This window comes from Sciurus vulgaris (assembly GCF_902686455.1).
Source record: "Sciurus vulgaris genome assembly, chromosome: 4".
Taxonomy (NCBI): Eukaryota; Metazoa; Chordata; class Mammalia; order Rodentia; family Sciuridae; genus Sciurus; species Sciurus vulgaris.
The window spans coordinates 35,171,372-35,315,550 of record NC_136464.1 but is presented as its reverse complement, the minus strand read 5'-3'; the positions used below and the strand labels follow the sequence as shown (position 1 = coordinate 35,315,550).

Here is a 144,179-nt window from a genome sequence, read left to right as displayed (position 1 = left end):
AGGCTCTCCATGTCTGTCTGTATTTCTGTCTGTCTCTCTCCCACTTTTATTATTAGCTGTAGTAAATATGCATAATATGAAGTCTTCCTCATTAAGCAGTTTTGTTGTGCACTTCAGTGACACGTACATTTGTGTTATTGTGCGGTCATCACTACCACCCATGTCCACAGATTTTCCTCTTCCTAAACTAAAATTCTATACCATTAAATAATATTTCTTTGTCCCCCCTGCCCCCAGCCCGTGGAAAACATCACATTAGTTTCTGTCTGTATGTATTTGACTGCTCAAGGTGCCTCATAAAAGTGTGACTGTATTTGTTCTGTTGTGTTTGGCTTTGACTTTTTCCCCTCAGCACAAGGTCTTTAAGCTCCAGAAATACTGTATCATTACTTTGTGAGACTGAAAAACAGTCCATTGGATCACGTGCCACATTTTGTCTTTCCATTCTTCTATTGATGTATATTTTGGTGTTTTCCTACTTTCAGTTATTGTGTATAATGTTGCTATGATATGGATGCACAAATATCCCTTCAAGTTCCTGTTCTCAGTTGTTTTAGGTGCATACTCAAAAGTAAAGTTCTGGATCGTATGCTAAGTTCTAAATTTAATTTTTTGAGGAAGCTGTTTGCACAGAAACTTCAGATTGGCCCAAAGTGAAAACTTAGGACCTTTTTAGTTCTTTCCTACTAATGAACATCCTTCTTGGTAAAAACATACATTGGAGAAAAGATAGCCTCTTCAACAAATGGTGCTGGGAAACCTGGAAATCCATATGTAGCAAAATGTAATTAAACCCTGCACAAAACTCAACTCAAAGTGGATCAATGATCTAGGCATTAGACCAGAAAACCTGTGCTTATAAGAAGAAAGAGTAGGCACAAATCTCCATCATGCTGGCTTAGGAACCAAATTCCTCAACAAGACTCCTAAAGCGCAACAAGTAAAATCAAGGATCAACAAATGGGATGGTATGAAACTAAATATCTTCCTCACAGCAAAGGAAACAATCAAGAATGTGAAGAGAGAGCCTACAGAATGGGAGAAAATCTTTCCCACCTTCCCCTCAGATAGAGCATTAATCTTCAGGGTATATAAAGAACTCAGAAAACTTAACAACAAAATACCAAATAAACCAATCAGTAAATGGCCAAAGGAACTGAACAGACACTTCAAAGAAGAAGAAATACAATAGGTCAGGAAATTTATGAAAAAGATGTTCAACATCTCTAACAACTGGAGAAGTGCAAATTAATACTACAATGAAATTTCATCTCACACCGGTCAGAATGGCAATTATCAAGAATACAAGTAACAATAAATGTTGGTGAGGATGTGGGGGAAAAGGCACCCTCATACATTGCTGGTGGGAATGTGAAGCAGTGCAACCACTATGGAAAGCAGAATGAGGATGCCTCAGAAAACTTGGAATGAAACCATCATTTGACCCAGTTATCCCACTCCTCAGCCTATACCCAAAGGACTTAATATCAACATACTACACGATGTAGCCACATTGATGTTTACAGGAGCTCAGTTCACATTTGCTTACCTGTGGGGCCAACCTAGGTATCCTTAAACAGAAAAATGGATAAAGAAAATGTGGTATGTATACACAATGGAATATTACTCAGCCATAAGTAAAAATGAAATTATGGCATTTGCAGGTAAATGAATGGAACTGGAGAATATCATGCTAAGCAAAGTAAATCAATCTCCAAACCAAAGACTGAATGTTCTCTCTGATGTGTGAATGCTAACATACAATAAGGGAGGATGGAAAGGAAGAAGAGAAGTACTTAGGATTAGACAAGGGGAATGAAGGGATGGTAGGGAAATGGGAGTAGGAAAACAGTAGAACAAATCAAATATAACTTTCGTATGTTCATATATGAAAACACAACCAGTGTAAATCCACATCATGTACAAACACAAGGATGAAATCCTAATTAGAATCAGTTTTATTCCATGTATGCATAATACGTCAAAATACATTCTTCTGTTATGTATAATTAAAAAGAACAAATAAAAAATTTTAAAAATAAAAAAATAAACCAAAGAAAGCAATGATTCTCCTAATGATGGACTTTTAGACATTAATAAGCAAAGGAAAATCTTTTGGCTGGGAGCTGACAGGGTGAGAAATAGAAAAAAAATGAATGGTGGTCTAATAATCCAGGAATATGTTAGACATCCTCAGTGTCTCTTATGAGCAGCTCATTACCCAGCTTTTTCTTTTAAGCTTTTTGTTCAACCCACTAATTTGTTCATCTGTTATCCACCATGTCAGGCAACCACAATGCAAAAGAATTGCCTCTAGTTGTCTTCACATATGACTCTTACACTGGCCAAACTCAGAGTCAGGTCAATACAAACAGTTCTGCATGTGGGATTTTCCAGAGAACCACAAGACAAGTCAAATAATGACAATGTTCTAAAATAGAGCTTTGAGGAAACTCCAACTCTGTGCTGCCACCTCCAGTGTCTGTTAGACTTCTCCTTTCACCCATGATTGTGGGTTATGCCTTTTCAGGTCTACTTCAATGCTGTGGAGCATGGGAAGGAATGAGACAAATTAGAATAAGATAAGATAACTATTCTCATTAAGATTTATACACCTATGTTGAATAAATACTTGAAAGGTTTCTGGGACTGTGGTTAATTTCTAGTAGTCTGAAAAAACATGTTCATAAAATTTTTGCTATGCTCTGATTGTATCATGTTGGAATTTCCAGGTGTGTCTTTATCATGTTTTGCTGACATTCCCCAGTCTAATATTTAGTATATATAATGAGTGAATATTCTTACCTTATCTCAATTTTCTCAATTTTCACCATTAACTAAAATATTGTCAGATTTCAAAGATATCCTCTTTTAGAATGTGGAGGTCCCTTTCTTCTTAGTTTTCTGAAAGAGTTTATTATAAACAGGTTTTTATTATTATTTTAATAGTGTTTGTACTTTATTGAGATGATAACATGTTTTTCAGGGGTTCTTCATGTACACATTGTACAGCAAATAATGTAATGAGAAACTGAGACTTGGGGTGACTTTACCTTTCTCCTACCAAAACTATGTGTTCAGGAGGCATGTTTATTTGTGGACCAATGTAACTGAACACAATAATTTAAACCAAAACACTGGTTTTCAGACTCTTCAACTTTGGGTCTATTCATACTCTTTTGGATACAGACCTTTGTGGTAACCTTCAGGCTTTGACTGAAGTCTAGGCATTTACTTTGTTTTTCTTATTTGATGTGCTCTCAACTACATTTTTTTCTTATATCATTGAAAATCTGACAAAAATTCTTTTCCAATTCTAAATCTCCCAAATGATATTTTATAGTCAGTCTTTCAGGGTCTTACCTCCTGATTTCAAATCCACAATCATTTCAAATCACATAAAATATCAAGCATCCCCTACATGGATTGCCCAATCATTCTGCTATCTTTTCCCCAAGAAGCCTTACAACATTTGTTTGTCATTGTTTCATGCTCACAAATAAATGCTCATTTATGTGTGTGTGTGTGTGTGTGTGTGTGTGTGTGTGTATGTGTGTGTATGTTTAGTCACCAAAAGAGGAAGACTATATGAGAGAAAAAGATAATGACATAGAGGTAGACATTATTTTTAGAAATTTCTTTTATTGTAATGAAATATTGTTTGCAGATGATAAGATTTTCTACTTATAAATCCATGAGAGGCAACCTAAAAGTACTAAATCTTCCAAAGAATTTGATTGTCAGTACTTACAAGGACTTGGGAATATGGTCCTCAATTATACTCACAATAGAAATAAAAAAAAATAGTATTCAATACACCATGTTTTACTGTCTCTGAAAATAAAAACTCACATAAACTGTGGTACTGCAATTCCTTATCTAGGAAAACATTGTGAAGTAGTGCAGGAGTAATTACCACAGGGAAAAGACAGAAAGTACACATGATAAACTATCAAACAATTATTCCCCTGGAAAGTTACATAGGAGTGAGAGGTGAGTAAATTTTATATTGTATATTAAATATTTTTGAAGTCAGGAATAATTTCTGCTTGTCAATTTTTACTAAAAATATTAAATTTATAGTGTGCTTTATTTTTGGTATGCACTAGAAATCAGATGTAACTTTTACTCTCAGGACTATATTATAAAAAAATTATATGGGATACTTAAATAAATATGTAATTAATCAATATATCAATAAATGACTAACTAATCTGTGTCTTCTATTCATACACAAACCTGTTTCCTTCCTTTCCTCATGTCTACCTGTTTTCTGAAAACTGACTTCTAGGGACAGCATTAAGCCAGGAAAGAGTTCCTTTGAATTCAGAGTTGACTTAAAACAATTTTTGAGTATTTATTGCTTCAGTCTCACCCTCTTTGGTCACAGTTTTGGCAGTGACTGTATTCATCTACCAATACATGCATTTTCAGTTTTGGCATCCATCATATTTTGGCTAAATGTCTATTTGGGTTCCAGTGATATCCTTCTTCCCTTGCACCTTCCAACCTGGGATGGTAACATCTTGCTGATTCAAGTTCTGAATCCTTTAGCATACTTGACTGCTTACCTTGTCTTGTGCACACCTCTGAAAACAGCTTTTTCATTAAACTCTTCAACTAACATTTTTAAGTGTGTGCCACATGTTTCTTTCAAAGACTCTAAAAAATTAAGAGAAAATACTTAAATGTTACTTCCAGAAAAAAATTTCCCTTACTCTCTGCTTTCCCCTGACCATGCCCCCAAACCAGATTGGAGCTCCTCTCTCTGGACTCCCTCTAGCATAGCATTCATCAGACTTCAAGTTTATTGCCTGTTAGTTCATCTTCCTCTTTCTTAGAGGGAAGAACTGTTTCTTATTCAATTTGTATCCCTGGATCTCAGCATAAGATTGCTACGTATAAGGTGCTCAGTAATGTATAGATTGAACTGAATTCTCAGGTAAATGAGATGAGTTTGCACAGTTTTACATTGCTGGTGGAGTTTCAAAATGGTGCAGCCACTCTGGAAAGCAGAATAGAGAATCCTCAGAAGACTTGGAATGGACCTATCTTTGACCCAGTTATCCCACTCTTTGATTTATACCCAAAGGACTTGAAATCAGCATACTACAGTAACACAGTCACATCAATGTTTATAGCAGCTCAGTTCACAATAGCTAGATTGTGGAACCAAACTAGATGCCCTTCAACAGGTGAATGGATAAAGAATCTATGGTATTAATGCATCCACTCTGGAAAGCAGTATGGAGATTCCTCAGAAAGCTTGGAATGGAGCCACCATTTGACCCAGCTATCCCACTCCTTGGCCTATACCCAAAGGACTTAAAATCAGCATACTATAGAGATACAGCCACATCAATGTTCATAGCTGCTCAATTCACAATAGCCAGATTGTGGAACCAACCTAGATGTCCTTCAATTGATGAATGGATAAAGAAACTGTGGTATATATATACAATGGGATATTACTCAGCCATAAAGAATGATAAAATTATGCATTTGCAGGCAAATGGATGAAATTGGAGAATATCATGCTAAGTGAGATAAGCCAATCTCAAAAAGCCAAAGGACGAATGATATTGCTAATAAGTGGATGATGACACATAATGGGGGGAGGAGGGTTTAGGGTTAGGGTTAGGGTTAGGGAGGGGGGCAAGAATGGAGGAAGGAAGGACTGTATAGAGGGAAAAGAGAGGTGGGAGGGGTGGGGGAGGGGGAAAAATAACAGAAATAATCAAACAACATTACCCTATGTAAATTTATGATTACACAAATGGTATGCCTTTATTTCATGTACCAACAGAGAAACAACATGTATCCCATTTGTTTACAATAAAAAAAAAGAAACTATGGTATATATACACAATGATATACGATTCAGCCATAAGAAGAATATTATTATGGCATTTGCAAATAAATGGCTGGAACTGGAGAATATCAAGCTAAATGAAATAAGCCAAACCCAAAAAACCAAAGGCCGAATGTTTTCCCTGGTAAGTGGAGAATGATATATAATGGGGTTGGGAGGAATGGGGAGTGAGAGAAGAATGGGGGAACTTAAGATTATGTAGAAGGAAATGAGAGGGAGGGGGTATGAAAAATGGTGGAGCGAGACAGACATCATTACCCTATGTACATGTATGATTACACAATGGTATGACTCTACACCGTGTACAACCACAGAAATGAAATGATGCACCCCATTTGTTTACAATGAATCAAAATGCAGTCTGTAAAAAATTAAAAGATAAATTAAAAAAAAGAATTGAACTTCTAGGAACTCCTGAGGATCTCTGCAGAGTCAGGAAGCAGAATCAGTGGGTGAAGCCTCCAAAAACCACTGAGGAAAAAGCCTAACAGTCCAGAATAAGAGTAGCACCTCTGGCCTCATAGAAATAGCTATGCTTAGAGCCCCAAGTAACCTCCATGCAAAGGCCTCCGTCCTTTCACTTGACTCCTGATGCACAGGTGAAAACAGAGTTTGCTTGCCTGCTAAGAAAGCCATGAAGTAGTCACTCTCCTTAAAGTTGTCACTTTCATCCAGAAAGTGGGTGGGGTCAAACTTCTCTAGGCTGGGAAACACTTTGTCACCATGCAGGACAGAACTCAGGGATGCCATTATGTCTATGCCCTGATAGAGAAACAGATGAACTAGATTATAAAGAAGATTATGGAACTTGGAAAAAACAATTAGACCTCTGTCATCTCATTCTTTTGTTTCATAGGTGAGGTGAATAAGGCACAAAAAGGAGAATTCATTTGGTCAATGTTACAAATTAATAGCCAAACTTAATAGATCTTAAACTGTTGAGGACCATCTTGGACAAGATGGCACCTGGCAGTGAGCCAAAGGGCACTGGCTACCAAAATGAGGAAGTACCCAAAAAGGTTGCTTGCCTACTAGTTCCTTGGAGACTTGTGACGTGTTAACGCCAGGCTCTAGGATTGGCTATCTAATATCATGCCATGCGTGGACAGCTTGTGATCCATATGGTGCTATGCTGACATTCCTCTACATGCTCTCCTGCGTGAGAGAGAGCTTTGCTATAATTGGCTGATAAACTAGGAGCCTTGGGGAGGAGAGAGGGAGAGGGTAGGAGAAGGGAGATAGGGGCAGAACAAAGGAGGCAGGAAAACAGGGAGGACGCAATAAATCTCGTCAACTAAAGATTGGTGGTGTCTCCTTTCTCCGCGCTGGTTCCGGTGGACGGAACATTAAACCATGAAATATGCCTGGTCCAGGGCGCTGTTCATTGACTGCAAGGCCATTCTCACCAGGGTGTAGTCTGACACCAGCATTTATTGTGCAAAAGTTGAAGCAAGTTCCCTGAAGTGCATTGCTCTGGACAAATAAATTGCAATATTGTTTAACAGAGCTGATGTTACTGGAAATCCAGCTCATGCCCTTTAGTTCCAAGCATAAAATCTTCTTCAAGCCTCAGTAGCTGTAGAGTCATATTGTTTGAAAAACATGCAATTCTTCACCAAGATGAGTTTAACTTTTGGAAGATAGAAGATTTTATTGAGTAAGTTTGATATTTGGCTCCCTCAGGTGGTTTTTGTTAAATTCTTATTTTAGCTACTAATAGACCTTATTTCTGACTTTTTAGTATTGTGTAATTTTATTGTAACTGCTGAGAAATGGTATTTAAAATACTGTTATCAGTTAACTCAAGAAATAATCTATTTTTACTCTTTCAATAATTACCATTGTTTTTTGATGAAGGCTTCAATAATACATTTATTCAGTGACTTTCCAAATATTTTTGTAAAGATTATTTCTTGTTATCTGTGATCAACTGTATCTCTCTTCTGTTATGTCTGCAGCAAGTCAGTGACCTAATGGGCCATAATGGTTCACACTTATAATTCCAGCATCTCTGGAGACTGAGGAAGGAGGTTGCAATTTGAGGCCAGCCTGGGTTGCTTGGGAAGACCCTGTCTCAAAACAAAATGTAAAAAGTGTTGGGGATGCATCTCAGTGGTAAAGTGCCCTGGGTTCAACCCCTAGTAAAAGAAAAGTCACAACTTTGATGTTTGAAGGAGAGTTCCCATTGCCTATTTGGAGGCCAGCAAGTCACATAGAAACACAGTACACTATCCCCCACACTGCTTCCTATGTGACAGGGCACGGGGAATGTTAGACTCTGTGTGAGATGCCCAATGTACTGACATTTGTCACTTTCTTCATCATGTACTACCCAGGAAGCTGCACATGTTTGCCTAGATCCAAGAATCCTAAAACAATTTCTTCAGATTGATTACACAAAGTCAGAGGTTGATATGGTGGAGAGACATTCCTGAATATCTGTAACTACCATTCTGTGGGACTACTCTAGTAATACCACTGAGCCATATTAATATTTCAGTCTCTGCTGTGAAATGCATTTCTACATATTTGTTTTCTTTAATTTCTTTCAACAAATTTGATTTAACCTAATTTAACTATGATAGGCTACTTGTCTGTAACTGCTCAATCTCCAACTTCAACAGTTGAATATATTGACCTTGGTTTATCAGTGTACTCCTTGAAGTAATTTTAACTTGACTTAAGTCTTCATAGTAACTCCATGAGCTCAGAAAAGTACCTGAGGTACTTTTCATGGAAGATGACTGTTTTTCTCTAGTTAGTACACATGTTGGGAGGGTTTAGTTCTTGCTAACATTTACAAAACATAGACACACTAGAGGTGATCTGGATGTTATAAAAGCATTATCATTTTTTTTTCTATTTCTAGACCTTCAGTTCTCTGTGAAAAGGAGGAAAAATGAATGAAATAAAAATGGCAGAGTTGACATAATAAAATCCACTGGAGGATGGAGAAAGGGAAGTGGATAAGCAGACAGGAAGGGGTCCCACTACAGCAGCAGGAACCAGTGACCTGGGACACTTACATCTCTCCCCAGTGTGAGCAGGGGTGGCCCCTTCCTCCCAGGGTTGCTGCCCTGTCCTACCTAGCCTCTTGGGAGCAGGACAGTGAGAAGTCATCCCAGGCTGGGGAGAGGAGGAACCATGCTGGGTGAAGGGGCCTGGGGTCAGACCATGCACAGAGAGTGACAGTCAGTGGCCCCTCACTGTATCCCCAAGGAGGTACTCAGGGGAGATGAAGGGTGGACACAGAGGCTGGTATTGGCTCTTCTTCCAGCATCAGGCGCGAGAGAGAACAGTCAGAGTCTCCTGGGCAAAGTACTTGACATCCACATCCTGGTTCTGGGTCAGCTTCTCCAGGATGGGCTTGACTTCACTCTGTAGGGTGCTGTTATCCAGAATGGGCCTTATCTTCTGTAGGGACTTGGCCATGTTGAAATGGACATTGGCGACTGGGTCTCCAGCCATGCGCAAGTGGGCAACATATGTTTGGTGGTGAAGTTCTGCCCACATACCTCAGACAGCACATTGATGCAGAAGAGTGTCGTCATGCAGTACAGGTAGTTGGGGTCTCCAGATATGGCCAACACCTTGGGGATGATAGTGACATGAGCCCACTCCTTCCCAAACTTTTCCACCAGCTTCTTCAGGTTGCTGGTGGCTGCTTCATGGATGGTATAGACATGATTCATGAGTTAGGCCATGCACAAGGAGTTGAGCTTCTCATCAAAGAATTCCACCCCCAGCTGTCCAGCCAGCAGGGGCATGTATTCAATGATGGCCAGTTGTACCCGCCACTTGGCGTCCTCAGCCAGCTCCACAATGGTAGGCAGCAAGGACTAAGAGAGCTCCCAGATGTTGATCACCTCATTCACACAGTCCAGATTGGAGATGATGTTCAGCCACACCTCTGGGCACTCCTTCTTCAGCTGAGCCAAGAAGAGGGGCAAGAGGTGCTCAGTGGTGTTGTCTTCGCCCAAGATGGGTGAGACGCCCATGATGACTGAGGCCAGAGCCGACTTGACTTGGTGGTTGGCATCTGACAACAGCTCCTTAACACAGGGCAAGATTTGCGTCATGATCACATTCTCCCGACAGTCGGCTGAGAGGCTTTCACAGAACTCTTTGACCTTGTGGGAGGCTACAGCCCTCACCTGAGCCTCACAGTCCTTCATCAGGTTCTGGAAGGCGGGGACCAGATCTGTCTTGGTGATCTCAGGCCCCACTGCTTTCTGGAGCTCGGTGAACTTGTCAGCCACCATGTAGCGGACATGCCAGGACTTGTCCTCAGCAGCCTGGCGCAGGGTGGGAATCACTGGGGCCTTCAGGTCCTCCTATGGCAGAAGCTGGGCGATGTTCACACACACCTCCACAGCCAGCAGCCTTACCGAGTCCTGCTTGTCAGAGGCCAGGTTGGAGAACATGGGGATGATCTTGCTTTTGACATTGTCCAGTTCCAGTACCTTTGCAAATTCCCCAGCCTGGAGGCTGCGGCCCGCTGCACCATGGAGGTATCATCTGAGCAACAGGTTCTGGAAGTACTGCACAATTCTGCCTTGACAGCACTGACACTGGGGGGTAGCAGACAGAGAAGAGGCCACAAGCTGAGGTGTGGGAGATGAACCAGTCGCCTCCTTCCAGCCGCTTCACCAGCGGAACTAAGTGGGCCTCCAGGTCTGAGGGTGAGTGCTCATATGAAATGGCCCGCAGGATTCCCACCGCCTTGTCCTGCACCACCGTCTCCTCCACTGTGGCCAGCGACTCTAGGGGTGGGCAGCAAGCAGTGCATGTACTCTGGGCCTCCCAACAGATTGGTAAAGGTCCCCCAACTGCTCCGCCAGGGTCAAGAGGACCTCATCCTCATCATAAATGGTGTCTGTAAGGAAGGGCAGGAGCTTGCTTCAGGTCCTCTCCACCCGAGGGCCAAGGCAATGGTGGACAGCTTCTTAATGCTGTTGAGGAGCGAAGCTGAACATCCTTGTTGTGAAGTTCATCTATGAACACTGCAATGGGGTAGAGTGAGTCGTTGCCGTCCACCTGGGCTCCGTCCTGTTCCTCAGCATTATCAATTTAATGCTAGCCAAGGAATCTGTTTCAAAATAATATGTATTATTATTTTTTTTGTGTGTTAATCATTCCCTGTGTTCAGTATTTAAAATAGCAGCCTTGTTGACAATACTGTGTCACATTGCCTTCTTAGTACAAAACCTTGGCTTTCACATTGGAATCACTTGTACTCTTTCCTGCATTATATTTGGGCAGTTGATGTATCAACAATCTGTCTTCAACTTTGAGGGACACTTCAGTTTGCTTTTTCCCTGGACCAAGTAGCAATGTCCTCCCACTGGATCACAATAATGCTGGCACATCTGGCATTTGTTACCCCATTATTGTGCACTGTGATTCCTTGTAGGTTGGTTGCTCTAGTAGCTTTTTCACAATTTCAACTCCATAATGGGTTTGTAGGCCAGATTGAGTCCATATAAATTTTCGAGAGAAGAGGAGAATTGCAGACCCCTGATTCAGGCTTATAACATCTAACATGAAATGTCCCTCATCTTCCAATTTCTATTAATGAAGTTTCTGCTCCTCTGAAAATAAGACAAAATCTAGTTATTAATAAGTTAAACACGTACTGGTTTTATTTACCTCAAATACAAGTAGTCTCATTGTTCATTTCAACAAAGTAAGAATGTCAGAGAGGGGAATCAATAATTTTATATTTTTTGAAAAACAATACCTTATAAATGTACTCTTCAGGAGTTCCAGTGGTGCAACACACATGAAACATTCTTCCTATCCCATCTCTGGATTCCATGACATGAAAATATTGAATGAGAACTGGTCCATATTTAAGGTCTGAGGAGAGAACAATAGTAAACACCCAACATTTTTAAAAATAACAAGTTTCAGGCCAGTTGCTGAGTCGGCCCAGCACCCCCCCCACCACAGAGGAACACTGTGCCTGCCCCCTGTGCTGACTCAGCGCACCCTCACTAGGGCTCTCCAGCTTCTTTTGAGGGTGGTGCAGGCATTTTGAATTATTCCTGAGGGCTATGACCATCATCATTGGAAGGGCAGCTCCTTCCTGAGACAAATACTGAAAGAACCCAGAAACCACTCAGGACATGGGAATCACATAAGAGGGTTTATTAAGCAAACAGACAGAGTGTCTCCCTGCAGGGTAAGAGGAAAACGAGAGGAAAAGAGAGAGCGGGAGAGCGAGCGCACACAAGAGAGAGAGTGTGAAAAGTCAGGAGAGAGAGCATGAAGTGGGTAGGAGAGAGAAAACATGGCAGGGGAGATATTCTTAAGCCAATTGAATTCTGTGGGTTAACAGGGGACCAGTAATGGAGAAGGATACTTTCAAGCTGACTGATGAATAGCTAGCTAGGATGTTCACAGACCTGACAAGAGTTGTGGAGGTGGGGAAATGACTGCAGCATAAAAGGCGGGGGAGCAGTTTTTATATTATTCCTGTTTCTGTTTTTATAAGAATATCTTTGTTATTCAGTTCTTTCCCCCAGTATCTCTCCTTCCTGCCTACATGACTAGGCCTCGTTTGCAGGTGAGATGTAAAAGTCCATTCTCCCAGGTGCAGTCTCCAACTTCCAGACTTCCCAGAGGCAGATGGCTTTCATGGACTTCATTTCCTCAATTTGACTGATACCCTATTTCTACACTAACTGCTTGTCCCCAATTCTGGCTTCATCTCCCCCTCTAGTTTTAGGAACTCCTTACTGCTATAGGGCAAGTGGGTGATGAGACCACTTTGGCTGCTTCAAGCTGGAAGGGGGCAGTGCGGGGCAAGTGGTTTGGAGTTCCCTTTTCAGAAATTGGGCCAATCGAGGGGGTCCATGGAAGAAGTCTGGTTGGGGAAGAGCAGGTTGTAAAGGCATCTGGAGGTGGGTGCTTCTATGAGAGAAGAACAAAAAGACATGAGTACTGAAATGAAATTAGTATAAGATAAATGTTGCAGACTCTGGAACATGCCAATGAATATCATGAAGATGACAGAAGTCAATGATCCCTCCAGGGGGTGGAAGAACTGAGAAGTGTTCCCACAACAAGGCCTAACAAAGGCTGGAGAGGACAAGGCCTTTATTGGGAACTTTAACATTGTCCAGATTATCAGAATGTAAACACAACATTAGTAGAGATCTCTATATTTCTGTTACTAGCAACATAGATTAAGCCCACCTGTGTCTGTAGGCCTTAAACTGACTAAAACTTCTGACTCTGGCAGTTTCTCTTGATAGTTATCAGGCACATTTGCCTAAGAATCTCTCTTTTGTAGCTTCCAGTCTTTATTCTAGTGGGCTAACACAAGTGTATATTTTAAGCTACATTTAACTATTGTTTCTTTTAAATGCCCAAGAATGACTGTATTTTGGTTTCAACTGTTTTGCTAGGTGTCTAAGATCAAGTTGGTCAAAGTGACCTGTTCCTGTCTTTTAAAGAGTCAGCTGAGTTCCCACAGGGGTCACTCATAGAGAACTTAAGAGCAGCTTCTTAGCCAGTTAGTGCCGTCATTAGGCAGGGTCTCCTCGATTGAGGTGGCTTCCCTTGGAAGCATCAGGGATGTCTCCCTTTTCCAATGACCCTCCTCTGAGCAGGTGCATTGATTGGCTTTATCCTCTAGTGGTCTCATCAAACTCCCTGATGGGAGGACGTGTGACCCAGAGTTGCAAAGCTCCCTGGGTTCAGGCTTGACTTTGAGGGCAAGATACTGGTTAATGAAAGCAACAATAAACCAAATTAAAAACTCAAGAGAACAACCACCAACAGAATACATCTCATGGAAGGCAGAATCTCAGACAATGAAGACGAAGTATTTAATCTTGAAAATAAAGTTGAACAAACTGAGAAGATGTTAAGTCATGAATGGAGCCTCCAAGAATTATGGGATATCATGAAAAGACTAAATTTAAAATTACTGGGATTGGGGAAGGCATAAGAGATACAAACCAAAGGCATGAAACAACCTGTTCAATGATATAATATCAGAAAATTTCCAAAACCTGAAGAATGAAATGGGAAAATCAAGTACAAGAGCCTTACAGAACACCCAGGTGCACAAAATTACAAACGATCCACAACCAAGACATGTTATAATAAAAACACGTTAAAATAAAAATATAATAAAGAGATGAAATCTTCTACTTCCATAACAGAAACCAATAAAATTTGTCTAAAAATTGACAAATAAGAAACCCCATTGTTTAGAAACTATGAACCTGAAATTTCAGAAAGTTTTTAAAGCAGCTGATCTAATGCTCAGCATGACCACATGCTGGATTGTGAGAGTGTGATGGGGGCACCATATGAAATTGCTCACACAAACAAAACCAACATAGATCTATTGGTTTCATTGTCATTTAATTTTTAATACCATGGATTATTTATTTTTATAAATTAAATCTGATTCCGTTTCTACAAGGACCCTAACTTATTAACTTATCTTGTTCATTTTTCTAAACTTTTAATTCTATTTATGTTGATTATCATAGATGAAGATGTTTAGGTATTGTTTATGGTTGGCAAACATAGTTCATTGAAGAGTAAATGTATCTATATTTTGGCAACTCTATATATATAGGTGTATCATTTCCATTTACAGTGTTTGGCATCCTTCATCATCCTCCATGTAGCACTTTGTTTCTATGACAAACATGACATGTTCTGCCTGTCCTGTTGTTTCTCATGTGTGTCTACCATTAAGTGTTGCAGAAAGAGGTTGATCATGTAATTGGCAGACACTGGACTCTCTGCATGCAGGACAGGAGCCACAAGCCCTACTTGAATGCTGTGTTGCATGAGATTGGAGATACCTCATTCCCACTGGCCTGTCCCATGCAGTAACCTCTGATGTTAAATTCAGAAACAACCACATTCCCAGGGTAGGAATGAGACTATGCTACACTGCAACACTCTCAGTGTTCCCCAATGCACACCATGATTCCAAACTTTTTACTGCACGAGATAAAACTGTTAAACCTTACCAACCTTACTTTTGTCTACATTATGGACTTTGTGTCGTTTCCACTTTGGGCTATAATTTTTTATAACAGGAGCTGGTATCTGGTGAGACTTCCATGTGTGTTCTGCCATTTCATTTTATTTTAGGACTTCTTAGGTGTTTACATTTCCAATGTATGTTTTCTCATTCAGTTTATCAATTTCCCCAATGACCCATCTGGGTGACAATAAATATGTTCATGCATTTGGAAAGAATTGATCTCTTAAACCAATGATTTTGCCTACTCATGAATAAGGTGGTTTCTAATGGTTTTGGTTTCCTGTTATTTTCTGTGTAATATTATGTTTTGATGCAGTGGCTTGTAAATTTTCTCTTAAGATTTACCTGGATGATACATTTTTGTTATTAAAATTTTTACAAGGCTTTGATCATTTCTCTGTACCTGGTGTATGGAATATGATTGATATAATCATTTTGTTGATTTCATGTTTATAATGCTTGTGAAATTTACTGTTCGTTGTCAATGATTATCTGAAGATATGTTTGGAATTTAAAGGTGCATTATCCTGCTATCAGAATTATATTTTCATTTATTATTTTCTAATTCTCATGTCTTAATTTCCCTTTATGGCATTGTTTTCACTGGCTAGGATTTATAGCATAACACTGAACAGAATTGGTGATAAATGCACCCTTATTTCATTTCTGATCTGCAGGAAGGAATGGAGGATTAACATATCAATGTTGGGGAATGATGTTTGAAATAGATTTTAGAAGATATTCTTATCAGATTAAGAAGTTTGCTCTCTTTTATGTAATTTTGGTTGTGTGTGTGTACAAATTTATTGAATATATTCTCTGTATTTATTATTATGATTGTATATATTGGCTGTAGTTTCCTCATTAAATATACATATTTTAAGTATATATAATAATTGAATTTGATCTCTCAGCATTATCCATGACAACTCTATACTCCTAAGGTATTCTTGCTTTATAATTTTTCTGCCTCAAAATCTTCTTGTTATATTGTTGATGTCAAGATAATGCTTAAAATTAAGTTATAAATGTCCCTGATGTGGGTCTTCTTACATTCTTCCATGTTGTGACTACTTTGTGGTGTCTTTGAGATATGAAGTGAATTTTTGTTAAGTTTTGTATGTATACACGAAACAAATGCAGACTTTCAGTTGGTGTTATCTCCTTTCAGAAAGTATTGATCCTTCTCCCTGGGCAGTCAGAAGATGTCACACTTGTGGCCCTGATTCAGAATTGGAGATGATATGAACCAGTCATAGGTAGAATATAGGCACTAAATTATCTTTCTGACATTCTCTTGTCACTGGAATACTGCGAATAATTTTTGTCTCACAGCTTTGGGTTGCTTTCTGACACATGATATCTGGTGTTTAATTGGCTGGGGTCAGATAAGAGGAGCAGTGACAATCAAGTGCACCCTAATGGTGACTGAATCCCAGTTAAGTATATTTAGATGTAGTTGGAATGCATCTTAACAACACAGGGATATATTTTAAATTAATACTAGAGAATTAATTTCACAGATCATTACAGATAGTTAACTGTAAAGTTATTCTCATTTTTGTTGATGAAAATTTAACCTCTAGTACTAATATAGAATCTATAATAAATGTAAAAATTGGTGTACCATTGGATTGAATATACATTTTAGTAGAAGTTAAACATTCCCAAATAATTCATAATAAATACATCAATGCTGGTTTGAAATGAAACTTCTACAACCTGCCTTCACTGTAGCATACATGCTACAGAATCTGTCTGAAATTTTTCTTTTTCAATTTTTTTCTTTTTCAAGGAAAAAAAAAAAAGAAGACAATAAAAGTGAGTACTTCATGCCTTCCTCATCAGGTAATAGAAACTTATTTCCAAGTGTTTCAGAGGACTAGAAATCTTTCTGGGATTGGTTGGAACTTATGTGGTGCCTCCCTGGAGCTACTAGATTGTTTCTTAGGATCATACTCCAATGCTGGCGCACTTTCCTTGCTCATGATACATCCTCAATAATGGGTCAGAATAGTAGGACTTTAATTTTTAACATGAACATTTCTTCCAAATTAAGAAGTCATTATGTAAAGTGTTTGTGTCCTTCATTTATATACATCCACAGAGCTTTTCACAGGTCTGCCCTAGAAGGTAAAACTCGTTAGGCTCTCTTCACCCATGAGGAGAATGGATCTCACTTCACAACCTGATTGTCTTCTGGCTCAAGAAGTGGAAATAGAAGTCTCCAGTAGCAGAGAACGCACTAATAGCCTGCCTACTCAGTCAGGGAATCAGATGAGTAATTCAGTCCACTGTGATGCAATAGAACTAGTGTCCTGTGAGAGAGGGGAGCACAGAACACTGGGGTAGAGGGAAGTCTGCATGAGAAGATGCCAGGTTCGCACCCTCTCGTTCCCCACTATGAAACAAAGAATGGAGAAGCAACACTATCATAGTATAAATGACAACTGAGCTGCCTCAAAAGGGACAGAATGGAAGAGAAGAAAGGCAGAGCATTTGAGGAGAAATGTATCACAGGAGAGGTTATCTTGTCTCAATCAGGATTGTCCGAAATACTGGCTAAAAATCATGGAGGACAACAGGCTCCGTAGCACATGCTGTAACCCCTGGGATGCTGAGAGACAGGAGATATGGATTCAAAGCCAGTCTCGCAATGATGAGAAGCTAAGCAATTCAATGAGATCCTGTCTCTAAATAAAATACAAAATAGGCTGTGGATGTGCTCAGCGGTTTAGTGCTCTTGAGTTCAATTCCCAGAACCTCCACCCACAAAACAAAACAAACAAAACAAAATAACCTGGACTCATGGAAACATGCAGGATATGCCAGGTACCCTGAAATAATCACAGAGCACTTCTTCCAGTGATGAGCATACTGCATACTGCACTTAGTATGTCTTGCATACTGCATCACCATGGTTGCACTGTGTGTGCTGTGAACCTGACCATGGAGTCTTCGTCCTTGATTCTGTCACTTCAATGCCTGCTGGCATTGTTAGATACTACAATTACAAGGGCAGAGACCTGTCTTCAGATCCACATTTTACACAACAGAAAGATAACAAATAATGGAAATATAGTGTACAGATGATCTATGCATCAATGAGAACATGAATGTTATGTGAGGAAAGTAATGATGGCAAGATTTTATTGTTTTGAGAGAATCACAAAGAGTGGAAAGAGGAATTCGAACCTGGGTACTGAGGATGTGTAAGCAAAGGGCATTGCAGACAAAAGGAACTGTATGATAAAAAATGTAAGTTATTGCTCTGTTGCAGATGGATAAAAGTAGGTATAATAGTACTGTGGGTAGAGGGGGTGAAAAATAGTGAAATATATGTAAATATGTATTTTTAAAAGATGAAATGTTAGATAGTTAGCAGTCTGTCATCCTTTGCCCTTATACCTTTCTGACTGTCTTTCATACATTTCTTCATCCTTCCATTCATCCAATCATTCACCACCAATTACTGTGTATTTTCTTAGAATTCCACTCATCATCATGTCAGAGTTACACATAAAGAGTAATTATTGTCTTTGTTTTTTTTTTCTCCTCTGGAAAACAGATTGTGTGGAAGGGGGCCTAGTACTCATGGAGATTCTTTATTCTTAACCAGTATTGTACAGCACTTTGACCTGAAATCTCTGGCTGAGGAATCTGATACCAAATCATTTGCCAATGCATTGGCTTCTCTGCCACACAGGTACCTGACTATCTGGCTGCTTCTGGGTTGTCATCGACAGTCCTCTCCTCTGTGACACTGTTGAAATACTTTCCATACTGGGGATGACTTCTCTGCCTTCTTCTCACATATCCCCATTCCCACAGGATCCAGACAACACCCTGTGTTCATTTTAGAGTATTTCCTGGGTCAATGCACAAAGATATCTGCTATTCCCTGTGTCCTGGTACACTAGCATTGGTGACCCCTAAGTGCTAAAGTTACCCAATGTTGAGTTGTTCATGTGTCATTCAGGTCCCAACAGCAAAATGATTAAGATGTGATAATACAGGGCATTTCTCCTCCTGATGATCTCAATAATAATCATGATTAATTACTGGTTCAATCCAACTTTCAATTGGGTAGATAATTCAGGTAATTGGATCCCAAAAGGACATGCCAGCTCTCAAAATGATAAACATAAAGTGTGGAAAGGGGAAGTGTTAGAGAATCTCCTTGGCAGCCAAGAGGTAGAACACTTGCCTAGCATGTGTAAGCCTTGCAATCAGTAGCCAGCATGGAAAAGAAAAAAGAAAAAATATACACAGCAAAAAAAGTTCTTTGGATGAGTGTCACCTACACTTACCAGATATATAGATTTTAAACACAAATAACATCAGGTAGCTGCAAACCATAGTAGGTTACTGAGGAAGTTAATCATGGGGTTGGGAACAAACATTAAGGTTACAATTCATGCCCCTGTTTTGTGTGTTCACATGAAAATAAATGAAAATTTGGGATAGTCTCTGTACTTCATGTTTCCAACTCAAAATCAAGTATGAATTTGTTCTCCCTTTACTAAGCATATTTCGAGCTTTAGTCTTCCCTCCCCAATGGAACAAATTCCCTGAAAGCATGAGCTTTTCCTATCATTTTTCTACCTTCCACACATTGTTTTACACTCAAAAGAAATGTGATGGCAATTGTTGCTATGTCTCTGACGTCATTAGTCTCATTTCATCTCCAGAACACACCAAGTGACCTTCTATTTCGTATCTAATTCTACTTATTTTCCCTTCCTTCTGTGCAGAAATGTATGAAAGGAGAAGGGTCACACACCACCCTTTCTGACTTCATCTCCCAGAGGAAATCACTGTGTCAGGTGTTTTAAGGTAATGCACTAGTGCCCAGATGCACTACTCTAGCTGAGCATATGTACATCCTCAGTGTTTCAGGTCCAAGGCCCCTACTCAATTCCTTTCCCCTCCCCCATGCAGGGGCATCTCTTCCTGCCACATGGCTTAGAGTTGGGGTTGGGGGTGATGCAGGCAAGTCTTTCCTTCTTACCTTCTTTAATGTGTCATTTTATTGTTTCTTAAACTTAGGCACTAAAGACTCATCTGGCTTTTTTATCTCCTGTGAAAGTAATTTGTTGCATGACTAGGTAGTCTTTCTCTGTGTGCACAATGTTTATATTGCTCATGTTTTAAAAAACCATAACCAGGAACAATCAAAATTATCCAACTCCTTATAAGTATATAAAAATTCCAGGTATACTTTGTAATGGAATACTATTCAGCAATAAAAGGGAATGAACTACTAATACATGCCAAGGAAAAGGAATCTAAATCATATTCTTCTACATACAAAAAAGATACATGAAAATATAAGAGACCAGTAGGGTATAGGGAGGGATTCAGGGTGAGGAAGAGGAGAGGGGAGGGCAAAGGAAGGTACTGGGGAATGAAATTGATCAAATTATGTTATCGGCATTATGAATTGTCCACAATGAAGCATACTTTCTGTAAAATTCTTATACACCAATAAAATTTTAAAAGAAATTTGGATCTATATAAGAAGGGTATAGAGAAGGAGTGAATGAAGATAAAATATTTGATTCTGTAGTGTTCTATGTCATAGTCTATTATATAACATTCTTGATAAGTCAAACCATAGGTACAGAAAGCAGATCCATGTTTGCCAGGGCCTGGAGGTGAGAAGGACAATTGGTTGAATAGGAGGACAAGAAGCTTTATGTGGTAATGAAAATATTATATATATATATATCATATAAATTGACACAGTATTTCACTATGCTGCTTAGGTTGGACACAAACAATCCTCCTGCCTCAGCCTCCTTTGTAGCAGGTCTCACAATTGTACACCATCATGCCCAGCAATATTTTATATCTTGATTGTTGTGTGGTTGTATCACTGCATATATTTGTCACAACTCATTGGAATATACACATAAAAGAATTTATTTCTGGAAATGTAGCTCAGTGGTAGAGTGCTTGCCTAGCATACACAAGACCCCGGGTGTGATTGCCAGGACTGAAAATTATTTTACACTACATTACTTAGAACCCCATTAAAAATAGAACAAGGTATTGTTAAAAATGAACATAAGGTGGAAAGCAAGTCTCCCTCTCACTTTAGCACAGAACCCAGTTTGGACTTTTCAGACACATCTGTCAACACCATTTAGTAGTATATCTCTCCAGGGAATATGATCCTTCATAATTACTATATGCACATAAGGCAAATAAACCTGAATGCAACAGGTTTATGCAATTTGTTACTTTGCTCTTCTTGTTCACTCAAAGTAAAGGTATTCTACAGCATTTTAATCTTTTATTTAATAAAACAATGCAGATATTGCCCTATGTTGACATATATATCCACACTATTTGTGCTAAATAATATGAATACATTATTACACAGCTGATAAGTTTTGGGCAATTTGCAAAATTTCTTTGTGACAAGCAACTATGAAGTGAGAATATAGTGAAAATTTCTTTTTGCACATGGGATATATACCAAAAATTAGAATTTTCACATCATAGAATATACAATTTCTATTTTTCTTTCTTTCTTTTTTCTATTTTAAACATCAGGAATTGAATTGGGGGTGCTTAACCACTGAACCACATCCCCAGCGCCAGCTATTTTTAATTTCTTATTATTTGAAACAGTCTTGCTAAGTTGCTAGGGCATCACTAAGCTGTTGAGGTTGGCTTTGAATTTGCGATCCTCCTCCCTCTGATTCCCAAACTGCTGCAATTACAGGTATGCATTACTGCACCTGGCTTACATTTTTATTCTAAAAGATGCTGCCAAATTGTTCTTCAATTGCATGTACCAGTTTAGAATCCTGCCAGCAGCATGTGAAAGTGCTCATTTATACATATTCTCACCAACAAAATGTTTTCTCAGTCTTTGACTGCATCAATGATGTGGGCAAAATGATATCTCCTAATATTAGCTTTTATCTTGCAGATACTACCTGGTTGAATTCTTACAGCATCATAATATAAATAATGTATTTATCAACAGTGTGCAAATGAGAAAGCCAAGACTCAAAGGGATCACAGTACCCAATATGACAAGAGTGTCAGAGCCAGAGTTGTCACTGAAGTCCTCCAGACCCCTGGATAAGACAACATTTTAGAATAAGGTAAACATTTCTAAGTGGCTGCCTGAATTTTTGTTTTCTGGATACAGCTGAGAGAAAGCAGAATCTGATTTATTTAGAAGAGACAAAGGAAGAACTTTTTCACACAAGTGACACCTCTTTCACCCTCTTCCCTATGTATGTGACTGTGATCCTAATGCTTCATTTTCCTGGCTGAGAAATCAGAAATCCCCAACACAAAGGAGGCATGCTCTTACTGCAGTAATTACCACCAAGACTTTCACATCTCAGAGGAAGCCATCCTTCTCAAAATGTTTCATCAACCATTTCAAGATGTGTGTGTGTGTGTGTGTGTGTGTGTGTGTGTGTGTGTGTGTGTGTGAAGAGGGCGGTTTTATTTTGTCCAACCTTTCTGATTCAGTCCTTACTTGTGAATATCGGTCTCAGAGGTGCAATTGCTGCATTGTCAGACTGTTTAACAGTTTAGATTGGCTTTATGCACTGTGTATATTTATAATACTCCCAGTTTGATAATGGAAGATAGAACATAGAATCAAATGCAATGGATATTGTTAGAAAAATTAATGAATAATGCATAGAAAGTGGAATAAAAAAGAATATCAATGATTCATTACAATTAAATTCAGTTTTGGTCACTCGATGAGACAGTCCCAAAACCATTTTTTGTGGTTTTAGTGGAGCTTTTAGTGGTGGAAGATGACTTTTTAAAAAGTGTATTCATGGTTTGATAATGTACTGTGGGTATACAATGTGTAATGAGCAAATCAGGGTAAGTAGCATTTTCATCACCTTAGTTTTTCCTTGAAGTTCTCTCTTTTGGTCATTTATAAGATATATAATAAATTTAATAACTAAAGTTCTCCTAGTATGCTGAAAACCATTAGGGATTATTGCCACTATCTAACTATATTTTGTTGCCCCTCATCCAAAACTGATGAAAGATACTAAATCCTAACTGGAAATAACCTAAGACATTTGCTGTCCAAATCAAAGACCTCATGCTACACATTTAAAATTGGATAAAAATTAAATTAAAATTTTAAATAAATTTAAAAGTAACCACTGTATTGGGCATCAGAGATATAGAACATTTCTATCATTCAGAAAATTCTATGGACAGGACTAAGACTAGTAATTAGCAAATCACAACCCATCCAAACCCAGTCTATAATCTGTTCACATACAGCCTTTTATCTAGTAATTATTAAATGGAAAAATATATGCATTATATGATAGAGATTATAAAAATGACTGTCCATAAGTATTAGAACACTCCTTTTTCACTCATTTATATATGATCTATGAGAACTTTTATGTACATGGCAGAGACAAGAAGGGACAAGAGAGACCCCTATTGCCTAAAAAACTAAAATATTTACTCTCTGGCTCATTTCAGAAGAAGTTTGTCAACTTTATCTTAAACAATTATGTTCATGTCACTGACTGACTCAATGTTTAGAGCAGAACTTCTTTTAATAATTCATATGGGGATCATTAGAATATACTAGGCAGTGTTGCAATTCCTTTATTGGTTTGTACCATGCAGAAAAGAAAAGCTCATTTCCTTGGGCTCTGGGCCTTCTATACTCCACAAAAAACAGGCATAACATGATTCTTGCTTGTATTCTTTACAGAAAACAGAATGAAGTGGAAAATCTAACCATTATGAAATCTCTCATCATCACATCAAGGCCCAATACCTCTTAGGAAATTCCTCAATTTCCTCTTCTCCAGAAAATGAAAATAGTACTTCTAGCCATACTAAAATCATAGTTCTTTCTTTACCTTGAAAACACAACTTTTAGTACTATCATTTGTGAATTTCATTAGTAATATGCTCTACTTTAAGTGAAATGGAGGAGCTAGGAGCATACTGACCTGAAAGTCTAAATAAATTTGGAAACTTAAAGTCAGTTAGACTTATTGGAAAGCTGCTGAGATAAAAATCAATTCACAGCTGGTGGAACCTCAGAGGTTGACTGTGGTCAATTTTCAATGGTGTTAGTCAATAACTCTGAGTCAGGGTAGAAAGTGTTATGGCATTCTGACTACCTAGTAGGGGAGGGAAGAATTCTTTCTGGAAGAAGATGAATATCATTTGAAACTGCTGTTTTTGTATATAACTGTACTTAGGCAAATATTATTAGGCATTCCAAATACAATTGAGAGGCCTCAAAAAGAAGAGTGGGAGGAGAGAAAAGTAATAAAAATAGTCACAAAGTAGGAAATACAATCTGCTTTATTTTATGAGGCCAGCATTACATTGACAGAAATATGACAAAGCTCAAGAAGAAAAATTGGAGAATAATCTGTCAAAATATGAATAAAATTGCTGGGGAGCGATATTGTCCAATAATTTGGAAATTGTCCAAATTAGTTTTATATTGTGTGCAGTCACATATATGTGATAAAAAATCTCATTAATATGTACAAGAGTAATGTGCCAATAAAGAATGTAGGAAGAGGAAAAAAAGTCTTTAACAAGCTGCAGAAGATCAAGTTCTGCTGTGTGTCTAAACTTACAATATGCATATTTAGTGGAGAAAGAGACCAAACTATATCACCATCAATGCATGATCAATGGATGCAGAGAATCCATTCGATAAAAATGTACTTTAGTGGCAAATGGAATGATACATAATAAGAAAACATCAAACAGAAATAAGAAAAAGGAAAACATCCCTCATCTGATCAAGAATATCTTCCAAAAGGTACATAAAACATTATACTCCGTAGTGTGATGTAAAACTTTCACCTTCTGCTAGAGTAAGACAAAATAAAAGCATGCTCAACACACCACTTGTATTCAACATTGTGCTGAATTTCCCAACCAATGCAGAATGTAAGAAGCAGAAAGTAAGGTCACTAGAGTTGGAAAAGAATAAATAAAACCAATACTAACCAGATAGGGCAATGTAAATAAGAAATTCCAAGTGAATCCAAACATAAATTATCAATGATGAATAAAGTTAATAAGAATTCTGGATATAAAGTCATTAAAATAAAACTGTGACTATATGTCCATATGCCTAGAACAACAAAATGGAAAAGGCATTATTTAAATTGTACAATTTACTATGCCTTCTGAATTATTTATATTTCTAAATAAAGATCTTATTTGGTTTCTTGGTTTATATAATTGTAGAAAATTTCTTCCTGGTAAGGAAGATTAAGATGGATCTCTACTCCATGTAAAATACAAACCCGAAAGAAATGTGCACCCACATCACTGCATGGGGCAGACTGCTTGAGGGGAGGTCTATGTATCTGGATCTCATGCAGGACAGCCTTTGTAAAGGCATACTGCTCTTGTCCTGCATACAGGGGCTTTGGTGTTAGCAAATCACATGATTAATCTCTTCCTGGACTTTATCTGATAAGATATAAATAAAGGAAAATATAAAAATAATACCTTTCTTAAAATAATTCCAGGTTATATGAAGCTTTGTGGGTGTATCCAAAAGGTATTAGAAATGTGACTCATATGCAACAAATACTTTTGGACAAATAACAAGATTGCCATGATACTATCTATAACTATATCTATTTATCACTATTTATCAACAAATATTGATAGACATATATAATTACATACATATATTGTGAGTCATATAAATTTTTGATTCTCCTGTAATCTATGTATTAAAATATATGTACAAACTTATATAAGCCTAACATACCAGCATATATATCAAATATAATTAGAAGTGACAAAGTGTTTCAAAATATTGTTAACACAGAATTAAAGAATTATTGCAGAAAGAAAAACAGGAATAAACATTATTTATACCAAAATAATATGACATTATAAAATTAACTTCTACTGGATTTTTATACATGCATGTCTGTGTCTGTATGTGTGTGTGTCTTTGTTTATGAGTGTGTGGGTGATTTTTAGTGGGACCCTTTTCAATCTCTCATTCCTTAAAATTAGTCTTTGAGAATCATTCTAGAGGTCTTATGAATTACTCATATTTCTAAATAATGCTCAATTTTGGTTTCTTGATTTATACAATTGTAGAAAATTTCTAATGATTTCCAGGTAAGGAAGATTAAGATCAATCTCTACTCCATTTAAAATGCAAACCCAAAGAAATATGCACCCACATTCCTTACATACTTCTCCTCTCTACTGCTATATATTTGGATCACAATTTTTGATTGTATCAATGTACTCTGTTTACACGATTATGACCACATAATTAATGTTCACTCTGTAAGTGTATGTTTCATTCATTGCCTCTGTTTAATCTACATTTTAATAACTCATACTAGTTCCTAATTTTCTAGTTGCTTATTTTATTTTTTTAAATTTTTAAATTTTTAAATTTTTTATTTTATTGTTAACAAATGGGATACATGTTGTTTCTCTGTTTGCACATGGTGTAAAGGCATACCATTTGTGTAATCATAAATTTACATAGAGCAATGTTGTTTGATTCATTCTGTTATTTTTTCCCTTCCCCCAACCCATCCCACCCCTCTTTTCAATCTATACAGTGCTTCCTTCCTCCATTCTTGCCCCCCTCCATAACCCGAACTCTAACCCTAACACTAACCCTTCCCTCCCCCCCATTATGTGTCATCACCTGCTTATCAGTGAGATCATTCGTCCTTTGGCTTTCTGAGATTGGCTTATCTCACTTAGCATGATATTCTCCAATTTCATCCATTTGCCTGCAAATGCCATAATTTTATCATTCTTCATGGCTGAGTAATATTCCATTATATATATATATATATCACAGTTTCTTTATCCACTCATCAATTGAAGGGCATCTAGGTTGGTTCCACAGTCTGGCTATTGTGAATTGAACAGCTATGAACATTGATGTGGCTGTATCGCTGTAGTATGCTGATTTTAAGTCCTTTGGGTATAGGCCAAGGAGTGGGATAGCTGGGTCAAATGGCGGGTCCATTCCAAGTTTTCTAAGGAATCTCCACACTGCTTTCCAGAGTGGCTGCACTAATTTGGAGCCCCACCAGCAATGTATGAGTGTACCTTTCTCCCCACATCCTCGCCAACACCTGTTGTTGCTCGTATTCTTGATAATGGCCATTCTAATTGGGGTGAGATGGAATCTTAGGGTGGTTTTGATTTGCATTCTCTTATTACTAGAGATGTTGAACATTTTTCCATATGTTTGTTGATTGCTTGTAGATCTTCTTCTGTGAAGTGTCTATTCATTTCCTTAGCCCATTTGTCGACTGGATTATTTGACTTCTTGGAGTAGAGTTTTTTGAGTTCTTTACAGATTCTGGAGATTAGTGCTCTATCTGAATTATGATTGGCAAAGATATTCTCCCACTCTGTAGGCTCTTCCTTCGCATTGCTGATAGTTTCCTTTGCTGAGAGAAAGCTTTTTAGTTTGAATCTATCCCAGTTACTGATTCTTGCTTTTATTTCTTGTGCTATGGGAGTCCTGTTAAGGAAGCTGGTCCTAAGCCGACATGTTGAAGATCTGGACCTACTTTTTCTTCTATAATCTGCAGGGTCTCTGGTCTGATTCCGAGGTCCTTAATCCATTTTGAGTTTAGTTGCGTGCATGGTGAGAGATATGGGTTTAGTTTCATTCTGTTGCATATGGATTTCCAATTCTCCCAGAACCATTTGTTGAAGAGGCTATCTTTTCTCCATTGCATATTTTTGGCACCTTTGTCTAGTATGAGAAAATTGTATTTATTTGGGTTTGTGTCCATGTCCTCTATTCTGTACCATTGATCTACCTTTCTCTTTTGGTACCAATACCATGCCGTTTTTGTTACTATTGCTTTGTAGTAGAGTTGAAGATCTGGTATTGCAATACACCCTGTTTCACTCTTCCTGCTAAGGATTGCTTTAGCTATTCTGGGTTTCTTATTCTTCCAGATGAATTTCATAATTGCTTGCTCTATTTCTGTAAAGTATGTCATTGGGATTTTAATTGGAATTGCATTGAATTTGTATAGCACTTTAGGTAGTATGGCCATTTTGACAATATTAATTCTTCCTATCCAAGAACATGGAAGATCTTTCCATCTTCTAAGGTGTTCTTTAATTTCTTTCTTTAGTGTTGTATAGTTCTCATTGTAGAGGTCTTTCACCTCTTTTGTGAGATTGATTCCCAAGTATTTTATTTTTTTTGAGGTTATCGCGAATGGGGTAGTTTTCCTAAGTTCTCTTTCTGAAGATTCATCACTTATGTAAAAAATGCGTTGGATTTATGAGCATTGATCTTGTAACCTGCTACTTTACTGAATTCACTTATGAGTTCTAAGAGTTTTCTGGTGGAATTTCCAGGTTCCTCTAAATATATAATCATGTCATCAGAAAACAGGGATAGTTTGAGTTCCTCCATTCCAATTCATATCCCTTTAATTTCTTTGGTTTGTCTAATTGCTCTGGCTAGAGTCTCAAGAACGATGCTGAATAGAAGTGGTGAAAGAGGGCATTCCTGCCTTGTTCCAGGTTTTAGGGGGAATGCTTTCAGTTTTTCACCATTTAGAATGATATTAGCCATGGGCTTAGCATAAATGGCCTTTACAATGTTAAGGAATGTTCCCACTATCCCTATTTTTTCTAGTGTTTTGAGCATGAAGGGGTGCTGTATTTTATCAAATGCTTTTTCTGCATCTATTGAAATAATCATGTGATTCTTGACTTTAAGTCTATTGATATGGTGAATTACATTTATTGATTTCCTGATGTTGAACCAACCTTGCATCCCTGGGATGAAACCCACTTGATCATGGTGCACTATCTTTTTAATATGTTTTTGTATGCAATTTGCTAAAATTTTGTTGAGAATTTTTGCATCGATGTTCATTAAGGATATTGGTGTGAAATTTTCTTTCCTTGATGAGTCTCTGTCTGGTTTAGGTATCAGTGTGATATTGGCTTCATAGAATGAGTTTGGGAGGGTTCCCTCCTCTTCTATTTTATGGAATACTTTGAGAAGTATTGGAATGAGCTCTTCTTTAAAGGTTTTGTAGAACTCGGCTGAGAACCCATCTGGTCCCGGACTTTTCTTTGTTGGTAGGCTTTTGATGACTTCTTCTATTTCAGTACTTGAGATTGGTCTATTTAAATTGTGTATGTCTTCCTCGTTCAGTTTAGGCAATTCATATGTCTCTAGAAACCTGTTGATGTCTTCGAAATTTTCTATTTTGTTGGAGTATAGATTTTCAAAATAGCTTCTAATTATGTTTTGTATTTCATCCTGTCTGTTTTGATATTTCCTTGTTCATTCCGAATTTTAGTGATTTGGGTTTTCTCTCGTCTTCTCTTGTCAGTGTGGCTAAAGGTTTATCAATTTTGTTTACTTTTTCGAAGAACCAACTATTTATTTTGTCAATTTTTTGTATTGTTTCTATTTCACTGATTTCAGCTCTGAGTTTAACTATTTCCTGTCTTCTACTACTTTTGGTGCTGACTGTTCTTCTTTTTCTAGGGCTTTGAGCTGTAGTGTTAGGTCGTTTATTTGTTGAGTTTTACTTCTTTTATTAAATGCGCTCCATGAAATAAATTTCCCTCTAAGTACTGCTTTCATAGTGTCCCAGAGATTTTGATATGATGTTTCTTTGTTGTCATTTACCTCTAAGAATTTTTTAATTTCCTTCCTAATATCTTCTGTTATCCATTCATCATATAATAGCATATTGTTTAATCTCCAGATGTTGGAATAGTTTCTGTGTTTTACTCTTTCATTTATTTCTAACTTCAAACCATTACGATCTGATAGAATACATGGTAGTGTCTCTATCTTCTTGTATTTGCTAACATTAGCTTTGTGGCATAATATATGGTCTATTTTAGAGAAGGATCGATGTGCTGCTGAGAAGAAAGTGTATTCGCTCTTGGTTGGATGGTATATTCTATAAATGTCTGTTAAGTCTAAATTATTGATTGTGTTATTGAGATCTATGGTTTCTTTGTTCAATTTTTGTCTGGAAGATCTGTCCAGTGGTGAGAGAGGCGTGTTAAAATCACCTAGTATTATTGTGTTATGGTCTATTTGGTTTCTGAAATTGAGAAGGATATGTTTGACATACATGGATGAGCCACTGTTTGGGGCATAGATGTTTATGATTGTTATATCTTGCTGATTTATGCTTCCCTTAAGCAGTATGAAATGACCTTCTTTATCCCTTCTGACTAACTTTGGCTTGAAGTCCACATTATCTGAAATGAGGATGGATACTCCAGCTTTTTTGCTGAGTCCATGTGCATGGTATGTTTTTCCCCATCCTTTCACCTTTCGTCTATGGGTATCTTTTTCTATGAGGTGAGTCTCTTGCAGGCAACATATTATTGGATCTTTCTTTTTAATCCAATCTGCCAGTCTATGTCTTTTGATTGATGAATTCAGGCCATTAACATTCAGGATTATTACAGAGATATGATTTGGTTTCCCGGTCATTTGGTTCATTTTTAAAATTTTATTTATATATTTGTTTGACACAACTTGTTTCCTCCTTTATTTGACAATTCCTTTAGGATAATTCCTCCGTTTGCTGATTTGCTTCTTTGTTTTTCATCTCTTCCTCATGGAATATTTTGCTGAGAATGTTCTGTAATGCTGGCTTTCTTTTTGTAAATTCTTTTAGCTTTTGTTTATCATGGAAGGATTTTATTTCATCGTCAAATTTGAAGGTAAGTTTTGCTGGGTATAAGATTCTTGGTTGGCATCCATTTTCTCTCAGGGCTTGAAAAATGTTGTTCCAGGCCCTTCTAGCTTTTAGGGTCTGGATTGAAAAATCTGCTGAAATCTGTATTGGTTTTCCCCGGATGTAATTTAGTTCTTTTCTCTCACAGCCTTTAAAATTCTGTCTTTATTTTGTATGTTAGGCATTTTCATAATAATGTGCCTTGGTGTGGGTCTGTTGTAATTTTGTGTATTTGGAATCCTATAAGCCTCTTGAGCTTGATTTTCCATTTCATTCTTCAGATTTAGGAAATTTTCTGTTATTATTTCATTGAATAGATTGTTCATTCCTTTGGTTTGTTTCTCTGTGCCTTCCTCAATCCCCGTAATTCTTAAATTTGTCCTTTTCATGATATCCCATAGGTCTTGTAGATTCTGTTCATGATTTCTTACCATCTTCTCTGTTTGTTCAACTTTGTTTTCAAGGTTAAATATTTTGTCTTCAATGTCTGAGGTTCTGTCTTCCAGGTGTTCTATCCTACTGGATATGCTTTCTATGGAGTTCTTAATTTGGTTTTTTGTTTCCTTCATGTCAAGAATTTCTGTTTGTTTTTTTTTTTCAATATCTCTAACTCTTTATTGAAGTTATCTTTTGCTTCCTGTATTTGCTCTTTTAACTGTCAATTGGTGCGATCATTCAATGCCTGCATTTGCTCTTTCATCTCATCGTTTGCTTCCCTGATCATTTTAATTATGTACATTCTGAACTCCTTTTCTGTCATTTCTTCTGCCATGCTGTCATTGGGTTTTATTGATGTAACATCTAGATTTGTTTGCAGCATTTTCTTTCCTTGTTTTCTCATATTGTTCAGGTATCAGTGGACTGCTGAGATATTGCAGATTTCCTCTATTGACTTACAATGTCCTTGAAGATTTCTATATATATCCCCTCTTAGCCTTCAGTAGGCTGAGGTCTTTGAGGAAGTTGATAATGTGGTGCTCCATAAGGAAGCTGCCTCTCTAGGAGTGGTGGCATTCAGGTGGGCTATATTCCCTGCTAGTGGGCAGAGGTGCCTCCACTTGTTGACCAATGGTCATCCAAAGGGGAACTAGGCTGTGGGCTGAGGCAAGGCCTGTTTGGGCCTGTGTCTCTGGTTTTACCGTCCTTGTGGGGAAACCTCACCCGGCAGGGAAGACTCACCTCAGTGGGGAGGTCTCGCTGGTCAGTTCCCCTCCTAGAGGGTTCCCCTCAATTTACAGCTACCACCTGGGTTGGGCTGCCTTCCTCTGCAAAGTTCTCAGGGGCCCGGCCCTACTTCCTGGGCCTGGGAGCCTCACCCTTCGCAGATGAATCTCCTTAGGCCGCCCCTCCTCAGAGAATCTGCCCGCAGCCCTGGAACCTTCGCTCCGCCCCTAAGCGTGTCTCTGTGGGGCTCTTCCACCAAGAAGCCTCTTAGATCCTGGGACCCTGCTCTGCACCTAATCGCCTGGCTATGCGGCCCCTCCTCTGAGCAGCCACCTGGGGCCCTGTACAATCTCTCTGAGTCCCAGAGACCCGCCACAGGCCTCTTCCTCCAGACAGCCGCCCAGTATTCCGGTGCGTTCCCTAGGAGTCCAAGCAACTCACTGCGTGCCTCCTCCTCCCACCAACCACCCGTAGCCTGGGGCAATCAATCACTCCGAGTCGACGTGACCTGCCCCGTTCCTCTTCCTCCTCCAGGTAACCCCCCGGGTGTTCGGGAGCGGTCACTCTGAGTGGCTCTGAATCCACGTGACCCGCTGCATGCGTCCTCTGGGCAACTGCCCGGAGCTCTGTTGCGGCCACTCGAGACCCACCGTGCTCCTCCTCCAGGCAGCCCCCCTGTGTTCAGTAGCAGTCACTTTAAGTCCAAACCACTCACCAATCGCCTCCTCCTCTGAGCAGCTGCCTGGAGCTCTAATGCAGTCACTGCGAGTCCAAGCGACCCGCCGTGCTCCTCCTCCTCTTCCTCCTCCTCCGCGCAGGCCCCGGTGTTCAGCAGTGGTCAGAGTCCAAACAGCTCGCCACACCGCTTCTCCTCTGGCAAGTGCCTGTAGCTCTGGTATAGTCACTCTGAATCCAAGCGGCCACGCTCCTCCTCCTCCTTGTCCTCAGGGCAGGCCCCGGTGTTCAGAAGCAGTCGCTCTGAGTCAAACAGCTCACTGCGCCGCTTCTCCTCTGGCAACCGCCTGTAGCTCTGGTGCAGTCACTCCAAATCCAAGTGGCCATGCTCCTCCTCCTCCTCCTCAGGGCAGGCCCTGGTGTTCTGAGTCCACACAGCTCTCCTCGCCGCTCCTCCCCTGGGCAGCCACCAGAGCCCCAGTGGATGCTCCGAGTCCCAGCGCTGTGCTTGGTGGCCTCCTCTACGACGCTCCCAGTTGTCTGAGTTCACTGCTCCAGTGGGGGGAGGGGTGTCTTGCCGGCAGCTCTACTTCACAAAGTTCCCTGCGTTCCGGGGCTATCGCCCCATCCAGGTCGCCTCCCCAATGGGAGAGACTCACGGCTGCTTTGAGTTGGTCCCAAGTCTCTCAATATCTCCTCTTTTGAATCCTGAGTCCTGGAGCAACATGAAATGCAGCCACCCTCTAGGCCGCCATCTTGAAAACTCTCCGCTTATTTTATATTGTATACAAATGCTTAGGTTGATGTTTTAAAGTCCTAGTAATAATATTCTAAATTTTGAACTTCAGATTCTCTCTTCTATTTTTCTTATCTTTCATTACACCTGATTTATCTACTTACTATGAACAATTGGTTTTTTCCTAGGCCTGGGGAAAGACCTTTCCTTAAACTCCTCTCCTTATACATGGGTCTACTGATTCCTGGGACTTGTGACTGCCTCTGCCTTGATTTCAAATTTGGATGGAGCATATCCTCTAGTAGCTTTCTGTGTAAGTGAAAAGAGGAATAAATTTTGTAGCAAACATGGATCTAAAAACATGTTCCTTTTTGTTGATTTTTTTTTAGTTTTGTTGTTGTTTTGGGTTTGTTTGTTGGTTGGTTGGTTGGTTGGTTTTGGTGGGGGTTTTCATTTTTGTATTTTGTTTCCTCTTGCTTGTCCTGGGGATTGACCCAGAGGCCTTCTACCTCTGAGCCACCACCACAGCCCTTTTTTAAAAAAAAAATCTTTTTTATTTTTTTTTTTAACTACAGCCCTTTTGTTTTATTTTATTTTAGCCTTGAATTTGCCTCAACTTCCTGCTTCAACCTCCCAATAGTTGGGATTATAGGCTTGTGTGAGGACAAGACAGAGCCTGGCTCTTTCATTTTCAGTTAACAAACAAAACAACTGTTGCTCTTTAGAACCCTGTTGCCCTCCTAATTCATAATGGTTTATGTAAGACTAGGTTTATTTCCAAAAGTTTATGTGATTTTTAACTTTAGTTTGATGTTTTAAAATTGATTACAGAACTCTTAGCTTCAGTTTCCCTAGAGAATCAACCTCTCTTCCTATGAAATGAAAACACTTAAGTGCTCAAAGGAGTTGTAGAGGGCACCTGTACATTCATTCTGCTCTCTGTGTTTCAGAAATCTGTTCAAAGAGAAGTCTGTTAGTGCCACTTCTCTTTCCTGCTTTCTACATAAAATATAGACACACAATATAGGTAAGAAAGAAATGATTTTGAGATTGCAAGATTTAAGCATGAAGATTAAAAACTAGAATATTAAGTACAATGTTTTAGTTCATTTTCTGTTGCTGTAACAGACTACCAGAAACTGGGTGATTTATATAGAATAGAGGTTTATTTTGTCCCAGCACCTGTCAACACTGTTACATTGCAAAACAACTTTCAACATGAATATTGGAGGGGACAAAGAAAATACAACTGTAACATATGGTGAAGGAAAATGAAGGCACCTGAGTCTCTGATGTTTCTGGGCTATTGTACTAACTCTAATCTGATTCACCACAAATCTTCCTTTATGTAAGATAAAGAAACCCTGTAATACAAAGCTGCTCCCCTGCCCTTTGCATCACAACCTAGCTTGTCAGTCTGAAAGCTGCTCTCCCCGCCCTTTCCGGTGCAGCCATTTTCCCCACCTCCCAACTACTTGTCAGTCTGTGAACATCCTAGCTAGCTATTGGTTCATCAGTCAGCTTACAAGTATCCATCTCCGTTTTGGTCCCCTGTTAGCCCGCGGAATTCAACTGCTTAAGGGTAGCTTACCCGGCCATCTTTTCTCACAGTTTCTCTCCCCCTGACTCTCTGTCTTTCTCCTCCTCACTTTTTACACTCTCTCTTGTGCACCCTTTCTCTTTTCCTCTCATTTTCTCTCTTACTCTGCAGGGAGACACTCCGTTTGCTTAATAAACTCTCTTATGTGATTTCCTATGTCCAGTGTGGTTTTCGTGGGATTTTCTTACAAACCCAGTATTTAAACTCTCATAATTGAGTCTTCTTTTACTTGTAGATAAAGATGATCACAATTTTTAGAAATAGATAAATTAGGGTTATATCATGGAAGATAAAATAACTTAAATCAAGCTACCAAACTGCATACTGTAAGTGAGTAAATTGTATGGTATGTAAATTACACATCAATAAAGTTTTTTTTAAAGAAAAAAAAGAATATGCAGTTTTCTTCTCTGATAAAGAATTTACTTGGACTTAGGATTTCCCACACATTCATCTGGAACTAAAAAATATGCAAAAGCTAATATGGCAACACAGCGTAAAATACATTAAAAAATAGAAGGAATTATAAAGACAGAATATATTCTAGATGTGAGGTGACAGGTAACATGGCTTAGGAAAAAAATACAAGAATGAATTCACGCAGAAATTCACCCGACTTTTAGGACCAATTGAACGAGATATGACAAATATGAAGACAGAGTTTAGATATTAACTATTCATGTAGAATAAGGAGAGAGTAGGAATGATGCAGATTCTGAGAATAAGGGGATGACTCAATAGCTCTCATACATTGGAAATTTAGAAATAGAAAGTACATGATAAGCACAACCAATGTTGATTTAGGACTAGGGTATTATTTGACACAGATTTGACATCAACAAGGGTTAATTTTAAATAATGAGTATTGGAGATAAGAAAACATAGAATAACCCTAACACATAAATTACATATAAAATATGTAATTTCATAACCAATCCAAAGGACAGAATTCATTTTCCAGGGCTTATATAATATCCAGGTGGTCTATAGGATGTTCAATAATATGAATTTCAAAGAAGTCACAAAAAGGAGCATATCTCACAACATGGAGTACAGCATTTAGTATAGTTAAAATGGAAGTACTGAAAATAAGGAAAATGGAAGACCAGAGGAACCCACAATATTGTGGCAGTTTCCTGAGAATGAATTAAATATCAGTTCTACAGAAAAAACTCAGATAGGAAGACTGTGGGAGATTTTCATAGAGCTAGCAGATAGGTGAATACCAGAAACATCAGGTTCTGCAGCAGAAAGGAATTAATAAAACCAACACAAAAGAGTAGCATCCAGTGAGTGGTGGCTCAGTGGGGAAGGGGAAGCTTCCCTTCCATGAGACACATGAATCTGTCCTCCAAGTTTAAGAAAAGCAGACATCATTGTCCAACACAGTCACATTGTGAACAGAAAAGAAGTCAGATGACATGATCCTATTCTTAGAAGTACCCATCCTCCCAACCACTAGAGAACAAAAAACAAGATTGGTAGAAACGATTTTAAAAATCATGAATATTGCAGGATACAAGATCAATGTACAAAAATCAATAGATTTTCTGTATTCTAAAAAATAAATCCGAGGAAGAATTCAGGAAAAAAATTCTATTCAAAATAGCCTCAAAATCTCAAAATGACTAAGAATAAATCTAACCAAGTAAGTGCATATCTCTATACTGAAAAATCATAGAATGCTAAAGAAAGAAAATGAAGAGAACCATAGAAGATGAAAAAACCACCCATGTTTTTGAACATACAGAATAAATATTATTAAAAAGGTGACATTACAAAAAATGACCTAAAGATTTAATGCAATCCTGATCAAGATACAAATTATATTCTTCACAGAACTAGGGAAATCAGTCTTAGAATTTATATGGAGAAACAAATGACCCAGAATATCTTGAGCAATATTGAGTGATTAGAATAAGTCTGGAAGCATCACAATACCTGACCTAAAATTATAGTTTAGAGTGATTATAATAAAAAAAGCATAATATTGGCAGAGAAAGAAACATGAAAACCAATCATACAGAATAAAAGACACCGACAAATTCATGCAGATGCAGTCAACTGGTACTTGACAAAGCTGCCAAAAACATATGTTGGAAAAAAAATCTATTTTAAGCAAAGGATGCTGAGAAAACTGGATATTCATATGCAGAAGAATGGAACTTGAATTCTGTGACTGACCCTCCAAAAAAGTAAACTCAAAGTGAATCCATGACATAGGCATTATATCAGAAACTCTTTAACTCCTGGAAGAATACAGGGTCAGGATTCTAACATATTGGTAAAGGTACCAACTTCCTGAATAAGATATTGAAAGCTCAAGAAACAAAATCAAGAATCAATAAGTGGGATGGCTTCAAATTTTCTTCATAGCAAAGAAAATAAGAGCATGAAGAGCTTACAGATTTGGAGAAAATCTATTCCAGGTATTGCTCTGACAGTGGATTAATGTTCAATTTTTATAAAGATCTAAAAAAAAAAAATCTTTAACATCAAACAAACATAACACAATCAGGAAATGAACAAATAAACATACATTTCTCAAAAGAAGAAATGTAAATCCACAAATATATTAAAAAATGTTCATCATTCCTGGTCATCAGGGAAATGCAAATCAAAGTTTTACTGAAATATCACCACACTCTGTTAGTATGTCAACCATCAAGAATACAAAGAACAATAATTGCTTTGGAGGATATTAGGGAAAAGGTATACTCATACATTCTGGGTGGGACTGAAAATTGGTACAACCACTTTGGAAAGCAGTGCAGAGCTCTGCAAATACCAGGAATGGAAACACCACATGACCCAATTCTTCCCCTCTTTGGTATTTACCCCCAAAGAACTAAAATTAGTAACTGTAGTGCTACATGCACACCTGTGTTTATAGCAGTTCAGTTCACAAATACTAAGTGATGAAAACAGTCTTGATGGCCCTGAATGGACAAATGGATAAAAAAAGGTGATAAATATACACAATAAAGTATCATTCTATCATAAAGAAGAATGAAATTGTTTCACTTGATGGTCAATGGATGAAACTGAAGAACATTAAGGTAAAAAATGTCCAGACTGAGAAAGGCAAAAGTTCAATGTTTTTGCTTATATGTCAAGTAGAGGAAGGGGATCAAGAAGGAGAAAGAAGGGAGGGCATGGAGCACAAAATCTACCAAATTAAGCATACATGCAGGACTCATTGTGGTATGTTCACACATGGACATAGTTATATATATGTATGTGTAAATATATATATATATTTATACATGTATACATATCTATATGTATATATCTATCATCCTCAGTGGAAATAATTACAATAGGAAAACTATGACAGCCTAAAAAAATCTGTTTGAACTTCTTAATTGTTAAACTACAAATCCCTGCAATTTAACTTAGTGTTTCATATTGCACTTTTTTTTCTCTTTTTCCTCCTTTCTTCTCTTTACACTTTTTTACTTGTTCTTTTTATACTTGCTTTTAGAATACCAAGACCAATTACCCTCTTAGGCTTTATTCATTTGGTTGGTGAGTGTCTACACTGTGATAAATTTGGGCACATGGAGGGCAATAAAACAGAATGGGGAAAAGCAATCTTACTCTTAGAAGATTCTGAAACTGAAAACTTGTAGGGGGAAAAGGTCTCTATTTCAAAACCCTGAGAAAGGAAAAAAAAATTTTTCATTAAGGCAGATACTGCATCAATTCTTTATACTGTTTCCTAGTGTTTGTCCAAATTTGGTATTTTGTGAGAATTATTTCTAATTTTATGTATTTTGTCAATTTATTGGATCATCTCAATTTATTTTCTTTCCTTTGGTATCCATTTCTTTCTCAAGTCTTTCATCCTTTATATTAACCTCATTTTAACTTAAATCTCCATTTCCTGCATCACACTCTTTCTTTCACTTTTCCTTTTTAATTTTACTTCATTTTTAATTTATTCACTTTATTCCTATTTCCAATGAAATTTATTATACTACTATCAATACTTATTCTTCTTAACTATTATAAACCAATATTCTTTGGTAAATAGAGTGGTAGTGATCAGTAATAATAACTTCTATAACCGTTATGTTAATTGTGGTTTGCTCCTTGATTACCCTTGTATAAGTGTTTACTCTCTCCTTTCAAAGGAGTACCCGATAGTTGAATTATAAGTTTTAAATGCTAATTGGATGTGTTAAAGCTAATGTTTAAGGTCTTATTATTAGAAGATACCTATTTACAATACCTATTTACTATAAAACAGGAAGAGGAATCCATTTCAACAGATAACATGAGCAAAGAGGCCAAGAGGACATCTGTGGTAATATATAACTTACCAATAACTGAATCCACAGATTTAGATGCAGATGAAGTGTCAAAGAATTAAAATTTTAATGATTAAAATGAACAATAAACCAAACAAAGGTCTAAGGGATGAAAGAGGAGAGAAAATATGAAAAGTGAAAAAACATTTCAAAGAAGAGAGAGATTTTGAAAAAAAGAATATTTCACACTATGGAGTGGGAGGGGCTCCAGATAGTACACATTCAGAACCCCAAACAAACAAGATCAAAAAAGAACCTCTCCAGGACACATCACACTTCAACACCTGTCATACTGAAAAGAAGAATTTTAAAAGCCACAAGAGATAATACTATGTCATATTTAGAAGTATTCCAGGCAGAATTACTTCTGATTTATTAACTGAGAGTCTAAGAGGAGGAATTGGAATGGTGTATTCCAAGTCTTGAAAGAAAATAATTCCCAATCAAGATGACCATATCAGGCAAAACTAGCCTTCATAATTGAAGAGGAATAAAAAACTTTCCAGGTGAGAAGAAACTAAAAGAATTCATCAATACTAAGTTATCACTACCAAAGAAATAATAAATGAATGAATAAATAAAATACTATACACAGAAATTAAAAACAAACTTTAAAGGCATCAAATCAATAAATCTTATGAAAAGTCTAGACCAGCAAATGAGAAACAGAAACTATTTTAACATTGAAAACAAATCAAAATGAAAGTAATATTAAATACTTTTCTATAATAATTGTTATGGTTTAAATATGAGGTGTCCTTCACAAAAGTTTACATGTGAGAAAGCACAAGAATTATCAGAGATAAAATGACTAGATTATGAGAGGTGTAGCCTAATCTATAAATTAACCCATTGATAGATTTTAGGTGGGCAGTAAAGGTTTGCACGTAGGGGTGGCTGGAGGAAGTCGGTCACTAGGGGGCATTTACATTATGTCCTTGGTGAGTGGAGTCCTCTCTGTTTCTTGATTATCATGTCCTGAACTGCTTTCCTCCACCATGCCCTTCTGCCATAATGTTTTGCGTCACCTCGGGCCCAGAGCTGTGGTCAGCTAACCATAGACTGAACTTCTGAAACCATGAGCCAAAATAAACATTTCCTCTTCTTTGTTGTTCTTGCCAGGTCTATGGGCAAAACAATAAATAGTTGACTAATAGAAATTGGGGACTGGGATCAGGCTACTGAAGACTGGGATGTTTTATTACTATATGACTGTTATACTGTAGATTTTCTTGTTTCTCCTTATTGAAAAATTTTAAGTTTTTATTTCTTTACTTTTCTTGCTCTCTTTTCCTTTTGTTTACCTGTTCCCTCAGAGTCTCTTTCTCCCTTTTTTGCATGCTAACATCCAATTTCCTTTGATTACACTTTCACCCTTTCTTTAATCTAGAACTTCTGTATATTCTTTTCTTATCCCATTAACAGCCACATTCTACACCCCTCTGCATCCTCTTTGTCCTCCATTAGAAACTGCAGACCTTATTGCAAATCTGTTTGTTTTACTGAAGATAATATTTAAACTCATTCTGTTTATTATGACAATTTTGTTATTGTCCTCATAGGGGCTATGTGGTCTAGGATTGTATAGTGTCTGCTAACACTAATCTCCCCTTAAAGAAAAGGTTTTGGAAATCTATAGGGCTACTATAATCCTATAAGGGGAAATCTGCAATATCCCAGATCTGTGCAGAGTGATGCAGGCAGAGGGACTGCTGCAGCCATGGTCCCTGGAGGCCTGGTTATTTCTCCAGATGGTGGCAAATCTTGGTGTCAACCAAAGGTGCTGGTACTGCAATAATGCAAGATGTGAGAATTAGGGGACATGGAGGTTTCCACCAAGATTTCAAAGGAGATCTGGGAGGCCAGGCAAAGTGGAACAAGGTCAGATTCTGTGCAGGCAGCCCCTGAAAGGGCAATGCATGAAAACGTGAGCAGGAAGCTGAAGCTATTGTGGAAAATCCTGAGCTTAAGAAATGCTAATAACATGAAACATGTGCCAAGGAAAGCTATAGGAATTGAGTATGGATTAACTGGACAGTAGCTGTAGGCCGGTTAGGTGTGGCTGGAGAAGTAGGTCATTGGGAGTGTGCCTTTGGGATTTATATTTTGTCCTTGGTGAGCAGAGCTCTCCTTTCTGGTTTCCATGTCCTGAGCTGGTTTCCTCCACTATGCTCTTCTGTCAAGATGGTCTGCCATATGTACTGCCCAGAGCTATGGAGTCAACCAACCATGGACTGACCCTCTAAAACCTTGAGCCAACATAAGCATTTCCTCTTCTATCTTGTTCTTGTCAGGACTTTTGGTCACAGAAACAAAAAAGCTGACTTAAAAGAGATGAGTGTAAATGGTCTCAACTCTTACATTCAAAGTCATATACTGGCAGAATGGATTTAAAAATTGGAACCAACTATATACTACTTTCAAAAGCTTCATCTTATATGCAAAGACATACATAGGTTAAAAGAGAAAGGATGGAAAAAGATATTTCATGAAAACAGAGAACCAAAACAAGCAGGAGTAGGTATTCTAAAATAAACAAAGCTGGCTTTAAGAGGAGGGAAAACAGTCAATTCATACTGACAGGAAACAATTCACAAAAAGGTAGTGATAATGTGGTAATGGGATAGTGTTTATACCCCAAATATAAGTGCACCTAATTATATAAGGCAGATACAACTCAACTTAAAGATTAAAATAGGCCACATTACAATACTGGGTAAATTCAACATACCTCTCTCCCCATGAAAAAGTTCATCTAGACATAAAAATCACTAAGGACTCTTTAGACCAAAAGTATTATTAATTAAATGGGCTTAGCAGACATGTGTAGAATATTTCACCTAACGGCAACTAAATCCAATTTCTCAGTTGACCATGGAACTCTCTCTAAATTGACCATATTTTAAGACACAAAGTACTAAGTCTTAGAAAATATTCTTCTGAGTCCCTATAATCCCTTGCATCCATCCTATCAGGTCATAACAGAAAGAAATTAGAAATCAGCAACAAGAAAATAACCATAGAAAGTACATAAGGACCTAGAGAGTATATAATTATTATCTAATTGTATGATGCACTTTTGAATGATGAGTAGAACATTGAGAGAATTAGGAGAGAAATTTAAAATTCCTAGACTCAAAAAATAATAGAGATGCAACATACCAGAATCTCAGAAACACTAGGAAGGCAGTTCTAAGACAAGATTTTATTAACTCTGAATGAATACATTAAAATATCAGAAAGATCCCAAATACCCTAAGAATGTATCTCCAGGGCTTAGACAATTCAGAACAATGCAATCCCAAATAGTGTAGAAAAAAGGAAATAAGATGCAAGCTGAAATTAATGAGAGAATAAAAAAGTACAACAGATCACTAAAACAAAGACTTGGTTCTTTGAAAAGATTAAACAAGACTGATAAAAATCAGCCAAACTAAGCAAAACAAAAATGACACAAATTAATAAAATTAGAAATGAAAAAGGAGTTACTGGAGACATCTCTGAAATCCAGAGAATTATTATGGACTGCCTTGAAAAACTCCTATTACTGTAAACCTAGAGGCTCAGAGGCTGAGGTAGAAGGATCAAATTCAAAGCCAGTCTCTGTAAAAGTCAGGTGTTAAGCAACTTGGTGAAACCCTGTCTCTAAATAAAATGCAAAAATAGGTCTAGGGAATGTGACCAAGTGCCCCTGAGTTCAATCCCTGGTATCAAAGCAAGAACAACAGAAACAACAAAACAAAAACAAAAACAAAAACACCTACTATTCCAACAAATAAGAAAAATCTAGAAGAAATGGGCAAAATTTATCTAGATACAACCTACAAAACTTGAACCAAGAGGTCATAGAAAACTTAATCATAGAAATTGTAAACAATAAGATTGAAGCAGTGATAAAGACTTCCAGAAAACAAACAAACAAACAAACAAACAAAAAAAAAAAAAAAAAAAAAAAGGCCAGGAGCAGATGTGTTCCCAACTGAATTCAATCAGATCTTTAAGTAAGAACTAGTGCAGCTCTTTCTCATATTGTTCCATGAAATAGAAAGTGTGCATGTGCCAGGGGGTAACTCCCAATTCATTTTGAAGCCAGAACTGGGGACAGGTAGTTAGTGTAGAAATAGGGGATTGGGTGAAATCCAGGAAATGAAAACCATGAAAGTCATCTGCCTGTGGAAGTTGGAGACTGACCCTGGGAGAATGGAATGTTAAGGATCTCCGGAGGTCATTGATTACCAAATTTACCTGCCTTTATCAAGGACTGCAAGCAAGGAGATGCTATTAATGTCACCTGGGCCCTTACCTGCCTGAATCACCTTGGCTGTCCCCCTGCCCATCAATTCTCACTTTATGCAAAACCAGTCCTAGTCATGTAGGTAGGAAGGAGAGAGAAGGGGGGAGAGAACTGGAGAACAAAAGAGACCTTAACCTATAAAGCATGTAGGGTGAGCACACTTCTTGGGACTTTAGAACATCAGCCATGGCCCCCTTCTTCCTCCTGGGAGAAGTCTGTATTATTACCTTTAAATAAAACCTGCTTAATATGCTTGCCTTGGCATGCTTCTCTAGTGTTCAAACTTCAACATTAGAGGGAGCAGAACTCGTCACTGGTAAATGGCGGTATCAATTTCATGAAGTCAGTCACCCAGAACCTCAAAACAGATTAGGACAATCCTGGAAAGAAAACTAGAAACCAATAACCCTGATGAATATAATTGCAAAAATTCTTAATGAAGTGTCAGAAAGTCATGTTTGAAAGCACAGTAAGATTGTACATCCAAAAAGAACAAATAAAAAAATTATACATGATGATCAAGTTTGTTTCATTCCAAGGATGCCTGTACAGATGGTTCCAAATCCACAAATCGATAAACATAATTAATCACATAAAAAGAATTAAGGAATAATAATCACATGGTAATCTCAATAGATGCATCAAGAAGCCTGAGGCAAAATCTAGCACCCTATTCATGCTCAAAATGCCAAAGAAAGCAAGGCTAGAAAGAACATTCCTTAACATCTTAAGGGTTAAATATAACAAACCCCAAGTCAAAATATAGGAAAAAACTGAAAACCTTTTTTCTCTGCATTCAGGAAAAAGACACAGATGTCCATTGTCAATACTTTAACTCAAAAAAGTATTTGATATTGTAGTCAGAGCAGTTAAGCAAGAGAAGGAAATAAATGTGATATGACTAGGAAGGAAAGAAGCCAAATTAGCACTGTTTGCAAATGATAAGATTCTGTATTTGAAAGACCCAAAAACCTTTACCAGAAGACTTTCAGGGTTTTTAGAAAACAAGTTCAGAAAAGTAGCAGGATAAAGACCAAAATATAAAAATCAATACCTTTTATGTACATCAATAATGAGTCCACGGAGAAACAAATCAGGAATACAATTTCATAAGAAATTCAAATTCCAATATCCTTGTTGTTAGGTCGGAAATTAGGCGACTGTAGGGGGCAAAGCTGAGCAGCTGGAACAAAGAAGCTGAGCAGCTGGAACAAAAACCAGCCCGCCAAAGGTGACCAGAAAGTTCGCAGCAAGGTGGATGGAAAGTTCCACTGACCCTTCACACCCACCTCTCACTCAACAGGATCCCCTCCCATCCCAGTCTATAAAAACCCTGGGCAGCCAGGGCCACTGCAATTTTTTTCTAGGTCCCTATACCCTGGGGGTCTGGGAATTTTGCCCGAGAGCCAAATTCCAATAAAGCTTGCTCTGGTCACTTTCTGACTGATTTCATTTGGCTGCTAACTGTGCCCGCTGAGCCCGCCAAGCCCGCCGAGCTTACAATTGGTCCCACCGCTGAGACCTGCCAAGCTTACATTTGGTGCCGAAACCTCGGAGGGTTTTTTGGGCTCCCCGCTGCCTTGGGGTTGAGACCCACCCCCTCCTCAGAAGAGGGGTTCCGTCTGCTCAGTTTTGGTCCATCCTTTGCTACATCCCGCTTCAAAGCGCGTAAGTTCCCTGAGTTTTTTTTCTTCCCATTTGCTGCTCCAATTTCCCTTCCATTCTGCTGGTGGGTCTGTTCCATTGCGCGCACCACAGACTTCCTCCATTGGTCTGGCTCTGGTCGCCAAGGAGATGTCTGGGCTTCCAGTTAGCCTAGATGTCAGTCTTGGGCCCCCAAGAGTTGAGAGACATCTCAGCTTTTTGCTCGCCTGCCATTTTCCCCGGTGTACAGAACCCAGAACTGGGACACCTTTTCTGCTTCTGTACATCTATCTGGGTAAAATTGGATGGCTAATGGGAAATACCGGGAGCTCATTGAACCCCAAAACTACTAAACTAGAACTTCCCAGAGACTTAAGCTATAAGCGGCAAGTTTTTGATTCGACCATAGCCTGGCCTCCGTATAGTCCAGATAAGACTCAAGATGGCCACCAGAGGGCACTCTTTTTTATAAACAAATGGGATACATGTTGTTTCTCTATTTGTACATGGCATAAAGGCATACCATTTGTGCAATCATAAATTTACATATAGTAATGTTGTTTGATTCATTCTGTTATTTTTTCCCTTCCCCCCACCCCTCCTACCCCTCTTTTCCTCTATACAGTCCTTCCTTCCTCCATTCTTGCCTCCCTCCCTAACCCTAACTCTAACCCTAACACTAACCCCTCCCTCCCCCCATTATGTGTCATCATCCACTTATTAGCGATATCATTTGTCCTTTGGTTTTTGAGATTGGCTTATCTCACTTGGCATGATATTCTCCAATTTCATCCATTTGCCTGCAAATGCCATAATTTTATTATTCTTTATAGCTGAGTGATATTCCATTGTATATGTACACCACAGTTTCTTTATCCATTCATCAATTGAAGGATATCTAGTTGGTTCCACAGTCTGGCTATTGTGAATTGAGCAGCTATGAACATTGATGTGGCTATATCTCTGTAGTATGCTGATTTTAAGTCCTTTGGGTATAGGCCAAGGAGTGGGATAGCTGGGTCAAATAGTGGTTCCATTCCAAATTTTCTAAGGAATCTCCACACTGCTTTCCAGAGTGGATGCAGTAATTTGAATCCCCACCAACAATGTATGAGTGTACCTTTTTCCCCACGTCCTCTCCAACACCTATTGTTGCTTGTATTCTTGATAATCACCATTCTAATTGAGTGAGATGGAATCTTAGGGAGTTTTGATTTGCATTTCTCTTATTGCTAAAGATGGTGAGCATTTTTTCATATGTTTGTTGATTGCTTGTAGATCTTCTGTGAAGTGTCTGTTCATATCCTTAGCCCATTTGTTGGTTGGGTTATTTGTATTCTTGGTGTAGAGCTTTTTGAGTTCTTTATAGATTCTGGAGATTAGCGCTCTATTTGAAGTATGAGTGGCAAAGATATTCTCCCACTGTGTAGGCTCTCTCTTCACATTGCTGATAGTTTCCTTTGCTGAGAGAAAGCTATTTAGTTTGAATCTATCCCAGTTATTGATTCTTGCTTTTATTTCTTGTGCTATGGGAGTCCTGTTAAGGAAATTTGATCCTAAGCCAACAAGTTGAACATTTGGACCTACTTTTTCTCCTTTTAGATGCAGAGTCTCTGGTCTGATTTCAAGGTCCTTGATCCATTGTGAGTTGATTTTTGTGCAGGGCAAGAGATAGGGTTTTAGTTTCATTCCATTGCATATGGATTTCCAATTCTCCCAGCACCATTTGTTGAACAGGCTGTCTTTTCTCCATTGCATATTTTTGGCACCTTTGTCTAGTATGAGAAAATTGTATTTATTTGGGTTTGTGTCCATGTCCACTATTCTGTACCATTGATCTACTTGTCTCTTTTGGTGCCAATACCATGCTGTTTTTATTACTGTTGCTTTGTAGTATAGTTGAAGTTCTGGTATTGCGATACCCCCTGTTTCATTCTTCCTGCTAAGGACTTCTTTAGGTATTCTGAGTTTCTTTCTTCCAGATGAATTTCACGATTGCTTGTTCTGTTTCGGTAAGGTACATCATTGGGATTTTAATTGGACTTGCATTGAATCTGTATAGCACTTTTGGTAGTATGGCCATTTTGACAATATTAATTCTGCCTATCCAAGAACATGGGAGATCTTTCCATCTTCTAAGGTCTTCCTTAATTTCTTTCTTCAGTGTTTTATAGTTTTCATTGTAGAGATCTTTTACCTCTTTGGTTAAATCGATTCCCAAGTATTTTATTTTATTTTATTTTTTTGAGGCTATTGCAAATGGAGTTGTTTTCCTCATTTCCCTTTTAGCTGTTTCGTCTCTTGCGTATAAGAATGCTTTAGATTTATGCATGTTGATTTTATAGCCTGGTATTTTGCTGAATTCATTGATGAGGTCTAGAAGTTTTCTGGAGGAGATTTTTGGATCCCCTAAATATAGAATCATGTCATCAGCAGATAGTGACAGCTTAAGTGCCTCATTTCCTATTTGTATTCCTTTAATTTCTTTAGTCTGCCTAATTGCTCTGGCTGGAGTTTTGAGGACAATGTTGAATAGAAGTGGTGAAAGAGGACATCCCTGCCTTGTTTCCATTTTTAAAGGGAATGGTCTCAGTTTTTCTCCACTAAGAATGATGTTGGCCATGGGCTTCGCATAAATAGCCTTTACAATGTTCAGGTATGTTCCTACTATCCCTGTTTTTTCTAGTGTTTTGAGCATGAAGGGGTGTTGTATTTTGTCAAATGCTTTTTCTGTGTCTATTGAAATAACCATATGATTTTTATCCTTAAGTCTATTGACATGATGGATTACGTTTATTGATTTATGGATGTGAAACCATACTTGCATTCTAGGGATGAACCCCACTTGATCCTGGTGCACTATTTTCTTAATATGTTTTTGGATATGGTTTGCCAATATTTTATTAAGGATCATTGCATCTATATTCATCAAGGATATTGGTCTAAAATTTTCTTTCCTTGATGTGTCTTTGCCTCATTTGGGTATGAGGGTGACATTAGCTTCATAGAATGAGTTTGGTAGGATACCCTCCCTTTCTATTTCCTGGAATACTTTGAGAAGTATTGGAATGAGTTCTTCTTTGAAGGTCTTGTAGAACTCGGCTGAGAATCCGTCTGGTCCTGGGCTTTTCTTGGATGGTAGGTTTTTAATGCCTTCTTCTATTTCATTGCTTGAAATTGATCTGTTTAAATTGTGTATGTCCTCCGTTCAGTTTTGGAGGAGCATATGTCTCTAGAAATTTGTCAATGTCTTCGATAGTTTCTATTTTGTTGGAATACAGATTTTCAAAGTAGCTCCTCATTATGTTCTGTGGCTCAGTGGTGTCTGTGATGATATTTCATTTTTCATCACGAATTTTAGTAATTTGAGTTTTCTCCTTCTCTTTGTTAGTGTGGCTAAGGGCTTGTCTATTTTGTATACTTTTTCAAACAACCAACTTTTTGTTTTGCCAATTTTTTGGATAGTTTCTTTTGTTTCAATTTCATTGATTTCAGCTCTGATTTTAATTATTTCCTGTCTTCTACTAATTTTGCTGTTATTCTGTTCTTCATTTTCTAGGGCTTTGAGCTGTAATGTTAGGTCATTTAGCTGTTGACTTTTCATTCTTTTCTGGAATGCTCTCCATGCAGTGAATTTTCCTCTTAGTACCACTTTCATAGTGTCCCAGAGATTTTGATATGTTGTATCATCATTCTCATTGACCTCTAAGAATTTTTTTATCTCCTCCCTGATGTTTTTTGTTATCCATGCTTCATTCAATAGCATATTATTTAGTCTCCAGGTGTTGGAGTAATTTCTGTTTTTTATTTTGCATTGAGTTCTATTCTCAGTCCATTATGATCTGATAGAACACAAGGCAGTATCTCTGTTTTTTTGCATTTCCTAAGGGCTGCTTTGTAGTATAACATATGGCCTATTTTCGAGAAGGTTTCATGTGCTGCTGAGAAGAAAGTGAATCCGCTTGTTGATGGATGGAATATTCTATATATGTCTATTAAGTCTAGGTTATTGATTGTGCTATTGAGTTCTATGGTTTCTTTGGTTGGTTTTTGTTTGGAAGATCTATGTAGTGCTGACAGTGGTGTGTTAAAGTCACCCAGAATTATTGTGTTGTGGTCTATGTGATTCCTGAAATTTATGTACAGGGCTGCACCATTGTTTGGAGAATAAATATTTACTATCATTATGTCTTCCTGATTTATGGTTCCCTTAAGCAGTATGAAATGTCCTTCTTTATCCCTTCTGACTAGGTTTGGCTTGAAGTCCACTTTATCTGATGTAAGGATGGAAACCCCCATTTTTTACTGAGTCCATGTGCATGGTAGGTTTTTTCCCATCCTTTCACCTTTAGTCTGTGAATGTCTTTTTCTATGAGATGAGTTTCTTGCAGGCAGCATATTGTTGGGTCTTTCTTTTTAATCAATTCTGCCAGTCTATGTCTTTTGATTGATGAGTTTAGGCCACTAATGTTCAGGGTTATTATTGAGATATGATTTGTATTCCCAGTCATTTGGCTTATTTTTGGTTTTTAAGTTGTCTTGGTTTCTCCTTTGAGTGCTTTTTCTCTAAGGTAGTTCCTCCCTTTGCTGACCTCCATTGTTGTTTTTCATTTCCTCCTCATGGAATATTTTGTTGAGAACATTCTGTAACACAGGCTTTCTATTTGTAAATTCTTTTAACTTTTGTTTATCATGGAAGGATTTTATTTCATCTTCAAATCTGAAGTTTAGTTTTGCTGGGTAAAGGATTCTTGGTTGGCAACCATGTTCTTTCAGAGCTTGAAATATGTTGTTCCAGGCCCTTCTAGCTTTTAGAGTTTGGGTTGAGAAGTCAGCTGCTATCTGTATTGGTCTCCCCTTATATGTAATATGATGCTTTTCTCTCATGGCCTTCAAAATCCTATCTTTATTTTGAATGTTAGGCATTTTCATTAGCCTTGGTGAGGGTCTGTTGTGATTTTGTGCATTTGGTGTTCTGTAAGCCTTTTGTATTTGATTTTCCATTTCATTCTTCAGGTTTGGGAAATTTTCTGATATTATTTCATTGAATAAGTTGTTCATTCCTTTGGTTTGTTTCTCTGTGCCTTCCTCAATCCCAATAATTCTTAAATTTGGTCTTTTCATGATGTCCCATAGTTCTTGGAGATTCTGTTCATGATTTCTTACCATCTTCTCTGTTTGGGCAACTTTATTTTCAAGATTAAATATTTTGTCTTCATTGTCTGAGGTTCTGTCTTCCAAGTGGTCTAGTCTTTTGGTGAGGCTTTCCATTGAGTTTTTTATTTGGTTTATTGTTTCCTTCATTTCAAGGATTTCTGTTTGGTTTTTTTTGAGAGTCTCTACCTCTTTGTTGAAATGAGCTTTTGCTTCCTGCAGGTGCTCTTTCAGCTTATTGGTATTATCATTCATTGTCTGCATTTGCTCTCTTATCTCATGCTTTGCTTTGTGAATCATCTTAATCATGTATAATCTGAAGTCCTTTTCTGACATTTCTTCTAACATACTGTCATTGGATTCTATTAATATAGAATCTAGATTTGTTTGGATCATTTTCTTCCCTTGCTTTTTCATGATGTTCATGTATCTTCCCCTATAGCCAAGCAGATATGTGGTACTACAGGTTTTCCCCTATAGGATTATAGTGGCCCTATAGGTTTCCAAAACCCTTTCTTTAAGGGGAGATCAATATTAGCAGTGCCCAATTCAGACACTATGCCATCCTAGACCAAATAGCCCCTATGAGGGCAATTGCAAAATTGTCATAATAAACAGAATGAGTTCAAATATTATCTTCAGTAAAGCAAATAAATTTGTAATAAGGTCTGCAGTTTCAAATGGAAGACAAAGAGGATGCAGAGGGATGTAGAATGTGGCTGTTAATGGGATAAGAAAAGAATATACAGAGGTTCTAGATAATAGAAAGGGTGAGATTGTAATCAAAAGAAATTGGATATTAGCGTGCAAAAAAGGGAGAAAGAGACTCTGAGGGAACAGGTAAACAAACAAGAAAAGTAAAGAAATAAAAACTTAAATTTTTTCATTAAGGAGAGAAAAGAAAATCTAAAGTATAACAGTCATATAGTAATGAAACCTCCCAGAGTTCAGTAGCCTGATGCATGAGAGGTACCTGACAATGAGCTTCAAGCCTCCAGCAGGCGTCTCAGGATGGGTTTTGCCTCACCTAAAGATCAGAGCTACGGCTTCCAGGATTATCCAAGATGGCCACTCTGGCTTCAAAATGTGTTGGCAATTGGGGAGCTGCAGCTCAGGGTGTGACCTTGGCCAGCAGGAGGTCCTGGAGGTGGGATGCAGTTGGTCAGGCAGGAGTCCTGGAGGTTGGGTGTGTTTGGTGTAGTTGTGGGATCCTGGAGGCCGGTTGCAACCAGTCGTTCTGGGGTCCTGGTATTAGGGCGCAGTCAGTTGGTCTGGGGATCCTGGTGGCAGGGAGAAGTCAGTTGATGTGAGGGCCCCAGAGGCAGGGAGTGATTGGTTGGGCTGAGGGATCCCGGAGATGGGGCTCAGTCAGTCCTGCCAAGGGTCCTACAGGGCCTGGCTGTTGTCTCAAAATGGCGGCAGCCATGTGTAATCAAACCTACAGGTACTATAACAGTGAACTTCCAGGCAACAGCAGGCAGCTTGTGCTCCACTGGTGGTAGGCGATCAGTTTGCTGACTGTTGTCGGATGATTGGGAAGTGAACCTCATGCGTTGGGTGATGGATAGGTGTAAGGCAGGTGATGGACAGGTGAGAGGCAGGCAAATGGTGGATGATAGGCACCTGACAGTGAGCAATCTGCACTCAAAAAAGGCGTCGATATGCTGGCAGACTGCAGGTCATCACAGCAGACAAATGGGGTAAACAGCAGGGGATCAAAAAGCAGCAAAAACTGTCTTACCAAGAAAAAGATATCCTCTGCTTGAAAGCAGAGTTATGGAGCGACAAGGAATGCCGCCTCCCTCTAGTCCGCCATCTTGGATCCCCGATAGCTAACTCTTTTTACAAGCTCAAAAATGCTCTTACATCCTCTGCTGCTCTCTCCCCAGCCCTAACCATTCTTTCCACCTCTTCATGGATGAAAAACAGGCTTTTGCCACTGGCCTCCTCATACAACCAACTGGATCTTCTCACAGACAGGTGGCATACCTCTCCAAGCAGCTTGATTCCATGGTTTGTGGGTGGCTACCATGTCTCCGAGCACTGGAGACAGCAGCTGAATTAACTAAGGAAGCTCTAAAACTCCCCCTACTTCAACCAATAATTGTGTTTTCCACCCATCAACTGCAGGACCCCTTAAACCATAAATCCCTTCCACTCCTACAGGTGCTAAAGATGCTACATTCACCTCGTGAAGACCTCTTCAATTACCCACTCCCCTCACCTGACCTAACCATTTTTGTAGCTGGCATTTCTGTGCTGGGTCTCAATGGATTCTGTATAGTTGCTTTATGCAGTTGTCACCACCGCCTCTGTTCTGGAAGTCAATTGCCTTCCAGAATGGACCACTTCCCAAAAGGCTGAACTCTTTGCTCTGGTCAGGGCTCTAATTTTATCCATAGGTAAACAGGTGAACATCTATACAGATTCCAAATATGCCTTCTTGGTCACTCACTCACATTAGGCTATATGGAAGTAGTGTGAATTTTTCATCACAAAGTGCTCACCAGATAGGAAAGAAAAACAGAAAGTTCTAAGTATGGGAATGTATTCAGTAAAAAGTAAAAGAATGTTTCTAAATAAGAAAGTTCTTGTGTGATGGAATATATGAGGGTCAAAGTAAGTGCTAAGAAAGTCTGTGTAAGTAAAGGGCAAATTTCAACAAGTTTGCATATAACTAAGTTGTTTATATGTAAGTGAGACAGGCTGTGGCCTGGTATCTGGGAATGTTCCTGTGCAAGGGCACAAGATGCTGTGGCAGTATCCTTACTGGGGAGGCTCTGTGCAGGAATCCTATCAGCTCTGACATTGATCTCAGGCACACAGCTCTTTAGCAGGAAGGAATTCCTTTGCCAGATAACCAGTGTTTTCTCAGCTTCCTTCTCTGGTTCCTGCCCACCTTACAGTAGCTTTGGACAGTGGACTTCCTTGAGAGCTACATAGAACTGCTAACACTGCACTTTGCAGCTGTGAAAAAGTTATGTAGATGTCCTAGTCTCTGTAACTTTCCTGAAAACAAAGAATAATGCTTACATAATCCTTAACCTGATAATAAGACATATATAAAGATTACTGATGTAACTCTTTAGAACTGCACTTCCATCAGAGAACAAAGCTCCTTCTGACCTCTGCTTAATCTTCAAATTCTGTTTTGTAAAAACCTCCGCCTTACCTGAAATAAGGCTCTGCCTTACCTGGCTGCATGTTAGAATGGCTCCAAAATAAGCCAGACTTTAATTCACTTAAAGTTTTGTTCAAAAGTTTGATGTTTGTTGTAAGGATTACTGTGATCTCAAACAGAGGCTATAATGAATAACTCAGCCAAAATTCAGGATACCTATCGCACAAACTGAATGTTTTACTGTTGGTGATTCCATTTTGTATTTTCCTTGTAAACTCTAACTGTTGCCTGATTAATTTTTGCAGAAGTACTACTTCAAGAGCAAACACTGTAAATTAACTTGAAATAGTAAGACACCACCAATAGGACAGATAATGTACACCCCAATTAGATAAAAGGGGGTGAATAACTGTAAAGTTGGGTAAATAACTGTAAAGTCATAGACAGTGAAGTTAAAGCCCAGCACTCTTACTTTATGACTGGTGAGACTAGCTTGCTGGATGGTTAAGATCAAATTTAGAGATTGAGATTAAATACAGAGGCCAAGAAAAGTCATTAATAGGTCAATTTGATCAGCTTGATCTTAGATACCTAGTAAAACAGTTAAAACCAAAATATAGCCTTTCTTGGGCATTCAAAAGAAACAATAGTTAAATGCAACCTAAGATGTACACTTGTGTTAACCCCCCTAGAATAAATAAAAGCTGGAAGCTACAAGAGAGAGATTCTTAGGCAGATGTACCTGCTAACTATCAAGAGAAACTGACAGAATCAGGAGTTTTTAGTCAGTTTAAGGCCTACAGATCCTCCCAAACTATACATACATTAGATAAAAAAGCATTTTGTTTTGTTTTGTTTTAACAAGTGGTGCTGAGAAAACTGGATATCCATATGTCAATGAATGAAACTAGATTCTTCTCTCTCATCCATCTAATGGGTCAGGTCAAAATGGACCAAAGACCTAAGAATTAGACCAGAAACACTGTAATTGCTGGAGAATAACAGAAAGTCAACTATTAACTAATAAGAATAGGCATTGACTTCAAAAATAAGACTCATACAACTCAAGAAATAAAGTAAAAGATTAATAAATGAGATAGCATAAAAAGAAATATTTAAGAATACAAAGAGACAACCTACAGAATGGGAGAGAAAATTTGGCTAGCTACTCTTGTGGCAGAGAATTAATATCCACAATGAACAAAAAACTCAAAAACCTTAACACCGAAATCCTCAAATAACCCAACTAATAAGTGGACAAATGAACTAAACACACACTTCTCAAAAGAAAAAATAAAAATTGTCAACATGTATATGAGGAGTTAGTCAACAGTGTTAGCAGTTAGGGAAATTAAAATTAAAACAATACTGAGATTTCATCTGACTCAAATTAGAATGTCAGTTATCAAGAACACAAACATTAATTAATGCTGGAGATGATATAGAGGAAAAAGTAACACTTTTACACTGTTGGTGGGGTTGAAAATAAGTACAATAAACATAGAAATCATTATGAAGGTTCCTCAAATACTAGGACTAGAACCACCATATGACCCAACTATACTACTCCTCAGTAATTATTCTGAAGTATTAAATAAGAAAAATAAGGTTGGGGGTATCCATGAAAAACAATGGTTAATCAGTGGAGATGAAGGGGATTAGGGAAAATGAAGAGGTGAGAGAAAGGGGAAGTACTGGAGAATACTATTGGCTGAATGACGTTGTTATAGTGTGTGCATGTATGGATACATATCAACAACCATTATATACAACTATAATGCAGCAATAAAAATATATGGAAAAAAGGAAAACAAAGAAGAATAAATGTTGGAGAAGATTTGAAGGAAAAGGAACAGTTTTATATTTTTGGTGGGATTGTAAATTAGTACAACCACTATTAAAATTAGTATGAAGATTCCTTAAAAGAGTAGAAATGGAATCACAAATTGACCAAGTTATTCCACTCATTATTTATCCAAAAGAATTAAAGTCACATACTGTAGCAATACATGCATGCCCAATTATAGCAGTACAGTTCACAATAGCCAAGTTATGAAACCCACCTAGGTATCCTTTAACAGATGGGTAAAGATAATGTGGTATGTACACACAATGAAGTTTTATTCAGTCTTAAAGAATGAAATGTCATCTCCAAGGAAACAGATGGAACTGAAGAACATAATGCTAAGTGAGATAAGCCAGACTCAGAAAATCAGAGAAGAGGAAGTAAAGGGAATATGGACAAATAAATAGAATACCTAGGTATCTTAGCAACAATAGCTTTAAAAATAATTTAAAAATTGGTATACACCTTGAGGGAGAAATTTTTACTGTAGATATTTAAAAATTCTGAAACTTATAGAAAGATTTGAAGGAGAGGACTATGATCAGAAGATTAGAAAGAATAACACTTTCACACTCATATTATCTTTAGGCATAAGAATAAGTGTATATAAAATCTCCTTTATCAAACCAATTTTCCCCTAAAATCTGGAAATACACATTGGTATGAATTACCATGATTGATGCTTTGGAGATGAGAACAGAATTTAAAGGACTTTGGGTAACCAGAGAAAGAGTACAATGCTGCGGTGGTGCCTGGCTCTCCTTGCAGTGCTTGATAGAGTTCCACTGAAGGATGATTGCAAAGACTCATCCTAAAAGGATTTGCATGCCAGATGTATGCCTCCCTAGCTTGGATGTTATTCTGTGGAGTTTTCCTAATAATATATTACTCACTTCAGTCTGGGGATCTTGCTAGAGGTGATGGGAATAATTCTATAAGTTTCCAGAAAAACATCATGGAGACAAAACACATGTTGAAACCCTGTGATGTTAACCTCACTACAGAAGAATGTTTTTACTATGTTAAAAATCAAACACTGCATTTATTGGCACAGTCAGAACCTGTTGGGGCACAGAAACTTATAGATAACAATGTTTCCCCAAGTTCTAAGCACAAAGCACCTCCCACAGTAGCTACTAGATATGGACCAGCTTATTTTATCAATGGCAAGCCCTGGAACCCCCCTAAAGGCAAGCCCTTAGAGAAGGTAGATATAGATCTCCCCCTGTCTCCTACAGGGTGGTTTAATCCAGATGATGTCTTGTTTATGTGTGGCGGTAAGGTAAAAGAATAAGGTTTCACAACATTCCTTCCTTCCTACAAAGAATAGGTCACCCCTATAATAAAATTGGTACACAAAGCCCTGTTCTGGGAAAAAGAGCTACATAAGACAATGTAATCTATTCAGTAAAAAACTTGGCCATGAAAACCACTGTGACTGCTGCCCTCCTGTAGCCCTTAACTCAGCAATTTAGATATTAACCAGATGGACCTAGTAGGGATGGTCACATGACATTATTTGTCTATCGCTTTACCGCAAAAGTAATAAGAATAGTCTTAGGTCATATAGAGTTTAGATATTAAGGAAATAAACATTGTATTAGCTCATTGACTTAAATATTCTTAAAATAATTGTGATTAAGTAAGGATAATCTGTAAGGTTACTGTTTTCTCATAATCAATTTCTGCCTATGCTTTGGAAACTTCTTTGATTTTATTAATCACAAGCCTGTCATCAAAGCCTGAAGAAAAATGTATATAAACCCAGCCTTCCCCAGAATAAAGTGGGATTGATTGCGCCAGAACTAGAGTCTGTGTCTTTTATTCTCCATCCACCGCCGATGCTGTCTCCCCGCGCCCCGTTACCAGTGTGGAACCCATGGACTCCTGCTGGGGCTGGACCCCGGCACAATGCTTGGTCATCGAGAATTATGCTCAGTGGAGTAGAGGGAAGAGAACAGAGTGAGGGAGGCGGAGAGGAGCTGCATCTATTTCCCACCACTTCGACATTTGACACAGGTTTGTTGGAGTAGAGGATTCAACACTTGACACAGTTCTGTTGAAAAATCATCCTCCTCTTGGGGGCCATAGGCGTGTCATGTCTCCTTGTGCAGTTGCTTTTAACACTAATAATTAATAGATCCTTAGATTCAGATTATAGAGAATACTGGGGAGATTTCATGGTGCTGGGACACAAAATAACATACAATAAAGTCTAATATTAATACTTAGATCATAAATAAACAATTATGATTTGCTCAATTTGTAAGGAGCCTGTGATTTCTTTTAGTATACAAAATTCTATAAAAGTCATATATGAGAGTGTATTCCTCTGAGCTTTGATGTGGTGTTTGGTCGTCATTGCTTTCTTAGTGTTTTTGATTAAGTTAAGGATATTTTCCCCACTTAATAAATAAATAGATTAATCATAGTTACAATTTGTATTCTTCCTGTCTAGTTAGTGTTTTAGTCCATCATTGAGTACATGAAATAGAATAAATTTTGACTATAAGCCAATTCCTCTATTCTCTGTTAGTAATAAGAAAAACATTCCACTGTTAATAACTAACATTAGAGTTCTTAGAAGGAGTAACTTCTACAGAAACTTAATGTCCTGTTCTTTCAGGGAAATTAACACTAAACGGATCATGGTGCCCTCTGCCTTGCTGGAACTGTTTTTCTTTTTAAACTATCATACAGTAAAAACATGTTTATTGAATAAGATCATTAATTATACTCTTGAAGATTTTTTACTTAACATTTCCTCGTATTAGCTATGAAATGATGTAATCACTACCAAAGAAAAAACACACAAAAAGACTCTGAACAATAAAGTTTCAGACTCAGCCTCAGAACACTTGGTGTCTCTGTGTGCTGTTTCTCTACCTCGGATGCCTCTCATCCACCTCGGACCCCAACTGCTGCTAGGGCTGGATCCCAGCAGAGAGGAAAAGGGGAAGTGGTGGGGACTGACTTAGAATATATTATATCCCATGATATTATAATTATCAGAATAAATCTTATTGTTATGTATAACTAAAAAGAACTAATAAAAATTTTTAAAAATAAAAAGGGCAAGAGCATAATGCTATTCTCTGCTTTTCCTTATACAAACTGCCTGATAAATAGAGTAATTGCTATAGAATAGGGGAGGTTTAGAAAAATACCATGAAATGAATGGAAGAAGTAACTGTGAACAATCAAATTTAGGAGTCAATTTACTTGAATGAAGAATCCAGAACCTTCTAAGTATAGGGTAAAACTGTTTGTTCGGGGTATTACACACAGAAATGCAATCATTTCATTAGCCTAACCCTACTACCTTGTCAGGTCAGATGCTACCTGAAGCATTGTTATGGTTTAGATGAAAATTGTCCCTAAAAGCTCATGTGTAAAAAAATGCAAGAGGGTTTAGAAGTGAAATGATTGAGTTATGAGAGCCTTAACCTAATCAGAGCAGTAGTCCACAGACAGGGATTAACTTGGCTTTAACTCTAGGAAGGTAAGTATGACTGGAGGAGGTCAGTGACTAGGATTGTGCCTTTTTTGTATATATTTCGTCCATGGTGAGTGGGGTCTCTGTGCTTCTTGGTTTAATGTCCTGAGCTGCTTTTCCCCACCACACCTTTCTGCCATTAGGTTCTGCTCACCTCAGGACCCAAAGAATGGGGCCAGTCATCTATGGAATGATACCTCTAAAACTGGTAGCTCCAAAGGAACATTTCCTCCTCTCCATTGTTCTTTTCAGGTTTTTTGGTCACAGCTGTGAAGAAGATGACTAAAACAAACATAAAAATGTCTCTACCAGTTCTGTTGTTTCCTTACAGAATTTATGAACCCATTCTCCCTCCTTAATATCCTTAATAAAAATATTTCTTGTGTGTGTGTGTGTGTATCAAGCATTGATTTTTCTTTTACTGGTTCTTTTTATTTATACATGACAATAGAATTTGTTTTGACATAATTACAGCAGCATGAAATAAAACTTATTCTAATTCAGTTCCCATGATCCCTCTTCCTCCTTCCATCCCTTAACCACTGTTCCCTTCAGTCTACTCTTATGATCATTCTGTTATTTACTTATAGTTTTTTTTCTAAGATTAATGTCTTGTGTATGTACATGATGGTGAGATTCACCATGGTATTTTATATGTGTACATAAGAACGTTAGAACAGATTCAATCCATTCTTTCCCTATCCTCTCCTTCATTCATTCTCCTTTGTCTACTCATTGAATCTTTATTCTAATCTTGTTTAATCTACTGAATCTTATTTTGGATTAGCTTCTGCATAGTAGAGAAACAATTCAACAATTCAATATATTTTACTTAACCTTATAATCCTCAGATTCATCCATTTACTGGAAAATACTACAAATTTTTCCTCTTTATGACTGAGTAGTATCCCATTTGAATATATACCACATTTTTTTTCCCCATTAACCTGCTAAGGGCACCTAGGTTTAATCCACAGCTTAGTTATTGTGAATTGTGCTGCTATAAACATTGATGTGGCTGCATCACTGTAGTATGCTGATTTTTCTTCCTTTGGCATAGGCCAAAGAGTGAGATAGTTGGATGGTTCCATTACAACTTCCCTAAGGAATCTCATTGCAAATCCATATATTTGTCAATCATTCATGTGTCTTCCTTCAAGAAGTGTCTATTTAGTTCCTTTGCCATTCATTGATTGGTTTGCACTTTTTTTTTTTTTTTTGGTGTTAAATTTTATGAGTTCTTTGTATATCCTGTATATTTTTTCCCTTCTGAATTCCTAATTCCTAGGCCTTTGATGTTCTTTGAGTTGAGTTGTGTGCAGGGTGAGAGATAGGGGTTCTTTTGCATCTACTACATATCGATCTGCAGTTTCCCCAGCATCATTTGTTTAAAAGGCTTTCTTTTCTCCAACATCTGTTTTTGGAACATTTGTCAAATATCACATAACTGTTTTCCTGCCAAGTAAAGTGATGAAATTTCTAACTGGTGACTAAATTGCAGCCCTTGTCAGTGATAAGTCCTCCATGGGGGACTGGATGTGCAGTGAGTGCCATGACCTTGCTCAAATGCAGTAACCAAATACTTTATAAAGATTAGGCTTTGGGGGTTACTGGGTAAAGCACTGGCCAGAGAGCCAATGGACTTGAATATCATTTCTTATGTGAGCATTCATTTTCCTGTGTGTAAATTAAAGTAAAGGACTCGGTCATATTTTTCTGTATCTCACTTCATGATGCCCAACCCTTGGCTAGCCTTGTTCTAGAATCCCTTCACTGCTTGGACAACTAGAAGGCTTAAGCATTCTTATATAAAATGTCACTAATTTTCAAAAACCTTTGAAAAGATCAATTTACAAACACCTGCTTATGGAAAACCGCGGCTTCTTAGCCTGGCTGCTCCAAGCGGCTCCGCAGTCGCTTCTCGCTCTTACGGCCCGACCAGCGGGAGGAAAGACACATACACTTCAGAGGTTCATGAAGCAGCTTCCCCTTTATTCAGATAACACACCCTCAATATATAAGCAGTCTCATGCATAAGCAATTGTAACCAGATATGTCCATCCAATCCTGTTAAAGGTCAAGCGATCACTCGCTCAAGCATAAATGTAAAGTATATCTGTCCACGCATTAGGCAGCTGAACTGATTATCATACAGCCAATTATAAATCCTTCCTGTCTCTTTCCAGGCATAATCAGGATGCCATTTGCTCTCTGCCAGTCGCATCTTTAGATGCATGTGGCGTAACCCTGGGCCCCGAGTTTCGCCCGCCACACCTGCTAAGGTAAATATTAGTATTGATTATGATGATTTGTTTGGAGTGGGTCAAAGAGGGACATTACAACAACAAGCTCAGTTGCACACAGTCACCATGGCCCAGATTTAAACCTTAGTTTGTATAACATGGGGGAGGATCCTAGACACTTGGGATCCTTCCAAGTCCTTTGCTTTAATTTGACAAGCCTCAGGGGAGACTTTCCTTAATGTTTTTAACCAATTGACTAAAGTTATTGAAAGACAAGTAGACAATTTGGAGGCTGCCAATATTCTGACCAAACAACTGGCTTATGAAAATGGCAACCAAGATTGTAAGGAAGTCATGAAATCTATTTACCATAAAGTGAAAACTACACTTTCTGATTCGATTTGGAAATAAAACCCATAAAGCAGCTTTACTGGGCACTGATTTAAAGCCCCCCAATAAACTCTGTTACAACTGTAGAAACCCTGGCATCTTCAAAAGGATTGCAAGATTAAAAAGAAGAAAAAAAAAAAAAAAAAAAAAAAAAAAAAAAAAAAAAAAAAGGACCACAAAAATGGCCAAATTGGAAATATCCAATTTGGCATAAAAGACTTCATTGATCTGATCAATGAAGATCTAAAACAGAAATGTTGGGAAATCCAATTACAGGCAACCTCCTGGTCCAGGGTCAAAGGAGGAGGAACTCTTTTCACCAGCAGATATAGATGTCTCCTTCACAAAAGTTTCTGATTCAACAGAAGCTCCTTCCACAAATCCTTTCATGCCACAAGAGGGAATGCAGGGGTAGATTAAATCACTATTGAGGATGCTCAAATATGTCTCTCTGGGGAAGTTTGTAAAATTGCTATCCAAATTTAAGACCTCTACTCAAAGATACCTTTTTTTAAAATTTTGCCCCACTTCCACAGTGCTAAAGAAGTAAAGATTACAATATCTGGAGAGATTGCTTCTGATTATACTGGTGTAATATGCATTCAAGTTTAGTCTCATATGTCCTTAAATCTCTCCAAAGGATCCTCCATATCTCAAGTAATTGTGATTCCTTATATTACTGCTCAACAACCCCTATTACTGAAGCATGTTTACATATTACTGAAAATAGACCAATGTTAACCCTTATTTAAGTGAGCAGTCAATCACAGGGTTATTGAACACCTGTACTGATGTTAGTTATACCACTCTCAATGTGGCCTCATGCATGGACCTTACAAAAGGCCACCCTAGTTTGGGTCATAGGAAGCAATAATAAACAGGTGTCTAAAAGCTCTTTAGGGTTGTGATGCTCTGATACTTCTAACCCATGAGTAATTACTCATTCAACTGTACATATGGCAGTTCCTTTTCCTATGTGGGGCAGAGACATCATACACAAGTTACAAATGTCTATGAGATCACCTTTCTTATAGAGGCCTCTGTGAATTTGACTACCTTCTCCTTAAAATGTAAGGTCACCACTCCTGTCTTGGTAGAGCAATGTGCATTGTCTACAGAGAAGGTGGCAGACACAGAGGTCCTCATTCAAGAACAGGTACAGTTGGAATATATTAAACCTTTTATCAGTCCAAGGAATACTCCCATTATTATCATAAAGAAGAAATCAGGGAAATGGAGATTATTACAAGATTTAAGAGAGATTAATAAAGGTATACAACCTATAATTCCACTTCAATGTGGATATCCTAACCGTAATCTAATTCCTCAGGATTTTTCCTTATAAATAGTAGACCTAAAAGACTGTTTTTTAACTCTTCCACTATTTCTTGATGATTGAGAAAAATTTGCTTTCAGAGTTTCTGTTTTCAAACATCATAATCCTGCTGATAGAGATCAGTAGAAAGTTCTTCCTCAAGGTATGTTAAATAGCCCCACATTCTGTCAACATTTTGTGAATAAGGCTCTTCAGCCTTTCTGACAATTATTTCCACATGTACTTGTTTATCATATGGATGATATTTTGATTACTGGGTCAATACTTACAGAAGATACTTTTACTAAATTGCAACACATTTTATTGCAATCTGGCCTCCATGTGACTACAAAAAAATTCAACAACTCCCTATTAACTATTTAGGACATAAAATACTCCAAGGTTATTTCATTCCTCATGTTCCAAAATTAAATCTTCCTTCCAAATTTTCCTTAGTTCATTTGCAACAATTTCTAAGACATGTAAATTGGGCCTGAGATATATTACTTTAACTACTGATGTGCTGTCACATTTTTTTAGCTGTTAAATAAACAACATAATCCCACCAGTTTTTTCATTTAACTCCTGTGCTGACTATAGCTCTTCAGTGTGCTAATGAAAAATTATCTACAGATCTTATAGACAGACTGCCAACACTCAATGTTCCTTTATCTTTAATAATCCTTAGTTACAAACTCATTTGCAACATACCATGACTAATAAACAGAAGACCCAAATTTGGACCTTTATTTTGTCAACTTTGGAGGTTTGAAGAATTTATCAGTCCCCAGTGATTATTCACCTGTGCACCAATACCCAGCTGGATTGTTCTGGGTCATTAGCAAGGCTTATGTCATAGATGTTTTGACTGAGTAAGTCTAAGATAAGTACTGGAAGTCTGTATTTTTAATGGTGACCCCAGATGATCTTAGCACTCATAGGTTGAGACCACAGATATCTCTAACACAGTAACAGATTGATTACCATGGAGGCAGCATCAGGCCATGCAGTACAGCATGGAAGAATAATTTCCCTCACCTTGCCACAATTTGTTGAGTACAGACTGCAGCTTTGTCCAAAACCCACAAGGATTCTGTTACAGCCAGTGGACCCTGAATGGTTCTTTCCTTCACTCTCTTATGCTACTTCTCAGCCCGTAGTTTTCTGGTATTAATTACTTTATTGAGGTATGGTTGAAAAAAATTAAAAGTGTGATCCTTTGATTTATGTAGACATTGCCAATTGATTATGATGGCCAAGCTAATAAATATGTACACCACCTCAGTGTTCACATTCTCATGTATGTGTGGTGAAAACACATTAGCAAATTTCAGGTGTAAGATATGTTATTATTTACTGTAGTCACAATGCTGTTCCTTAGGTCTCCAGTGCTTATTCACCTAGTAGCAGAAGGTTTGTACCCTTGGACCAACATCTCACCTTTTCTCCCAGATCCCATCTCACAATAACTATCAATCTACTAACTGACATTGATAACTACATTCTTAACATGAATGAGATGATACCTCATGTTGATTTGAATTGCATTTTCCTGATGATACGTAATGTGGGCATCTTTTCATATACCCATTGACCATTTGCATGCTTTTTGAAAAAATATCTAATCATATTCTTTGTCCATTTTTTTGCAAATGTAAGTTTTTACTTATGAAAGTGACCATAATTGAATGAGAATAAAGTATTTCTGTTAATTAGCATCCTAATACATCTCTATACTATTTTTCCAATTAATTTTTCATTTTAATTAATTTTTATTTGTTTTAATTAGTTATACATGACAGTAGAATGCACTTTGATGCATTCTCATTCTTCTGGTTTTACATGACTTAGAATACCACCAGTCATATAGTTATATATGTATATAGGAAAATACTGTCTGATTCCTTCTGCTATCCTTCCTACTCTGATACTCCTCCCTTCCCTTCACTCCCCTCCACCTAAGTAACTCTGTTCTTCCCTAGCCACTCCCTCCCTTATTGTGAATTAACATCCACATGTCAGAGAAAATGTTTAGTAATTGTTTTTTGAGTTTGGTCTGTTTCCTGTAGCATGATATTCTCCAACTCCATCCATTTACCAACAAATGCCATATTTTCATTCCTCTTTAAGTTTGAGTAATATTCCATTGTGTATAAATGTTCAATGTCTTTAGCATTTAGAGAAATGAAAATCAAAGCTACTCAAAAAATTTGTCTCACCCCAGTCAGAATGACAATTATCAAGAATACAAACAATAATAAGTGTTGGTGAAGACATGGGGAAAAGGTACATTCATACATTGCTGGTAGGAATGCAAATTGGTGCAACTTTTATGGAAAGCAGTATGGAGGTTCCTCAGAAAACTTGGAATGAAACCCCCATTTGACCCAGCTATCCCACTCCTCAGTTTATTCCTCAAGGACTTAAAATCAGAGTACTACAGTGACACAGTAACATCCATGTTTATAGCCACTCTTTGTCCATTTGTTATTAGTTGGTTTTAGTTTTTACCTAAATTAGTGCCTTGTGGATATACACAAAAGTAGATTCCTTGTAGTCTATTTGTATATGTACATAGGAAATTTTGTCAGATTCATTCCACAGTTCTTCAATATTCCCATCCGTTTTCTCACCCCTCAATCCCCTTCTTTTCTTCTACTAATTTCTTCTATTTTTTTGGAATCTTTCCTTTAATTTTTCTCCCTTATTTTGGTCTAGCATCCACATACCAGAGAAAGCATTCAATTCTTCACTTCCTAGATCTGACTCATTTCCTTAGCATGAGGGTCTCCAGTTTCATTCATTTTTCACCTTGCCCATTTTAAATAAAGTTATTTGTGAAAATTTTTAAGTTTAATTTTAATTTGATTTTGATTTTTTTGGGGGGTTTAGACATTTTGTATACTATTTTCTTCCCATTGATAGGGATATTTCTTTCTGCAGATTATTTCCTTTGGTGTGCAGAAATATTTTTGGCATGATTTAGTCAAACTCAGGGGTTGAAAGCCCATTTCAATAAAGAAATAGAGATATTGAAAAAAAATAAACTAGTCAGAACTCCTGGAAATGAAAGACACACTGAAACAAATAAAAATTCATGCAGAGCATCACAAACAGATTAGATTGTGCAGAAAATAGAAAATCACAGCAAATGACCATGAATCACTGAAGGGCAAGTGTACTCCAGATTTTTGACATTTTCATATTGCCATCAAAAGGTTAAATTTAAATGTTTCTTTTATCCCAGATGCATTGTTTCATTACATTACCTCTAACAATGGAAAACTATAAATAAAATTTAAAAATCAAAATATAATTAAAAATTACTTTACACTTTTGAAGTCATTGTCAATTTATTAATCCTTTACAAGCCAAGTGCATTGACACACTTACATTACTTAAGGATTTGTTGAAGTTTTCAGTATCTATCTGCAGGATATTCCCCAGAGTTGAGAGAGGTCAACTCTCTCTGGGTCATAGTAGGAGTTTCCCTCTCCCAGATCTCTATCTCCACAGTGAGAGGAGAAGCAGACAGGAGAGACTGATCACCAGGACCACAGCTGGATCCATTGAAGCCTTCTCCTTTTCCTGAGACAACTGTGAGCTTGCAATCAGTGTAACCTTTATATTGTTCTGTTAATCAGAATGTGTGCTATTGACATAAAGTGCTGAGCCAATCTGCTAGATAAGTTCTGACCCCTTCTGAGTGTACATTGGTCACCTGATAAGAATAAAAACAAACTTTTTTACTCTTGCTCTCCTTCCTGAAACTATCTGTGGAATTCTAGTTCAACCACACTGGGATAGATCCCAGGAATAGGTATTTTAAAACAAACAAGCAAGAAAACACAGAAGCACCCAAACTCTGGTGGTACCAGTGTGTAGGTAGGATTAATAAAATTGAGCATTTGATACAAAACATTGCTCAACATGCTAGATTCTCACACTGATGACTGTTTGGAAATTCATGACTTGGAATAAATAAGTGTATCTCTGAGTTTTATATGAAAATATTGAACTTGTAATCATCGAACTGTAAGATCATTTATCTTTGAAAATCAAGTCTTTTAAATATTTTAAAAGGCTGAATTTACATCCCAAGTGCCTAAGCATACACTAGGTAGAACAACTTAAACATTTTGAAATAGAAAACATACATCATCATGTAACTGAGTAAATATACATAGCATTTGCCATTTAGCACCTCAAACCTCTAAATCCTGGGGACCAGAGGAGAGATTATTATTTTTAATTTGACAAATGGAGCAACTGAGATTCTGTGAGCCTGGGAGACCTTCACTCACATAGCTCACGGGGGTCAGAACTGGAGTTTGAAGGAACTCTGATGCCCGTAATAATGTGCTGTGGCTTCCATCAGAGCTGCCTCCAAAGCCACTTTAGAAAAGTAGAGCAAATACCACACTGGCTCTGTTCATAGACCAACAAGCTTCCCCTCAAGTCACTACCCATCATTTCACTCCCAGGATAACTGGGTTTTAGATTGTAACAAAAGGAAGAGTCACAGTAGGAAATCTCTCCTCACCCATCAATAGAGAGGTAAAATGTATTCAGCAGAACTGAGGAAGAGTTGATCTTGGAGAATTGAAGGTGGGGGCTTGAGAAAATATGGCTCTGCCTATCTCTCACCTCTTCCAGATGGGACTCTTTCTGTTGCTGTCTAGTATGTCCTTGTCAGATGCAGTGGAATGAAAAATATTGGACCATAAGCAATAATATTAGTGACAGATAAACAGGCATGCTGTTTAGAGGTGGATAGGAGGCAGAGAGTACACCAAACAGACTCTTAGCACAGAAGAAACTATGAAATGGGAATGTGAGACTTTATTTGGTTTCATTGGATTGCTGTGCACTACTAGATCACTAATGGTAATGCTGTACAAAGATGTGTCCTATAAAGAGACCATTGTACTTGTTTCCAATTAGCAAGCATTGTTATTTACAATGTGTTTAGTCAGGCAAATTTCTGTAAAGACCCCAGTTACATAATATTTACAGGTATTCTCAAAATTAACATGTAATTTCACACTTATACCACTTTTGATTTTATTAATTATCTTTAGCTAAAGTAAAATTATTACCACTTTAGAAATGAAGAAGCCAGGACTCAGAGCTTGAATGTCTTGGCCAATGGCATTCAGACTGCAGGTGGTAGAGGTGAGACTGGAAATCATATACCCTGGTGTCATAGAGTTTTCACAAAGTAAAAATACAGTTCAGGGTCTGGGGTGTAGCTTAGCAGTGGAGTGCTAGCATCTCACATGTGAGGCACTGCGTTCAATCATCAGCACCACATATAAATAAAGGTATTGTGTCCATCCACCACCACCACCACCACAACAACAACAACAACAACAACAATAACAACAACAAATTTAAAAAAAATGCAGTTCAAGCAAGTTTAGTGTTCAGGAAGGTACCCTATTTTGCAAAAATGCCTGATTATACCAATTGACTTTGGAAATCATTGCTGACAATATTACAACATTCATTGCTTAAAACAGGGTCAGAAGGGTTTGATATTTTAACCTTTAGAATTTTCCACAACTTAGGCCTTGATGAACTTTTTATCCATGTGAAAGTGAAGCAGTAATTTGCTGTGTGATCACAGAACTGTGACCTCTGAACTAACCATCTCAGACTCTAAACACAGATAAACCACAATTTCTTAATTTTGATGAAATAAACATTATCATTAGATTACTAGCTTGATTCTGTATGAGATGAATTTCTTTCCTGTTCTGCATTCCATGAAACTCCTGACTTATCCATCCTCTTTTTATAGAGATAATCACATAGGAATTCATAATGAAGGGACCTAGCAAAAGTAGTACTAAGAAAGAAATTTATAGCAGTGAATGACTACATGATGAAATCAGTTTCAAATATACAACCTAATGATGCATGTCAGGGACCTAGTAAAGCTGAGGAAACTAAACCCAAAATTAATATGAAGAAAGAAATAACCATGATCAGAGTAGAAATAAATGAGGTAGAGATTTAAAAATACAAAAAAAAAAATTAATGAAAAAATGTAAAGATAAAATCAACAAACCCTTAACTAGACTAAGAAGAGGAGATATAAATAAATAAAATTAAGGATGATAAATGAAGACATTACAACATATCACAGAAATGCAAATTTTATCCACGAGTTTTCTAAAATATGTAAGATGATAAATGGAAAAGCTAATGGAAAGGATTAAATTTCTGAACACATATTGCTTTCCCATATTGAATTATAAGCTATGAAATCAACAAAAAGATCAATAATTGACAGTGAAATTGAAGTAATAAATATTTTCCAACAAATAAAAGTTTAGGATAGAATGACTTCACTATGGAAGTCTATCAAACGCTCACAAAATTAACAACATTATTTATTTTTTAGTCAAACAATTGAAAGGGAGGGTGTTCTTTCAAACTCATTTTACAAGGTTGACATCATACTGGTTAAATGGGGGTCAGAAATGTTTGATTCTTTAACCTTTAGAATTTGCATAAACCCAGGACACAATGAACTATTTTCCAGGGCAAGAAGAAACTAGCTTGCTTTCTGACTCACAGAGATCTAAAGTACAAGCCAACCAATCTAATCTCTGATAGAACCACATTGACTTATTAAAAAAAAAATCTGATTGCTCTCTTTGCATCATTAAATTTATTCTATATGAGAAGAATGTTTCTACTCTCCTCCTACAGAGGCTTTTGCTTCCCTTTTTCTCTTTTTATAGAAAGAAATAATCACACAATGTATCAAAAGTTATGGAAAGAATAAAGGGTTAACTCTAAGAAGGAGTAGCAATGAATGCCTGCCATCAAATTAAAAAAAAAACATCAAATAAATAACGTGCATCTTAAGGACATAGTAAAGCAATAGAAAACTAACACTAATAGGAGAAATAAAATAGCAAATATTAGATCAGAAAAAGATAAAACAATAGTCTAAAAAAAACCAATGAAACAAGGTTATGTTTTGAAAACATAGGCAAAACCAACAAACCTTTAGCCAGACCAGAGAAAATGAAAGAAAACAAATAGGTAAAATTAGAGATAATAAATGACTCATTACAACTCATAGTACAAATGTAACATAGAATAATACAAATTTTTAAAGAGACTATATATTGAAATAGGGGAAAACTTAGAAAAAATAGATGTTTCTGGACACATAAATCACCAAAATTGAAATATATGAAGACATAAAAACACAAACAGACCCTGGTGGACAGTGAAATTGAACCAGTAATCAAATATTTCCCTACTAATTAAGGTCCAAAATAGAATGATTTCACTGCTTATGTTAATTCTACTGAATTACTAATTAAATTAATTAATTCTACTAAACTCACAGAAAAACTAACAACATTATGTTTTGTCAATCATTCCAAAGAATTGAAAGGGAGGAAACTCAAACCCATTCTTCAAGTACAGCATCACTTTGTTACAAAAATCACAGAAGAACACAACAAAACTTTATAGATCAGTATCTCTGATATATAGCAAATATTCCCAAAAAGTACTAGTAAATGAATTCAGTAGTACATCCAAAAGTTCATCCACCATGATAAAGTTGTATTTTTCCAAGGGATGCATAGGTGACTTGACAAAGGCAAAACAATTAATGTAACACATCACATCAACAAAATGAAGGATAAAAAATCATTTCATAAAATTCAACATGAGTTCATGATAAAAGCCCTTATCAGAATACCTATTGAAGAACTATAAAAATGTAATTAAGGCTATGTATGGAAAGAACAGAGTCAACATAAAAATAAATTGGGAAAATAATAAAACATTTTTCCCAAATCTAGAACAAGATAAAGATATCCACTATCAAAGCTCTTATTAAATATAGAAGTAGAAGTTTTAGCCAGAGCGATAAGCTAGAGAAAGAAATAAAAGATGTACATAGGAAGGAGAGAATTCAAATTATCCCTGTTTGGAGATTATATGATTCAACAATAGAAAAAGTTAAAGATTCCTCCAAAAGAATATTAGAATTGATTAACAAATTTGCAGGATACAATAACAATATTAAAATAAGTCGAATTTTTATATACCAATAATAGGATTTCTGAGAAAGAAACAATGACAGGAATCCCATTCATTAAGACTACAGGAAAATATTAAATATGTAGGAAAAAACTTAACCAAGGAAGTGAAAGATCTCTATATCTTTCCAAAGCATTTATGAAAGAAATTAAAGAAAACACACACACACACACACACACACACACACACACACACACACACACAGAGTATGAGAGAGAGAGAAAATGTAAAGACTTCTGTCTCATGTTCATGCATTGGAAGAATTAGTACTGTTGGAAGGATTATAAAAGTCAAAGAAACTTATATATTATATATAGTCCCCATGAAAATACCAATGAAATTCTTTATATGACTGGAAAAAGCAACCCTAAAATTTATTTGGAAGTGTAATTTTAAAAAAATAAATATTATCTTGAACAATTTCCAGATACATGACAGATGCATGACAGAGGCACAGTGAGAAAGCTAGCATGATGCTGGCATAAAAACAGACACATAGACCAAGGAAAAAACAGAGGTTCCAGAAATGAACTCATGCATCTGTGGAAAATGGTTCTGAGAAAAGGAGCCAAAATCATACATTGAAGAAAGTCCCTCTTTTCGTACAACTGTGAGAATTATAAATCCACATGAAAGTTGACTCTATCTCTCATCTGCACAAATCAACACAAAATGTGTTTTGTCAAAGAAATATAAAGTAAGACATGGTGTCAAAATGCTGGAAGAAGACACAGGGGAAATTCTGCATGGCTTTTCTAGCGGCAATGATAATTTTGCATATGATCCCAAAGCACAGAAAACAAAAGCAAAAATGCACAAATGTATTACATCAAATTAAAATGATCCTACACAACAAAGTAAACAATTAATAGAGAGATGAGTCAGCATACAGTTTTGGATAAAATATGTGCCATCTATTTATATGACCAAAGAATAATATCGAAAATGTAAAAAAACTAAAAAAAAAAAAAAAAGAAAGAAAGAAACTAAAAAACAAAGGGATTCAATTAAAGACTGGGTTAATGATCTTTAAATTTTCTGCTTTATTTTTCTCATATTTTATTGGTATATTATAGCTGCACCTAATGGTGAAATTTGTCATTACATAAGTGTACACATACAAAATAGAATGGTATAATTTGGCCAGTATCATTCACTAGAATTTCTCTTTACCTTTATCTCCTTCCTCCCTCTGTTCCCTATCCTCTTCTGATGTTCCTTTGATATTCATGATATTCCCCACCCCCTTTTTTTTTCCCTTTTTCCTCTTTGGCTTGTACATATAAGAGAAAACATATCACCATTGATCTTCTGAGTTTGGCTTATGTTACTTAACATAATTTTTCCAATTTCCACTCACTTTCCTGCAAATGGCATGATTTCAGTTTTCTTTATGACTGACTAAAACTCCACTGTGTGTGTGTATATATATACACACACACACACCCAGTGACCACCTCCTATAGCTATGCCCCACCTGCTACAATTATAACCCAGTACATTTAAACTAGATGGACTAATTAAGTTGCAACTCTTACAATCCAATAACTTCACATTCTGGCATGAATACAGAAATTTTTGAGGGGGAGCACCTTATATTCAAATTGTAAGAATAGGTATCACTGCTCTCTGTGTGTGTGTGTATATATATACATATATACATATATATAGATATATAATCTCCAAAGGAAATATTGCTGTAGCACTATTTCCAATAGCTAGGATATGGAATCAATTTAGGTCCCCATAAATAAGTGAGTGAATAGAGATCATGTGGTGTGTGTACACAATGGGATACTATTCATTCTTAAAGAAGAATGATCTCCTATGATTGCAGCAAAATGGATGGAACCACAAGCCATATTTTAAGTAAAATAAGCCAGACAGAGAAAGAAAAGTACTATGATATACTGAATCTAAGAAAGGTGTCAACATGAGTTTACAATAGTGATTAATAAATGTTGGGATACAGTGGGAAGGAAGAAGGGTAATAAATGGAAGTTGTATTTGGTTAATGTATGATGTCTACAAGTGATGGACTATCACATGAGTCATGCTAATATGTAGAATTAATGCATGTCAAAATTTACAAATAGAATTGCAAATAGAGACAGAAGTAATTTCAGAGATCCATTGGTCTACTACCTTAATTTAATTTAGTTTAGTAATAGAATATTGGTGACATAGTAAGGAGAAATGTCACCAAGGACTTAATACAAAAGCTTGTTTTAGAATCCAGGTCTTATGGAGTCTAAAATCCCACTTCAGTTATTCTCATATTTTTGGGGGATTTCTCATCACTGCCTAAATGAATGGACAGGAGACCTTAATATGAAGCCCCTCACAGATGGAGATGCATCAATTTTTCTTGGCTAGAGCTGTTGGCTTTTATGTAAACATTTTCATTAACTAATAATTTCAAAATAACTACAAATGAAGAGTCTGAAGGTTTGCAATACCTGGAAGTGATAAATGTTTGAGGAAGTGGAAATGATAATTACTTTGATGACCATTATGAATTTTACATGTATTGAATTATCATACTCTACCTCATAAATATTAAATATTAATGGATACTATGTGTTAATTAAAAAATTTAAATAAAGTAAAAGGAAACAGTGGGAATACTACTTCTCAGCAAGATGAGTGATTGAAGGAATTCAGTGAAATTTAATATCAGACTATCAGAGACTCTGAAATTCTGGTATTTTGAACAGAGGACAAGAAAAAGTATATTGGAGTCAAATTATTGGCAGTAGCATTATCAGGTCACATCAGATGGGCTGGTTTGCACCAACAGAAAGAAGGAAAACATGTGAAACAAATTTGGCACAGGAATATTGGTAAAACAGAAAGGCAATCTGAATTTAGCTAAATAAGAGGTGGCATAGTGAGCTGGTGTTTGAAAAGTGCCCATGTTTCTCAAAATTTAAGCAGAGAGCTGTGGTGGAGAGCATCATAAACAGGTCCCATTGGAACTTATTGTACAGGAAACTGGGAGATCATAGCACATATTGAAACAACATCCTAGTCAACACACACCATGTGGGCTGGGTACTCCTGGAAGAACACAATTGAAACAGGCACAGAGAAAATTGTGCCCAGGGGGATCAAGTCAGAGATATGGAGGTGAGGGCAACTCACTTTCCCTTTGTGTGCTACCTCCTGTGATCAGCTGAAGAAGATGGTTAAAATAAATAGAAAGATATGATTGTGTTTGGGGACTGTGCCTTAGAAGGCCCTACCTGTGGGTGGTGGATTGTGTGAGACCTACAATACCCCATCCCCCCATGCTGTTGACTACCCTGCCCTGTGAGTATAATTCTCAAAAGACCTCTTGAAGTTAGAGCCCCAACAGAGATCAGTGTATGCTTGACCCTAGGGATGTGTTGATCTAATCTCTCTAAAGTATATGCCACCTGACAAAATATCTGGGTTTCGATAAGAAGTAGACTATAGACACAAAAACATTCATTTTATAACTCCACATTATCCCAGCCCAGGGAGTGCATCAGTCTTATCTTTCTAGACAAAAGTCCAATACACAGTACTTCCCACTCTATCCTTCCTTGCACTGGTGAGCAGAGAAACTGAGGACCATTTCAACCAATTTTTGATTCTAGGCCTCTCCAGTAGGTAGTTTAGTAAACAACACAAAATGAGAAAGAGTTTAATAACCCTAAGCCCTTGCTCTTTTTAAGACAAAAATAATTGGAAAAAAGTGCAGTCCATCAATAGGAAATTAATATCCATCCTTATCCATAGTTTCAACCATCTCCAGTGGAGACAATTCTTTCATTTTTCATTAAAAATTTTTGGTTGTTCTTGGTTTATTTGCTACATGCTTATACATATGTCCATACCTGTTTGCATGCTTTTCTCATTTTTAGTTTTTTCTTCATTATAATTCTATCTTTGTTTTGTTTTTGGAGGATTAGTTTTTTTTTCTCTTGCTACTCTTTTTTATTCTTTCTTATCTCTGTAATTATCACGTTCTCTTGCTCTTTTCTATCTTTCTATTTTGTTTCCTTTATTTGTTTTTTTTTTCTCATTCTTTATGGTTATGACTTGCTACTTCTCTTTTGCCCTCTCCTTGTTACCTTTTCAGTATTTAAAACTTTCTTTTACTCTCAAAATATGTTATGTTCCTTCTCTCTCTCTCTCTCTCTTTCTTTCTTTCTTTCTTTCGAATTGTTTTTCTTATTACAGCCCAGGTAGCAAGGGATTAGTAACAAAATGGAGGGGTGAACAAGTGTTTAAAATTAAAGGACTGAAGAAATATTTAGAAACATGACACAAATGCCTGAAAAATAGTTTCAAAAGGTGAAATCTGGTAGGTGGATAAGACCTGATGGGTAAGATCCCTAATAAAGGAAAAAAAAATGCACGAATTGTTTAGTTAAAGGATTCAAAAACAGCCTCAGCAAAACAAGACCCTAAACAAGTCAGTGAGACCCTGGCTCTAAATTAACAATACAAAATAGGACTGGGGATATGACTGAATAGATGAATGCCCCTGAGTTCAATCCTTGGTAGTCCCCCATCAAAAAGAAATTCATTAAAAAATATCACCAATATATTAGATAACATAGAAGACAAAATTTCAGGTATTAAAGAAATAGTATATGAACTTGAATATTGTCAATAATTTGAAAAAACAAAAAAGAAGAACCATGATCAGGATATACAAGAATTCTGGGAAAACATTAAGTGATGAAACATAAGAATAATTTGAACTGAAAAGAAAAGTGACATACAAGTCAAGGATATGGTAAAACTTTTCAGTGAAATAATTTCAGAAAAGTTTCCAAATCTTGGGAATGAGATGGACATCTATGTACAGGATCATTCAAAATTCAAAATAGATAAGATGTAAAAGCACCTTTCATGATACATTATAATTAAAATGCTAAACCTAAATAGAGAACAGATATAATTTTAAGAGCCTCCAGAGAAAAATATCAGGTCATATTTAGAGGTAGGGCAAATAAAATTGCTTCTGATTTCTCAACACAACCCCTAAAATCCATGTGGTCATCATTCCAAAAACTGAAGGAAAAGTATTTTCAAGTAAGATGGTTATATCAGGCAAAACTATCCTTCAGAATTGAAAAAGGTATAACATATCTTCCAAAATGAACAGAAAGCAGTATCCAGAGTCAATGCAATTCCAATTAAAATCCCAGTGACATTTTTCATAGAACAAGTAAAAGCAATCATGAAATTTATATGGAAAAACAAGAGACCCAGAAGAGACAAATCAATCCTTAGGAAGACAGTGAAGAAGGAGGCATCACTATCCAGTTTCTTCCACATCCAGCATGCGTGAGGGAAAGGGTTTCTGTTGGTGGGGTGGGCTGACTGTATGTTAATGACTAAGAAACTTATTTAATAGAAGAACCACAGGAGACATCCTTTGAATCAGGGGCATGACCCACTGAACCATACCAATGTGGCTCTAATAATAATGGAGGAACCAACTTCCCTTTATTTTTAGTTGTACAGGTAAAAGGGGAGCAGGAGGAGCTTCCTCTGTGAGAAACATACAGGATGGGGTGGAGTTAAGGAATTCATTTTCTCTAGCAGTTTATCCCAACAGGACCAGCAAATTATGGATGACCAGTCACTCTACACTGAAATCATGTACTTCAGGTGATCTGCCACCATCTCTCGATGATTGCCAGTTCCCAAAAGTGAGACCTCTGCTTCTGATGGTTTGACCAAGACTGAACTTGCTAGTCATAGATGTGTCCCCATACATCACAATAACAGACATTGAACTATACTACAGAGTAGTAGTAACAAAAACGACATGGTATTGGCACCAAAATAGACAGGTAGACCCAATGGTAAGAATAGAGGACACAGAACCAAACCCACATAAATAGTGTTATCTGATGCTAGACAAAAGTACGAGAAACATACATTGGAGAAAAGATAGCCTATTCAACAAATGGTGCTGGGGAAACTGGAAATCCATATGTAGTAAAATAAAATTAAACCTCTATCTCTCACCCTGCACAAAAATCAAAGTCGATCAGATTCATATGCACTAGAATAGTGACCCTGCACTTAATAGAAGAAAAGTAGGTTCAATCTCCACCTCCAGGCCTTAGGACCTGACTTCCTTAACAAGTATCCTAAAACACAGGAAGTAAAATCAAGAGTCAATAAATGGGATGGATTCAAACTAGAAAGCTACTTCTCAGGAAAGGAAACAATAACATGAAGAAAGAGCCTACAGAGTGGAAGAAAATCTTTACCACACACACCTCAGATAGAGCACTAATCTCCAGGATACATAAAAACAAAACAAAACAAAACAAAAAATACATACTTTAACACCAGAAAAACAAATAACCCAATCAACAAATGGGCAAAGGAGAAAAAACTTTTTAGTTTGAATCTATCCCATTTATTGATTCTTGTTTTTAATTCTTGGGCTATGGGGGTCTTGTTAAGGAAGTCTTGTCCTAAGTCAACATGATAAAGATTCAGGTCTTCTTTTTTCTTCTATTTGGTGAAGGGGCTCAGGCCTAATTCCTAGATGCTTGATCCTTTTTGAGTTGAGTCTTGTACAGGGTGAGAGATAGGGTTTTAACTTCATTTTATTGCATATGGATTTCTAGTTTTTCACCAGCACCATGTATTGAAGAGGCTATTTTTCTCCATTGTGTTTTTGGCACCTTTGTCTAGTATGAGATAGCTGTACTTATGTGGATATGTCTCGGTGTCTTCTATCCTACACCATTGGTCTACCTGTCTATTTTGGTGCCAATACCATGTTGTTTTTGTTACTATTGCTCTATAGTAGAGCATCACTCTTCCTGCCCAGGATTGCTTTGGCTATTCTGGCTCTTTTGCTCTTCCAGATGAATTTCATGATTGCTTTTTCTGTTTCTATGAGAAATGTCATAGGTATTGTAATTGAAGTTTTGTTAAATATGTATAGCACCTTTGGAAGTATGGCCATTTTGATAATATTAATTCTGCCTATCCCAGATTGTGGAACCAACCTTGATGCCCTTCAATTGACAAATGCATAAAGAAACTGGTATATATAATATATATACAATGGAATATTACAGCCATAAAGAAGAACAAAATTATGACATTTCCTGGTAAATGGATGAAATTGGAAAATATCATACTAAGTGAAATAGGTCAAACCCAAAAAATCAAAGGTTGAATGCTTTCTCTGATAAGTCCATGACAATATATAATGTGGTGGGTGGCAGGGGGAAGAGAAGAATGAAGGAACTTTGGATGGTGTAGAGGAAAATGGGGTGGGAGGGTGTGGGGGGCAGAGAGTAGAATGAAACACACAGTATTACCCTATGTATGTGTTTGATTACAGGAATGGTGTGAACCTACATTGTGTATAACCATAGAAATGAAAAATTCTATGTGTACAATGAATCAAAATGCAGTCTGTAAAAATGAAAAAAGATTTTAATAAAAAGCAAAGCAAAAGAAAAACAAATGAGCAAATGAACAAAACAGACACTTCACCTAAAAAGAAGTACATACAATCTATCATCAGACATATGAAAAAATAGTCATCTTCTCTAGTGATTAGAGAAATGCAAATCAAAACTACTCTAATATTCCATTTCACTCCAGTCAGAATGGCAATTATCAAGAATATAAGCAACAATAAGTGTTGGCAAAGATGTGGGGAAAACGGTGTACTCATACATTGCTGGTGGGACGCCAAATTGGTGCTACGACTGTGGAAAACAATATGGAGATTCATCAGAAAACTTGGAATGGAACCATCCTTTGACACAGTTATCCTACTCTTCGGTTTATCCACAGAGGACTAAAAAAATAAGCATATACAGTGACACAGTCACATCAATGTTCATAGAAGCTCAATTCACAATAGGTAAACTATGAAACTAACCTAAATGCTCTTCAATGGATGAATGCATAAAGAAAATGCAGTACATATGCACAATGGAATGTTACTCAAACTTAATGAAGAACAAAATTATGTTATTTGCCGGTAAATGGATGGAACTGGAGAATATTATGCTAAGCAAAATAAGCCAAATCCAAAAAACCAAAGGCTGAATGTTTTCTCTGATAAATGAATGTTAATCCATAATGGGAGGTAGGGAAGAATGAAGGAACATTGAATTTTGTGGAGAGGACTGAGGAAAGGGGAGGAGGTGTGAGAATGGGAAGAACATTGGAATGAGACAGACATTATTACCCTACATACAGGTATGATTACACAACAGGTGTGATTCTGCACCATGTTGAACCAGAGGAAGGAGACGTTGTGTTCCATTTGTGTACAATGTGTAAAAATGCATTCTACTGTCATGTATAACTAATTAGAGCAATTTTTTAAAAAGTTAGGTCTTAATGGGTTAAGCCCTGAAGAGACTGCCCATGATTTTTATTTTCTTACTCTTACACAAATTATACCTCAGAGGAGAATTTTTTTTATTATATAATACACCAGTAACACAACTCCAAAAAAAAAAAAAACAAACAAACAAACAAACAGAAAATGTGGTTTACGTACTCAATGTGTATGCTATGTACATGAATGAATACAGCATAATGAATCCCAGTTTTTGCATAATTATAATGTACCACTTAAGAAACAAAGAAAAATAAAACATACATCAAGAATAAGAACAACAGCAAGAAAAAGAGAACCCAGTAAAAAAGTAAAGGGGAAGTGCCATGGGATGAAAAGGTGTAAATTGAGTTATGTGCATGTGTGAATATGTCACAATGAACTGCACTGTTATGCATAATTATAATGTGCTAGTAAAACCACAAATACAATTTAAAAAGAAAACAGGGATAAAAGGAGCTTTACCTAAACACCATAAAACATATATACAACAAGCCCATGGCTAACATCATATCAAATTGGGATAAATTGAAAGCATTTCCTCTAAAATCAGTAACAATGCAAGGCTGTGCACTCTCATCACTCCTACTCAATATGATACTTGAAATTTTAGCCAGAGTCATTAGGCAAGGAAAGGGAATCAAAGGATATGAATAGGAGAAGACGTCAAATTATCATTGTTTTCAGATGATAAGATCATATATCTAGAAGACTCAAAAAATTCAACCAGAGATCTTGTAGAGGTAATAGTGAAATTCAGTAAAGTTGCAGGATATAAAAAAAACATTCAAATATGATGAAAATAAATCAGAAAAATAATTCCTTTGCAGTAGACACACACACACACACACACACACACACACACACACACACACACACACTCACCCCTAGTATTTAATACAACCATGGAGGTAAAAGATCTCTACAATAAAAATGACAGAACACTGAAGAAAGAAATTGAAGAGGATGGAAACACCACTTAAGTTTGTGGATAGGTAGAAGTGATATTGTTGAAATGATTATATTATCAAAAGCAATCTACAGATTCAAGGCAATCCCCACCAAAACATCAATGACATTCTTTACAGAACTAAAAAAAGAAAGTCCTAAAATTCATATGGAAAAAATTAAAAATTAAATAAAAATTAAAAAAAATTAAAAATTCAGAAAGTCAAAGCAAGTCTAACAAAAACAATAGCAATGCAGGAGGTATCACAGTATCCAATTTTAAATTATACTACAGAGCTATAGTAATGAAAGCAGCATCATACCAGTATTGGTATAAAAACAGATACATAGTCCAATGTAATAGCAAAGAAGACAGAGAGACAAATCCACAAAGATGAAGACATGTGATCCTTGGCAAAGACAACAAAAACATGTTGGAGAAAAGTTTAAATCTTCAACAAATGTGATCAGGAAGCTGGATAAGTATATGTACAATGAAACTAGATACTTATGTTTCACCTTGCCCAAAAAGCTCAAAATGACTCGAATTATGGATTTAATTTCATTATACATTGTCAGTCTTTTTGGATTTTTAAAATGGTTACAGACAGTTTAAGTTTGGTAGTTATATATATATATCCAGAAACTTACCCACTGCTTTTAAGGTTTCTCCTACGTGGGCCCAAAGTTTTTATAAAAATCTCTAATACTATTGTGCATTTATGTGGTACCAGTTATAATGTGTCTTTTATTATCTCTAATTTTGCTGATTTGCTCTGTTTTTTCCTAGTTTACCTAAAAGTCTCTTGATTTTGTTCATGTTTTCAAAAACTAACTTTCACTAATTTTTCTTAGATGACTGTATCATCTTTTTCTGATCTGATATTTGTTATTTTATTTCTTCTATTACCTTTAGTTTTCCCTTGCTTTACTAGATCTTTGAGACACATCATTATTTGAATTGTGTATTTTTGTGTAGGCATTTATTGCTGTTCCTTCTTACAGTTACCCTTTCTTTATCCCACAACTTTTGTTATGTTGTGTGATTCTTTTTTTTTTTTTTTCTATAAAAAGAAAAAAAGGTTAAGCAAGATCCTCTGTGGGGACGAGTATAAATACTCATTTTATAAGGAATAAAGCTAATGATACAAAGAGAGCCACCATCAGGTCACTTTTATTTAAAATAAGTCAGTATGGTTCTCTCAGAGATTGGAGCCCGGTTTGATTGGTTTCAACTTCAGATCTCTCTGAGTCAGAAAGCAAGATAGTTTCTGCTTGTCCTGGGTTTAAGCAAATTCTAAAGGTTCAAAAAAATCAAACTTTTCTGACCCCCATTTCAACCAGTATGATTCTGACCTTTGAGAATGAGAGTACCTTCCCATTCAATTATTTGTAAGTATTTGACAAAAAATGTTGTCAGTTCTTTCATGACAATTTGATAGAACACAGCAGTGAGGACATTCTATCCTTAACATATTGATTGGCAAATATTTTATTACTGATAATATTACTACCCATGTTGGTTTGTTTATTGTGCTCATATCTCATAGATGATTTTGGTAGGTTATATGTGTGCATAAAGTTAACCATTTCTTTTAGATTTTCCATTGTTTGATTTATAATATTTATAATATCAATATCTTTGAATTTCTGACATCAATTATAATGTCTTTTTTATCTATAGTTTCATTTACTTGTTTTTTCTGCTTTTTAAGCTTAGTCTAAAGATTTTTTGATTTCTTCTCATAAAAATCTTTCATTGTTCTTTTATGATTTTTAAAATTCTCCCTTATTTCTCCTCTGATTTTTGTTATTTCTTTCCTTCTATTAATGTTGAGTTTTCTAACCTCTTGTTTTCTTGGTCCTTTAGTTACATACTTAGATATATATGAAATTAATTTTTTAGCTTAGCAATTTATTGTTATAAACTTACTTCTTAGTATTATGATTGCTGTATCCCATAATTTTCATATGCTGTGTACTTCTTTCTTTCACTAAAAAGAGAAAAGTTCAGGCAGGTACATCTTGAAATGAAGGAAAGAGTAGAAAAGTCTATCTTATAGACAATAAAGCTAATGATCTGAATGAAACCCATGAAATCAATTTTGTCCAAAATAAGTAAGTGTGGTTTTATCAGAATTTAGTGACTGATAGCCACATTGAATTACATGTCATACCATGTGAGTCATACAACAAATTGCTATGTCCCCTTAACATGGATAAAGCATTCATCAACACTTGGGTTAATGAAAGTTCTAAAGGTTAAAAAATAAACTTTTATGACCCACCATTTTAAACAATGAATGCTGCAATTACTGTCAGTGACTCTTTAATGTCACTGATTAGTATAATCAGAAGACTGCAAAATAATAAATGCTCAGTAAATATTGAACTTGTTTGAACTACCTCTTTTACTCTAAGGAAGACTTTGAGACTAGAGGCACAGGAGTTCCAGGCTGTGTTTTACCACTTACCATCTGTGTCTTTGGCCAAGGCATTGCATCTCTGAAGCCTGGCTTCTTCATTTCTAAAGTGGGAATAATTTTACTTTAGCTAAAGATAATTAAGAAAATCAAAAATGATATAAATGTGAAATTACTGTGAATTTTGAGAATACCTGTAAAAATTATGTAACTGGGGTCTTTACAGCAATTTTCCTGACTAAATACATTGTAAATAACAATGCTTGCCAATTGGAAACAAGTACAATGGTCTCTTTATAGGACACATCTTTGTACAGCATTACCATTAGTGACCTAGTAGTGTATCCCAATCCAATGACATACAACTCATGACTACCAAATAAAGTCTCACATTCCCATTTGCATAGTTTCTTCTGTGCTACGAGTCTGTGTGGTGTATTCTCTGCCTCCTATCCACCTCCAAACCACATGTCTGTTTATCTGTCTCTAATATTATTGCTTATGGTCCAATATTTTTCATTCTACTGCATCTGACAAGGACATACTAAACAGCAACAGAAACAGTCTCATCTGGAAGAGGTGAGAGATTGGGAGAACCATGGTTTCTCAAGCCCTACCCTTTCAGTTATCTGAGATTAACTCTTCCTCAGTTCTGCTGAATAAATTTCACCCCTGTACCGATGGGTGGTGAGATCCCTTCTATGCCTGTTTGCATGTAGAATCTATGACCCAGCTATCCTGGGAGTGAAATGATGGGTAGTGACTTGAGGGGAAGCTTGTTGGTCTATGAACAGAGCCAGTGTGGTGTTTGCTTTACTTTTCCTATGTGGCTTTGGAGGCAGCTCTGATGTAATCCACAGCACACCTTATGGGTATTACATCTTCAAACTCCAGTTGTAACCCCCTCTGAGTTGTGTGAGTGAAGATCTCCCAGCTCACAGAATCTCAGTTTCCCCACTTGTGAAATAAAAAAAAAATATATAATATAAATCTCTACTCTCTGTTCTCCAGAATTTGGGTGTTTGGGATGCTAAACAGTAAATGCTATGTATATTTACTTAGTTATATGATGATGTGTGTTTTGCATTTCAAAATGTTTAAGTTGTACTACTTAGTGTATGCTTAGGCACTTTGGATGTAATTTTAGGATTTTAAAATGTTTAAAAGATTTGCTTTTCAAAGATAAATGATCCCTTTGTTTGATTAAGTATTAGAAATTCAATATTTTTATATAAAAGTCAGAGGTACACTTATTTCTTCCAAGTCATGAATTTCCAAACAGTCATCAGTATGAGAATCTAGCATGTTGAGCAATGTTTTGTATCAAATGCCTCATTTTTTCTTAATCCTGCATGCACATTGGTAGCACCAGAGGTTGGGTGCTTCTGTGTTTTCTTGCTTGTTTGTTTTAAAATACCTATTCCTGGTATGTATCCCAGAGTGGCTGAACTAGATTTTCATGGACAGAGATTCAGGAAGGAGAGCGAGAGTAAAGAAGTTTGACTTTATTCTTATCAGCTGACCAATGTACACTCAGAAGGGGTCAGAACTTATCTAGTCGATTGGCTCAGCACTTTATGTCAATAGCACACATTCTGATTAACAGAACAATATAAAGTTTACACTGATTGCAAGCTCACAGTTGTCTCAGGAAAAGGAGAAGGCTTCAATGGATCCAGTTGTGGTCCTGGTGATCAGTCTCTCCTGTCTGCTTCTCCTCTCACTATGGAGACAGAGATCTGGGAGAGGGAAACTCCCACCTGGACCCATGCCTCTGCCAATTATTGGGAACATCCTGCAGATAGATCCAAAAAACATCAGCAAATCCTTAACTAACGTAAGTATGTTGATGCTTTTCCAGTAGCTTGTAAATGGTAAATAAATTAATTCTTCATTTTAAATTTAATGGTATTTACATTAATAATTAATAATTTACATTAATTATTCATTTTAAATTAAATTAAATTGAATTTCACAAGGCAATTAATTAAAAGAGATTGTTGCACAGCAAATACTCTGGGAATTTTGATGTTTCCATTTCTTTTATACTTTTCCATGTTGGAGGTGGTGTAATGCAGCAATGCATCTGGAATAAAAGAAGCATTTAAGTTTAATATTTTGATGGCAATATGAAAATGTAAAAAATCTGGAGTACACTTACTCTTCATTGTTTCATGGTCATTTGCTGTAATTTTCTATTTTCTGCACAATCTAATCTGTTTGTGATGCTCTGCATGAAATTTTATTTCTTTCAGCGTGTCTTTCATTTCCAGGAGTTCTGCCTAGTTTCTTTTTATTTTTTTCAATTCATTTTTATTGTAAATAAATGGGATACATCTTGTTTCTCTGTACATAAAGTAGAGGCATACCATTCGTGTTATCATACATTTACGTAGGGTAATGTTGCTTGATTCATTCTGTTATTTTTTCCCTTCACCCCCACCCCTGCCACCCCTCTTTTCCCTCTATACAGTCCCTCCTTCATCCATTCTTGCCCCTTCCCCCCACCCATTATGTGTCATCATCCGCTTATCAGTGAGAACATTCTTCCTTTGGTTTTTTGAGATTGGCTTATCAAACTTAGCATGATGTTCTCCAATTTCATCCATTTGCCTGCAAATGCCATAATTTTATTATTCTTTATTGATGAGTAATATTCCATTGTATTTATATACCACAGTTTCTTTATCCATTCATCAATTGAAGGGCATCTAGGTTGGTTCCACAATCTGGCTATTGTGAATTGAGCAGCTATGAACATTGATGTGGCTGCATCTTTGAAGTATGCTGATTTTAAGTTCTTTGGGTGTAGGCCAAGGAGTGGGATAGCTGGGTCAAATGATTGTTCCATTCCAAGCATTCTGAGGAATCTCCACACTGCTTTCCAGAGTGGATGCACTAATTTGCAACCCCACCAGCAATGTATGAGTGTACCTTTTTCCCCACATCCTCACCAACACCTATTTTTGCTTGTATTCTTGATAATCACCATTCTAATTGGGGTGAGATGGAATCTTAGGGTAGTTATGATTTGCATTTATCTTATTACTAGAGAGGTTGAACATTTTTGCATATGTCTTTTGTTTGCTTGTAGATCTTCTTCTGTGAAGTGCCTGGTTCATTTCCTTAGCTCATTTGTTGATTGGGTTATTTGTATTCTTGGTATAGAGTTTTTAGAGTTCTTTATATATTCGGGAGATTAGTGCTCTATCTGAAGTATGAGTGGTGAAGTTTTGCTCCCACTCTGTAGGCTCTCTCTCTCTTTTTTTATTTTTCATATATCAATTTATTGAGGAATGGGATGTCTGCAGGCTCTCTCTTGACATTGCTGATAGTTTCCTTTGCTGAGAGAGAGCTTTTTAGTTTGAATCTATCCCAGTTATTGATTCTTGCTTTTATTTCTTGTGCTATGGGAGTCTTGTTAAGGAAGTCTGATCCTGGCCAACACGTTGAAGATTTGGACCTACTTTTTCCTCTATAAGATGAAGGGTCTCTGGTCTGATTCTGAGGTACTTGATCCATTTTGAGTTGAGTTTTTTGAAGGGTGAGAGATAGGGATTTAGTTTTATTCTTTTGCATATGGATTTCCAGTTTTCCCAGCACCATTTGTTGAAGAGGCTATCTTTTCACCATTGCATATTTTTGGCCCCTTTGTCTAGTATGAGAAAATTGTATTTATTTGGATTTGTGTCCATGTCCTTTTTTCTGTACCATTCATCTACCTGTCTATTTTGGTACCAATACCATGCCGTTTTTGTTACTATTGCTTTGTAGTAGAACTGTAGTTCTGGTATTGTGATACCCCCTGTTTCACTCTTCTTGCTAAGGATTGCTTTAGCTATTCTGGGTTTCTTATTCTTCCAGCTGATGTTCATGATTGCTTGCTCTATTTCTGTAAGGTACGTCATTGGGATTTTAATTGGATTTGTATTGAATCTGTATAGTACTTTTGGTAGTATGGCCTTTTTTTTTTTTTTTTTTTTTTTTGTAGTGCTGGGGATTGAACCCAGGGCCTTGTGCTTGTGAGGTAAGCTCTCTACCAACTGAGCTACATCCCCAGACCTGTATGGCCATTTTGACAACATTAATTCTGCCTATCCAAGAACATGGGAGATCTTTACATCTTCTAAGGTCTTCCTCAATTTCTTTCTTCAATGTTTTGTAGTTTTCATTGTAGAGATGTTTTACGTCTTTGGTTAGATTGATTCCCAAGTATTTTATTTTTTTTGAAGCTAGTGCATATGGAGTGTTTTCCTCATTTCCCTTTCAGCTGTTTCATCACTTATATATAAAAATGCTTTAGATTTACGTGTGTTGATTTTATAGCCTGCTATTTTTCTGAATTGATTGATGAGGCCTAGAAGTTTTCTGGAGGAGGTTTTTGGATCCTCTAAATATAGAATCATGTCATAGTTTGAGTTCCTCTTTTCCTATTTGTTTCCCTTTAATTTCCTTGGTCTGTCTAATTGCTATGGCTAGAGTTTCAAGGACAATGTTGAATAGAAGTGTTAAAAGAGGGTATCCCTGTCTTGTTCCAGTTTTTAGGGGGAATACTTTCAGTTTTTCACCATTTAGAATGATATTGGCCATGGGCTTAGCATAGATGGCTTTTACAATGTTAAGGAATGTTCCTACTATCCCTATTTTTTCTAGTGTTTTGAGCATGAAGCGATGCTGTATTTTATCAAATGCTTTTTCTGCATCTATCAAAATAATCATGTGATTCTTGCCTTTAAGTCTGTTGATGTGGTGAATTATATTTATTGATTTCTGGATGTTGAACCAACCTTGCATCCCTGGAATAAAACCCCCTTGATTGTGGTGCACTTTTTAATATATTTTTGTATGCAATTTGGTAAGATTTTTTTTGAGAATTTTTGCATCAATGTTCATGAAGGATATTGGTCTGAAATTTTCTTTCCTCAATGTGTCTCTGTCTGATTTAGGTATCAGGATGGTATTGGCTCCATAGAATGAGTTTGGGAGGGTTCCCTCCTCTTTTAATTCATGAAATACTTTGAGATGTATTGGAATGAGCTTTTCTTTGAAGGTTTTGTAGAACTCGGCTGAGAACCCATCTGGTCCTGGACTTTTCTTTGTTGGTAGGTTTTTGATGACTTCTTCAATTGCATTACTTGAAATTGATCTATTTAAATTGTGTATGTCCTCCTGGTTCAGTTTAGGTAATTCGTATGCCTCTAGAAACCTGTTGATGTCTTCAAGATTTTCTATTTTATTGGAGTATAGATTTTCAAAGTAGCTATGTTTTGCATTTCACTCGTGTCTGTTGTGATATTTCCTTGTTCGTTCTGAATTTTAGTAATTTCGGTTTTCTCTCTCCTCCTGTTTGTTAGTGTGGCTAAGGGTTTATTGATTTTGTTTATTTTCACAAAGAACTATTTATTTTGTCAAATTTTTCTATTGTTTCTTTTGTTCCAATTTCATTGATTTCATCTCTGATTTTAACTATTTCTGTCTTCTACTACTTTTTGTGTTGCTCTGTTCTTCTTTCTCTAGGGCTTTGAGCTGTAGTGTTAGGTCGTTTATTTATTTATTTAATTTTCTTTTATTGAATGCATTCCATGAAATAAATTTTCCTCTAAGTACTGCTTTTTTAGTGTCCCAGAGATATGATGTTTCTTTGATCTCATGTATGTCTAAGAATTTTTTAATTTCCTTCCTGATATCTTCTGTTATCCATTCATCATATAATAGCATATTATTTAATCTCCAGGTGTTGGAGTAGTTTCTGTTTTTTAATGTGTCATTTATTTCCAATTTCAATCCATTATGATCTGATAGAATTCAAGGTAGTATCTCTATCTTCTTGTACTTGCTAACATTAGCTTTGTGGCATAATATATGGTCTGTTTTAGAGAAGGATCCATGTGCTGCTGAGAAGAAAGTGTATTCACTCTTTGTTCTATGGTTTTTTCATTCAATTTTTGTTTGGAGGATCTGTCCAGTGGTGAGAGAGTGTGTTAAAATCACCTAGTATTATCGTGTTGTGGTCTGTTTGATTTCTGGAATTGAGAAGGATTTGTTTGACGTACATGGATGAGCCACTATTTGGGCCATAGATATTTATGATTGTTATGTCTTGCTGATTTATGCTTCCCTTAGCAGTATGAAATGTCCTTCTTTATCCCTTCTGACTAACTTTGGCTTGAAGTCCACATTATCTGATATGAGGATGGATACTCTGGCTTTTTTGCTGTGTCCGTGTGCATGGTATGTTTTTTCCCATCCTTTCACCTTTAGTCTGTGTGTATCTCTTTCTACGAGATGAGTGTCTTGTAGGTAGCAAATTGTTGGATCTTTCTTTTTAATCCAATCTGCCAGTCTATGTCTTTTGATTGATGAGTTCAGGCCATTAACATTCAGGGTTATTAATGAGATATGATTTTTATTCCCGATCATATGACTTTTCTTTTTTGACTCGACTTGGTTTCTCCTTTATTTGGCTGTTCTTTTAGTGTACTTCCTCCCTTTGCTGATTTATGTATATTTATGTATTTGCATTTCATCTCTTCCTCATGGAATATTTTGCTGAGAATGTTCTGTAGTGCTGGCTTTCTTTTTGTAAATTCCTTTAGCTTTTGTTTATAATGGAAGGATCTTATTTCTTTGTGAAATCTGAAGGTAAGTTTTGCTGGGTATAAGATTCTTGGTTGGTATCATTTTTTATTTCAGGGCTTGAAAAATGTTGTTCCAGGCCCTTCTAGCTTTTAGGGTCTGGATTGAAAAATATGCTGATGTCCGTATTGCTATCCCCCTGAATGTAATTTGATTCTTTTCTCTCGCAGCCTTTAAAATTCTGTCGTTATTTTGTATGTTAGGTATTTTCATTATAATGTGCCTTGCTGTGGGTCTGTTGTAATTTTGTTTAAGTGGATTCCTATAAGCCTCTTGTACTTGATTTTCCATTTCATTCTTCAGATTTGGGAAATTTTCAGATATTATTTCATTGAATAGATTGTTCATTCCTTTGGTTTGTTTCTCTAAGTCTTCCTCAATCCCAATAATTCTTAAATTTGGTCTTTTCATGATATCCCATAGTTCTTGTAAATTCTGTTCATGATTTCTTACCATCTTCTCTGTTTGTTCAACTTTGTTTTCAAGATTAAATATTTTGTGTTCAATATCTGAGGTTCTGTCTTCCAGGTGTTCTATCCTATTCGTTATGCTTTCTATGGAGTTTTTAATTTGGTTTATTTTTTCCTTCATTTCAAGGGTTTCTGTTTTCTTTTTTTCAATATCTCTCTTTATTGAAATGATCTTTTGCTTCCTTTATTTGCTCTTTTAACTATCGATGGGTGCGATCATTCAATGCCTGCATTTGCTCTTTCATCTCCTCCTTCAGTGCGTGCATTTGCTCTTTCTTCTCATTGTTTGCTTCTCTGATCATTTTAATTATGTACATTCTGAATTGCTTTTCTGTCATTTGTTCCGCCATGCTGTCATTGGATTTTATTGATGTAACATCTAGATTTGTCTGTGGCATTTTCTTTCCTTGTTTTCTCATATTGTTCAGGTATCAGTGGACTGCAGAGATATTGCAGATTTCCTCTATTGACTTACAATGTCCCTGAGGATTTCTATATATATCCCCTCTTAGCCTTCAGTAGGCTGAAGTCTTGGAGGAAGTTGATAATGCGGTGCTCCACAAGGAAGCTGCCTCTCTATGGGTGAAGGCCTTCAGGTGGGGTATATTCCCTGCTAGTGGGCAGAGTGCCTCCACTTGTTGACCAATGGTCATCCAAAGGGGAACTAGGCTGCGGGCTGAGGCAAGGCCTGTTTGGGCCTGTGTCTCTGTTTTACCGTCCTTGTGGGGAAACTTCACCTGGCAGGGAAGACTCACGCGTTGGGGAGGTCTCGCTGGTCAGTTCCCCTCTTAGTGTTTCCCCTCAATTTACAGCTACCGCCTGGGCTCGGCTGCCTTTCCCTGCAATGTTCCCAGGGGCCCGACTCTACCTCCTGGGCCTCCTTTCATTTCAAGGATTTCTGTTTTTATTTTTTTCAGTATCTCTAACTCTTTATTGAATTGATCTTCTGCTTCCTGTATTTTTTCTTTTAACTGTTGATTGGTGTGATTAGTAAAGCCTGCATTTGCTCTTTCATTCTGAACTCCCTTTCTGACATATCTTCTGCCATGCTGTCATTTGATTTTATTGCTATATCATCTAGGTTTTTTGGGTCATTTTCTTCCCTTGTTTTCTCATATTGCTCAGGTATCTACCTCTGTAGTAGTGAAACTCTGAGATATTGTGGATTTTCTCTTTTGACTTATAGTGTCCCTGTAGTATTCCAATAACTCGCCTTCTAGCCTTCAGTAGCCTGAAGTTTTGGAGGAACTTGATAATGCAGTGATACACAAGGAAAACTGCCCCTCTAGGGGTGGTGGCCTTCAGGTGGGGTATATTTCCTGCTGGTGGGTGAGGCGCCTCCACTTGTTGACTGATAGTCAAAAGGGGGACTAGACTGTGGTCTAGGGCATGGTGGAGCTTGGCTTGTGTCTCTGGTTCTACCACCCTGGTGGGAAAACCTCACCCAGCGGGAAGACTCACCTGGTGGGGTCGTCTCGGTGGGCAGCTGTCCTCTGAGAAGTTCCCTTTCATTCAGAACTACCACCTGGACCTGGGAGGGACTCTCTCTCTGAGAAGCCCTCCTCTACGATGTTCCCTGGGGACTGGACTTACTGCTCAGGCCTAGGACCCTTGCTCTGTGCTGAAGACTCTTGTTGGGTGGTCCTCCTCCATAATGCTCCTAGTTGTTCGGGTTCATGGCTCCAGCGGAGGAGTCTTACTGGGCAAATCTACTCCATGAAGTTCCCTGCATTCCAGGACTACTGCCCCATTCAGGGAGCCTCACCCAGTCTGAGAGACTCAACTGGCGGCTCTGAGTTGGTCCCGAGTCTCTCAATACCTCCTCTTCTTGACTCCTGGGTCCTGTCAAAGGTCCTCCAGTCTCCTGTAGGTCTCTCAGGAAGGGAGTTGCCCTTCCAATGATGATGGCCATGCCCTCAGGAATAATTCAAAATGCCTGCAGCAGTCTATAAAGAAGCTGGGGAGCCCCAGTGAGGGTGTGCTGAGTCAGCACAGAGGCAAATTTGGTGTCCCTCAGCAGTAGGGGGGGCAGGCAGGCAGGCTCAGAGATGGCATCTGACCTTCATCTAGGGTTCAGGTGGGCTGGCTCGCTCTGTGTGATGGCATCCTGCCTCAGCTTGGGGGTCAGGCGGGCTGGCTAGCTTCCCTCAATGGTGTCCGACCTCAGCATGGGGGTCAGCGGGCGGCTAGCTCTCCTTTCCATGCTTTCTAAGGGAAACTAATTTCTAGACTTGTTGCACCAATTTGCAGTATCACCAACAATGTATAAGTGAAACTTTTCTCCCACATCCTTGCCAATAGTTATTGTTACTTGTATTCTTACTAATTGCCATTCTGACTTGAGTGAGATGAAATATCGGTGGTTTTAATTAGCATTTCTCTAATTGATAGAGATGTTGAACATTTCTTCATATATTTGTTGACCATTCTTATTTCTTCTGTGAAGTACCTGTTAAATTCCCTTGCTCATTTGTTTATTGGGTTATTTGCATTTCTGTGTTAAGTTTGTGAGTCCTTACATTTTTTAAAATAAAGCAAAGAATGTATATAAATGAGGTGAACAAGAGGGGGAAAACAGGAAAAATATTAAATGAAAATAATGAAGCTTTTTCTACTAAGGTGGTCTGAATTGTAGATAGGGAAGGGTTTTCATTCTCCATATTTATTTATTTTTTTGCTTTGAGAATCTAGATTTGAATTTTGGACTTTGTTAAGCCAAGCATTTTTGCATTCAGAACTTAGCAGCCAGACACTGTGACTGGGAGTCCCATTTTTATAGTAACTCTCAGTTTCCATTCCTCCAGTGTAGATGGGATCCCCTGAGGAATGCTGACAAACTCTAAATTCCTGTAATGGGAATGGTGCAGAGTTCTAAATTGGAAGTTAGTAGTTGGGGTTTAGTTTTGGTCATTTGCTGTTACTTATTGCCTAAAGATTAATTATACTTACAGTGAAATTAGTTCATTAAAGAAGAGATCTGCTGCATACCTTGTAATCATCAAAATTAAATTTCTCTGAAGAAGAGAACAATACTTCAGGTTAAGAAATACTTATGAGATAGACTGTGGTAAGATGGTGAAGTATGATATTCCAGTCTTCATCCCTTTTTCAACAAGAACAACAATAGGAGAAATATCTAGAAAAGAAAAACTCCAATAGACTCAGGAGTCCATCACAGCAACACCAAGATGTAAAAGATCAAAATAACTTTTCCAATGCTAAGGAGAATAATTCCATTTTACCTGCATCTTTCTGTGCTCCAGCACATTATAGCGATCATCCACCATGATCATGCAGGATTTATCCCAGATATCCAAGGGTGATTCACATGCATAAATCAATAAATGTGACACATCATATTAATGAAATGAAGGACAAGAAACATAGGAGCATTTTGATAGATGCAAGAAAAGCATTTGACATGTTTCAAAATCTTGCATGATGAAACTTTCAAAAACACATGACACAGAAGGAATTTTTCACAGAACACTAAAGGCCATGTGTGACTACCCAATATTTAACATCATGCTCCATAGTGAAAGTTGAAAGGTAACCCTATAAATAAAAGAAGAAATATCAGTAGAGTACAGGAAAGAGAAAAGCATAAGGGAGAAGGGAGGGAAAGGGGAAGCACTGGGGACTGAAGTAGAACACATTATTCCATGCTTTAAGAGTTATGTCAAAATGAGCCCTAATACTTAATTATCAAAGGAGCCCTAATATTGTTCATAACTAAAATTACCTAATAAAAATGAACAAAGAATATGAATAGATACTTTTCCAAAATCATGCAAATGGTCAACAGGTATATGAAAAGATGCTCAAAACTCTTATCATCAGGAAAATGCAATTCAAAACCACAAAGTTACAGTTTGCATTTGAAGTGTTCCCCAAAAGCTCAAGTGTGAGACAGCACAAGGAGATTTGGAGCAGAAACAATTGGGTAAATCAAATGTGATTCATATATAAAAACACAATCTTAATTAGCCTTAAAAATGGACCTCCTACTAATTACCACAACATGGATTGAGCCTGGAGGACTTTATAATGAAGGAAATGGCCACACAGAAAGACCATTAATACACAGTCTCACAAGTGGAATCTTACAAAACAAAGCAAAAAGCCTCAAACTCATAGTAATAGAGAAGAATGGTGGTTTTGGGGAGTTGGGATGTGGGAGAAAGGTGAATTTTTATTCCAAGGGTATAAAGAGATTCAGTTACAAGGTGAATAAGCACTGGGGACCTAAGGCACAACATTATGACTGCAGTAAATAATAATGCATCTCATATTGAAATTCCCTAACCTGTTTTCATACACACACATGAAAATGTTAACACTGAGAGAATGTATATGTTAATTTGCTTGGCTGTGGTAATCAATTTGCAATGTCTATATAAATCAAATTATTACATTTTACACTTTAAATATGTAACCTTTTTATTTTTCAATCATACCTCAATAAAAGCATTAATAAAACAAAAACAAAAATCCTATGGGCTAAGAAGCAGCATAAGAGAGTAATACAGGGTCCACTGGCTGATAACACAATCCTTGTGGGTTTTGCACAAAGCTGCAGCCTATACTCTGTGACTTGCTGCAAGGTGAGGGAAATTGTTCTTCCACGCTATGCTGCATGGCCTGGTGCTGCCTCCATAGTAATCAATCTCTTGCTGTGTTAGTGATATCTGTGTTCCCAACCTCTGAGTGTTAAGATCATCTGGGGTCAACATTAAAAATAGTCTTCCAGTACTTGTCATAGGCTTTCTTAGCCAAACATCTATGACACTAGCTCTGCTAATGAACCAGAAGAATTCAGCTGGGTATTGGTGCAAAGGTGATAAGCATCAGGGACCAATAAATTCTTCAAACTTCCAAAGTTGACAAAATAAAGATTCAAATTTGGGTCCTCTGTTTATTAGTCATGGTACACTGCAAGTGAGTTTGTAACTTTCTGACTTCATTTCCTTTGCCTGTAAAACAGGACAAATAAGTTCCATAAATGCATTGCTGTGAGGATGCACATCATAGACCAACCATAACTGACAGCTATTATTGCCATCACATTTATAGAAAATATTTAGAAATATTTAAATATTCCTGTGGCACAATAAAATATAACAAATATAATGAGAATAATCTGAATGACAGTTGGAATCAATCAAACATGTAGATCAAATGCTGATCTCATTCAGCTAATATTTGCATTTTATTTCCCATTTTCAGTTGTCAAAAGTCTATGGGCCTGTGTTCACCCTGTATTTGGGTACGAAGCCCACTGTGGTGTTGCATGGATACGAAGCTGTGAAGGAAGCCCTGATTGATCACGGGGAAGTATTTTCTGGAAGAGGCAGTTTCCCAGTGCCTGATAGAGCTAATAAAGGATTTGGTAAGTATGTGTGCATGTGAAATGGGAGAGCAATGGTCATGGTGATGAGAAGAAAGGAAAAGAGAAAGCCAGGTTGAGTTTGACCATAGCTGTGGCTGCCACTGGTGAACTTCCTCTACCTCGCCTGGGGTATTCCTCCTAGATTCTGCTCTCCCTCATTTAGGAGTTGTTTTAACTACTGGAAAGAGATGGAGGGAGATGAGGCGCTTCTCACTCATGACTCTGCGGAATTTTGGGATGGGGAAGAGGAGCATTGAGGACCGCATTCAAGAAGAAGCCCGCTGCCTTGTGGAGGAGTTGAGGAAAACCAAGTGTGAGTGACTCATCTTATCACTGTCCTTAACAGATTGCTCTCTTCTGTGTCTAGCAGACACGTTTCAGCAACAGCCAGACGTTAATTATGGGTGCTGTCAGTCCTCATGTGGAGGAGGGATGATTTGAAGCAGAGAGTCAGAGTCTGTGGATCTGTGCTGCCTGTGCACAGGCATGAGTGGGATGCATGATGGGTGCAAAGGTCATATAATCCTCCTCTGACCAGCTGTTTCTGTTTTCAAATCATTGCATCATGAGGACAGAAGGTTTAGTGATCCATTCCCTTAAAGAGTTAAAGAGCAGGGTTTCCCCAGGGCACATTGTGAGCTTCCTATTCCACATTTCACCACTGTCCATTGGACACAGTGGAAACATCAGCCTTAGACCCTGTGGAGCTGCAGCAAGTGAGGTGTGCTTTCACCTAACTGGACTGTGGTTGTAGAGTCGCTTTTGCTGTCTCACGACTCTCAGGGTTTCTTCCAAGACCAATGCATAGTAATTATCTTCATATATGATTTTCCATTGATTTTCATATCTCCTGAAAAGTCTTATGATAATCACTTACCTCTCCATGTCTTCTCTACTGACCCATGAAGTGTTTTCCAGTGTCTCTGATTTTCAGGTTGAAACAAGATTGCTCGGTTTTTAAATTTCTCTTCCAATTCAACAAGAAAGGAAAGACTAAAAATCAGACTTTGCCAGTGAATGATGTACATAAAGAAATTTGCAGTCTTCTCTAATTACCCTTCAACTCCATACCTAAAATAAACCTTTGTTGTGAACACTCAGGATACTGGAACACTTACAGAGCCTGGTGGAAGAGTAGATAATTTGAATGCCTTGTTCTGACCCAATGCACTACACTTCCTTTGCATCATTTTTTCATTTTTTAAAAATTTATTGTACTGTAGTTTTTATTAACACTTATCAGTTCATCTTAATGAGGATCACTATGGTATTCCCTCACATGTGTGCAGCAAATACTATTAAAATCCATCCTCTTCATCTCTCTACTTTCCTCACCACCACCACACATCCTTCCTCTATTCTATTCTCAGGTTCACATTCATTTTACCTTCCACACCTGAGAGAGATCATGCAATACTCAACTTTTTTTTTTCGACCCTTACCATCAGTTCCCCCAGTTTTTTCTTCTTTCCAGTAGGTGACAAGATTCCATTCTTTTTTTTGACTGAATGCAAATACATTGTGTATGTATAACATACTGTCTTTATCCACTCATCTGTTGATAACCACATAAATAGTGTCATAACTGTTCTGAACATGCAGGAATCTATGTGGTATGTTGATTTCATTTCTTTCATCTGTGTACCAGAGTCAGGACACCTGGATCCTATGGATCCTATGGAAGATCTGTTTATGTTTGAGGAAACTTCATTCTGTTTTCCATAATGGCCTTCCTAATGAACAATTCCACCAACAGTTATAAGGTGCCTTTTTCTGCACACCTTTCCAATATTATTATTTGTTGTTGTGTAGTGGTTGTAAGTAAGGTGTCTAATTTGTGTTTCTGTGTTTTGACTATCATAGAGTCATTCTAAGTGGGGCAAAATGATGTCTCATGGTAGTTTTGATATGCATTTCCCTGATGGCTAATGATATTTAGCATTTTAAAAATGTGTTATTGGTCAGTTCATTTCTTCTTTCGAGAGGTGCCTATTAACACATTTTTTATTTTATTACGTGGGGTCTGTTATGTTTTTCCATTCCTCGTATATTGTCGATTTTAATCTTTCATGAGATGAAAAATTGGCAAATATTATCTCCCTTTCCATAGGATGTCTCTTCAGTCTATTGACTGTTGTGTAAGAGCTTTTCAGTTTGATGTAATCTACTTCCTACTTTTCTTTTAGGGTCCTATACAAAAATATCATCACTTTTTCCATCTTGAGTTTTTTCCCCTATGTTTTCTTCTAGTTCTGTTAGGGTTTCAAGTCTTACAGTAATGTCTCTGAGCCATTCTCAGTTGAATTTTGTATGAGGTGAGAGATATGGGTCAAGCTGCAATCATCTTCATGCTCCATTTTTTGAAGATGATCTCATTTCTCCACCATAACTTTTGGTAACTTTTATAAGAATCAGTTGAGTGTGGATGCATGTCTTCCCTGCCCCTCTCCCCGGAATCTCCTCTCTCTTTCATTGCTCTATTTGCCTGTTTTTAGGCTAGTACCATGATATTTTGCTTCCTCTGGCTCTGTAGTATGTCTTGAATTCAGGCATTGTCCTGCCTCCAGCTTTGTTCCTCTGCTTACGATTGTCTTGCCTTTTGTGCTTCCACATAAATTCTAGGATTTTTTTTCTAATTCTGTGATAACTGTCTTTGGTATTATCATGGAAATTCAATGGAACCTGCAAATTGATTTGGGTAGTAGGATCCAAATACTCCAGTTGATGAGCATGGGAGGTTTTTCCATCTTTGTGTGTGTGTGTATGTGTGTGTCTTCTTCAACTTCTTTCATCAGTTTTTTTGTAATTTTCATTGTAGAGATCTTTCACTTCCACGGTTAATTAATTTTATCAAGCAAACTTTAAATCTATAGTTGTGAGTTTGGAGACTTTTATTTTCAAATGGAATTTATTGATCACCTAATTGTAATTTCCTTTTTATAGAGTCCCTCAAATAGAGCCTTGTCCTTCTTTAATTTCCCTATAAAAAGACATAATTGAATAAAATGATGGCCAGTATTAAAATCAACTAAACTATATTAATCTGTGGGTGAGTATATGATTCCGAGAAGTGTTCCAGAGGTTCACAAGGGAGTGGAATTGCTATGTAGATTAAATTTTGATGCATTTGAAAATGATGGGTGCTATTTCCTAAGGTGAGAAAATTTCCCTCAATGTCTATCCATCCCCCCTCTTTTTCTCTCTCTAATGAAGAAATAAACAGATTCCATTCATGAATTTAAACTTTGTTTTACACAGAATTTATTTAAAATAAAAATTCCTCACTTTTATTTTCATAAGTGCATGTCATTATTTATGAATGCTAACCATTTTTCCTCATAAAACATCAATGTTTTCTGTTTTTTATTTAGTTCCACAAATATACAAATTCCTACATAGTTACTCTCTATTTAGTCTTTACTCCTGTTTTATACATTAAACTTTCACCTCAAGGTTGTGGCCCAAGCCTGTAATCCCAGTGGCTCAGGGGGCTGAGGCAGAAGGATCAAGTTCAAAGCCAGCCTCAGCAACAGGGAGCTGCTAAGTACCTCACTAAGAACCTGTCTCTAAATAAAATGCAAAATAGGACTAGGAATGTGGCTCAGTGTTCAAGTGTTTCTGAGTTTAATCCCCTGGATGAAAACAAAACAAAACAAAATTCACAAAGAAAACTTTCAATGGTCACTATACATATATGTGTGTGTGTGTGTGTGTGTGTGTATAAAATATATGTATGTGTATATATGTATATATGTGTATATATAAATAAAATGAATGTTCCTAAATTTCCTTTCTTTTTGCATAATTCCTAATTATCTACAGTTTTGTTGACAAATATGATTCTGCACTGAAATTGTATTAACAGGTGTTTTTAAAGTGATCTTTTAAAATGTTTTCAAAAAATGAGGGATACTGTGTGTTAGAATGGCTTAAAAAGGCAGTGGATTTGAATGGAGCTCTATGAAAACTGCTGTTAAACTGGCTAGAAGGTAAAAGTCAATTTGACATTAACATAAAAGTGATACTGACTTTTAGCATGCTGAATATTTTTCATCTCAAGGAAACTTCTCAATAAATATTGCTTAGAGGTTCTGCAATTACCTTTCCTTGCTATCTCAAAGAGAAACACATTTTTATGTATATTTTAATGTTAACTTTTAATGTTTCCATTTCTTTAGCCTCACCCTGTGATCCCACCTTTATCTTGGGTTGTGCTCCCTGCAATGTGATCTGCTCCATTATCTTCCATAGTCGTTTTGATTATGAAGATCTGCGTTTTCTCAACTTTATGAGGAAATTAAATGAAAGCCTGGAGATTCTGAGCTCCCCGTGGATCCAGGTGAGAGAAAATCCTATCCCTTCTTCCTCAGAAAACACATATGGTCTTTATTCTGACTAAAATGGCCCAAGCAGTGAAGTGAGTCTGGACACCAAAGTCTAGCCCAGAGTTGGGCATCATGAAGTGAGTATCAGGAAAATATGACTGAGTCCTTTACTTTATGCACAGGAAAATGAATGCCCTCATTAGAGATGACACGTAAACACTTTGGATCTCTGGCCAATGCTTTTCCCAGCAACCCCCAGAGCCTAATCTTTATAAAGTACTTTGGTGTTTGCATTTGAGCAAGGTCATGGCACTCAGTGGACATTCAGGACCCTGTTGGGGACTCATCACTGACAAGGTTGCACTCCAATCACCACTTAGAAATTTCACTTTACTTGGCAGAAATAGAGTTATCTGATACTTGACAAGGTTTCCAACAATATATATTGGAGAAAAGATAGTCTTCTTAACAAATGGTTAAGAGGAAACTGCAAATGTATACATAGTAGAATGAAATTTAGCCCCTATCTCTCACCTCCTCAAAACCAAACTCAACGTGGATCAAAGACCCAGGCATTAAACCAGAGCCCTGCACTTACTAGAAGAAAATGGAGGCCTTTCTCTATCATGTTGGCTTATGAACTGACTTTCTCAATAAAACTCCTGAAGTGCAAGAAGTAAAATCAAGAACCAATAAATGGGATGGTATCAAACTAAAATCTTCACAGCAAAGGAAACCATCAAGAACATGAAGAAAGTGCTACAGAATGGAAGAAAATCTTTGCCACATGTACCTCAGACAGATTGTTAATCTCCAGGATATACAAGGAAGTCAAAAAACAAAACATCAAATAATTCAATCAATAAATGGTAAAAGGAACTAAAAGGACACTTATCCAAAGGAGGAATATGAATGTTCAACAAATATATGAAAAAAGTTCAACATCTCTAGCAATTAGAGAAATGCAAATCAATACTTCACCACCATTTCATCTCACTCCAGACAGAATGGCAATATTCAAGAATACAAGTCACAGAAGATGTTGGGGAGGATATGGGGAAAAGGGTGCACTCATATTACGTTGGTAGGACTGCAAAAGCTTACATTCACTGTGGAAAGCAGTATGGAGATACCTCAGAAAACTTGGAATGGTACCGCACTTTGACCAGTTATCCCACTTTTTGGTATATATAGAAAGGATTTGAAATCTGTATTCTACAGTGATGCAACAAGATCAATATTTATAGAAGTTCAATTCACAGTAACCAAACTATGGAGTAACCTAGGTGACTTGAAGAGATGAGGGAACAAAGAAAATATGTTATATATGCAGTCGTAAGGAAGAATGACTGTGTGGCACTTGCCAGTAAATGGATAGATCTGGAGACTTAGCATGCTAAGTAAAATAAATCAGTTTCACAAAACCAAAGATCAAATGTTTTCTCTGATATGCAACAGATAATCCAAGTTAAAGTGGGTCAGGAAAAAGAGAAAGAATAGAAAAAAGATCAGTGTAGTAGATGAAGGGGAATGAAGGAAAGGGAGAGGAGTGAAGGGCTAGAAAAAGACAGCGGATTGAATCTGTCCTAACATTCCCGTGAACACATACAAATATACTACAGTGACTCTCACCATCATGTACCACAAGTCACTAATCTAAAAAATGATAATTAAATAGCAGAAAGATTTTGACAGAATTATAAAAGCGTGGAATATAATATATTTTAATGAAGTCCTCACCACTTCCCTGTTCCCTCCCCTCTTCCCTCTCACCCTGATCTCTGCCCTGTACCCATTGAACATAATTCTCAATTATCAAGCATTGTACTCTTTCTCTGGTTACCCAAAGTCCCTTCAACTCTGTTCTCATCTTCAAATCATCAATCATGGTAAATCATGCTAATCCATATTTACAGATTTTAGGGAAATATTGATTTGAAAAAGGAGAAAGTTTATATAGTCATATTTTTATCTCTAAAGATGATGTATGAATACAGGAAAGGGTTATCATTTCTGATACTGTGATCATAGTTCTCTCCCTCAAATCTTTCTATAAGCATGGGAATTTTTAACCATGTACAGTTCTTCATGAAGGTGGAGAATATTTTTAGCTTTGTTTTAAATCTATAGTTTCTACAAAGTACTAGGAATAATATACATGTTTTTCTTACTTGTTTGTAGCTAAAATATATTTTTATTTTGTAGGTCTGCAACAATTTTCCTGTTCTCATTGACTATTTCCCAGGGAGTCATAAAAAATTCTTTAAGAATGTTGCTGATATGAAACAGTATTTTTTGGAGAAAATAATAGAACACCAAGAATCTCTGGATATGAACAGTCCTCGGGACCTCATCGACTGCTTCCTGATCAAAATGGAAGAGGTAGAATGTGAATCACAAATCTTGTTATCTGATTGCCTCTACATTTTGTATTTCATTGATTAATTCTATGGTTACTACGGCTAGTCACATGGTGAGGAAAGACATTCATGACAAACACTTTAAGCATATCTTGTCTTGAAGATCTATATGAATTATCATTGAAGAATTAAAATTGAATCATTAAATACCTAGAATACTTGAACACTGTTCTATAGACATTAATAATCTAAATGAAGAAAGACAAAATTGACACCTGAGGTGAAAAGAAAATATTCATAAACAAGTTAGAAAATATAAAATTGGAGCCATGAAATTCAAATAGAAATGATTGTACTCAATGTATGGGAGAAAGGGAAAGTACCTAATGGCCAACCTGTGTAACGGCTTCTCCGTGATCAAGATCAAATGACCAAAGCATACACAGGGGATTTTTGTAGGAACAATCCCTGTTTCCCATTCTAACACCAACAAGATGCAACAGGACTATAGAATCTGTCTTCACAGCTGCCTGCAGTGATTGATGCTCTATGGGGAATAGTAGCTGGTATGTGAGACACTGAGATTTTTCAGAACTTTCTTTGTCAGATATTTCCCTGGATACTATCATTTTCAACTAGATTCCAGAATTCCCAAAGATTTGCTTCAGACAGTTCATACTAGGTCAATCATTGTTTCTCTGGAAGGACTGACACCTGGAACTTCCTACTCCACCATCTTCAGGTCATTACTCCTGTACTATCATCTTTTTAAAATGATTTTTATTGATCCAATATAATTATTATAATATTGGGATTTATTGTACTATATTCATACAATTATACAGCACAAATTTATCAGTTTCTTTCCCCTGTGCTTCCTAATTTCTTCTTTTTCTCCTTTTCCCATTCCCTTTCTCTACTCTTCTGGTCTTTTATCCATTTTGATGAGGTCCCTTTGCCTTTCCTTTTCTGTCTAGCTGCCAGACAGGAGAGAAAACATGGGACCCTTGACTTTCTGAGTCTGACTTATCTCACTTAGCATTATGTTCTTCAGTTCCATCTGTTTCCTTGGAAATGACATTTCATTCTTTAAGACTGAGTAAAACTTCATTGTGTGTACATACCACATTATCTTTACCCACCATCTGTTGAAGGATACTTAGGTGGGTTTCATAACTTGGCTGTTGTGAACTGTACTGCTATCAATGGGCATGCTTGTATTGCTAGAGTATGTGACTGATACTTTTCAATAGATACCAAGGAGTTGGATAGCTTGGTCATTTTGTTGTTCCAATTCTACCCTTTTGAATAATTTCCATAGTGATTTTCATAGTGATTATTCTAATTTACAATCCTACCAAGTGTGTGAAAGTGTTTTTTTTCCCCTCCACATCATATCCCCATTTATTATTGTTTGTGTGCCAGATGATGAAATTCTAATTGGAGTGAGATGAAACCTCAGTGTCATTTCAATTTGAATTTCCCTAATTGTTAAAAATGCCATATATTCTTTTTTATGATTTTTTAATTGTAAACAAATGGCATACATGTTGTTTCTATGTTTGTACATGGAGTAAAGGCATACCATTTGTGTAATCATAAGTTTACATAGGATAATGTTGTTTGATTCATTCTGTTATTTTTTCCTTCCCCTGCCTCCCATCGCTCTTTTCCTTCTATACAGTCCATCCTTCCTCCATTCTTGCCACCCTCCTTAACACCAACCCTAAACCTAACCCTAACCCTAACACTAACACCTTCCTCCCCCCATTATATGTCAGAGTCCGCTTATCAGAGAGATAATTTGTCCTTTAGTTTTTTGAGATTGGCTTATCTCCCTTAGCATGATATTCCCAATTTCATCCATTTGCCTGCAAATGCCATAATTTTATCATTCTTTATGGCGAAGTAATATTCCATTGTATATATATGCCACAGTTTCTTTATCCATTCATCAGTTGAAGGACATCTAGGTTGGTTCCACAATCTGGCTATGGTGAATTGAGCAGCAATGAACATTGATGTGGCTGTATCTCTGTAGTATGCTGATTTTAAGTCCTTTGGGTATAGGCCAAGGAGTGGGATAGCTGGGTCAAATGGTGGTTCCATTCCAAGCTTTCTGAGGAATCTCCATACTGCTTTCCAGAGTGGCTGCACTAATTTGCAACCCCACCAGCAATGTATGACTGTACCTTTTTCCCCACATCCTCGCCAACACCTATTGTTGCTTATGTTCTTGATAATCGCCATTCTAATTGGGGTGAGATGAGATCTTAGGGTAGTTTTGATTTGCATTTCTCTTATTACTAGAGATGTTGAACATTTTTTCATTTATCTGTTGATTGCTTGTACATCTTCTTCTGTGAAATGTCTGTTCATTTCCTTAGCCCATTTGTTGATGGGATTATTTGTATTCTTGGTGTAGAGTTTTTTGAGTTCTTTATAGATTCTGGAAATTAGCGCTCTATCTGAAGTATGAGTGGCAAAGATATTCTCCCACTCTGTAGGCTCTCTCTTGACATTGCTGATAGTTTCCTTTGCTGAGAGAAAGGTTTTTAGTTTGAATCTATCCCAGTTGTTGATTCTTGCTTTTATTTCTTGTGCTATGGGAGTCCTGTTAAGGAAGTCTGATCCTAAGCCAACAAGTTGAAGGTTTGGACCTACTTTTTCTTATATAAGATGCAGGGTCTCTGGTCTGATTCTGAGGTCCTTGATGAATTTTGAGTTGAGTTTTGTGCAGGGTGAGAGATAGGAGTTAAGTTTCATTCTGTTGCATATGGTTTTCCAGTTTTCCCAGCACCATTTGTTGAACAGGCTTTCTTTTCTCCATTGCATATTTTTTCACCTTTGTCTAGTATGAGGAAATTGTATTTATTTAGGTTTGTGTCCGAGTCCTCTATTCTGTACCATTGATCTACCTTTCTATTTTGGTACCAATACCATGCCATTTTTATTACTACTGCTTTGTAGTAGAGTAGAAGATCTGGTATTGTGATACCCCTGCTTCTCTCTTTCTACTGAGGATTGCTTTAGCTATTCTGGGTTTCTTATTCTTCCAGATGAATTTCATAATTGCTTGCTCTATTTCTGTAAGTTACATTATTGGGATTTTAATTGGAATTGCATTGAATGTGTATAGCATTTTTGGTAGTATGGCCATTTTGACAATATTAATTCTGCCTATCCAGGAACATGGGAGATCTTTCCATCTTCTAAGGCTTTCTTTCATTTCTTTCCATAGTTTTCTGTACTTCTCATTGTAGAGGTCTTTCACCTACTTTGTAAGATTGTTTCCCAAGAATTTTATTATTTTTGAGGCTATTGTGAATGGGGTAGTTTTCCTAACTTCTCTTTCTGAAGATTCATCACTTATGTATAAAATGCATTGGATTTATGAGCATTGATCTTGCAAACTGCTACTTTACTGAATTCACTTATGATTTCTAAAAGTTTTCTGGTGGAATTTCCAGGTTCCTCCAAATATATAATCATGTCATCAGCGAATAGGGATAGTTTGAGTCTTTTTTTCCAATTCGTATCCCTTTAATTTCTTTGGTTTGTCTAATTGCTCCGGCTAGAGTCTCAAGAATGATGTTGAATAGAAGTGGTGAAAGAGGGCATCCCTGCCTTGTTCCAGTTTTTAGGGGGAATGCTTTCAGTTTTTCACCATTTAGAATGATGTTGGCCATGGGCTTAGCGTAGATGGCCTTTACAATGTTAAAGAATGTTCCAACTATCCCAAATATTTCTAGTGTTTTGAGCATGAAGGGATGCTGTATTTTATCAAATGCTTTTTCTGCATCTATCAAAATAATCATGTGATTTTTAACTTTAAGTCTGTTGATATGGTGAATGACACATTGATTTGTGGATGTTGTACCAACCTTGCATCCCTGGAATAAAACCCACTTGATCGTGGTGCACTATCTTTTTAATATATTTTTGTATGCAATTTGCTAAAATTTTGTTGAGAATTTTTGCATTGATGTTCATTAAGGATATTGGTCTGAAAGTTTTTTCCCTCCATGTGTCTCTGTCTGGTTTAGGTATCAGTGTGATATTGGCTTCATAAAATGAGTTTGGGAGGGTACCCTGCTCTTCTATTTCATGGAATACTTTGAGGAGTTTTGGAATGAGCTTTCTTTAAAGGTTTTGAGAACTCAGCTGAGAACCCTTCTGGTCCCGGACTTTTCTTTGTTGGTAGCCTTTTGATGACCTCTTCTATTTCATTGCTTGAAATTGATTTATTTAAGTTGTGTATATCCTCCTCGTTCAATTTAGGTAATTCAAGTTTCTCTAGAAACTTGTTGATGACTTCGAGGTTTTTTGTTTTGTTGGAATATAGATTTGCAAAATAGCTTCTAATTATGTTTTGTATTTCACTCTTGTCTGTTGTGATATTTCCTTGTTCATTCAGAATTTTAGTAATTTGAGTTTTCTCCCTCTTTCTCTTTGTTAGTGTGGCTAAGGGTTTATCAATTTTGTTTATTTTTTCAAAGAACCAACTATTTATTTTGTTAATTTTTCCAATTTTTCTTTTGTTTCAATTTTGTTGATTTCAGCTCTGATTTGAACTATTTCCTGTCTTCTACTACTTTTGATGTTGGTCTGCTCTTCTTTTTCTAGGGCTTTGGTCTGTAGTGTTAAGTCGTTTATTTGTTGATTTCTACTTCTTTTGTTGAATGCGTCCCATGAAATAAATCTTCCTCTAAGTACTGCTTTCATAGTGTCCCAGAGATTTTGATATGATGTGTCTTTGTTCTCGTTTGCTTCTATGATTATTTTTATTTCCCTCCTGATGTCTTCTGTTATCCATTCATCATATAATAGTGTATTATTAAATCTCCAGGTATTGGAGAATTTTCTGTTTTTTATTCTGTCATTTATTTCTAATTTCAATCCATTATGATGTGATAGAATACAAGGTAGTATCTCTATCTTCTTGTATTTGCTAACAGTAGCTTTGTGGCATAAAATATGGTCTATTTTAGAGAAGGATCCATGTGCTGCTGAGAAGAAAGTGTATTCATTCTTTGTTGGATGGTATATTCTATATAAGTCAGTTAAGTCTAAATTGTTGATTGTGTTATTGAGATCTATAGTTTCTTTATTCAATTTTTGTTTGGACAATCTATACAGCGGTGAGAGAGGTGTGTTAAAATCGCCTAGTATTATTGTGTTGTGGTCTATTTGATTTCTGGAATTGAGAAAGATTTGTTTGACGTACATGGATGAGCCAATGTTTGGGGCATAGATATTTATGATTGTTATGTCATGCTGATTTGTGCTTCACTTAAGCAGTATGTAATGTCCTTCTTTATCCCTTCTAACTAGTTTTGGCTTGAATTCCACTTTATCTGAAATGAGGATGGATACTCCAGCTTTTTTGCTGTGTCCATTTGCATGGTATATTTTTCTCCATCCTTTCATCTTTAGTCTGTGGGTATCTCTTTCTATGAGATGAATCTCTTGCAGGCAGCATATTGTTGGATCTTTCTTTTTATCCAATCTGCCAGTCTATGTCTTTTAACTGGTGAGTTCAGGCCAACATTCAGGATTATTATTGTGATATGATTTGTATTTTCAGTCATTTGACTCATTTTTGTTTTTTGACACGATTTGGTTTCTCCTTTATTTGGCTATTCCTTTAGGCTAGTTCCTCCCGTTGCTGTTTTGCATCATTGTTTTTCATCTCTTCTTCATGGAATACGTTGCTGAGAATGTCCTATATTGCCAGTTTTCTCTTTGTAAATTCCTTTAGCTTTTGAATATCATGGAAGTATCTTATTTCATCATCAAATCTGAAAGTAACTTTTGCTTGGTATAAGATTCTTGGTTGGCATCCATTTTCTTTCAGGGCTTGCTAAATATTTTTCCAGGCCCTTCTAGCTTTTAGGGTTGGATTGAAAAATCTGCTGATATTCTTATTGGTTTCCCCCTGAATGTAATTTGATTCTTTTCTCTCGCAGCCTTTAAAATTCTGTCTTTATTTTGTATGTTAGGTATTTTCATTAAATGTGCCTTGGTGTGGGTCTGTTGTAATTTTGTATATTTGGAGTCCTATAGGCCTCTTGTACTTGGTTTTCCATTTCATTCTTCAGATTTGGGAAATTTTCTGATATTATTTTATTGAATAGATTGTTCATTCCTTTGGTTTGTTTCTCTAAGCCTTCCTCAATCCCAATAATCCTTAAATTTGGCCTCTTCATGATATCCCATAATTCTTGTAGTTTCTGTTCATGATTTCTTACCATCTTTTCTGTTTGTTCAACTTTGTTTTCAGGGCTAAATATTTTGTCTTCAATGTCTGAGGTTCTGTCTTCCTGGTGTTCTATCCTGTTGGTTATGCTTTCTATGGAGTTTTTAACTTGTTTTAATGTTTCCTTCATTTCAAGGATTTGTTTGTTTGTTTGTTTTTTCAGTATCTCTAGCTCTTTATTGAAATGATCTCTTGGCTTCCTGTATGTGCTCTTTTAACTGTTCATTAGTGCGATCATTTAATGCCTGCATTTGCGCTTTCAACTCCTCCTTTGTTTTCCTGATTATTTTAATTATGTACATTCTGAACTCCCTTTCTGACATGTCTTCTGCTGTGGTGTCTTTGGGTTTTATTGATATAGTATCTAGGTTTGTTTGGGACATTTTATTCCCTTGTTTTCTCATATTGGTCAGATATCAGTGGGACTCAGAGATATTGCAGATTTCCTGTATTGGCTTATAGTGTCCCTGTAGATTTCCAGTATATCACCTCCCAGCCTTCAGTAGCGTGAAGTCTTGGAAGAACTTGATAATGCAGTGTTTCCAAAGAAAGCTGCCCCTAGCCTGCTACTGGTTCCAGGGCTTGGAGCTGGCTCTGTGTGGAAAGGCTCTTACTGGTCTGTCTGCTCTGAGAAGCTGGCCTTGGAAGGAGCCTGCTGCCAGAGGGAGCAGGGCTCCTTGGAGAAGTGTCTGGATGCCCTGCCCTGATCCCAGAGGCTGCCTGTGGGCTCGAACTCACTGCTGGCTCCGGGACTTGGACCTGGCTTTGCAGAAAGGCTCTCACTGGGCAGCCTGCTCCGAGAAGCTGGCCATGGTAGGAGCCCACCGCCGGAGCGAGCAGGGCTGCCTGGGGAAGATTCTAGCTGCCCTGCCCTGCTCTGAGAAGCCGCCCCTGTCCGGGTCTGCCGCCCGGGCCAAGCTTTACTCGGTGGGGGAGACTCACCCCGTAGCTCTATGCTAGTCCGAGTCTCTCAATACCTCCCCTTCTTGAGTTTTGGGTTCTGGAGTGACAGAAGATGCAGTCACCCTCTAGTCTGCCATCTTGGATCACACTGTGGAAGGAGCCTGCGGCCGGAAGGAGCAGGGCTGCTTGGAGAAGTCTCTGGGTGCCCTGCCCTGGTCCCAGAGGCTGCCTGAGGGCTGGAGCTCGCCGCTGGCTCTGAGACTTGGAGCTGGCTCTGTGCAGAAAGGCTCTCACTGGGCAGCCTGCTCCAATAAGCTGGCCATGAAAGGAGCCTGCCGCTGGAGGGAGCAGGGCTGCTTGGAGAAGTCCATATATTCTTTTCACATATTTGTTCAGCATTTGTATATTTTCTTCTGAGAAGTGTGTGTTTATTTGTGCAATTATTAGTTAGTTTATTGTTTTATTTTGGTGTTAAACTTTTTACGTTTTTAACATTTTTGATATTAATCTTCTTCAGAATGAGTAGCTGGGAAAGATATTTTTCCCTATTCTGTAGGTTGTCTCTTCATATTCTTTTTTATTTCCTTTGTTGTACAGAAGTTTTGTAATTTGATACCATTACATTTATTAATATTTTATTTTCTTTATTTCCTTTTAGGAGTCTTATTGTAGAATCAATGCCTACACCTAAGAGTTAGAGTGTTCCCCTTCTGTTTTATTCCAGCAATTGCAGTGTTTCTGGTCTAATTTTTAGCTCTTTGATACACTTTGTGTTGACCTATGAGTAGGATGAAAGAGAGGAATCTAGTTTCATTCATTTACATATGGATATCTATTTTTCTCAGCACCACTTGTTAAACAAAACAAAGCTGCCTTTTCTCTAATGTATGTGTTTGGCACCTTTGTCAAGGATCAGATCACTGAATCCATGTGGGATTCTCTTGATGATTTGTTTTCCATTAGTCTACATGACAGAACAATGTAGTCTCTGTTGCCAGAGCACTATAGCAAAATTTGATCTTAAGTATTGTGATATCTCTAGCATTGTTCTTATCAATTCATATTGCTTAAGCTACTCTAGGTCTTTTATTTTTCTTAGTGAATTTTAGGACATTTTCTTCCAGTTCCTTGAAGAATGTCATTGTTATCTTGATTGGGATTTCACTGAATGTATAGATTGCTGTAGTAATATGGTCATTTTGATAATGTTAATTCTGACTACTTAGTAATATGGGAAGTTTCCTTCTTCTAAGGTCTTCTTCATTTTCTTTTCTCAATATTCTGTAATTTTAATTATAGAGATTTTCCTCCTCTTTAGTTAGATTCATTCCTAGGATATTTGAATTTGGGTTTCTTTGTTTATTTCCAGTTATTGTGAATGGAATTTTATCTCTGATTTGTTTTACAATAGATTTATTTTTGTTCTGCTGAAGTTTTTTGGGTCTTACAAATACAGAATCATATCATTTGCAAAGAGTGATAATTGGACTTCTCTCTTTCCTATTTATATCACATTTATTTCTTTTTCTTGCCTAATTGCTCTGTCTACAATATCAAATACTTTATTGAGTAGAAGTAGAGACAATGGACATCCTTGTCTTTTTCCTGAGTGTAGGAAAAAATATTGTCAATCATTTAACATTCACTATGTGTTGAATTGGAATGTGTTATGTACAGCTCTCATGATATTTAGAGAAGTTCTTTCTGTCCTTTCTTTGGTACTTTTAAAATGAATAGATGCTAGATTTTGCCACAGCGTTTTTCTGCACTATTGAGATTATCATGTGATTATTATTTATTGATTCAATTTGTGTAATGAGTTATGTTTATTGATTTATAGGTGTTGAACCATTCTTGCATCCCTGGAATGAAACAAACTTGTTCTCATGTACAAATTTGTATTGTTCTTTTAAGAAGTATTATCTTATTGTGGTTTCAAACATGATTTGCCAATATTTTACTAAGAATTTTGGCATTTATGTTCATCAGGGTTATTGGATCTTAGTTTTCTTTCCATGGTGTGTTCTTATCTATTTGGGGGATCATGGTGGTATGGGTTTTATAAAATGGATTGGGAGTTATCCCTCTCCCCCAACACTTTTATTTCATGCAACATTCTGAGAAATAGCTGCACTAATTCTTCTTTAAAGATCTGGTTGAGTTCAGTGGAGAACCCATCTGGTCTTTGGGTTTTGTTTTCTGGAAGGCTTTATGTTACTACTTCAATCTCATTGTATACAATTGCTATGATTAAGTTTTTTTATATCCTGTTGTTTCAATTTTTGTAGTTCATATCTGGGTATAAATTTGTCCATTTCTTCTAGATTTTATAATTTATTGGAATATGATATTTCAATGTAGTCCTTAATAATCCTCTGGATTTCAGAGATTTCTCTGTCATTGCTCATTTTTCATTTCTAATTTTATTACTTTCTGTCTTCTCTGTTTTGCTTCATTTGGCTAACATTTATCAGTCTTGTTACTCTTTTCAAAGAATCAAGTATTTTTCATAGTTTCTTTGTAGTTTTAAAATTTTATTTTAATTTCATTTTGCATCTTCATTATTTCCCTCTTTATTTAGTATTCAGGATTGGATTTTAATTGTCTACTGCCTGAAGATGCATTATTAGGTTATTTGTGATCTTTTTGATTTTTAATGTATTAGTTCATAGTTTATAAACTCTCATCTTAGAACTGCTTTCCTAGTGTTTCTAAGATTCTTGTATATTACATCTCTATTATATTTTGAGTCAAGGAATTTTAAATTAGTCCCATCATTCTCTCAATTATGAGTTCATCATTTGAGATTCGATTATTGAATCTCCATGTCCACATGTAATTTCTGTGGTTGTTTTCTTGCTAATTTCATTCCATGATAACCTGATAGATTAGATGGAAGGGATTACATGAATTTAAGAAGAATATTTGCTAAGACTTACTATTGTGTTTTTTATAATATGGGCAATTAGAGATCGCTCCATGAGCGGCTAAGAAAAAGTTGAATTTAGCTGTTGTTTAATGAAATATTCTATGAATGTCTTTTAGTCCATTTAATTTATAATATTTTTATGTCTGAAGGGTCTTTAGTGATTTTATGTGTAAATGACCTATCTTATGGGGAGTGAGATGTGTTGAAATTACCCAATATTGTTGTATTGTGCCCTATTTGGATCTTTAAGTTGAATAGTACCTGCTTTATGTAATTAGTGCACTGATGTTTGAGGTATAAACACTATCCTCACCTTTTCAGTGAATTATTTTTCAGTATGGTTTGCCTGCTTTTTTCTTCCCCTTCATTTTCATGGAATATTTTTTTCCATCCTTTCAATTTTAGCCTACATATGTCTTTGCCTTTAAGTTGAGTCTCTTGAAAACAGTATATAGTTGGGTCCTATTTTGAAATCCAATCTGTTATTCTATGTCTATTATTGTTAGAGTTTATTTACACTCATCTTTGTTAGTCAGCTTCTTTATTTCTGGCATCAAAAGACCTGACAATAACAAGATAGAAGACAAAATGCTTATTTTGACTCATGGTTTCAGAGGGACAATCCATGGTAGGAGGACTCAGTAGCTCTGGGCCCAAGATAAACAGAACATCTTGGCAGAAAAGCATAGTGGATGCAACCAGCTCAGGGCATGGCAAGCAGGAGGCCTAGATACCTCTGCTCACCAAGGACAAAATATAAGTCTCAATGGTACACTCCCAGTGACCTCCTTTCTTCAGCCTTACCTTACCTGCCCATAGGTGCTGCCCAGTTAACCCACATCAGTGACTAATGAACTGGTTGTTTTATACCTCTCATTTTTGAATCATTCCATCTTCGAAAATTCTTTCATTGTCTCATATATGATCTTTTGGGGAATCCCTCAGTTTAAATCAAAACATTTCACAACCGCCCCCCCCCCCCCCAAATCTTCATGGATTCCTTTAGTTTCTTCTCATTTGAAAGTCTTACTATTTCTCTTCAATTCAGAAGGCTAGCTTTTCCTGATATGGTAATCCTGATTAGCAATTATTTTCTGTCAGGTCTTGGAAGACACCATTTCAATTCCTCCTCTCTTTTACATTCTCAGCTGAGAAATCAGGAGTAAGTCTGCCTAGAGTACCTCTCAATGTGGCATGATATTATGTTTTAGACTTTTAAAATTCTTCTTTTCTGTATGACAGGCATTGAAATGTGATGAGTCCTGGAGAAGTTCTTTTTTGATCATGTTTGTTTGGATTCTGATTGTGTCCTATCTGTAGCCCCTCTCACTCCATAGGTATGGAAATTTCTCTGAAATATCTCACTGAAGAGTTTATTCATTCCTTTAGATTTAATCTCAGTTCTCTCTTTAATTCAATGATTCTTAAGATTGGTCTCTTAGAGTTGTCCCAGATTTCTTTAACTTGTGATCACGATTATTTATTTTTTAAATTTATTGTTGTCTGAATTTTAGAGTTCATACACCTTGTCTTGAATCTCTGAAATTCTGTCTTCTATGTGGTCTAATTTATTGATGAGATTTTTTTAAAAATAAATTTTAGTTGTCAATGGATCTTTTATTTATTTGTATGCAGGGCTGAGTATTGAACCCAGGGCCTCATGCATGCCAGGCAAGTGCTCTACCACTGAGTCACAGCCCTAGCCCCTATTGGTGAGACGTTTAACTGAATATTAGATTTACTTACTTTTTCTTTTTCAGGATTTCTGTATATTCTTTTTTCAAAATCTCTAGCTGCTCTTTGGAATGTGCTTTCATTTCTTATATTTTCTCTCACCTTTCTTTACTTATATCTTCATTTAGTTCATTGATCATTTTAGCCATTAAAGTTTTCTTTGACACTTCATCTGCATCTACATTGGTAGATTCAGCTATTGGTGAGTTATATATATTTTGTAGATGTCTGGTTGACCTGTTTACTCATGTTATCTTGGGTCCTCTTTTGTTGGTCTGTTGAGATGGATTCTTCTTCCTCTTTTAAGTGAGGTTCCTTTGTAAGTAGTTACATTTCAATAATGTGCTTCTGACTTAGTTTCAACACATCCAATTAGCATGTTATAATTTTTAATTTAATCATTGCAACCACTTTGAAAGGAAAGAGTAGCCACTTATGTAATGGAAATTTAAGAGCAAACTATATATCAACCTAATGTTCACAGAAGTTATTATTACTGACCACTACACCTCTATTGACCAAAGAGTATTGATTTGCAATAGGCAGGGAAAATTAAGATTTAATATTACATTAAATTTTATTGAAAGAGGGATAAAATGTGCAAGTAATAAATAAAGAAGTAGAATATATAAGGGAAAAAGGAAGAGTGTGGTCCGGAAATGGAGACACAAGTTAAAATGATTGAAATATAAAAGATGAAGGACATGGGAAAGAAATGCACACCAAAGAGAAGAAAAGTACATTAAGAGATGATCCAAATAATTGACAAAATACATAAAATGAGAGATAATTCTGCCACAACACAAAATTTGGGCAGACAGTAAGAAACAGTTTTTGTCAAGTAGTTGATATAATATCTGATCTATTGAAAAAATATTTTTCTTTCTCATGTTTTTGAAATAGAGAACTTTTCCTCCAGTGTTTTTATTCCAAAATCTTCTGAGATGAAGATCATCTTGTCCATTTTATTTTAGCATCCCCTTTGTGCCCAGGCTGAGTCACAGCTTGGGCTCTTGCCATCCCAGTGAATAGTATAGCATAAGTGCAAAGCCTGTGTACCAATACCCAGTATTATATGTAAGTGACAAAAGGGGGAAAAATACTGCAGTTTGAAAGAAAAAGGTAAACTTCAGGGATTTCTAGTTTGACACTTAAGAAGTTCAGTTTTTTTTTTTTTTTTTAGACTTCCTGGTTTCCCTACTTTAACTGTCTCCACTAGGGGATACTAGGGATATTTTCAATTCTAGCTTAGCTTGCTGTTGTTGAGCTATGTGTAAATGTATGTGTATGTATACACACACACACACACACACACGTATGAACATTCTCTATATATGTATGTGTATATATATATGTATAAACATACACGTACATACATACACACTGTATGAACATGCTATGATGAGTCCTGTATATACATGAACATTGTAGTATGGATCATATGCGGACATAGCATAATTTGGTAGATTTTGTACTCCAGTAATTCATCATGTCCTCCCCTCTTTTCTCCCTCTGGATCCTCTTACTCTATTGTTTTCCATTCTGCTTCTTTTATCTCTCTACACTCTACATATAAGCAAAACATGGACCTTCTGACTTTATGAGTCAGAATATTTTTAGCATAATGTCCTCCAGTTTCATCCATTAACCAACAAGTGACACAATTTCATTCTTCTTTATGGTATAAAGAAACTTTATTATGTATATTTATCACATATTCATTATCAATTTGTCTATTGAAGACATCTAGGTTGATTCTATAACTTGGTAATTGTGAATTGTACTGCTATAAACATGGGTATTCTTGATGGTTGACATACTAACTGGAGTGTAATATTTCAATATAACTTTGATTTGCATTTCTCCATCACCAGGGATGCTGAGCATTTTTATTATATATTTGTAGGCCATTTACATTTCTTCTTTTGAGGAATGTCTGCTTAGTTTATTTGCCCAATTCCTGATTATGTTATCTGTTTGTTTGGTGTTAAGGATATTTTTAGTTCTTTATAAATTCTTTTATTAATCCCCTGTCAGTAGAGCACCTGGAATAGATATTTTCCAAATTTTTTTCTTTTCATGCTCTTGTTTTTTTTTTTTTGTTGTTGTAAAGAATGTTTTTAATTTGAAGCCATCCCATTGATTAATTCTTGATTTTGTTACTTGAGTTTTAGATATGTTATTCAGGAAGTCAGTACCTGTTTCAATATATTCGAATCCTGACTTTATGTTTTCTTGTAGCTGTTGCAGAATTTCTGATCTAATGCCTCTCACATTGATCCACTTTGAGTTTACTTTTGTGGAGGGTGAGTGACAATAATCAAGTTTTAATCTTCTACATATCAATATCCAATTTTCTGAGCTTCCTTGGCTAAAAATAGTATCTTTTCTCCCACATATGTTTTTGGCAGTTCTGTCAAGTACCAGATGATTGTATCTATGTGGATTTGTCTCTATTTTGTTGGATTTTATGCCTTCTTATTGCCATAGGATGCTATTTTTATTACTAATGCTCTGTAGTATGATTTGTAGTATGCATTGTGTTGCTTCCAGAATTATTCTTATTGCTCATTATTGCTTTGGATGTTCTGAGTCTTGTTACTTTTAGGACTGATTTTCCTAGTTCTGTGAAGATTACCATTTGTATCTTGATAAAGATTGCATTAAACCTATATCTCATTTTTTGTAATATCATCATTTAAATAATGTTAATTCTGCCTGTCCAAAAATATGGGTAGTTTTTCCATCTTCTATTGTTCTCTTCAATTACTTTCTTTAGCATTATAAGATTTTCAGTGTAGAGATCTGCACTTCCTTGTTTAGATTTATTCTTAAGTCAATTTCAGTTTTTGAGGTCATTTTGAATGGAATGGTTTTCCTGAATTCTTTCTCAGAAGATTTATTATTAGAGTACAGGAAATCTATTGATTTTTGCATGTTGATCTTGTATCCTGCTATATTCATGATTTTTAAAAAATAAGTTCTATCAGTTCTGTAGTATTGTCGTTTTTTTTTGGTGACGTTGTTGTTGTTTTATTTTATGTTATTTTTGGATGGGATGTACTTCTAAGTATCAGATCATGTCATCTGAGTTTGTTTTCTGCTCAGATGTGACTGTGTTAAACAATGATGTCTGTTTTTCTTAAACTTGGTGAGAGGGATTCATTTGTCTCTTGGAGGGGAGCTTCCCCTTCCCCACTGAGCCACCACTCACTAATGCTGCACCTGTCTGTTGCTTTTTATTCATTCTCTTTTGCTGGAAAACATGACATTTTTGATATTCACCTGTCTGCTAGCTCTATGAAAATTTCCCACAGTCGTCCTGCCTGAGATTTTCTGTGTAGAACTGATGTTTTCATTGATAACTAAGGGAACTACTACAATATTGTGGGTTCCTCTGCTCTTCTATTTTACTTATTTTCAGTAGTTTGATCTTAGCTATACTGAATGTTTTACTCCATGCCATGGAATATGCTCCGATTTGGGTCTTCTTGGAAATTTTGATTGACAATCTTAGAAAACTAGGTAAAGTCAAATTTACCCTGTCCAGAAAATATACCTGTTGAGATAGCTGACTCTCTAAATGTTGATTATATATTGTTGAACATCCTATAGCCCACCTGGATATTTCATAAGCTGCAGAAAATGAATTTTGCTTATAGTGTATTTATAAAATTTTATATTTTATATATAATTCAAGTTTTAGGGTTATTCTAGGTTTTCAAGTTTCTGTTATTAAATATTTAAAATTAATACTCGCTGATGTCATGTCTGTGTCAAATAATACACTCAATCTTCAATCAAAATTATTTGCTCTTATCAGGTACTTCCTATTTCTCAATTTGCAATGTATTGGAGGTCTAATGAGTCAGCTCCTTATCCCCAGAATCTACATCATCCCTATGCTCTCCTTAATTTTAAATGAACAGTTAATACCTAAAGTCTCTGGCTTTATGTTTGTCTTGCCTTGTTCAATTTGTATCTTAAAAGGAGGGTAAATTTCAGGGGGAATTCACTCTTGTAATTTTTTCCTAAGCCAAGTTACTTGTCACCTCACATCTGGAGTACATTCTGTCTTTGTAATTCATTCCCTTTTTGGTTGTTTTATACTGTGCTGCCATATGAGCTTTTGTACATTTTCCAATTCTTAATGAATGCGTGGGAGATTCTGAGCCCAAGTAAATTATCAGAAGAAGAATTGTGCATGTTCTTGATTTGTTATTTTATCTTCCGTGATGTAGCCCTAATTTTACAGTTTACCTGTTATCAATCATAATCATCTTCATCTACAAGTTAGAGAATACTCATTTGCTAGTGCTTAGGATAGTGGTTTTATTCATCCTACATACAAGGAATATTTGTGTTGGGTCACACTAGGGTTAGTAAAATAGCCCAGAAACATTGGAGACTCAGGTACCTTCCATTTTCCTTCACCATATCTTATAGTTGCATTTAAATTGTCCCCGTAAAAACTGATAATGAAAGTTAATTCACAATGTGACAGTGTTGACAGGTTGCTGGGAAAAAATAAATCTGTATTCTTTATAAATCACCCAGTTTCTTGTAGTCTGTTGTAGCAACAGAAAATGAACTAAAACATTGTACTTAATATATTAGTTTTTTTCTTCATGCTTAAATCTTTTTTTTTTTTAATTTATATATTTTATTTATTTATTTTTTTTAATTGTAAACAAATGGGATACATGTTGTTTCTCTGTTTGTACATGGCGTAAAGGCATACCATTTGTGTAATCATAAATTTACATAGAGCAATGTTGTTTGATTCATTCTGTTATTTTTTCCCTTCCCCCCACCCCTCCCACCCCTCTTTACCCTCTATACAGTAGTTCCTTCCTCCATACTTGCCCCCCTCCCTACCCCTAACTCTAACCCTTCCCTCCCCCCCATTATGTGTCATCCTCCACTTATTAGCGATATCATTCGTCCTTTGGCTTTTTGAGATTGGCTTATCTCACTTAGCATGATATTCTCCAATTTCATCCATTTGCCTGCAAATGCCATAATTTTATCATTCTTTATGGCTGAGTAATATTCCATTGTATATATATACCACAGTTTCTTTATCCACTCATCAATTGAAGGGCATCTAGGTTGGTTCCACAGTCTGGCTATTGTGAATTGAGCAGCTATGAACATTGATGTGGCTGTGTCTCTGTAGTATGCTGATTTTAAGTCCTTTGGGTATAGGCCAAGGAGTGGGATAGCTGGGTCAAATGGCGGGTCCATTCCAAGTTTTCTAAGGAATCTCCACACTGCTTTCCAGAGTGGCTGCACTAATTTGCAGCCCCACCAGCAGTGTATGAGTGTACCTTTCTCCCCACATCCTCGCCAACACCTGTTGTTGCTCGTATTCTTGATAATCGCCATTCTAATTGGGGTGAGATGGAATCTTAGGGTGGTTTTGATTTGCATTTCTCTTATTACTAGAGATGTTGAACATTTTTCCATATGTTTGTTGATTGCTTGTAGATCTTCTTCTGTGAAGTGTCTATTCATTTCCTTAGCCCATTTGTTGACTGGACTATTTGAATTCTTGGAGTAGAGTTTTTTGAGTTCTTTATAGATTCTGGAGATTAGTGCTCTATCTGAAGTATGATTGGCAAAGATATTCTCCCACTCTGTAGGCTCTTTCTTCGCATTGCTGATAGTTTCCTTTTTAAATCTTATAATCAGAAATTTTTTTTTGTCTTAACTACATTATGTGTCTATATTTTATGTAGAAAGAAGAAAGAGAAGTGCCACCAACAGACTTTTGTTTTTGTTTTATAAATTAGAAATACTTTGCATGTCCTTCCTATTTGCAAAAAGGATGGGGAACAGAATCTTTAGGCAACAAGGGGTAAGAGGGTAAGAAATGGACATTTGGTTAATTCATTTGTAGTTTAGCATTCCACAGAGAATCTTTTTATAAAATTGTATTCTTTTGCTTCTATGTTGGCTTATGTTTATAACCACCAGATTTCCTTTGAAATTATTATATTTAAATGGTAAATTAATTGTGAAATAAGTGCATTGAATTATACCTAGGAAAAGGACAATCCAGAGACTGAATTTACCATTGAAGCCTTAGTAAACCTTGTGAATGACCTGTTTGGAGCTGGGACAGAGACAACAAGCACCACTCTGAGATATGGGCTCATGCTCCTGCTGAAGCACCCAGAGGTCACAGGTATGACTGCAGATGGTCAGCAGGGTGCATTTCACAACAGAAATATGGGAAGACACTGCTAGTGCCCTCATCTATTTCTCTGAAATAAGTGTATATTGAAATTTCTGTGCTGTCCATTATATTTGTCCACATTTAGTGAAGGGATATAAAAAAGAAAGCATGGCACAGTAGGGGACAGTACAGAGAAGTGAAAGACAGCATGGGCAGCAGCAAAGCAGTGGGGCTCTGTTCATGTCTGGAGTCCACTGGGAAGTGATTTGCAGCATGCAACAGCCAGCATGAGTCGGCCTAAGACTGCATATTGGTCTTTCCAAGGAAAATCCACTTGCAATATTAGGTGTGTTCTTGCAAGATTTCTGTGGAAATCTTTCCTTATTCTGAAAATATGCTCTAGTGCTAGACAGGGAGAATAAAATTTCTTTATGTTAGTGTAAATAGAAAGTGTAGAAAATTAATGAGGTTGCATATGTATTACTAGTGTCTGAAAAGTTTTCTAAAAGGTTAGAAAAATAATCTTTTTTTAAGTGTTGCTACTTAGAAGATATGCCTAAAGGAATTTTATTATTCCAGAAGTATGTTTTTATTATTTATTTTTCACCAACAACTCAATTTAGGAATGTACCTTTAAAGAGTGCCAGTAATGCATAGCAGAATAGAAGCAAACACCATCTTTTCCTGTTTCAGGACTCCATAAAAACTATTATATGGTATTTACAAGTGAGAATTACTCCTGTTAATGTGGGAGAAGAGGAGTAAAGGAAAGGGTCAACAAAACTTTAACAAATTTCTGAAACACAGAGGTAGAAAGAAGGGACAGAACTCTACAGAGAGGATCAAACTGTAGCCTGTATGTCAGAAGAAGTTTTATTAGTGTGGAAAAATCAGTCTGAGTACCAAAAGTTATCCATGAAGTTCAAGATTTAGAAGCACCCCATGTCAATCAAGGTAGGGGAAAATTGCAGAATAATATAGGAGCCCCTCTATGCTCAGGACAAGGACAATCCACAGACTGAATTTACCATTGAAGCCTTAGTAAACCTTGTGAATGACCTGCTACAACTCCTTTGAGCAGTTGTTTTCCTCTCATTGGAAGAGAGGTTTACTCTCTAAAGGAACTGAAGCTGAGGTTGTGCAATCAATTTTAGAATATCACAGTAAAGTTAAAAATCACATAAACTTTCAGAATTAAATTCTGTCTTGTATAAGGAATTATGAATCAGAAGGGCATCAGAGTTCTAAAGAGCGACTGTTGTTTTGTGTGTTAATGAAAAATATAAGAGCCAGTTGTGTTGGCACAAGCTTATAATCCCAGCTATTTGGACTGAAGCAGGAAGTTCAGGTAAATTCAAGGTTAGCCAGGCCAGCCTGTCTCAAAATAAAACAAAAGTGTTGTGGTGGTGGCTCAGAGGTAGAGGGCCTCTGGGTCAATCCCCAGGACAAACAAGAGGACAGAAAATCCAAAAACAAAACCCCACACCCAAACTGACCAACCAACCAACCAACCAACAAACCCAAAAGAACACCAAAACAAAAAATCAACAAAAAGAAAGGAAACATGTTTTCAGATCCATGTTTGCTTCAAAATTTATTCTTTGTTTTCACTCTCTCAGTAATATATTAGAGCATATGCTCCATCCAAATATTTAAAATCAAGGCAGAAGCAGTCACAGGTTCCAGAAATGAGGGGACCTTAGATACAAAGATGGGAGTTGAAGGGAGGCTTCTGAACAGCAGGCTTAGGAAACAACCAATTTTTGCATATTAAGTAGATAAAGCAGATGTGATGGAAGATCAGGAAAATAAGAGAATCTGAAGTTTAAACATTTAGAAAATTATTATTAAGAGTTTGAAACAGTAATGTAACAATTTGGATACAATATAAAATAAGAAACTAGAAAATTAGAAATTGGTATAAGTTGTTGAAAAATAAGTTAAACATATGCAATTAATGAAGCATACACACAGTTACCAGTGAACATTGTTTTTGAGGTTAATATAATCAAATGAATAGGAGTACAGAGGGAAAGTATGTGAGGGGTGTGGTTGTGCATATTTATTCATGGTATGTATTTTCCATGGAGTAGAGACAGATCTTAATCTTTCTTACCTTTCTGTAATTAGAAATTTTTAAAAATTGGATAAATGAAGAAACCAAGATAGAATATTATTTAGAACTGTAAACATTTTAAAAGAAAATTCTTGAATGATTCAAAAAGACTACATTTGAGGAATGAGAAATTGAATGGGGTTCCACTGAAAACCACACACAGATTTATACATGGACACAGAAACATACATAAATGCATATGAATAGATTCATTAGTAGAATTTAATTTTATAATCATTTATTTTGGCACAAAATTAATGTGCCAAAATAAATGATTTTGCTTTTTTTTTGCTGTTTTGCTTTTGGCAATGATAATTAATTAATTATGAGAAATCTGATATTTTGAAACATTTTATCATTTATATCAATATTTGATATATGCTAGAAGTTAAGCTTATATAAATTTGTAGGTATGTTTTAATACCTGATGTGTAGGAGAGTCATAAATGTATATGAATCATACATTTTTGTATATTCATGTATGTATTTATGTATGTGTATCAGTATTTGTTGATAGATCTTGATAAATAGATATAAATAGATACATATAGTATTATGGTGATCTTTTTAATGTCCAGAAGTACTTCTTTCATATAAGTCACATTTCTAATACCATTTGGATACACCCATGATGCTTCACATAACTCTGAATTATTTTAAGAAATATGCTATTTTTCTCTTTTGCATTAGTTCTTATGTTTATCTTATCAGTGAAAGTCCAGGAAGAGATTGACCTTGTGATTGGCAGACACCGCAGCCCCTGCATGCAGGACAAGAGCAGTATGCCTTATACAGAGGCTGTCCTGCATGAGATCCAGAGATACATTGACCTCATCCCAACCAATGTGCCCCATGCAGTGAACTGTGACACTAAATTCAGAAACTACTTCATCCCTAAGGTAAGATTGTTCTTCTCACATTGAAGTCCACAAATTAACATTATGGTCCCAATCCTCTGCCAACCCAAGGGAGAGAAGTACAAAGCTCATCCAATGAAGCACCTTGATGGTCTCAGTGCTGGACAGACTAGGTCATGAAGTTCCATAACTGTTCCTGAAATCCATCAGTGTGAATTTTCCATATTTGTCCTGCTCCTTCAAGATTGTTTTTTCTACACTCAGCTCTTTCTATTTCCAATTAAATTTTGGAATCAGTTTGTTAATTTCCAAAAACACTCTCCTGTGATATTTTTCAGCATAATATTAAATCAATAGATCAGCTTGGAAAGAATTGACATCTTAACATGTTGAATATTTCAGTTAATCAATATTGTATATGTTCTCATTCTTTTTGTGTTTTCTTTATTTTTTCTGATAATGTTTTGTTTTCAGTGGAGTGATTTCACCCTTTTTGCAGTTTTTAAAAAATTGTTTGTATTATTATATATATTTTTTGTGGTGATGGGGATTGAACCCAGTGCCTCCTGCATGCAAGGCAAGCACTCCACCAACTGAGCTATATCCACAGCCCTGAAAGTTTTAAATTAGTTAATTAATGTTTGAAAGCTAATGTAAATTTTACACTTTGAATAATACCTTTTCCAATTTGATGTTCCAGGCATTTGGGCATATAGCTAGTTTTATTTTAATGACTTTGTGTATATAATTCTTAGTAATTTTTTAAATCATTGCTAATAATTTGTGTTTAGATCCATTTAGAATTTCTTATGTACTTTATCCTGGTATCTTGTTAGTATTTGTTTTATTTATTATTTTCCATTCCTAGTGACCTTAATTTCTGTTTCTTACATTATTGCACTGGTTGGGATTGCCAGAAGAGTGTTGAATAGAAGTGGTGTGTTAAGCATACTTTTAATTGTTTTTAACCCTAGCAGGAGTTAAATTTTTAGCATCATACTGTTGAGTGTGATGTTTTATGTACATTTTTGCAGATATTGTTGACCAGATTAGGGAAGTTTTTCTTTTCATATTTGTGTTTGATGTTTTCTTATACTATATCAATTTTTTAAGAGTAATGTACACTTCTATCAAATAGATTCTCTCCATCCATTGATCATGTGTTGATGCTCATGTATTCTGTTGTCTTCTCCACTAAATACACATATTGTAAATAAAGACATACAGCAGTATTTGATCTTCTCCATTTTGATAAAGACTTTTTCTCTTCCCATATTTTTTATCAGTGTATTATTGTTGTGAGGGTATGTGTTGTCACATATATATTCATGCACATTAAATAACAATATAATTTGGCCAATATCACTCTCCATCTTTTTTATTAATGTTTTTGACAGATTTTTCACCAATTTTTCCCCTTGATATTACTTTGTCATATTACTGTCAAATAATGCTGGCCTCATAAAATAAGGGAGACTGTATTTCCTTTGTTGAGATTATTTTTATTATATCTTTCTATCATTCCACTTTCTTTTTTTGTGGTCTCTTAGTTGTATCTTTGGATAATAATATTTGCTTAAATACAGTTATATGAGCAAACCTGCAATTTCAGATGATGTTCCCCTTTTTCCAGAAAGATTTCTTTTCTTCCCTATTAGATAGTCAGAGTCTATTACACCTCCTGCCCTGACTCAGAGTTGTTGATTAACAGGGATGAAAAATGACTGCAGTTATCAGCCCATCTCTCAGTTTCCCCTAGCTGTGGGGAACCAATTTTGGAACTAATCTTTATCTGAGCAACTTTCCAATGAGTCTAACATAAAGTTTCTTTATTTATTTAGACTTTCAAGTCTGTATGCTCCTAGCTACTCTAGATCCTTCAAAGGCAGAACATATTACTAATGAAATTTACAAAAGAAGAACTGAAAGTGGTATTTTCATGGTGTAGAAAGAATTATAATTTTACTAATATTCAAAATATTGTTTAGTTCTTCCAAAGAAGATGGAATGGAGATCTTTTCAGAGAGACGATGGGGCTTGACCTGATGATGAAAGATTTCATACAAGGGTTAGATTTTTTCAATTCAATTTGTTTTCAGCAAAAAATATAAGCAGGAGATCATGTTATGCCTAATCTCTGTTGATTGTAGAGTACCCAGCACCCAAGGAAGTGAGGTTTTCCTTTCTGTATGGTACAATGAAGGCAATTGCAGCTGCATAGCTTATTCCAATGATCCCCATATGAATTATAAAAATAAGTTCTGCTATCACTCAGTGAGGTGGACAGTTATCTCATACTAGACAAAGGTGCCAAAAACATATAGTGGAGAAAAGATAGCCACTTCAAAAATTGGTGCTAGGAAAACTGGAAATCCATATGCAGCAAAATGAAACTAAATCCCTATTTCTCACCCTGTACAAAACAATGCAAAATGGATCAAGGACCTTGGAATCAGACCAGAAACCCTACACCTAATAGAAGAAGAAGCAGGTCCAAATCTTGATCATGTCAGCTTAGGACCAGAATTCCTTAACTGACTCCCAAGGCACAAGAAATAGAAGCAGGAATCAATAATTGGAACAGATTCAAGCTTAAAAGCTTTTTCTCAGTAAAGAAAACAATCAACAATGTGAAGAGGGAGCCTACAGAGTGGGAGAAAATCTTTACCACACATACTTCAGATAGAGCACTAATTTCCAGAATGTGTAAAGAACTCAGAAATCTTTACACCAAGAATATACATAACCCAATCAATAATGGGCTAAGGAAATGAAAAGACACTTCATAGAAGATCTACAAGCAATCAACAGATATATGAAAAAATGTTCAACATCTCTAGTAATAAGAGAAATGCAAATCAAAACTACCCTAAGATTCCATCTCACCCCAATTAGAATGTCTATTATCAAGAATACAAACAATAGTAAGTGTTGGCAAGGATGTGGGGAAAGGTGCACTCATACACTGCTGGTGAGTTGCAAATTGGTGCAGCCACTCTGGAAGCAGTTTGGAGATTCCTTAGTAAATTGAGAATGGAATCACCATTTGACCCAGCTATCCCACTCCTTGGCCTATACCCAAAGGACTTAAATTCAGTGTAGTGCAGTGACACAGCTACATCAATGTTTATAGACGCTCAGTTCACAGTAGCTAGATTGTGCATCCAAACTAGATGCCCTTCAATAGATGGATGGATAAAGAAACTGTGGTACATACACATAATGGAATATTATTCAACCATAAAGAAGAATAAAATTATGCATTTGCAGGTAAATGGATGAAGTTGGAGAATATCATGTTAAGTGAAATAAGCCAATCCCAAATACTGAAAGGCTGTGATTTCTCTGATAAGTGAATGATGACACATAATGGAGCGTGGGAGGGAGGCAAGAATGATTGAAGATGAATTGTATAGAGGAAAATGAGGGTGGAGAGGATGTGGGGGAAGGAAAAATAATAGAATGAGGCAAACATCATTACCCTATGATTACATAAATGGTATGACTCTACTTTGTGTATGAAAAGAGAAATGATGATCCCATTTGTGTACAATAAATTAAAATTTAAAAAAATTTAAAAATAACAAGATTCATCTATCAAATAAAGTATTAATATTTTTTTTTTGCAATTCACATGATTTTTTCAAAAGAATATTTGAATCTAAATATTAGTATTAAATGTGATTTAAAGGTTTTCTTTTTATCTTTTTCCTTTTGGTATTGGTGATTGAACCCAGTGGTGCTTTACGACTGAACTAAATCCAGGCCCTTTTAATTTTTTATTTTGAGACAGGGCCTTAGAAAGTTGGTTAGGTTCTCACTAATTTTCTGAGGCTGGCCTCGAACTACATGTCCTCACGCTTCAGCCTTCCAAGTCACTGGAAGTACAGGCATGCATCACCATGCTTGACTTACTATTGCTTCATATTTTATAATCCTAGAACACATAAAATAGAATGGCCATTTAATTTTTTAAAAATGCTGTATATGTACAGGTGAGAAAATGGATTTGAATGGGTTGTGATTTTCTAATTATTGGTCTGAGCCCTTTCCACAGAACTTTATGAATGATAGGTATGTTCTATATCTCTGCAGCCCAATGTTAATTTACCTTAAATTTGTTTAATTTTTATTTAACTTAATTGTTCACTAATTAAACTTAAATGTGTGACTTGAGGTCTTTGTGTAGGACAACACTTATCTCAGGATTTTCCAAATAGGATTCAGTATCTTTCATCATTTGTGGATGAAGGGCAACAAAATATTGTTAGATAGAGGCAATACATTCTAGTGTTCTATAGCACACTAAGATTACTGTACAGCCATTGATTATGTATCTTATAAATAATGAGGAGAGCAGTTCAAATGCAAGAAAAGAAAAAATAACATGATGAGAATACTACTTACACTGATTTGATCTTTACATTCATGCAATATTTCTTCACACCATAAATAAGTACATAACTGAAAAAGAAATCCTCCAGACCTAAAAACCTAGATCACACAAAAATGTGCTATCTATGGAGTACTATCTCATGGAGTGACCAAAACTAATAGAATTGCAGTGAATCATTGCTATTCTTTTTAAATTCCATTTTCTATGAAATATGTATTTAGTTTGCTAAAAATATTCTTGTATTTAATTCTATGATATTATACTACATTACACCATTGGAAGTATCATAAATATCCACATTGCATGTATCATGATGCCTTTCTAAAATGTTAAACAGTGTGACAATGGAGCAATTGTACCTCTTAGACAGAGGTTCGTACTTGATGACTGAATCAGACAGGAGGCATACAATAAAACTGAGCCCTCCAGACAGACAGACAGACAGACAGACACACACACACACACACACACACACACACACACACACACACAGCCTTGAAAAATGGCTGATGAGACATTTTGAGAAGGATCACTTCTTCTGAGATGTGGAAGGGTCAACGATAACTACTGCAGTAAAACCATGTCTCTTTTGTGTTGGGGAGTTCTTATTTCTCAGTCAGGAAAATGGAGAATCAGGATGACAGTTGCATATATAAGGCAGCAGGTGAAAGAAATGTCACTTGTGTGAAAGAGTATATCCCCTTTGTCTTGTAAATAATTTATGTACTGCCTTCTGTCAACTGTATCCAGAAAATGGATATCAGGCAGCTACTTAGAAATGCAAGTCACCTTGATCAAGGAATTTATCTTATCTAATGGTCAGGAGGACCTCAGTATCAACTATGGCTCTGAAATTCTTAACTATTATCTTGGGTAGATTTGTGATCCCTTTGAGCCTTGGCATTCTCATTTGCACACAGTTGATAATATCTTATTTGCTTCCTTATGATTCTGTGAGAGTTCACCAGGTAACATCTGCAAAATAAAAGCTAATATTAGAGGATATCATTTTAATCCAAATCTCTAATGCAAAGGTTGAGAAAGCATTATGTTGTATCAATGAGCAGTTTCATGTGTTGTTGGCAGAATTCGAAACTGGAACATCCATTTTGAAGAACTATTTGGCAGTATCTATTTAAGTAAAAATGTAACACAGTCTCAGTGGCACATACCTATAATTGCAGCATTTTAGGAGATTGAGGGTGGAAGATTGCAAGTTCAAAGCCAGCCTCAACAATTTAGTGATGCCCTAGCATCATCCTAGCACAAGGATAGCTTGTGCCCACAAAATCACAGCCTAATAATCAGAGAGAGATACTTTGTCTATGGATATAGTATTTCCATCACCCCATAAAGTTTGTTCATCCTCCTATTACAGCCAATCATACTTCCTCATGTGCAGCCCTGGTGACCACGGATCTAATTTCTGTACCTATGGTTCTGATATATCAAGAAAGTCATACAATAGAATATGACATACAACAATACATAATCAAATCATTTATCTCTGGCTGCTTTACCTTCATTTATTCTTTCTCTAATACTCTTCTTATTGATCCAAATTTTTAAAAATTTTTATTGGCATATAATAATTTTACAGAATAATATGTTTCATTGGGGCCAATTGATACTTGACATAAAATAATTTTATCAGATTCATTCCCCAGTATCTTCCTGTGCCCTCCCCTCCCCTCTTCCTCCTCCTAATTCCCTCCGTATACTTCAAGAAACATTTGTAATCCCAGGATCCACTGCATAATCGAATACACTCCTCCTTTTATTCTAAGTATTTAAAGTCAGCATACTAAAGTGATACATGCATATCCATGTTAATAGCAGCAAAGTTCACAACAGTCAATACATGAACCAGCTTGGATATCCATCGACAGATGAAAGAATAAAGAAATATGGTACATATACACAATGGAGTTTTATTCAACCATAAAAAATGAAATTATGTCATTTTCAGGAAAAAAGATGGAAGTTGAGAGCATTATGTTAAGCAAAATAAGTCAAACTCAGAAAGTCAAGGGACACATGCTTACTGTTACATGTAGAAATTAGGGGGATAAAAGGAAAAAAGTCAGTGAGGGTTTCATTAAAATTGAATAAATATCAGTGCAGAAGACAAAAGGGACCAGGGGGAGTTTGGAGTGAAAGAAAAGGAGAAGAACAAGGTAATGATACTGACTAAATAGCAGTGTTATATTATGTGCAAATATAAGTGTCAAACAAAAAAATCCCAGAATTATGTATAATTGTAAAGTACCAATAAAATGTGGAAAAAATAAACACTGTCACATGCTAATTTTAAACAAATATGGAACATTTAAAAAACTTTGGCCTTTTTATATGATTGTCAAAAATTTTTAAAAATTATTATTGTTTTTCAATATTTATCATCCATTTTGCATTTGTGGGAACATAGGATTCATCTAAAAAAATGAGAGGTTCCCACAGTTCTAAGAAAACTCAAATTTTGTGATAATGTTAAATACATTAAATTGTTTTACTTTATGTGTTATTATCCTAGAAAGAATTTCTAAACAATATCCTGAATATTTCAACAGTCAGGGAGACCCATTTTAAAGCAGAATTCTATACAAGATGTGTGAAAACTGAAGTGATAAAATAGAGTATTGATTAGGAGCAGACATCAGCATTCAAACATGATGATGAGGAGAAAAGAAAGTTTGGAGCTCAAGTACTCAAGTACTCCCTATGTCAAATGCTACTGGGGACATTTTATCAATGTCCTAGTCACTGACCTTAAACTTGCATTTTATTACTTGGTTGTCTATGTGGAAATATCACTGCTGTTCTTTGGAAAAGGACTTCTTATCTGTAGATCATAATGTTTGGACTAAGAATATTCAACATTTTCTATAGCTCTATGACTTCTTTACAACTTGGTTTTTCTGTGTTGTTCATTGCAGGGAACAACCATAATAACATCCCTGACATCTGTGCTGCATGACAGCAAAGAATTCCCCAACCCAGAGAAATTTGACCCTGGCCATTTCCTGGATAAGAATGGAAAATTCAAGAAGAGTGACTACTTCATGCCCTTCTCAACAGGTAATAGAAATTATTTCCACTGGGACTTCAGTGGGCCAGACACCTTCATGGGATCAGTTAAACCTGCATAATGGTCATTTTGGAGCTGGTGGAAATGTTCTTTGCACATGATCAAGAGCAACACTCCTAGTGCTCATACACTGTCCAAGATCAGGCTACAACATCAGTCTGCTTACTGGAGCTTGGGGTCAATTGATCTAGTTCTTCCAAAGTAAGAGACCTGGAGAGAGAGTCCATTGATTCATGCATCAAAATACAACACTGTGCTCCCAGAACACTTCTCAGAAGATGAAATTCATCTCCACTGTCCTCATCTGCCCTGTGAAAATTATCTAACTCCATAACTTTGGCGTGTACCTTCCATATGGTTCCTCTCATTCATCTGCTAAGATCTGGGTATCCCCATCACAGAATAGGGCAGCAAAAGTGCCCCACACCCCAGTTAACCAAGCAGATTGATAAAGTGATTGTTGTAATCCAATATGACTAGTCTTGTGGGAGAAAGAAGAAAGGATTGGCTGTTCATGACAGCAGAGGAGAAAATGCCTCCACCTGTTCTCTCATACCACATAGTGAGGCATAAAATGGATTGAGTGGCATTCAAATAGAAGAAACGACTCTAGAGCTCCATAATAAGAGGCAAAGTAAAAGAACTGAACAGAGGCAGGGCATTTTTACAGAGGCAATTGACCATTGGAGTAGGATATTTGCTTCTGATTAAGGATGCGAGAGTCTTCTGACTGGTGAATGATGGTGAGTGGGGCAGATTATTCTTTAAGGACACCAGAGCACGCTGATCCCCCTACATCCTTAATTGTTGGGACACAGGGCACTTCAAACCTGAAGTGTGTGCTGAATCTCTGGCATATCATGGTCCAAATTTATTCTTTGGCTCTTCAGGCTTGCTTTTAGGTTTTGCACTATAGACACTCATATGACAAAGACTAGCTTTTCCTTAATAGAACTCCTATTTCAGAAGGCTAGACAAATAGTTAGTAATGATTTAAATAATACAAGCTGCACTGCTGAGTAAGACAAAAGATGATAAGACTCTACAGCCTGGTGAAATCACAAACAGTGTTAAAGAAAATAACATTTGATCTAAGATCTGAGAGAAGTATGAAGTGCATTCTTGGCAAAAGGAACAGAATGAGATAAAGTTTGAAACTGCATTCCATGTTTAAGGCTGATGAGACTCATTGGATCAGATGAATGGGAGGAGAGATCATGGAAATCAGACTGGGAACAGAGAACACAAGTAATCAGTGTGTGTTTCTGAGAAAAGATTGATGGAAACATGAAATGTCAAAACAACAGTTTTAACGTGGGTATGGTTAATTTATTTCTTGGAATACAGCTGATGCTCAATAAATATTGATGGAATGAGCAGTGCTGATAAATTACTAGGTGAGTAACAGGTGTGTGCATCCTTTTATCTAATCCATTATATTTATTCTTAAAAAGTTTTTAGTTGTAGATGGATACAATAAATTTAATTTTTCATCTACTTTATTTATTTTTATGTGGTGCTAAGGATCCAACCCAGTATCTCACATGAACTAGGCAACTCTACTACTGATCTACAATACCAGCCCTATATTTATTCTTGGTTCATCCATCCATCCATCCAATAATTCATGAAGAGTGACTCCATTTTTCTTGTACTAGTCAGAAATATACTGTGCAAAGAGAATTTACTTTTTCTCACTTTTTTTTTTTTTCCAGGAAAACGGATTTGTGCAGGAGAAGGTCTGGCCCGCATGGAACTGTTCTTATTCCTGACCACCATCTTACAGAACTTCCACCTGAAATCTGTGGTGGACCCAAAGGATCTTGATACCACCCCAGTTTCCAGGGGATTTGCCTCTGTGCCACCTGCATACCAGATCTGCTTCATTCCTGTCTGAAAAGAGCAGTCTTTTTGGCTGCTGGTGTGCTGTCCTCTGGAATCTCCTCTTTGGGGAATGCTCCACCTCCTTCCCTGTCAGGCATGTCTCCTCTGACCTGCTTCTCACCACCTTATTCCTTTGAATTTGAGTGAATATCCAACACCACTCTAAAGTGTCCTCAGTTTTCACAAAGTCGTGCTTCCTGTTCCCTTACTCCAACACTTGATTTACCCATTCTGTATTTTTACACATTAGGGATTTTCACTATGCCATCACTTTAAACCAAGGAGAATCTGGGAGACATTATGGGAAGTGCACAGCAAGATAAAGCCGCATGGTTTCAATTTTTGAATAATATAAAAAACATAAAACTCTTAGATTAGTGATAAGTAATGGTTACTTGAACTTGGGACCAGGTGAGAGTGTGAGTGGATGGAGAAAGAAGAGAAACTAATTAGAGGTTCAAACTTTAGGGTAGACAGGAGGAATTAGTTCTGATGATATAGTGCAGAGTAAGGTCCCTATTGTTAATAATAATTTGTTATATACCTCAAGATTCCTAAAAGGGGAGATATTAAATATCCTGCCCACAATAAAGGACAAATGTGTGAGATAATGACTATGTTAATTATCCTGATCAATCTTCCTTCCATGAATACATATATCACAATGTGACCTGTAAATACATATGATCACTACTTGTCAACTGAAAAAGATATGGAAGTAGATTAAAAATTAAAATGCACATGAAAACTACATTGTTTCCATTTTTAACAATGTTCATTGGAAAAGGAAAATATATTAATGAGGTATTGACAGAAGTGTGGAACAACAGGCAGCCTTTTACCCCAACAGAACAATTTCTCAATATTGCTACTCTAATTATCTTACCAAAATTTATAATTTTCCCTTCACCACCATCTTCCCCATCATTCAACTTCTGATTCCTCTGCCCTGCTTTAGCTCTCTGCTCTTTCCCTTTTACTTACTCTTTCTCATAAGTTTGTGAGATAGATAGTACTTGTATGAGTCACCATTACTGCCTCAACAAGTACCACAAATATGAGGACTGAAAACAACACACATTAACTATCTTAGAGTTCTGGGGTTTGAGATCCAATATCATTTACCCTGTGCTAAGTTGAGTCTGTCAACCAGTACAGTTCATTTTTGAGCCTCTAGGGGAGATCAATTTCCCTAAATTTTTCATCTTGAAGAAACTGCCTGCATCCCTTGGCTTCTGAGTCCTTTGTCACATCAATTCAACCTCAGTGTCCACATCTGCTACCTCCTCATAGCTTCTCATTTTTCTTTTATATAATCTTTGCTGAATTCAGGTGTGGTGGTACAAGCCTGTAATCCCACTGGATTGCAAGTCTGAGGTGGAATGTTCACAAGTTACATAGCCAACCTCAGCAATTTAGGAAGGCCCTAAGCATCTTAGAGAGATCCTATCTTAAAAGAAGAAATAAAAAGTGCTGGGGATGTAGCTCAGTGGGTAAGCAACTTTGGGTTCAATGTCTGTTACCAACTCCCCATGCAAACAACAAAAACCTTGGTGATTGAATTGAACACACCTGCATACTACAGTAGAATCTATCCATGTTATGACCCTGGAATAATCACATCTACAAGGTCCCATTTATCATGTAAAGTACAAAATTCATGGGTTCACAGGTTTCAAGGATTAAGATATAGATGCTTTGGGGTGTGAGGTCATTATTAAGACTATGACATTATGATTATATCCTATTACTACCAAGATAGTTCAGACAAGGCTTTGCTAAGTATTGTGTTTGTGTTCACATGTTATAACAAGGAGGGAAACCCCAGGGCCATCTGGCTATAAGACTAAACTTTCCTAATCAGGTGATGTTAATTTTTTCAGTGTCTTTTAGTTTTAAAGCTTTATTGGCAGGTAATGTTGTAATGATATATTTGTTAATATTCAATGTAAAGAGAAAATATTTTCAGATTTCAAAGGAAAAAAACAGAGTTCAAACCAGCGACAATATTCAGGAAGGAATACAATTTCTTCAGTAGACTAGAATGTACTAGAGATAGGCCTTGAGGATTTTATTTTATTTTATTTTGGGTACAGGAGATTATTCCAGGGGGGCTTACATTCCCAACCCTTTTTTAATATTTTATTTAGAGGAATGGTCTCACTGAGTTTCTTAGGGCCTCTATAATTTGCTGAGGCTGACTTTGAATTCATGATCCTCCTTCCTCACCCTCCTGAGATGCTGGGATTACTGCCATTCACCACATCACCTGGCTGTTTCTAGGATTCTAAGAAAATAAAATGTAAAAAGTGTTGGGATGTAGCTCAGTGGGAGAATGCCCTGGGTTCTATCCCCAGTCCTACAAAGGAAAAAGAAGTCACAACATTGATGTTTGAAGGAAAAAGTCCCCATTGCACAGTTGGAGGCCAGCAAGCTGCACAGAAACAGTACGCTATCCCCCACACTGCCTCCCATATTGCTGGGTGTGGGGAAGGTTAGCTTTTGTGTGAGATGCCCAATGTAATGACATCTGTCAGACACTTTCTTCATCAAGTACTTCCCAGGAAGCTGCACATATTTGCCCAGATTTTGAAGCCCTAAAATGATTTATTCAGGTTGATTACACAAAGTCAGTGGTTGATATGCTGGAGAGACAAATTCCTGAACATCTGAATCTGCCATTTTTGTGACATTACTCTAGTAATAACAGAAAATCATATGAATATTTCAATCTCTGGTGTGGAATGCATTCCACATAGTTAAATTTTCTTTATTTTCTTTCAACAAATTTGATTTAACCCAACTTAACTATGATTAGCTGCATGTCAACTGTTCAATCTCCAGCTTCATCTCAATAGGCCAAAATATTAATCTTGGTTTATAAATGTACCACTTGAACTAATTTTATCTTGACTTAAGCCTTCAGAGTAACTCCATGACCACAGAAAAGAACCTGAGGTTGGCATTGCCATGAAAGACGACTGTCTCTCTCTAGTTAGTACACATTTTGAGAGGGTTTACTTCTAGATAATGGTGCTGGTTTACAAAACATTGGACACACTACAGGTGATCTGGAAGTTAAAAAATATTATCAATTTAATGCTAGCCAAGGAAATTGCTTTTAAAATAATATATATATTATTTATATATATAAATAATATATATATACATACGTATATATATTTGTGTGTGTGTGTGTGTGTGTGTGTGTGTGTGTTTGTGATGTTAATCTTCTCTGTACTCAGTACTTAAATATCAGTCTTGTTGACAATACCGTGTGGCATCACCTTCTCGGTACTAAACTTTGGCTTTCATGTTGGAATGACTTCTACTTATCACATTTGGGCAGTTCGCGCATCAACTGCCTGTCTTCAACTTTGAGTGTCACTTCAGTCTGTATTTTCCTCTTTATTGGTATTTGTTCCCTGGACTAAGTAGCAATGACCTCCCTCTTGATCACCATAATGCTGGCACATCTGTGTGTGTTACCCTGTTATTGTGCACTAGTAGCTTGTTCACTATTTCAGGTTCATAATGGGTTGGTAGGCAAGATTGAGTCCACTGAAATTTTTGGCAAAAGGGGAAATTTGCAGACCCTTGATTCAGGCTTATAAGATCTAGTGTGAAATGTCCCTGTTTTTCCAATTCCTATTAATTTTCTACTTCTCTGAAAATAGAAAAAATATATAGTTATTAATGTGCTAAGCAAATATTTGGCTTATTTACCTCAAATACATGTAGTTTCACTATGGTTTCTTCTAAGAATAGAATAGTAGCCCAAAGCATTAGCAAATTGAGTTCTTTCCATTTTTCCATACTTTCCAGATTGAGTATATAGACCTTCATTTTTCATGATTAAAGTCTCATAGTTCAAAATAATGTTTATTTTACCTCCTCATCATATCTATGATTTGATTAAGAAGGAGAAATGAAGAAGGAATAAACCCCAACAGTTTTTAGCTTGCATCTTTTTAGGAAATAAGTGACCTCATGAGACTTTTATAAGTAAAAAGACTCATAAATGAAAATTTTAAACAAAGAAGAATTAAGGTAAATAAAATGAACTCTGGTCAACTGAGAACAGTGTCTGTCATAGCATATCAATATTTCTCCCGATCCTGGGATCTTCAGAGTCTGTACAGGCAACTGTAAATTACTGTGACTCATTTTGGATTCAGTATGACTACATATGCTGGTAAATAATTTAACAAAATAAAACATATTATTCCCAGGAAAAGCACAGTCAACAGTTGAAGTTTATTTGTGATCATTTGGTAATTGCTGTGAATGGTGTGTTTAGTGCTGGAACAGAGACAGCAAGCACCACAGCCAGAGGTGTTTTCCTGCTCCTGATCAGGAGCAGAGGTCTGACCACAGGTGATGAGTGATGTGAATTCCCCAGGGATGTGGGGAAGAGGCTCCTAGTGTGCCCATCTTGTTTGCCTTAGAGAAGCTTCACTCTTCAACATTCTATGCCACCAGCTATAATCAGGAGGATGGCGAGAGAAGTGAAGAGGGCATGGCAGAAGGAGAGGCAATGGAGTTATGGTGCAGAGTCTGGATTTCAAGGAGCATGGAGTGTGGCTGGAACAGCACATAAATTGGCATGGGATTATCTATCAGGTTCCTTATGAAAATGCCACTTTATCTAGCAGGTGAATTTTTGCATGTCTTTTCCTATTCTGATAATTCTAATTCTGGTTAGAAAAAAGGAAACTCTGATATAAAGATAATGCTTATAATTAAGTTAGAAATGTTCTCTGTTCTGGGTCTTCTTACATTTTCTTCCATCTGTGACTACTTTGTGGTATCTGTGAGATATGAAACAATTTTTGTTAAGCTTCAGATATTATACTTCAAACAAATGCAGACTTTCAGTTGGTGTTTATCTCCTTTCAAAGTATCCTTCTCCCTGTGCATTCAGAATGATATCACACTTCTGGTCCTGGTTCAGAATTGAAGATGATATGAATACAATCACAGGTAGAATGTAGGCACCAAATTATCTCTTTGACATTCTCCTGTCACTGGAATACTGAGAACAATTGTTGTCTCACAGCTTGTGGTTGCTGACATGTGGTATCTGGTGTTTAATTGGTTGGGGTCACATAAGAGGAGCAGTGACAATCAAGTACACCCTAGATGGTGACTGAATCCCAGTTAAATACACTTAGATATAGTTGGAATGCATCTTCACAACATAGGGATATATTTTCAAACCAATACTAGAGAATATATTTCACAGTTTTACATTGGTAGGTATCTGTAAGGTTATTCTCATTTTTGGTGAATATTTAACCTCTAGTACTAATAGGAGACCTAAAATAAAGGAAAAAGTTGTTGTACCATTGAACTGAATCTAGATTTTAGTTAAGTAGATAATTCATAATTAATACATGAATGCTGGTTTGAAGTGAAACTTGTACAACTTCCCTTCACTGTCGCCTAAATGCCACAAAATCTCTCTGAAATAAATTTTTTCTTTTCAAAAAAAAAAAAAAAAAAGAAAAGAAAAGTAAGTACTTCATGCCTTCCTCATCAGGTAATAGAAACTCATTTCCAAGTGTTTCAGAGGACTAGAAATCTTTCTGGGGTTGGTTGGAACTTATGTGGTGCCTCCCTGGAGCTACTAGATTGTTTCTTAGGAGCATACTCCAATGCTGCTGCACTTCTCTTGCTCATGATACATCCTCAATGATGGGTCAGAATAGTGAAATTTTAATTTTTAACATGAACATTTCTTCCAAATTAAGAAGCTCTTATGTAAAGTGTTTGTGTCCTTCATTTACATACATCACAGGGGTATCAAAGGTCTCCCCTCGAAGGTAAAACTCCTTAAGGTTCTCTTCACCCATCAGAAGTGATCTGCTTCACAACTTGATTGTCTTCTGAGTAGTGTTGCACACATCCCAGGCTCAGCTGTGGAAACAGAATTCTCCTGTAACGGAGAACAGCACCAATAACCTCCTACCCAGTTAGGGAAGCAGGTGAGGAATCAGTCCATTGTGATGCAATAGAACTAGTGTCCTGTGAGAGCAGGAAGCACAGAATGCAGGGGTAGAGGGAGGCCTGCATGAGAAGATGCCAGGTTTGCACTATTTCATACTCCACTATGAAACATAAAATGGAGAAGCAACACTATCATATGTGACAGGTCAGCTGCCTCAAAAGGGACAGAATGAAAGAGAAGAAAAGGCAGAGCATTTTGAGGAGGAAATGTATCACAGAAAGAGGATAATAGTTCTCAATCAGGATTGTTGGAAATTGTGTTAGAAAACATGTTGACGCCAGGCACTGTGGCACATGCCAATAATCCCTGCAACTTTGAAGACTGAGACAGGAGGATCATGAGTCCAAAGCCAGTCTCAGCTTGGTGAGGAGCTAAGCAACTCAGTGAGACCCTGTCTCTAAATAAAATACAAAATAGGACTGGTGATGTGCTCAGTGGTTGAGTGCCCCTGAGTTCAATCCCCAGTACCTGCCCCCACCAAAAATACCATCAAGTCATGGAAACATGGAAGATTTCAGGGTATTTCAGGTACCCTGAAATAATCATAGAGCACAACTCTTCCAGTGATGAGTATGTGTCTTGCAAATTGGATCACCACACCTGCATTGTGTATCTTGAAGTCTGACCATGGAATCTCTGTCCTTGATTCTGTCACTTCAATACCTGCTCTATGTCTGGCATTGTAGATACAACTACAAGGACAGAGACTTCTCTTCAAGTTCACATTTCTACACAACAGAAAGATAAATGGAAATAAGTGTGTACAGATGACCTATGTATCAATGAGAACATGAATGTTTTATTGAGAAAAACTAATGATGACAAGATTTTATTGTTCGAGAGAATTACAAAGAGTGGAAAGAAAATGAAATTCGACCTGGGTACTGAGGTTGTGTAAGAAAAGGGCATTACAGACAAAAGGAACTGCATGATAAGACACTAAACTACTTGTTGGGTTGCAGATGGATTAAAAGTAGGTATTCCTGAGATTGTGGATAGAGGGTGTGAAAAATAGTGATAAATATATATATATATATATATATATATATATATATATATATATATATAAAATCTGGTTGTCCTTCCATACATTCATTCATCCTTCCATCTCTCCATTCTTCCATTCATTTGTCAAATCATTCATCAAACAATTACTGTGTATTCTCTTAGAATCACATTCATCATTATGTCAGTTGCACATAAATAGTAACTCTTATCTTTGTTTTTTTGTCTTCTGGAAAACAGATATGTGTGGAAGAGGGCCTGGCTCTCATGATCTCTCTTTATTCTGGATCAGTATTGTACGACACTTTAATCTGAAATCTCTGGCTAAGGAACTTGATATCAACTCATTTGCCAATATATTTGCTTCTCTGCCACACAGGTACCTGACTGTCTGGCTGCTTCTGTGTTGTCATTGACTTTCCTCTCCTCTGGGACACTGTTGACATACTTCCCCTCTTTGGTATGCCTTCTCTGCCCTCTCTTCTCACATTTCCCATTTCCCAAGGGTCCAGACAACACCCTCTTCATTTTAGAGTATTTCCTGGGTCACTTTCTTTTTCTTTTTTCTTTTTTTAATTAAAAATCATAAATTTACATAGGGCAATGTTGTTTGATTCATTCTGTTATTTTTTTTCCCTTCCCCCCCACCCCTCCCACCCCTCTTTTCCCTCTATACAGTCCTTCCTTCCTCCATTCTTACCACCCTCCTTATCCCTAACCCTAAACCTAACCCTAACCCTTACACTAACCCCTCCTACCCCCCATTATATGTCCTCATCCGCTTATCAGTGAGATCATTCATCCTTTAGTTTTTTGAGATTGGCTTATCTCACTTAGCATGATATTCTCCAATTTCATCCATTTGCCTGCAAATGCCATAATTTTATCATTCTTCATGACGGAGTAATATTCCATTCTATATATGCCACAGTTTCTTTATCCATTCATCAACTGAAGGGCATCTAGGTTGGTTCCACAATCTGGCTCTTGTGAATTGAGGAGCTATGCACATTGATGTGGCTGTATCTCTGTAGTATGCTGATTTGAAATCCTTTGGGTACAGGCTGAGGAGTGGAATAGCTGGGTCAAATGGTGGTTCCATTCCTGGGTCACTTTCTAAAGACATATGCTATTTCCTGTGTCCTGGTACACTGGCATGGGTGACCCCAAGTGCCAATGATTACCTAACTTTGAGGTGTTCATGTGTCATTTAGGTCAAACAGAGAAATGATTAAGTTGTGATAATACAAGTTATTTCTCCTCCAGATGATCTCAATAATAATCATGATTAATTACTGGTTTCAATCTCAACTTTCAATTTGGGTAAATAATTCAGGTAAAATTGGGTCCCAAAAGGACATGCTGGCCCTCAAAATGATAAGCATACATTGTGGAAAGGGAAAGTGTTAGAAAATCTCCTTGGCAAGACAGGGGTGTAGCCAAGAGGTAGAATACTTGCCTAGCATGTGTGAGTCTTGCAATCAGTAGCCAGCATGGAAAAAGAAAAAACAAAGAAAAAAATAAATACAACAGAAAAAGTTCTTTGGATGAGTATCACCTACACTTACTAGATATAGATTTTAAACAAAGAAATAACATCTGGGCCACTGCAAACTATAGTAGGATACTGTGGAGATCAATCATGGGTGGGGGAACCCACATTAAGGCTGCAATTCATGCCCCTGTTTTGTGTGTTACATGAAAATAAATGAAAATTTGCGATAGTCTCTGCACTGCATGTTTCCAACTCAAAATCAAGTATGAATTTGTTCTTTTATTACTGCGAATATATTGGGCTTTGGTCTTCCCTCCCCAACAGAACAAATTCCCTGAAAGCATGAGCTTTTGTATTATTTTTCTAGCTTCCACCCATTGTTTTACACTCAAAAAAAAAAATGTGATGGCAATTTGTTGCTATGTCTCTGAAGTCATTAGTCTCATTTCATCCCCAGACCACACACAATTGACCTTCTATTTGATATCTAATTCTACTTATTTTCACTTCCTTCTGTGCAGAAATGTATGAAAGGAGAAGGGTCACACACTACCCTTTATGACCTCATCTCCCACAGGAAATCACTGTGTCAGGTGTTTTAAGGTAATGCACTAGTGCCCAGATGCACTACTCTAGCTGTGCCTATGTATATCCTCAGTGTTTCAGGTCCAAGGCCCGTACTCAATTCCTTTCCCCTCCCCCATGCAGGAGCATCTCTTCCTGCCACTTGGCTTAGAGTTGGGATTGGGGGTGATGCAGGCAAGTCTTTCCTTCTAACCTTCTTTAATGTGTCTTTTTATTGTCCTAAACTCAGGCACTAAAGACTCATCTGGCTTTTTATCTCCTGTGAAAGTGATTTGTTGCATGACTACGTAGTCTTTCTGTGTGTGCACAATGTTTATATTTTTCATGTTTAAAAATCCTAAAACCAGAAACCATCAAAATTATCCATCTCCTTATAAGTGTATAAAAAATTCCAGGTATACTTTGTAATGGAATACTATTCTGTAATAAAAGGGAATGAACTACTAATACATGCCAAGGAAAAGGAATCTAAAACATATTCTTCTACACACAAAAAAGGTACATGAAAATATAAGAGACCAGTAGAGTATAGGGAGGGATTCAGGGTGAGGAAGAGAAGAGGGGAGGGCAAAGGAAGGTATTGGGAAATAAAATTGATGAAATTATGTTATCTGCATTATGAATTGTCCACAATGAAGCATACTTTCTGTAAAATTCTTATACACCAATAACATTTTTAAAAAGAAATTTGGATCTATATAAGAAGAATATTGGAGAAGGAATGAACGAAGTTAAAACAGCCTGAGATAAAATATTTGTTTTCGTTTTGTTCTATGTCAAGTCTATCATATGAGATTCTTGCTAAGTGAAAACCATAGGTACAGAAAGCAGATCCATGGTCACCTGGGCCTGGAGGTGAGAAGGACAATTGGTTGAATAGGAAGACAAAGAAACTTTATGTCGTAAGGAAAATATTATATATGTATCATATACATTGACACAGTATTTCACTATGCTGCTTAGGCTGGGCACAAGCAATCCTCCTGCCTCAGCCTCCTGAGTAGTAGGGCTTACAGTTGTGCACCATCATGCCTGGCAATATTTTATATCTTGATTGTTGTGTGGTTGCATCACTGCATATATTTGTCACAACTCTTTGGAATATATACATAAAAGAGTCAGTTGTATGTCTGGAAATGTAGCTCAGTGATAAAGTGCTTACCTAGTATGCACAAGACCCTGGTTTGATTGCCAGCACTGAAAATTATTTTACATTACATTACTTAGAACCCTATTAAAAATAGAACAAGGTATTGTATAAAAATGAACACACGGTGGAAAGCAAGTCTCCCTCTCACTTTAGCACAGAACCCAGTTTGGACTTTTCAGACACATCTGCCAAACCAATATCTCTCCAGGGAATATAATCCTTCATAATTACTCTATGCACGTAAGGCAAATAAAGCAGAATGCAGCAGGTTTATGCAATTTGTAACTTTGCTCTTTTTGTTCACCCAAATTAAAGGTATTCTACAGCATTTTGATTTTATATCTAGTAAGACAATGCAGATATTGCCCTATGTTGACACATATATCCACACTATTCATGCTTAATAATATGAATGCATTATTACACAGCTGATACATTTTGGGTAATTTGCAAAATTTCTTTGTGACAAGCAACTATGAAGTGAGAATATAGTGGAAATTTCCGTTTGCACATGGGATGTATACCAAAAATTAGAATTTTCACATCATAGAATATACAATTTCTATTTTTCTTTCTTTCTTCTTTCTATTTTAAACATCAGGAATTGAATTGGGGGTGCTTAACCACTGAACCACATCCCCAGCGCCAGCTATTTTTAATTTCTTATTATTTGAAACAGTCTTGCTAAGTTGCTAGGGCATCACTAAGCTGTTGAGGTTGGCTTTGAATTTGCCATCCTCCTCCCTCTGTTTCCCAAACTGCTGCGATTACAGGTATGCATTACTGCACCTGGCTTACATTTTTATTCTAAAAGATGCTGCGAAATTGTTCTTCAATTGCATGTACCAGTTTAGAATCCTGCCAGCAGCATGTGAAAGTGCTAACTTATACATATCCTCACCAACAAAATGTTTTCTCAGTCTTTGACTGAATCAATGATGTGCAAAATGATATCTCCTAATATTAGCTTTTGTTTTGCAGATATTACCTGGTTGAATTCTTACAGCATCATAATATAAATAATGTATTATCAACAGTGTGCAAACGAGAAAGCCAAGGCTCAAAGGGATCACAAATATACCCAGTATGACAAGAGTGTCAGAGCCAAAGTTGACACTGAAGTCCTCCAGACCCCTGGATAAGACAAATTTTTAGAATAAGGTGAACATTTCTAAGTGGCTGCCTGAATTTTTGATTTCTGGATACAGTTAGAGAAAGCAGTACCTGATTTATTTAGAAGAGACAAAGGGGAAGTACTCTTTCACACAAGTGACACTTCTTTCACCCTCTTCCCTATGTATGTGACTGTGATCCTGATGCTTAATTTCCCTGGCTGAGAAATCAGAACTCCCAGCACAAAATGTGTATGCTCTTACTGCAGTAAGTACCACCAACACTTCCATGTCTCAGAGGATGCCATCCTTCTCAAAATGTTTCATCAACCATTTCAAGATTGTGTGTGTGTGTGTGTGTGTGTGTGTATGTGTGTGTGTGTGTGTGTGCACACGCACGCGCGCGCCAGGAGAGGGCAGTTTTATTGTGTCCTACCTTTCAGATTCAGTCCTTAAGTGTGAATATCGGTCTCAGAGGTGAAATTACTACATTGTCAGACCCTTTAACATTTTAGAAAGGCTTTATGATGTATACACTGTAGATATTTATAATACTCCCAATTTGGTAATGGAGGATAAGAACATAGAATCAAATACATGGATTTTTTAGAAAAATTAATGAATTATGGAATGAAAGTGGAATAAAAAAGAATATCAATGATTCACTCCAATTCAATTCAGTTTTGGCCACTCAATGAGACAGCCCTGAAATCCACTTTTTGTTTTCAGAGGTTTTGGTGGTGGAAGATGTGTTTTTAAAAAATGTATTCATGGTTTGATAATGTACTGCATGTATACAATGCATAATGAGCAAATCAGGGTAAGTTGCATTTTTATCAACTTAGT

General features: G+C 36.7%; 1 protein-coding gene and 1 pseudogene across 3 annotated transcripts; one reads left to right on the top strand and one right to left on the bottom strand.

Moving 5' to 3' along the window:
• Positions 1 to 8,925: 8,925 nt before the first annotated feature.
• LOC306660052 (serine/threonine-protein phosphatase 2A 65 kDa regulatory subunit A beta isoform-like) lies at positions 8,926 to 10,379 on the bottom strand (annotated as a pseudogene). Its single transcript has one exon. The product of its transcript is annotated as a serine/threonine-protein phosphatase 2A 65 kDa regulatory subunit A beta isoform-like (transcript).
• Positions 10,380 to 84,048: 73,669 nt separating this feature from the next.
• Positions 84,049 to 133,000, top strand: LOC306660049 (cytochrome P450 2C18-like). 2 transcript variants are annotated; one of them, XM_079138127.1, is made up of 9 exons: positions 84,049 to 84,286; positions 94,782 to 94,944; positions 95,108 to 95,257; positions 99,123 to 99,283; positions 101,475 to 101,651; positions 119,503 to 119,644; positions 122,463 to 122,650; positions 129,941 to 130,082; positions 131,268 to 131,470. In XM_079138127.1, the coding sequence occupies exons 1-9, from the start codon at positions 84,119 to 84,121 to the stop codon at positions 131,270 to 131,272; spliced, it is 1,296 nt and encodes a 431-aa protein (XP_078994253.1). In that variant the 5' UTR covers positions 84,049 to 84,118; the 3' UTR covers positions 131,273 to 131,470. The 2 variants fall into 2 exon arrangements, with proteins under 2 accessions (XP_078994253.1, XP_078994252.1); XM_079138126.1 differs by lacking the exon at positions 131,268 to 131,470 and adding an exon at positions 131,808 to 133,000 and having other exon boundaries at positions 84,050 to 84,286.
• Positions 133,001 to 144,179: the final 11,179 nt, after the last annotated feature.

Bases quoted from the DNA above. Each gene is read 5' to 3' on its own strand.
- LOC306660049 (XM_079138126.1), top strand. From the start codon at position 84,119: ATGGATCCAGTTGTGGTCCTGGTGATCAGTCTCTCCTGTCTGCTTCTC. The intron at 122,651-129,940 runs GTAAGATTGTTC...TGTTCATTGCAG, and splicing joins GAAACTACTTCATCCCTAAG to GGAACAACCATAATAACATC. The intron at 130,083-131,807 runs GTAATAGAAATT...TTTTTTTTCCAG, and splicing joins CTTCATGCCCTTCTCAACAG to GAAAACGGATTTGTGCAGGA.